Source organism: Salvia splendens, chromosome 7, assembly GCF_004379255.2.
Source record: "Salvia splendens isolate huo1 chromosome 7, SspV2, whole genome shotgun sequence".
NCBI lineage: Eukaryota > Viridiplantae > Streptophyta > Magnoliopsida > Lamiales > Lamiaceae > Salvia > Salvia splendens.
In genome coordinates, this window is record NC_056038.1 from 7,334,965 (window position 1) to 7,453,607 (window position 118,643).

Below are 118,643 nucleotides of genomic sequence, written 5' to 3' on the forward strand. Positions count from 1 at the left end.
AGAGCCTGTCCGAGGCTTACGAAGATACCTATCCCCGAAAATCTCAATAACGCCCTCACAAAAATACTTCAGACACTCACGGGTAGTCGACTCACCAATGTGGAGGTACTCGTCGAACATGTCAGCTGCGCCTCCTTATGCCAGCTGTCTGATTGCGGCAGTGTACTTCTGTAGGGGCGTGTGACCGGGTCTACTGCTCGCATCCTCCCTAAACCTGAAATACAAGTATCGACGCTCTAAAGCGTTCACGACACTCATAAATAGCGGCCGATGTATCCTAAAACGCCACCGGAAAAAGTTATCCCCAAACTTCGGCTCCGGAGCGAAGTAGTCCTCAAACAACCGATGATGTGCAGCGATGTGGTCCCGGAGTACTACAGCTCAACGATGGATGGGGCGAGGTACCACCGGCTGCAGCAGCTGCTGCAAGTGCTCTTATATCAAACGATTTATCTCGGCGGACGTATAAGCCTGCACCTATTCTTTAATTCGCCGCCTTGTGTCAGCAGCATCCCCACCGCTACCACCCGCACCACTACTACCCGCACCGCTACCATTACCACCACCACTAGCCATTTTGGATCTACTGGTAAAAACGTAGAGAGAGAAGAGAAACTTGTTAATACAAATAAATTGAAAATTGGGATGTCCGTCGGGACGTTCGTCGTGTCACCGCAATAGCGGATGTCACGATGGACGACCCAACGGACGTTCGCGCTCACCCGCGGACGACCTCTCGCCCGCCGCCGAAGTCCGTGTCCACCTCAAACGTCGCAATAGCGGACGTCCGCAGGGAAATCCGCTATTGCGGATGCTCTTATAAGTACCAAATACCATACGAAATTAAGATATTCCGGTTGTTATTAATTAATTTGTTAAGTTACGTAATGGTGCATAATTAACTTTAACATCCTCTTAAATCTTCAACTGATATATCTCAAATAATTCTTGATGATAGTTACTCAAACGGATGTATTTCAACCAATGATTATTTAAGAGCATCCACAGCGGCCATCCCCGCGGACGTCCGCCATTAGGCGCGGGAGGGACGGATACAGACGTTCGCTGCGGACACTGGAGTTCCGCGGCATTCCGACGACGTCCGTCGGGACGTCCGCCATTGCGGGTTCCCGACGGGCGTCCCGATTTTTCATTTTTTTAATTCCGTAATTGTTTAATTCCGTAAAGTGTTTAATTTGGTGAATTTGTTAATTTTTATTATTGTGAGATGTCCGCCATTGTGCAGTGGGATGTCCTTATGACGTGGCAGTGCAGTGAGATATCCTTATGACGTGACATAAAGTGTTTTTGGGAAGTCCATCGGGATGTCCGCCGGGACATCCGTCTCACTGTGGATGCTCTTATTTAGCATGTGCTCACTTAATTAAAATTACTATGGTAAGACATAAAAAATTAGAAATTAACCTGCGTAGTTAATTTCATATTACAATCAAGCCGACAGTCTCAATCAAGTTAAATTTAATTCGATTAAAAAATAGATGAAAATCACAGTGGTAAAATTGCCGCCTTCTACGAACGGACCTTCTCTCTATGCAATAGTCATCGTTGCTAGCCGCCACCTGCAGTTGCCGATGAAACTCACCTCACCTCCATTTTCTCACACTCTCACAATTGCAAACCTCGCTTATCCCTCCATCTCCTCAATTTTAGATGCTTCGCTTCATTTATTTGTTGCTATTTTTACTCTCAATTTCCCAATTACTAATAATCCCATCGGCGTCCTTCTCGGGACACCGCCGCAGCCTCCTCCAAAACGACACCGTTTCCTCCAAATGTCCTCTCACCTTCGGATTCCTGCGGCAGCTGGCGCCGGACTCCAAACGCCCTAATCTCGACACCCACTCCGAGTGCCAGTACATCCTGCAAGGCCTCCGCCTCATCCTCGCCGACCACCTCCGCCGCACCGGCTCCTTCCTACCCCCGCTCGACTCTGCCGAGTCGTGCTGGGGCGTTTACCAGTCGCTCGTCGGGGAGTACGTCTCCGGCTTCGACATCCGCAGCCGCTGCGGCTTCGAGACGCCGTGGATCGCCCGCGGCTGCATGAACATCACCACGCGCCAGGAGTTCGAGAAGGCCGTGCCACGAGCCGACCTCGACGAGGTCGAAGCCGCCTGCAATCAGTCGCTCCTCAACAACTCCCCCTGCGCCTCCTGCACCGTCAAGCTCGCCGGAATCCGGGCGTCGTATCTGCAGGGAGCGTCGATCGGAAACGTCTCCGATTGCACTGCGTACCCCTTCATCTACGCCGCGGCGTTCTCCAATCAATTCGGCCCCACCGATGTAGGTACGGCTAAGTGTTTGTTCAATCTCGATTTCACATCGCCCAAATCGAATAGCAAGAGGAAGAAGATTGTCATTTCTGTTGTAGTGGTTGCGTGCGTTGTGATTCTGGTCCTAGGGTTTGCTGTGTTCTGGTTCGTACGGCGTAGGAAGGAACGATTATTGAAGCAGAAATTGAAAAGTATGCGAACCGATACTAATATGAGCTCTGGATTAGATTCAATTAGTGCTAGCACAACATTGATTAGGTTCACATTCGACGAAATTAAGGCGGCCACAAGAAATTTCGCTAGGGATCATATAATTGGGAGAGGAGGGTATGGAAATGTGTATAAGGGCATTTTTCCTGATGGCTCTGAAGTTGCATTGAAGAGGTTCAAGAACTGCTCTGCAGCAGGGGATGCTAGTTTCACTCATGAAGTCGAGGTTATCGCGAGTGTCAGACATGTAAATTTGGTTGCATTGAGAGGATATTGCACGGCCACTACGCATCTGGAGGGTCATCAGAGGATAATTGTGTGTGATCTGATGAAGAATGGGAGTGTTCATGATCATTTGTTTGGGTTGGTGGAGAACAAGTTGAGTTGGCCTATACGCCAGAGGATTGCCCTTGGGACGGCTAGGGGGCTCGCTTATCTGCATTCTGGTGCACAGCCCTCGATTATTCATAGGGATATTAAGGCGAGTAACATTCTGTTGGACGACAAGTTTGAGCCTAAGGTGGCGGATTTTGGATTGGCGAAGTTCGCACCAGAGGGGATGACACACTTGAGCACTAGAGTTGCAGGGACAATGGGATATGTGGCACCTGAGTATGCGTTGTATGGTCAGTTGACGGAGAGGAGTGATGTTTATAGCTTTGGGGTGGTGCTTCTTGAGCTTTTGAGTGGGAAGAAAGCGCTCATTGCGGTGAATGATGGACAGCCGACTCTAGTGACTGACTGGGCCTGGTCCTTGGTTCGGAAAGGGAGAGCTTTGGATGTAGTGGAAGAGGATATGCCGGAATTGGGCCCTCCAGAGCTTGTGGAGAAGTATGTGTTGGTGGCTGTTCTGTGTTCACACCCTCAACTATATGCTAGGCCGACAATGGATCAGGTTGTGAAGATGTTGGATACAGACGTGGCCATCCCTTCAATACCTGAAAGGCCGATTTCTCTGATTGCGAATCTTGATGACATAGAGAGGTCTGTGAGTAGTAGTGGTTCTGGTACTCTGTCGACACCTGCTGGGTATCAAACTTACACTTATGAGCACGAGGAGGAGAAGGAAGATGAGAACCAAAGTGGTAGGTAGCTTCCTTCAACTTGTGAGAGCAGGCTCATTTTTTGGTTGATGTATATTCATGGCAATGATTCTTTATAAGTTGAACAATTGTTGTTCAAAGCATTGGGGTGAAGTGTTTTATCACACGCTGTATAGTTATTTTCCATTTTTTGTACAAAGATGTATTTTTATTTGTTCTTGTGGGTTGATGCCCCAAATGAAGCCAGATTATATCTCTCTCACTACACTCACTACTCAAACATGGTCCGACCCGATTTTTACTTTTTGCCCGGTTTGGTTTCTCAATTAATTGATTTATATGTTTAGCCAAACCAATTAAATAGATATCCAGATCCACTATCTTCGAATCCACTGATATTATACATTACTTGCAACTAAATTTGCTAAATATTCATAAAAAGTTATGATCTTGGTACTATTCTGGAGTTGAGACTAAATAATCAGATTCAGATTACTCTCCAATTCTGCTACCGTGGCCAGGAGCAAGTATGCATTCTAAATATTCAATGCTATTTGGATCACTTACATTGTTATCATACTGCTTTATATATCCAGTTTGCATATTTGTTGAAGATACGCGTATTTCGAATTTAAATCTGCCTAATGATTCTTGATTATGCGATTTTATCTGCTAATCTCAGTAACTGCTAATCTCCATCATAATAAAACTAGAACAAAGACATATTTTTCTCAATTAACGATGAATTGAATGTACAACCATAGTAAAGAATGTAAATAATTTATTTTGTTGGAGACGAATATTTGCGTGATTTGTTCAAGAATCACGAAGAACTTTATAAAAAAGAAAAAAACAAATTAGTATAGTTTCTGATTATATAAATCAAATTTATTTGCATCAAGTTTAATGTCACACCCCTCGCTGTAAAGCTAAATGAATTTGATTCAAGCCTATGTTTGTCACTGCTTCTCAATGGCATCATCTCAATGAAGTAAAAACAAGACACAAACTCTGGTCTGAATCACATCTCCAGCTAGGGTAGTGATCAGTGATAGTTGAAAAAAGCCATGGCTGGTAAGCAAGACGTTGAGAGAGGCGGAGAAGAGAGTAGAGCTCCACTTCTCACAGCAGCAAATGAGGGGCAGCCCTCCAAAAAGAGCAGCAATGAGGATAGATTCATGGTCTATCTCAGCACATTTGTTGCAGTTTCTGGCTCTTACGCCTTCGGATCCTGTGTACGTTCTCGTCACATTCATGAACTGTGTTTTATTGTAAGTCCTTTGTTTTGATCACTGTTGTTTTTTGCAGATAGGGTATTCGTCACCCACACAGTTTGCTATCAGAAGAGATATCAACTTGTCCTTAGCTGAGGTTACTTCATTTTAGCTTTCTTTTTTCGCGCAAATGCTTCAAACAAAGATGTCCAAATTTGATACTTCAACTTGATAAATTCAAGATTCTATTTTTATCATTGCAGTACTCATTGTTTGGCTCCATTTTGAATTTTGGAGCAATTATTGGTGCAATCACATGCGGCCAAATGGCAGATAAAGTAGGCCGTAAAGGGGTGAGTTTTTTTTCGGGATCCACCATCAAGAATCTTTGCTTTACAAACTGTTGTGTGATCAAAGTTAAGAGTCTTTTGCATTTGAAATGTAAGCAGGCAATGATAGTATCAAGTGGATTCTGTACGATAGGGTGGCTATCGATTTACATTGCCGAGGTATCAGTATCACCAATACTACTTTTACCCCACAACTAGAATCTTGTACTAATAGATTCCAAGAAACCGGTTTCTTGATTCAAAAACTGTAATAATATCACAGGATGCCCTGCTTCTAGACATTGGAAGATTGGCAACTGGATATGGGATGGGAGTCTTTTCTTATGTGGTAAAATCCATCACATAATTTAAGATATACACCATGTTGACACCAGAGGCGTAGGCTCAATTGTAGTCGTGTTTGGTTACTAGGTTCCAGTCTTCATATCCGAGATCGCCCCCAAGGATTTGAGAGGAGCTTTGACAACACTACACCAGGTAGAAAACCAAGATTTGTCCCAATAGTTCAGGGCTGTTTCTCATATTTCCCAACCTTGCAGCTTATGATTGTTACTGGGGTGTCTGTATCCTTCGTCGTAGGCATGCTTGTAACATGGAGGGATTTAGCATTAGTAGGTAATACATACTACACATTCTAGTGATATATATGTATCTATTTGAAACTGAAAATCACTTGTAAAACTGGTGCAGGCATAGTTCCTTGTGCTGCTCTTCTTGTAGGTCTCAGCGTAATCCCCGAGTCCCCAAGATGGCTGGTAAGAATCCGAATGCACTGTTGCATGTCTTAGATTACTATGATTGGGAAAACCATAACATGATGGAATATGTCAAGGCAAGACAAGGAAAACAAACGGAGTTTGAGGCGTCTTTACGTAGACTTAGGGGAAAGAATGCTGATGTATCAGCAGAAGCAGCCGAAATTCAGGTATGCGAAAACTACCAAGTTTCATCATGCTTCATTTTCCTTAAAGAATATGAATATGAAGATGAAGATGAAGATGAGAGTGTATCGATGAACAGGACAATATAGAAACACTGGAGAGGCTTCCAAAAGCCAGACTGCTAGATTTGTTTCAAAGGCGATATCTGAGTTCACTCATGGTTTCTCTTTAACCCTCTATTTCCATCTGTTTCCCTCTCTCTTTCTGATTACCATATCTTATTTATTTGTGAAATAGATAGCAGTAGGACTAATGGTGTTCCAACAGCTTGGAGGAATCAATGGGGTCAGTTTCTACACCAGCAGTATCTTTGAGGCTGCGGGTAAGATAAAAAAAGATGAATATATTCTCCACAAAACTGAATCTTGAGCGTTGCTGTATAATGTTGTGCAGGATTCCCGTCTGATGTTGGAACCGTGATCTACGCGGTTCTTCAGGTAGCTCGTTTCATCCTGTTAGTTCTGAGGCGACTGCAGTCATTTCTAAGATTGATTAAACTGTAAGAACATTCCATCTGGCAGGTGATGATCACCGCGGTAGCTGCTACGTTTATGGATAAAGCAGGACGAAAACCTCTTCTAGTGGTAAGTATCCAGTTAGCAACAACTAATGTTGTTTTTCTTATTGTCTTAAATGTAAGCAAATCCTTTCCTTTTGTCTTTTGCAGATTTCTGGTTCAGGACTTATCCTAGGTAGTCTGTTGATAGGAAGCTCATTCTATGTGAAGGTAAGTATTTGCTTGTTAATTTTTTCAAAAAATGAAATAAGTATATATTCTTAACCAGGAGCATGGACTAGCATCTGATGCAGCTCCAGCACTAGCTTTGAGTGGTGTCATGGTAAGTTTTCTTTCTCTTCTCCTGCATTTTCGAAGAACACGAGAAAAAGAGAAACTTTGCTCCAAGTAACATGTGGACATTAGGTGTACATAGGGTCTTTCTCAGTTGGAATGGGAGCAATTCCATGGGTGGTGATGTCTGAGGTATGACACTAATAACTCTTTTGAACTGTGATAAACTAAAATGTTAAATTGAGACGATGAATCGCCTCTTTTTATGCAGATATTCCCACTAAACATCAAAGGAGCTGCAGGAAGCTTTGCCACACTAGTGTACTGGTCTGGTTCATGGGCTTGTTCCTACACTTTCAATTTCCTCATGAGCTGGAGTACTTATGGTAAGAAACTAGACTACATTTCAATCAAAATCGACAGTTATATCCGTTGATCGTGATGGTTTAACAATCATTGCAGGATCATTCATGCTGTATGCTGCAGTGAATTCGCTTGCAGTTGTGTTTGTGATTAAGGTAGTGCCTGAAACCAAAGGGAGAACCCTGGAGCAGATACAAGCAGCAATAAGCTCTTCATAGAACAATCTAGAAACTTCATCTTCCATCTTAAGACTTCTTGCAACCTCTGGAAGTTGATAGTGTTGCTGTAGAAACCATGAATGGTTTAATAAACTGCAAAGTTGTTGATGGTTTAGTTTTGTTTCTGTTGTATGTAAAAGGAACAATCCTGCAAAAAAGAAATTTGTGATATGATTATATATAATCTTTTATCTTTCTTATATATATACACTAATAAATACAGAATACTTTAGAAGAATTTCATATTAAGACAAAACTATAGTATTTATTTTATTCAAAAAAACCCTTATAGTATATTTTGTGTTAGCTTTCTTAATATACATAATTTTTCAAAAGTACAAAACATTTTAGAACTTTACCTATCTGGAAATAGAGAAGGTCTCCCTACCCTATATTTTTGCCTTGCAAGTATTGAGATGGATTGAATGCAGTTAAAAGTGATAGGTGGCGAGCTTCATTTGTGGTAGGTGAAGATATTTTTGCTTTTGGCAACTTGTTATAGATCATGTCAAATTTCTCTGCTGTAAACCCAAAACAGTTTAACTCTACCTTTGTCTGATTGCAGTAGCATCAAAAACTTTTTTATTTTTTTATTGCTTGTTGGGGAATTTCTTACATGATTCTTGGCACCAACAAATGTACCCAGCACATGTGAGTTACACAATTTGTAATACATGAACATATAAATAATTAGTTTGGGAAGCCCTGTTTAGTAGCCATATGATAAATATTTTCAATGTTCCTTTTCGTTCAAAAATTTAGTTACTGAACAAAAAGTGTTGAAAACCCAACTTGATCGGATAATGAGTTAAAGCCATTCGTTTATGGTGTGTGACAACCTCATTTTGTAGTAAGATAAGGCCAATTTAAATTATTATCATACATCTCTCTTTCTCTGTATCAATCAAATCTAATTCTTGCTTTTATGATCAGTGCATGTGGTTAGACTTTTCACACCACTCTCTCTCACATAATCAGATGCAAAGCCTCATCATAGTGATACTCTTATTGAATCTTGATGTATGCTAAGAAATAGAGAATTGAATATGCTAGTTTTATTGGCGTATTTGAATTGGAATCAAACTCTTAAAAAGATATTTTAATTTGTCTGCTGCTCAATGGCATCATCCTAATGAAGTCAAGATCAGCACAGCTAGGAAAAAAAAACAGGACTAAAATATTGTTTGGCTGTCACAAATAGCTTGTTGATTCCCACAAATATCCTTGGCAATGATCCACATGTCCAAGTTGCTTGAATGCTGTTTTGCTGAGGGCAGATCTGTCAACAAAGTATAGAGTTCCATTTCTTGTGTACAGTTAGTTCCTGCAAGTATATATGGCGCCAACCACAAATTCTGATCAGCATATTTCTTGCCAAGAAGAAAGCCATGGCAGGTAAGCAAGATGTGGAGAGAGGCGGAAACTGCGAGGGAGAAGAGATTAGAGCTCCACTTATTGCAGCAGCAAAGGAGGAGCTGCCCTACAAAAAGGATGATAGATGCATGGTCTATCTCAGCACATTTGTTGCAGTTTGTGGCTCTTACGCCTTCGGATCTTGCGTACGTCCCGTCCAATCTAATCTAATCTAACTTCTTCTTCCTCTCTCCAACTCTTGATTTTTGGTGGTTTCACAGGCAGGGTATTCATCTCCTACTCAGTTTGCTATCAGAGAAGATGTCAACTTATCCTTAGCTGAGGTTGCTCACAACTTGCACTCTGCAAATCTTATCAATACTTCATTTTTAGCTTTGCTTCTCATTAATGCTTCAAATAAAGTTGTCTGAATTTGATGTTGCTTTTGTAACTGCTCAAGTGGGATGATTCAAGATTCTTTTTTTTAAAATAAATACTTGCAGTACTCATTGTTTGGCTCCATACTGACTTTTGGAGCGATGATTGGCGCAATCACAAGTGGCAAAATCGCAGATTACATAGGCCGTAAAGGGGTGAGTTTGTTGGAATCCAAGAAAAAAGATAAACACCTACAATCTATGATTTACAAACTGTTTTATTACAGTTAAAAGTCTATTTTGAATTTGGAAATGCAAGCAGGCAATGATAGTATCGAGTGGATTCTGTGCAGCAGGGTGGCTTTCGATCTACTTTGCCGAGGTACCATCCATTACTATAATCAGTAGCTTGTAACAGATATTTCTATGAGATTAGTTTCTTGATTTAGAAAAACTGTAATAATCTTGACAGGGTCCCCTGCTTCTTGACATTGGGAGACTGGCAACTGGATATGGGATGGGAGTCTTTTCTTATGTGGTAAAATTAAAATCTGCTGCTACTATCTAGAACACAATGCTGACACCATAGATATAGGCTAAATGTTCTCGCGTTTGGTTACTAGGTTCCGGTGTTCATAGCTGAGATCGCCCCAAAGGATTTAAGAGGAGCTTTGACAACCATAAATCAGGTACATATAGCTGTGAGTTCTTGCTTTACTAGTTATAGTTTGTAATGCTATTTCTCATCTTCAAATTTTGTAGCTTATGATTTGCACTGGAGTATCTGTATCCTTCATCATAGGCACATTGCTGACATGGAGGACTCTAGCATTAGTAGGTAAAATTATACATCCGAGTCATATGTATTTATGATACTAGATGCATACAATTTGTATAGGAAACTCACTTGTGAAAGTGTTGCAGGCATAGTTCCTTGTGCTGTTCTGGTTGTAGGTCTCAGCATCATCCCAGAGTCTCCGAGATGGCTGGTAAGAACATGATTACTCGTCTTAGATATTGGGCTCAAAACAAAAAAGCTTACATGCTGGCATCTATTCAGGCAAAGCAAGGAAAACAGAAGGAGTTTGAGTCATCACTGCGTAGGCTTAGGGGAAAGGATGCTGATGTATCAGCAGAGGCAGCAGAAATCCAAGTACGCACAAACTGAACTAACTAAGCTTTACCGTAGTTTGACATGTGAAGATGACAATGTATAACTTACAGGACTACATAGAGACACTGGAGAGGCTTCCAAAAGCCAAACTGCTAGATTTGTTTCAAAAGCGATATTTGAGATCAGTCACGGTAGCCTTTCATCTTCTCTATCTCTTATTTGGCTGGTGTTTCTCGCTCTCTCTCTGATGACAACATACGATTTTTCTATGTAAACAGATAGGAGTAGGACTAATGGTGTGCCAACAGTTTGGAGGAATCAATGGAGTCTGTTTCTACACAAGCAGTATCTTCGAGTCTGCAGGTAATACATATAGAAACAAGTCAGTCCCTTGCAATCTTTAAGTCGTAACCATTGAATATGCGTATGCGCTGTGATGCTCCACAGGATTTCCAGCTGACCTCGGAACTATAATCTACGCGATTCTTCAGGTAGCAGCTTGCTGCATTGAGAGAAATTTTAGCACTAGGATTTGAGAAAACATAAGAAACGTTTATTCTATCTGTCAGGTGATAATCACTGCACTAGGTGCTGCTTTCATCGATAGAGCAGGAAGAAAACCTCTTCTAGTGGTAAGTATCACATAGTTGTTCATAAACAAGTACTAATGGTTGTTAAAGTTTGAAGCAAGCATGTCTTTTGTTCTTTTGTCCAGATTTCTGGATCAGGACTGGTCCTAGGCTGTCTGCTGACAGGGAGCTCATTCTTTGTCAAGGTATGTAAATATTTTACTTTTCGATTGTTCTGAGACAAGTTATTGAGGAAGAGACACCCCGGTATCAGGAGTATGGAATAGCACCTGGTGCAGCTCCAGCGCTAGCTGTGAGTGGCATACTGGTAAGTTTGCAGTGGCATTGCATCTCATAAAAGAAAGACAAAAAAAGGAATATTTGTGAAGAAAGCTTTCGTGTTTGCCGATATGTACTAGGTTTACATAGGAGCATTCTCAGCTGGAATGGGAGCAGTTCCATGGGTGGTGATGTCTGAGGTATGAAAACTAACTTGGTGTTTCTACTACATTACAATACAGTGTGATAAACATGTTGAAATGAGACGAGGAGCATCGTGCAGATATTCCCTATAAACATCAAAGGAGTTGCAGGAAGCCTTGCCACACTGGTGAACTGGTTTGGTGCTTGGGCTTGTTCTTACACTTTCAATTTCCTCATGAGCTGGAGCTCCTATGGTAGGAAACTAGGCTGTTTTTATATTGTTGAATGTTTGTGATCAGTGATAAATGTAATGGGATTATTGCAGGAACATTCATTCTTTATGGAAGTGTGAATGCACTTGCAATTGTGTTTGTGATAAAGGTGGTACCTGAGACCAAGGGGAGAACTCTAGAGCAGATACAAGCAGCAATCAACTCTTCATAGAACCTTTCATCTCAACATAGCTGTCACAAGCCAAGGATTATTCAATAATACTGCAAACTCTCTGATCATTTATTGTACTTTCAAAGAAAATCAAATTTTGTTTTAGTTTTCAGTGACCAATTCAAATGCATCTTATCCGCTAAACTACATAAATTCTGGCATGCTTCTTGGGTAAGATATTTATTGGTTTTAGTGAAAGAAAATCACTCATGTACTAGTATATTACTACTAGCAAGCAAAAAAATGACTAGTGGCATTATTGTGCCACTCTTATAAGCAAAATAAAAAACCTAATTAAAAATTTCAACAAGTTGAAAAAAATGAAATATGAGAGCTTAATGTACGATGAATAAAAATAAAAGACAATATCACAAAATTTCAGTACCATAGTAAAAATATAATTTAATTGTTCACAAACGCCATGAAATGTAATTTGTTTTTCCCCAAGCTTTGAATGATGGAATTTCGAAATTTGGCCAACTTGGAATTTTATAATACAAGCTCAGATCCACATATAAAAGCTGGGCCCATTACCCAAAAATAGCCCATATTCTCATTCAAGCTTAACACTATATTTTCCAATTATTTTCAAGTTCAGTAGTTTCTTGTAAATGGTAATATCACAATACTATCAATATCATATCAATATTCAATACTCCATAATGTTACACAACTAAACAGCACAAAGAATACAGAAGTGAAACAAATTAAATTACAGTTACATATGAATCTATCTATACAATCACAGTCACATTTCATGTTTGAACTTAACACTCTTTTTAACCCCTCTACATCAGATATTTAAACTGATATGCAAAAGGAAGCAGCCTATAATTAAAATTTCTCACCACTTCTCTATTCTCTCAATCATCAAACTAAATCAGCTAACCAAATCATATCAAATCAAAGAAAAAAAGATTTTTTTGCAAATTATTCCTCATGAATGCATCTTCCACACAGCCTTTGATGGAGACGAAGAATGTGTAAACTTGAGAGTCGGCCTCCTCTGCTGCAGCCGTGCCTTCTGCTCAGCACCGCTGCTGCCTACTTTGATCACATCAACTTTCACAATGTGGTGATCAGAAGTCCCTTTTGATGAGACCACCGAGTATGATCCTGGGACAAACTTGTAAGGCGCGTCTGCTGATGATAATATGTAGTCCACTCGCGTCCCATACTTGCACGTCCCTTGCACACCTGCACCATGTTATATATTTCAACATCACTCCGAAAAAAAATGATTTGAACTTGCAAAAGAGGCGTTGCGTAAGTAGCTCTTACTCTGCCCTTTGGCTATCATCACCACAGACTCACACTCCCCTGCATAATCCTTAGCATCCGTGTATTCTCGACTCTTTAGATGCTTCATCACCTCGACTTTTGGCGTTGGTTTCCCCATTTCCTCGTAGTACTGCAGCATATACATATAAGAATGATGATCAAAATTTGTGACCAAGCAAGAATGTGTATATATGATATGGAATTGACCTTGACAATATCTGTCCATCTATCTTGGGAGTAGTCGGTTTCGTCTAGGGAGTTTAGGCCTCCGGCTAGAATGTGTGGCACGCTGGTCGACTGGATGATGGCATTCATTTGCTTCATCCTCCAGCTCTCGTCTAGGTGGTCGAGGAGTGTGCAGAACACGTTGATCTCGCCTACTTGTGGCACATCAATTGTGGCTTTCAGTACATTCCTGCATCAAAATATATTTGTTTGACATATTTGGTAGTAGTAAATCTGAATTTAGTTGAAGGTCACATGCATAGATTCTTTATATATTCAAACCAGCTAGATTTGCATATACTACCAATACACACTCTTTTATTACACAGCTCATTTTTCACCCTTTCTCATGTCAAGATCCCTTGCTTCTTTCTCATCCTAATTCAACCCCATCTTATATTTTCTTGTCCAATCAACCCAACCCCATCATATTGATCAAGACAAACAACAAACTGTTATTGACTGCACATTAGTTTAATATTACTCCATCTCCTTTGGGCCGAGCAACAGGGCAATGAAAAATAACAAAATAAAAAACCTGAAATCGGTGTCATCGAAGATCCGGTGAGCCTTCCAGCGCTTGATCGGCCAGCGGGAGAGGATGGCGTTGCCGAACTCGGGCGCCCAGCTCTCAGCGAAGACATACTTCATCCCTAGAGCCTCCGCCAAATCGGAGAGCGGACTCATGCTCTTCTCCTCCTCCGCCTTCACATCCTGCAGCGCCACCACATCCGCATTCAGCTCCTTCAGCACCTCCGCCACCGCTCTTCCCCTGCCGCTCGCCTTCCCCCTGCCATCTCCGGCCAGCTCCTCGAACTTGTCGAAGCTAAGCTGCCCGCTCCTCTTCAGCGATATTTCATTATCCGGGAGGTTTATCGAGACCCTCAACCTCGACCTCGCGAACCTCTGCTGCCGCGACGGCGCGTCCTCGGCGGCGGCGGGATGCAGGGGAGACTGCTTGAGGATGCTTCTCGGCCGATCTTTGAGTGATTTTGAGGCGAGGGAGTTTGTTTGAGAGGGATATTGATCTGGTGTGATGACAGCTGGTGCCATGGAGAAGAGGGCAGCATTGAATGTGACGAACCTAATCGGCTTGGCGGCGCCGAATTCGGAGCTGGGGTGGATGACGGCGGAATCGGGGGGTGGCCTGGAGGTGGATTTTCCGACCTTCTTCACGACGATCTTGGGGCGGGAGCGGCGGCGGGGCCACCCCAGTCGGGAGCAGAGGCGGCGGAGCTTCTTATTGAATACCTTGAGCATTTGATTATGTCATGGATTGCAGGGAGAGATGATGGAAATGATATGCAATGAATTCAGTGAAAATTGAGAGAGAGAGAGAGGTTGAGGTTGAGTCTTTGAATATAGAGAGCGCAGGTCACTTTTGGGCAGGTCAATGCGTTTTAATTTTGACGATGAATCATTTAATCTTAACTTTTAATTTCAGATTTACAGCCTCACTCGATTCTTGTTCAACAATTACTCTCTACAATCACTATTAAATGTTTTATACTACTATTATTTTGGAATGTTCAACATTAAATGATCCTTCTCAGTTTTACTATTCTAACTTTCTAAGTACATGTGTGCGACATTTCATTTATGAGTATTTATTATGAAATAAAAATAGTATAAAAATTGAATCTAATTCTATTAAGTTTTTCTATCAATTTTACTTTATACTACCACATTAGTATTATGTTAGAATTTTTTTATATCTGACAAAAGTAATGTTATACATGATATGATAAAGGTGAAAAAGAATCAGAGCTATCTGAGAATCAAAAAAGGAGGAGGAAAAAGAAATGGAAGGTAAAATAATTGGAGTTTGGCCCACACTGGAAGAAGAAATAGGCAACTGCTCCAAGAAGGAAACATGGGGATGAAAGGATGAGTAGTATGTGTTTGGACAGTTTATAACTTTGGATTATTAAAAACAACACATTAAACACCCAACTGCTACCAAATATTAAAATGTTAAGTAGTTATCATTTTATTTGTGACTGGAAAGTACCTTTCTGATTAGTCAATTAAATAAATTATTCAAATGTAGGTGAGTGACAGACCATGCAATGCATGCAACGCCACGTCACCAAAAACACGGCGACTTAAACTCCCATGCATTCTCTTTCTATTTCCTTTCTTATATTTTTAATCCATCCATTTAAATCATACTATTTTAGTAGTACCTATTAATTATTTTATACTCCATTCAGTGTAATTGCTTTTAAATACATAAACTAACATATTACACGTTAATTCAATACCAATACAGTATATATTTTCAAATATATATATGATTAGTAATTGCTCGAAATTAATATCTGAAATTTCTATATGACTTAAATAAACCACATAATTTGGATAATTGGATGTCTAGATACTACATTAATTAATCATATGATTATATTAATTTGCATCTTAAACTAACCATGTTAACATTACTTTGAAAGCACAACTACACTTAATATTTAATAAACTCTCTAAATCGTAAAAAAAACAAGTACAGAGAAGAAGAAGATCCTCTTATATTTTGTAATTGTTTAAAATTATGCTAATTATAGTATATTAGCACTCCATTCATTATTATATGCACTACATACTAACTTCTTTTTAATAAGCTCACTCATTGACTACAAGCCTATAATGCATATACTCCCTCCATCTCACGTTACTTGAGGTATTTCTTTTCGGCACGAGGTTTAATAAAGTTGTGTTTAGAGCATCCACAATGGCGCCCGTCTCGGCGGACGTCCGGCCGGCGTGCCGGAGTTCCGCGCGGGACGTCCGCCATTGCGCAGCGGTGACGCGGATACGGACGTCCGCTGCGGACACCAGAGTTCCGCGGCGTTCCCAGGACGTCCTTGCGGACGTCTGCCATTGCGTTGACCCCACGGACATCCGTGCGGACGTCACGATTATTTTATTATTTTTTTGAAAATTCTATAAATACGGGATGTCCTTGGGGATGTCCGCCACTGTGCAGCGGGAAGTCCTTATGACGTGGCAGGAGGTGTTTTTGGGATGTCCGCGGGATGTCCGCCGGGACATCCGCACCACTATGAAGTGAATAAAGTAAGAGAGAGAGGAGAGAATAAAGTAAAAGAAAGAGTGATTAGATGTTTTGTTTTTAGCTAAAAAGAGAAATGACTCAAGTAACTTGGGATAACTCAAAATGGAATACGACTCAAGTAACTTGGGACGGAGGGAGTAGTATACTTCATTGAGTGCTATCTGTTTATTAAGATCAAGTAGCCTTTAAAATATCATGTACTAGTATAAATGTATAATGGATTGATGCTGGCTAGATGTTCTTTTTAATTTTATTTTTATTTTTTATTTTTAAATTGATGGTTTTTTTAATACTATTGATCATGAAAAGGTCTAGATAGAGATATGATATCCATTTGCATGTGGAAAGTCTTTTTGTAGTATGAAATTTACAACAATACCTTTTTATATATGAATTATTGAATGGAAATATAAAAGAAGTACTACGATTAATAATTTGTGGAGCACAAACCTTCCTATACCATACAAAATTGTAAGCTAGCCCCACTCTTCTAATTCATTGCACCACTACTAAAAGTAAAAGGGCCGACCTTTATTCAAAATTATTATATATTTCAGGCTCGTTCCAATAATTTTAAGAATAGCATGAAATTTAGATTTTGTTCTTGATCAGGTTCATGCATTCATTTAATTACATTTGTGAATAGACATAAATCTTGAAATTAATATCTAATTTGTCGTGGCATATATATTCCACATTTTCCACCTACTAATTAATTGGGAGCGACGTTTTAATTTGGCGTTTTACTTTTGTCATTGTATCGGTATATGTTTCAGTTCCACTTGCTAGCTACTTGGAAATCGACAATCTTCAAAGAAATATACTACTACAATTTTGTACACATATTGTTAAAAGAAATACAGAAAAATTGTTAGATTCTTGCTTGGCCCCTCCTTATTAAATCAAGTAAGATATGCCAGTTGGAAAAATGCTACTAGAGGGAATTAAATAGACACCAACACAAAAAATATAACACACTACATATTAATTATATATTGACATAAATATATTTTGGAACTTACATTTTTCAGAGGTTGTATTCGCAACCCCAAAACATGCATGTTATAGTTTAGAGGGATGTACATGTAGTCATGTAGATTGTAGACATTTCAAAGCCTAATTACATGAAAGGGCTTGCATTAATAATCCATGAGTAATAGTAAAAGTTAGTACTCATTTACTAGGTTTTCCGAATTTCACTTACCATTGATTTCCATCCCCATATTGTAGAGCACATTATTTAGGTAGCAAAATTTATCACGAAAAAGGAATAGGGTTCAATTTATATCATTGACACAATTACAAATAGGCTATAGCCCAACTCCTTACATATGAAATAAATCACTGACAAATTTAAAACCAATAGAATTTCAGAAATTCAATAAAGTATGTGTCCTCGTCAATTTGATAAATTTTTTATGAGACTATGGAGAACACTGGACAGGGTATTTCTGCCACTTTACAGTTGTTGGTTACATAAATTACAAATATAAACATCACTAATCCAAGATTTATAGAAGCTTAATGTTTGTTTTTCAGGTGGTTAGTACTCCATCTTTGTTTTGTCACAAAAGCATAGGTAGTAATTTTGACGAGATTGCTAATAGTAACAACTAACTAGTCCTCCATTTGTGCGATGCACAAGAATTACATGATACCTCATTACGTTAGTACATATACTATAATAAACATTTTATAATCATTAATTTTATTTTATGATATTAAAAGTTAACTTTAATAGTTTGAAAAAAGTTGTAATTTTCAATTATAACCACCATAATTTTTTAAAAAGTATGCCTCCTTACAAAAAAAACCGGATAATGACACTTTTTAATGCGATTAAGGATATTATTTGTGTGTCTAATAGATACAACATACTTAACACTAATAAATATCGATAATAGATTAGGTTATAGTGAAAAAATCATGTCATAATATATATATATATATATATATATAGGGGAGCGTTATTCTCCTTTTCACATCTTAGATCCTTTTTCCTTCTTAATATTACGCGTTAGATCTAAGGCATCAACGGATCAGATTGATTCTATAAAACTGGTTCCGTGTTGCATTATAGAAGGTGGTTGTATGCATTACAGGGTTATTATTGACATTTGACGGAAAAGTAACTGCCACATTTGGGTATATGCGAATAATGCACCACATGGTCACGAGTAATGCATATAATTGACTATATAATGCACAATATGTGAACTGCAATGCATACGAATAAGATGTACCATGTTATGATGTTTGGACACACGTTTCTTGTTTCCCCTAAGGGTTTAATAAGCTTAGGGGCTAGGGTATACTACGTAGACACGTATGTAATCTTTACATGGTAACGAGTAATGGATATAATTGACTATATAATGCACAATTTGTGAACTGTAATGCATACGAACAAGATGTGCTGTGTTATGATGTTTGACATACGTTTCTTGTTTCCCCTAAGGGTTTAATAAGCTTAGGGGCTAGGGTATAGTACGTACGCATTAATAACAAATTATAAAACGATACGAATAATTCACCAAATTGTCACGAGTAATGGATGTTATTAACTATATAATGCACAATATGTGAACTGCAATGCATACGAATAAGATGTACCATGTTATGATGTTTGGCACACGTTTCTTGTTTCCCCTAAGGGTTTAATAAGCTTAGGGGCTAGGGTATAGTACGTAGACATTACTAACAAATTGTTGTTATTGGAATATACGTATGTGCATTATTTGGTTTAGGTAGTGCATTATGTAGCTGTTAATTGTCATTATCTCAGTATATTATGCATTATTAGAGGTATTGTGTATATGGGTTAATCAACGGATTGAAGATTACATACGTGCATTTAGTAATGTCTACGTACTATACCCTAGCCCCTAAGCTTATTAAACCCTTAGGGGAAACAAGAAACGTGTGTCAAACATCATAACATGGTACATCTTATTCGTATGCATTGCAGTTCACATATTGTGCATTATATAGTTAATAACATCCATTACTCGTGACAATTTGGTGAATTATTCGTATCGTTTTATAATTTGTTATTAATGCGTACGTACTATACCCTAGCCCCTAAGCTTATTAAACCCTTAGGGGAAACAAGAAACGTGTGTCAAACATCATAACACAGCACATCTTGTTCGTATGCATTGCAGTTCACAAATTGTGCATTATATAGTCCATTATATTCATTACTCGTTACCATGTGAAGATTACATACGTGTCTACGTACTATACCCTAGCCCCTAAGCTTATTAAACCCTTAGGGGAAACAAGAAACGTGTGTCCAAACATCATAACATGGTACTGTAATAGCCGAGACGTAATTATCTCGAGATTTTTCGAAAAATAGTAAATATTGGAATTTTCTTTGTACAATTGATGAAGGAGTGATTTTATTTCTTGAATAAGAATTTTAAGTACAAATTTCAAATTTAATACAAAGCTAATGAAATTGCTAATTACAGAAATCCCGAACTAATTTACAACTCTTGACGACAAAGATAAAAGTCGAACTACGTTATTACAATATGAAAATGAAAGGAGGAAAACTAGCGTTGGGCCTCTCCGGCACGGACCGCGGCCCCATCACGACGGCCTGTTGGGCCGAGTCGACGAGACAAAAGCCGAGAAGGAGTCAGCCTCTTGTCCCTGCCAGAAACAACAAGATAAACAAGAAGATGCATAAGACACTAAAGTGGCTAGTTGGCAAAATAAGTAAGGATAAGGAACAAGCCTACTTTAAGCATTGGAGACCAAAACTTACCAAAAAAAGAAGGAAAAGCAAGAGGCTGTAATGTCTCCTGCACTCCACGGCTCACAGCAGCCCCAACCATGGACCTTTCGACCGTGCAAAGCCTGCTCCGTGTAGAGCAGCAGCTCTGCGGTTGTCACGTAACAACCCTACAATCCTTGTTGTTGCACCTGCTTTTCACCACACAAAGTTCAGGTTAAGGGATGCAGCTTCAAGGGAAAAAGGGAGTTCTGCAAGAAGGAAACAAAATGGTATAACAACCACATTTAATCCCACGAGTACACCCCTGCATGATTGCAGAGAAAACAGCCAAAACACAACCAAGCAAGGACTCTGTCACGCCCGCATTTCCTAAGGATAGGAAGTACGGTGGACCGCGACTAGGGGGGGGATAAAGAAGCGGGGAAGAAAGGGGGGGGTAACAAGAATATTTGACCCAAAACATTTAATAAAAGGAAATTCAATTCAAAACAAAGTACTGTGACGACATTCTTGAGTTAAAGTATTCAGAGTTTTAAATGAAAACATCGTGACGGTTTACAAGCAGCGGAAAAGACCCAAAGACAGATGATGCCGGGTATGACGACACGACATCATCCAAAAGATAAAAACACACTTTGGCTTTAACTGCTCAACATCCGTCCTCCCCATCGCCGCTCAACCTGCACATTAAGAAAACAACATGCAGGGCTGAGTACTTAATGCACTCAGTGGACACACGCCAAAAACAAAGTTTGTCATGCCATAACAGTGTAACATTGGGGTTTTGAGTATAATGAAAATAACCCAAGTACACAAAACACATTTCATAAATTCGACTGCGCAGTCATTTTCCGATATTGCCACCCTTATTCCCTCAATCATACACTATCTGATCCAAACCATGACAAGGGGCGTGGCCACACCCCAGGTCATCTAGACCGGCCAACTTGCTCTCAGATGGCACCCAGTCTCGTGTACACTAGCCTGAGGGTTCGCAGCCCAACAGACCCGAATTCGATTAAACATATGTGGTAAACCACTTCAGATAGGTTTCAAAACAAAATAATTGGCAAGACAAACAGTTCACCTCCATAAACATTTCCGGAACAAAGTCCGTATTTAAAGATAACCCACATAAAAGTAGGGTAGAAAAGCCCACCTCGATTGCTTAGCTTTTAAAACAGTTCCCTTCAACCACACTTTCCTCGAAAAAGATCACCCTTTTGAAAGATAAATAATATCATGATTAGAGTCAGGGTAAACGAGGTTTAAACGACAATGCATGATTCCTACGTGGACGACTTCAACATCTAGCACGTTACACGTACATACACTTAACAACATATTACAAAACAAACACACAAAGCCACACGTTCAAAACACACCCCGCACGCAAACGACGTACCCAAAACGCGCACACGACACACGAACACAGCACTCCAAGTCCTGGCATACCCTTACTGTGCAACGGCTCACTTGGCTCGGAAAAGGTTCGGAAAAAGCTCGGAAAAAGGATCGGCGTCTCGGCCTGGCTCGGTGTCTCGGCCGCCTGGCTCGGCACCTCGGCCGACCATCTCGGCCGCCTGGCTCGGCACCTCGGCCGCCTGGCTCGGCACCTCGGCCGACCGTCTCGGCCGCCTGGCTCGGCACCTCGGCCGACCGTCTCGGCCGCCTGGCTCGGCACCTCGGCCGCCTGTCTCGGCACAGCTCGGCACCTGTCTCGGCACAGCTCGGCACTTGTCTCGGCATAGCTCGGCACCTATCTCGGCACAGCTCGGCACCTGTCTCGGCACAGCTCGGCACCTCGGCCGACCATCTCGGCCGTCCGGCTCGGCACCTCGGCCGACCGTCTCGGCCGCCTGTTCGGCACCTCGGCCGACCATCTCGGCCGTCCGGCTCGGCACCTCGACCGACCGTCTCGGCCGCCTGCTCGGCACCTCGGCATCTTATGCTCGGCACCTCGGCCGTCTGTTCGGCACCTCGGCCATCTGTTCGGCACCTCGGCCGCTGGTTCCGTGTACACTCACTTTCCTTCAACTTCCGATTCTCAAACCCTATACGACAATCCCACCACGCATTCTACGTCCCAAAACACACCCAAACACCTGGGATCGTCCCTTCAAAACTTCCCACCAGCCTGCCCTAGGCCGGACCCTAGATCTCTCGGCCAACCCACACAAAACCCTTGAGCCAAACACAGATTTTCCCGAGCCATCTCTTGGCCAAACACACCCACATTCATCACAAAAACATATCACTCAGAATCACGCCAAAAGCACATGAAAACATCTCCCAAAACATACAACACGCAGAACTGCGCAGTTTACTTGCAAAAATCATAATAAATTCATACGACATCCAAAGAGGCTGAAAATTACACACCACACAGAAGACACACCAAAGTTTATACAGTTAAAAAAATCGTACCAAAAGGAGGTCGTTTGCTCAGTCAAAAAGGGGTCGGAACCCACTGTCAGTTATCACCGAAAACATATTCAACACAAGCACATAGCCACAAATCCTACTCAACATCTAACCCATCCAAAAACGTCCTATATGCATGAGTTTTCGAATTAAACAAGGGTTAGGGGTTACCTTCCCCGGATGGTTCAAACGAAACGCAAAAGCTTTACTTCCTTTTCCGACTCCGATTCACGACGAAGGAGGGTATCACCTTGAGGAATTCAAGACGATGATGAGAGGGAGTGAATGAAAAAGATGAGAACCGAGAGGGAGAAGGAGAGAGGGAGCTTACCGGTGTTGAGAGCAATTGCAAGAGAGAAAGGAGAGAAAACGATGTGGGGAGAGATTGGAAAGGGAAAGATGTATCGGTTAAGAGGGAGTGGGGGAGGTTGAGAAATTAGTGGGGAGGGGGTGAGAAACCGAGAGAGAGAGAGAGGGAGAGAGATTTAATTTTAATTAGGATTTTTAAAAACATGGCTTAATTAATTATTTAATTACATTTAATTTGCCTAGGTAGAAACATACCACATCCACAACAATCAAATAAACACAAAATATTTTCCACACCAAATTTTAAACACAAAAACATAGAAAAGAATTTCATCCTTAATTAAAAGAATAAAATTCCACAAATTTTCGGGTATTACATTCCTCCCACCTTAACAAAAATTTCGTCCCGAAATTTGTTAGATTACTCAAACAGCTCTGGAAACCTCTCTCTCATCTTATCTTCTGATTCCCATGTTGCCTCCTCGACTCCATGATTCCTCCACCGTACCTTCACCGAAACAACTGACTTATTCCTCAATTCTTGCACTCTTCGATCCACAATGGCCTCGGGCTTCTCCTCATAGCTTAGATCGGGATTTAGGACCATCATTTCTTCTTGGTGAACGATGTGTGTGGGGTCGTACACATACTTCCTCAATTGTGACACATGGAAGACGTTGTGCACATTTCCGAAGCTTGGTGGTAGGGCCAATCTGTATGCTACCACGCCGACTCTATCCAAAATCTCGTATGGACCAATAAATCGGGGTCTCAGCTTTCCCTTCACTCCAAAACGAGTTATTCCCTTAGAAGGGGAAACTTTCAAAAAGACCTTTTCCCCGACCTCGAACTGTAACTCGGTCCTTCGAACATCCGCATAAGATTTCTGTCGATCTTGTGCCTCCTTGATCCTCCCACGGATTTGTCGGACAATCTCTATCATTTCTTCTACAGAGTCTGGTCCGAGAATTCTTCTCTCACCCACTTCATCCCAATAAAGTGGCGATCTACACTTCTTTCCATACAAGGCCTCATATGGAGCCATCTTGATAGTCGCCTGGTAACTATTATTGTAAGCGAACTCTACCAAGGGCAACACTTCTTCCCAACCTACGCCTCGATCTAGCACCACGGCTCGTAGCATGTCCTCCAATGCTTGTATCGTTCTCTCCGACTGCCCGTCGGTTTGCGGGTGGAACGCTGTACTGAAATTCAACTTAGTCCCCAACTCGCGCTGCAGGCTTGTCCAAAATCTAGAAGTGAATTTAGCATCACGATCAGATGTGATTGTCGCTGGAACTCCATGCAAGCGTATAATTTCCCGTACATATACCTTAGCCAACTGATCGGATCCATAAGTGGCACGAACCGGCACAAAATGGGCAGATTTGGTGAGGCGATCTATAATCACCCAAATCACCGTGTTCCCTCGTTGGGATTTTGGCAGTCCTATCACAAAGTCCATTGCAATATGTTCCCACTTCCATTCCGGAATCTCGAGGGGTTGCAATTTCCCATAAGGCCGTTGGTGTAGCGCCTTTACTTGTTGACATGCTAGGCATCTCTCCACAAATGCCGCAACATGCTTTTTCATACCGTTCCACCAAAACTGTCTTTTCAAGTCTTGATACATTTTGGTGCTCCCTGGATGAGCAGCGTATGGGGTTTCATGTGCTTCTCTCATGATTTCCATCCTCAGGCCTTCATCCTTAGGCACACACAACCTTCCCTTGTAGGTGAGACCGTTATCCGCTGCCTCACGGAAACTTCCGGGTTCACCCGTCCTCACTTCTGAGCGAAACTTTTCTAGTAACGTATCTCGCCGTTGAGCTTCCACAATTCTGGCTCTTAAGTCGGGTTCCATCACCAACGTGGCTACTATCCCTTCCACAGTCTCGGGCATTCTCACTACTTCCAACCGCATCTTACTGAACTCTTGGATTAAACTCTCCTCGATAGTAAGAAAGGTGGCCAGCTGAGATTGAGACTTCCTACTAAGAGCATCGGCCACTACGTTTGCTTTTCCCGGATGGTAATTTATACCACAATCGTAGTCCTTTACCAACTCGAGCCACCTACGTTGGCGCATGTTCAACTCCTTTTGCTCAAAGAAGTACTTTAGACTCTTATGGTCCGTGTATATCTCACAACGGACTCCATAAAGATGATGTCTCCAGATCTTCAAAGCATGTACCACAGCTGCCAGTTCCAAGTCATGCGTCGGATAATTCAGTTCATGGGGCTTCAATTGTCTCGATGCATATGCAATCACTTTCCCCTTCTGCATAAGCACACATCCCAGTCCCACCTTCGACGCATCCGTATATACCGCATAGTCAGTCTCTGGCTCCGGCACAGCTAGGATTGGTGCGGTGGTCAATTTCTCCTTCAACAACTGAAAGCTCGCCTCACATTCTGGCGTCCAAATCATCTTGACTCCCTTTTTCAGTTGTTGCGTCATTGGCCTTGCTATCTTCGAGAATCCCTCGATGAATCTTCGATAATAGCCCGCCAGTCCTAAAAAGCTTCGGATTTCGTTTTGTGTAGAAGGTGACTTCCACTCCTGCACCGCTTCTACCTTGGCCGGATCTACACGAATTCCATCTGAAGTTACTACATGTCCAAGAAAATTTACTTCCTTGAGCCAAAACTCGCATTTACTGAACTTGGCATATAGTTTCTCGTCCCTTAGAGTTGCTAGGACGGTTCTCAAGTGCTCTTTGTGCTCCTCCTCGTTCTTTGAGTAAACAAGCACGTCATCGATGAAAACCAGGACAAACCGATCCAGAAATGGATGGAACACGCGGTTCATAAGGTCCATGAACACTGCCGGGGCGTTCGTCAGTCCAAAAGGCATTACAACGAACTCATAATGACCATATCTTGTTCGAAAAGCTGTCTTGGGTACATCTTCTCGCCGAACCCTCAGCTGATGGTACCCAGACCTCAAATCCATCTTAGAGAAGACTCCTGCCCCTCGAAGTTGGTCAAACAAGTCGTCTATCCTTGGTAGTGGATACTTGTTCTTCAGCGTTAGTTTGTTTAGCTCCCGGTAGTCGATGCACATCCTCATCGTTCCATCCTTCTTCTTTACGAACAACACTGGTGCTCCCCATGGTGACACGCTAGGTCTAATGAATCCCAATTCCAGTAGCTCTTGCAGTTGCACCTTAAGCTCCTTCAACTCTTTTGGCGCCATTCTATAAGGTGCTTTGGATATTGGTGCTGATCCGGGCTCCAGATCGATCGTGAATTCTACCTGTCTGTCGGGTGGGGGTCCTGGCAACGCATCGGGGAAGACGTCGGGATATTCACTCACTATCGCCACATCTTCTATCTTCCTGTCTTTCTTCTCCTCCCCATTCAAATAAACAAGGTACGCTGGACATCCCTTCCTCATCATTGTAGTGGCTTGCAGCGCAGAGATAATGGACTTGCGTCGGCTCATTGGGACTCCGTGAAACTTCATCGGCTCTTTTCCGGGGGTTTCAAACGAAATTTTCCTTTCTCTACAATGAAGGGTAACGTGGTTCTCCGCTAACCAATCCATACCCAAGATTATGTCTACGCTACCCATCGTCATTACTTGCAAATTATAAGCCACTAAACTGAGTTCACCTATTCCAATGTTCACACATGCACAAGATCGGGATATATCTATAGCCCCGCCTACCGGTGAGGTCACACTCATAGTGGGTTCGGTCTTAACAGTAGGTAATTCCAAAGTATCCACACAAGACGTTGATATAAAGGAATGCGACGCACCCGTATCAAACAAGACAACTATAGGCATATTTAGAAGTGTGCCCATACCTGCCAAGTTTCCTTGCTCAAAGGTTTCTTTCCCCTTTGCCGGCTGTTTCCCCTTCAAGGCGTAGGCCCTTGCTTGCGATGGTAATCCTTGGCGGCGTTGTTGCGGTGGAGGTGCAGGTAGTGCCTGGGATTGTGGACGGAAACCTAGCTGGTTCTGTCTCGTTCCCGTTCCCATGTGCTTGTTTGGGCAATTTCGGATGTAGTGGCCACTCCCACCACAGTTGAAGCACCTAGGGTCTCGACACTCCCCGGCGTGGTACTTGAAGCACCTTCCACATTGAGGGTTCCTCGGCGGAAAGTTTGCCCTCGGTTGGAAAGTATTCTGTCTCCCGCCATTGTAGGGTGGGTTCCTCATGTGTTGTGGCCTCTTACCACCATACTGAGCCTGGTCACCATCCCACCTCCGCTTCTCTTGGTGGCCCGGCTGAGCTTGTAGAGGTGTCGCGTTTGTTGTTGCCACAACTCTTGGCTTAGGGAGTGCATCTTCCACGTCCAGTGCACAAGTCAAGATCTCCGAGTAGGAGAGTTCTCCTCGACAGGCCAATGCGGCCTTTATCTCGTCTCTGAGCCCGGCCCGGAACTTCACCGCCCATTTCTCATCGGTGTCCATCAACTCGGGCGCATATCGTGCCATCTGCGCGAGGGCTCGGTCATACTCGGTCACAGTCATTCGGCCTTGGCTTAGCGTGTGGAATTCTACCACCTTGGCCTGTCTGTACGTCTTTGGGACATACTTGTTGTCAATCTCCACCTTAAACTCCTCCCACGTTAGCGCCTCCAGGCGGGCAGGATCCATAGTTCTCTGCCGAGTCTCCCACCAGTAATCGGCAGCACCTAACAGTTGAAAGGTAGCACCAGCAATGCGCTCCCTATCTGTGCACTCCATGACCCTGAAGATACGCTCGAGGCCGCGTATCCACTCTTCCGCTTTGGATGGGTCTCCTTGTCCGTCAAATTTTGGGGGATTCTGCCTTGAGAACGTAACTATGAACCTTTCTTGTTGAGGCGGGGGTGGAGGTGGTGGTGGTGGAGGTGGTGCCTCCACGTGGGGTTCTTGTCGTGGTTGGCGTGCACGTCTTGGCGGCATTCGGATTCAATATCCAAAAAGTGTTACTACAATTCTCATCCAAAATTACCACTTTCTCAAAATTTTCTTATAAAACCTTCATGTAGTATAAGATGCAACACATAGGATATAAATCAAAATCAAAATTCTCATTAAAAGAAGGAAGGCCAACATTGTTCCCAAGAGCAGATCGTACAGAAAGCAAAAACTGAAAAGACAACGAACTATTCTAATTCTAGACTACGACTCTATCATCCTCATCCATAGGCCCTTCCTCCGGGTCTTCGTCGTCGTCCTCCTCGGAGTTCCCTGGCAGAGCCTCCTCATAATCATCTTCATACCCTTGTTCACCCTCGTACATGCTCACATACTTATCCTGATACACGACCCTCTCTTCCACCTCCTGTGGGGGCTGCTCCTCTCGAGAGTCCACCAGTGCACAATACACGGCTTTCCGAAAGCCAGCCATGTCACCCACCATGTCATCGGTAGCGGGCTCATGCCACGTGTACCTCCTCGCCGTTCTTTCGGCCCACTCCTTCCAGCTATCGGGAAGCAAATCTACTAGCTTCTCAATGCCGTCATGCTCTGTCACTCCGAACTCCTGAGCTGCCCTCCAGAGGGTGTCGAAGTGTGCATACGCGCCATCTATAGAAAAACAGAAACAACCGCCTCGCGTATAAAAACAGAGTGCATAACCGAAGAAGAGAGAGAGAGAGAGTGTATGCACGTATCGCTGTTCTAACCCAAACCCGCTGGTGTTCAAAGGCCAAAAGCTCTTATCTATCATAGGTCCAAGAAGCACTAGTGAAATTCTATCACGTCTAAGTTCAAACATTCAAAAGGCCAACACATACTCACATAAAAGCTCACATCAACATTCACGTCATCATATCATCACACATCAGCCACATGCTTTCATATAAGTTCATCATACATCAACAGTTCATAACACCATAACAGTTCATAACTCAAATAATTTCCAACTTTTCCACATCACGTTGTACCCTTCCACAAGTCTCAACATTTACTTAAACTTTACATAAAACATTTTCAACACCAAAATCACAATTTCCTCCACTTCCATATACTTTCCAAAATTTCGAAATTTTCATTACCTCATTTCTGGTTGAGTGCGATGAGTCGGATGTTGAGCCAATGACACTTTTGAAAACTTACCCCAGTCAGAAAAAGATTTTTTTTTTTTTTTTGGGTCCAGAGCAGAAAGAGAAAACCTAGGCTCTGATACCACTCTGTCACGCCCGCATTTCCTAAGGATAGGAAGTACGGTGGACCGCGACTAGGGGGGGGATAAAGAAGCGGGGAAGAAAGGGGGGGGGGGTAACAAGAATATTTGACCCAAAACATTTAATAAAAGGAAATTCAATTCAAAACAAAGTACTGTGACGACATTCTTGAGTTAAAGTATTCAGAGTTTTAAATGAAAACATCGTGACGGTTTACAAGCAGCGGAAAAGACCCAAAGACAGATGATGCCGGGTATGACGACACGACATCATCCAAAAGATAAAAACACACTTTGGCTTTAACTGCTCAACATCCGTCCTCCCCATCGCCGCTCAACCTGCACATTAAGAAAACAACATGCAGGGCTGAGTACTTAATGCACTCAGTGGACACACGCCAAAAACAAAGTTTGTCATGCCATAACAGTGTAACATTGGGGTTTTGAGTATAATGAAAATAACCCAAGTACACAAAACACATTTCATAAATTCGACTGCGCAGTCATTTTCCGATATTGCCACCCTTATTCCCTCAATCATACACTATCTGATCCAAACCATGACAAGGGGCGTGGCCACACCCCAGGTCATCTAGACCGGCCAACTTGCTCTCAGATGGCACCCAGTCTCGTGTACACTAGCCTGAGGGTTCGCAGCCCAACAGACCCGAATTCGATTAAACATATGTGGTAAACCACTTCAGATAGGTTTCAAAACAAAATAATTGGCAAGACAAACAGTTCACCTCCATAAACATTTCCGGAACAAAGTCCGTATTTAAAGATAACCCACATAAAAGTAGGGTAGAAAAGCCCACCTCGATTGCTTAGCTTTTAAAACAGTTCCCTTCAACCACACTTTCCTCGAAAAAGATCACCCTTTTGAAAGATAAATAATATCATGATTAGAGTCAGGGTAAACGAGGTTTAAACGACAATGCATGATTCCTACGTGGACGACTTCAACATCTAGCACGTTACACGTACATACACTTAACAACATATTACAAAACAAACACACAAAGCCACACGTTCAAAACACACCCCGCACGCAAACGACGTACCCAAAACGCGCACACGACACACGAACACAGCACTCCAAGTCCTGGCATACCCTTACTGTGCAACGGCTCACTTGGCTCGGAAAAGGTTCGGAAAAAGCTCGGAAAAAGGATCGGCGTCTCGGCCTGGCTCGGTGTCTCGGCCGCCTGGCTCGGCACCTCGGCCGACCGTCTCGGCCGCCTGGCTCGGCACCTCGGCCGACCATCTCGGCCGCCTGGCTCGGCACCTCGGCCGCCTGGCTCGGCACCTCGGCCGACCGTCTCGGCCGCCTGGCTCGGCACCTCGGCCGCCTGTCTCGGCACAGCTCGGCACCTGTCTCGGCACAGCTCGGCACTTGTCTCGGCATAGCTCGGCACCTATCTCGGCACAGCTCGGCACCTGTCTCGGCACAGCTCGGCACCTCGGCCGACCATCTCGGCCGTCCGGCTCGGCACCTCGGCCGACCGTCTCGGCCGCCTGTTCGGCACCTCGGCCGACCATCTCGGCCGTCCGGCTCGGCACCTCGACCGACCGTCTCGGCCGCCTGCTCGGCACCTCGGCATCTTATGCTCGGCACCTCGGCCGTCTGTTCGGCACCTCGGCCATCTGTTCGGCACCTCGGCCGCTGGTTCCGTGTACACTCACTTTCCTTCAACTTCCGATTCTCAAACCCTATACGACAATCCCACCACGCATTCTACGTCCCAAAACACACCCAAACACCTGGGATCGTCCCTTCAAAACTTCCCACCAGCCTGCCCTAGGCCGGACCCTAGATCTCTCGGCCAACCCACACAAAACCCTTGAGCCAAACACAGATTTTCCCGAGCCATCTCTTGGCCAAACACACCCACATTCATCACAAAAACATATCACTCAGAATCACGCCAAAAGCACATGAAAACATCTCCCAAAACATACAACACGCAGAACTGCGCAGTTTACTTGCAAAAATCATAATAAATTCATACGACATCCAAAGAGGCTGAAAATTACACACCACACAGAAGACACACCAAAGTTTATACAGTTAAAAAAATCGTACCAAAAGGAGGTCGTTTGCTCAGTCAAAAAGGGGTCGGAACCCACTGTCAGTTATCACCGAAAACATGTTCAACACAAGCACATAGCCACAAATCCTACTCAACATCTAACCCATCCAAAAACGTCCTATATGCATGAGTTTTCGAATTAAACAAGGGTTAGGGGGTTACCTTCCCCGGATGGTTCAAACGAAACGCAAAAGCTTTACTTCCTTTTCCGACTCCGATTCACGACGAAGGAGGGTATCACCTTGAGGAATTCAAGACGATGATGAGAGGGAGTGAATGAAAAAGATGAGAACCGAGAGGGAGAAGGAGAGAGGGAGCTTACCGGTGTTGAGAGCAATTGCAAGAGAGAAAGGAGAGAAAACGATGTGGGGAGAGATTGGAAAGGGAAAGATGTATCGGTTAAGAGGGAGTGGGGGAGGTTGAGAAATTAGTGGGGAGGGGGTGAGAAACCGAGAGAGAGAGAGAGGGAGAGAGATTTAATTTTAATTAGGATTTTTAAAAACATGGCTTAATTAATTATTTAATTACATTTAATTTGCCTAGGTAGAAACATACCACATCCACAACAATCAAATAAACACAAAATATTTTCCACACCAAATTTTAAACACAAAAACATAGAAAAGAATTTCATCCTTAATTAAAAGAATAAAATTCCACAAATTTTCGGGTATTACAGACTCCCTCGCTGCACAACACATCAGCCTTAACAGGCTTTCAGTTAGACAAATGGGCATAAATAATCCCAGCTTCACTCTCCCTCAACACCACAAGCAATACCACACCACAACACCACTACTCAATAGCAGAGGAGCAAGCTAAAGGGAGGGAGAGCCGAAGCAGAGACAAGAACCGAAACACTGCAGTAGAGGTAAACTCCACAACACCCTTTATGCATCACGTTTAGGCGAACACAGTAGATAGCCAAGTTTAGGAATTTAGGGACAGAAGCTCAAGGACATAGGAAACTAAATTTTTCCACGAAGCCTTAGCATACACACTGCTGTAATCGAGCTCAATCACCAAAATCCCAATACCACATAGCTACTGCCTTCAAGTAGAATATCACAAATCTGAATAAATAAAAGGGGAAGGGGAGTGAGACTTAGCTTGACCGTGGGGAGCCGACGACGACGCGGGAGCAGAGGCACGAGGTAGCAGTGGCGTGTCTCGGAGCTTGCCCGATTTCGGCAGTAACCGAGGCGGCGCGAGGCAGCTACGGGCCGCGGCTGAGAAAGAGAAGGAGGCGACGCCTCCTCTCCACCGCCGACTTCGCCGAAAGGGGGAAACACTCGCCGGAGGGCGTTCGGTGGAGGGAGCAAGCGCGAGCTCCGGTTCGTGTTGTGGCTACTTCGCGACGGAGACAGCAGCCTGGAGTAGGCGACGGCGGACACCTCCGGGAGACGCGATGAGAGCGGCGGCTCCATGAATTCGTCGATGGCGGAGAGAACTAGGGTTCCCGTTTCCAGCTTCTTCTTCCTTGTTTGTGAATTAAGGATTTCTTTTGGAGAATTTTGGGGGAAGAAGAAGAAGGAGATTAGGGATTAGAATTGAGAATGAAATGAGAAAGGGGAAGGGGGTGGGGGCCGACGGATGGAAAGGAGTACCTCTCCTTGGGCCATTTCCACTATTCCTCTTATTGGGCTTCTAATTAATTAATTGGAAATGGGCCTCCTCTTTAGTTTAGTTTGGGCTTGATTGTTTAATAGAAAAGAAGATAAGGAAAATGCATTTTGGGCCGAGATTAAATGAGCGGGCCGAAAGTTAAGGCTGGGCCAGAATAATTAGTTCCAACCGAGCCCGAGAATTTAATTACTTGGACCCGGATTCTTTTGTTGAAATCTTTAGTTAATTCCAAGAATTTATGGTATTAAATTCCTAAGCTACGGAAGAAAATGAAAAGAATGTTCGCCGTGATAAAATAAAAGCCAATAAATAATTAAGCGAACTCTTAGCCCGGAAAGTATTTTAAGATATTTAAATTAATGCGGGAAATAGTTTTCGGCCAGTTTCCGAATAAATTAAATCGCAGATTTAATTAAGAATTAAGATTTCCTAATTTTAGAAGAAAGGAAATAAAATAATAAAGGAGCACGCTTAGGCATGCATTCATGCAAAATCAGTAAATTTTTAAGCCTAATTCAAATATACGAATTTTTGTAAAGGAACGTCGTCGCTCGACGCATAATCTCAGAACAGGGAAGCACCTATTTTGCAAGAGTTAAGCAATTGAGGTGTGGGCTTTTCTATCCTACATTATGTGTGGGCTTCTTTCCTTTTTATTTACAGAACTCTATGAGAATAAGTGTGAACTTTTGAATGAGTTGTCATGCCATGTTTTATTTTGTGATTGCCATTCATGGTTAAAACGAATTCGGGTCCCAGTAGGTCAGTAAATCCTACTCGGACTAGTGTACACTTACGGACCGTGAGCTAGCGCAAGGTTGGCCGTTCTAGGGGTCGTGAGCTAGCGCCAGGTTGGCCGACCCAGTGATCGTGGAATGTGGCCACATTCCCGATTCACACAGCTTGACATGGTATATCATCAGAAAGTTAAAAGACTGCAGTCTATTTCAGAAAGAAATAACAGATTTTAGTGACCGGGACTTGTTTTCAGAAAAAAACCCCGCGTTCACTCAGCTTGGCAGACAATTAAAAGAAAAACAGTTTTCGGCATAAGCCACTGAGTATATCAAGTACTCAGCCCTGCATATTGTTTTCCTTAATGTGCAGGTTGATCGATCGAGGCAGAGGAGGTGTTGGGACTGAAGATAAAATAAAAGAAGGGTAGCTAGTGTAGTATGTCTCCATACATGTTATACTTGTCTTGGAACTCTTCCGCTGCATAGACCTAGCTTTGTCTCAGTAAAGACAATGTCCCACATTTCACTCTGATGTAATAACTTGCTATCTTGATGACTTTTAGACAGTATTTCCTTAATTTCAGTAATTATGATGATGTGTTGAGACAGTTTAGTATTGTTAGTCGCGAAATAGCTGCGCTTTCTTTGACTAGGAAGTTGTGGTCGTGACAGGTACATCTTATTCGTATGCATTGCAGTTCACATATTGTGCATTATATAGTCAATTATATGCATTACTCGTGACCATGTGGTGCATTATTCGTAGCGGTTTCCAGCCATTATTAGATTACTATTGTACCCTCATAATGCACAAAATATGACAAATAATGCAACACGGGATTAATTACCAAATGTTGATCTTGACCGTCCATTTCTCTAATCTAATGGCTGATATTAAGAAGGAAAAAGAAGGAAATATAGGAAAAGGAAATGAATACATCCATATATATATATATATATAGAGAGAGGGTCATGATAATCTACAAACCCTCTATAATACAAACTAACAAACTTTAGGCGTTGACATTGTTGACATTCCCTACTGTGACAGAATTTGTATTAGGCGTTGAAATTGACATATGAATCCCATTGCTAACCGTTGATTACTTACAAGGAGTGTGTAGGATTAAAGTTTGTAGTTTGTATTATAGATAGGGGTTTGTATTTGATCACACCTATATATATATAATCAACGGTTAGCAATAAGATTCATATGTCAATGTCAACGCATAATACAAATTCTGTCACTGGGGGGAATGTCAACAATGTCAACGCCTAAAGTTTGTATAGTTTGTATTATAGAGGGTTTGTAAATTATCATAACCATATATATATATAGGGGTGCGTTATATTGATAACCCCTAAATATCGTAATAACCCTATAACTAAATCTGGACTGCACATTTTTAAAATCACGCGGTTGAGATTCAAACTTAGATTTACTTCTTAAAAAAATGGCGGAGGGGTAAAACTGTCATTTCGCTCATTTAATTTCGCAGCCGATAAAATGATACTTCGACCTAAAAAATGACGAAACTATCATTATAAGCCAAAAGTATCATTTTATCAACTTAGAGTATTATTCTATCCGGCAAAACTATCATTCTATCCGACAAATGTATCATTTTATCAACTCAAAGTATCATTCTATCTGCTGTGAGTATCATTTTATCATTTTATCAACTCAGAGTATCATTCTATCCGACAAAACTATCATTGTATGCTGTAAACCTAACATATACTATCATTCTATCCGGCAAAAACTATCATTCTATCCGGCAAAACTATCATTCTATCCGGCAAAAACTATCATTCTATCCGGCAAAACTATCATTCTATGCAATAAACCTATCATTTTATCATTTTATCATTTTATCAGACAGTCAAAAGTATCATTTTATCAACTCAGAGTATCATTCTATCCGGTAAAACTATCATTTTATGCAATAAACCTATCATTTTATCATTTTACGTGATATTTGGCGAAATTCAGAGTATCATTTTATCAGTCAAGAGTATCATTTTATCAACTCAGAGTATCATTCTATCCGGCAAAACTATCATTCTATGCAATAAACCTATCATTTTATCATTTTATCATTTTACGTGATATTTGACGAAATTCAGAGTATCATTTTATCATTCAGAGTATCATTTTATCAACTCAAAGTATCATTCTATCCGACAAAACTATCATTCTATGCAATAAACCTATCATTTTATCATTTTATCATTTTATTAGTCAGTCAAAAGTATCATTTTATCAACTCAGAGTATCATTCTATCCGACAAAACTATCATTGTATGCTGTAAACCTAACATATACTATCATTCTATCCGGCAAAAACTATCATTCTATCCGGCAAAACTATCATTCTATCCGGCAAAAACTATCATTCTATCCGGCAAAAACTATCATTCTATCCGGCAAAACTATCATTCTATGCAATAAACCTATCATTTTATCAGTCAGTCAAAAGTATCATTCTATCCGGCAAAACTATCATTCTATCTGGCAAAACTATCATTTTATGCAATAAACCTATCATTTTATCATTTTATCATTTTACGTGATATTTGGCGAAATTCAGAGTATCATTTTATCAGTCAAGAGTATCATTTTATCAACTCAGAGTATCATTCTATCCGGAAAAACTATCATTCTATGCAATAAACCTATCATTTTATCATTTTACGTGATATTTGGCGAAATTCAGAGTATCATTTTATCATTCAGAGTATCATTTTATCAACTCAAAGTATCATTCTATCCGGCAAAACTATCATTCTATGCAATAAACCTATCATTTTATCATTTTATCAGTCAATCAAAAGTATCATTTTATCAACTCAGAGTATCATTCTATCCGGCAAAACTATCATTCTATCCGGCAAAACTATCATTCTATGCAATAAACCTATCATTTTATCATTTTACGTGATATTTGGTGAAATTCAGAGTATCATTTATCAACTCAGAGTATCATTTTATCCGGTAAAACTATCATTCTATGCAATAAACCTCACATATATCATTTTATCATTTTACGTGATATTTGGTGAAATTCAGAAATTAAATGAGCGAAATGACATATTTACCCCTCCGCCTTTTTTTATGAAGTAGAGTATCATTCTATCCGCCGAAACTATCATTCTATGAAATAAACCTAACATATATTATTTTATCATTTTACGTGATATTTGGCGAAATTCAGAAATTAAATGAGGGAAATGACATATTTACCCCTCCGCCTTTTTTTTATGAAGTAAATCTAACTTTGAATCTCAGCCACAAGATTAGAAATATGTATGGTCCAGATTTAGTTATAGGGTTATTACGATATTTAGGGGTTATCATATGATCACAACTATATATATATATATATATATATATATATATATATATATATAGGGTTGTGATCAAGATAGAACCATTCTTAAATGTAGAACCAAGGCCAAATTTGGATTGAAAACAAGATTAGTGGGGTGGTTATAACCGATGCATTGTGATTATGTATGAAATTTGATCTTGACCATCCTTTTTCCTCATCCAATGGATGAAATGTAGTTCTAGGTTATACACTTTAGATTGTTTTGTATATAAGACAACCCTATATATATATATATGAACCCTTGATTAATTACTCCACGGTTTGAATTATATACTGCTTCAGAAGTGTCGAATATGAAATTATTTACTGCATGCATGGATAGTAAAAAACTAGGTTTATAATTGGGTTTAATTAATACTTGAATTTAAGTGCTATTTGTTGGATAATATATAAGTCATCTGGGGAGTGTTATATTGCTAACTCAATACTTAATTGCTAACGACAATTAAATAATAGTCATTAGATATTCAAATCAAGAGCCTAAATCATCAGCCCCGTAATGTCAATAATATCAACAAAAAATCTTAATAAGGGTATTAGAGCATCCACAACCGTGCTCGTTGGCAAGAGCACGTTGTGGGCCCGGCCCCACTTTTTCTGCCTGCTCTTAGGCAAGAGCACAACACCCACAAACGTGCTCTTCAGCAAGGACGAGCACAAGGGTCCTACCATTCTATTATTCAATTTAAATAAAAACATTTCTACAATATTAAAATTCATTAAAAAAAACCGAAATAATATTACACATTACAAATAAAATAAAAATTACATAGTTAAACTCCTAAAAATTAAAATTTACATAATTAAAGGCTAAAAATACTCACGTGGAAGACTATTCATCCGGCGGCACTATCCCCAATTGTTTTTGGAGACCCAATATCATGGCCTCATGCGATCGAAGTTGCGCGGGGGTCATAGTTGACCTATCAGCCATATTGAGTTGGGCCAAAATCTCCCACAACGAGTTTGGGAGGGGCCGCTCGACCTCACTCTAGGCTCGGGTGTCCACTCGTATAGCCCTTCGGGGGCATCTTGGTCGTCGATCGGGTAAGGCTGGTAGCCACCCGGAACTCCCGAACTTTGGGTTTGAGGAGGGGCCGAATATTCCGTTTTCGGACTAGGAAACGGTTGTGAATCGAACCAATCGGGGTTCCAACTGTGGGAGCCCGAGGGGTGATCGCCGTGGCCGGACATTGTTATGTTGTAGGAGTGGAAGAAATATTGAGAATGGAAATGAGAGAATGTAGATGAGAATGAAAATGAGAGAATGTAGATGAGAATTGTGTAGTGTGGTGTGAATTTTTGGGTGTGAAAGTGGGGGTATTTATAGATGAAAATGTGTATTTTTGGGGGAAAAAATGAAAAAAAAAATTAAAAGTGGGTAGAAAACGGATATAATTTTTTTGGGAAGTGGAAAAATATATTTTTTTATTTTTAATCGATTTTTTTAATTAAAAACCAATTTTTTAAAAAAAAATCAAATTGCCAACGGCTATGTCGTTGGCCAATCAGCGCCTGCCATGTCACCTACTCGCTGGCACGGACGTGCTCGATGCATCGAGCAGCGCCGTGCCAGCGGCGGACAAGGTCTCCGTGCAGCTGGTACGGACGGACGGACGCCGTCCTGCTCGCCGTTGTGGATGCTCTTAAGGTCAATTTACAACAAATTAATTGTAACTAACTTTTAAAAAATATCTCATAACTTTAAAACGCATATAACTTTCTCGATTTAAATTATTTTGTCGCACAACATATATCAAATTAAAGATAATTTCATAAGGATTCTAACGAGATCTCACTTGCATATGTTTTGATATCAAAATTTGAAGAAAAATTCAAATTTTTTTAATTTTTTCGTATAACAACAAATGCCAACATATTATATAAAATATGTCAATATAATACATGTAGAATGTCAATCTTAAAGCAATGTGTTGACATTCCCAAAGCATTGTATTGATATTTTTAAAACATTATATTGACATTTTCATCCAAAACTCTAATTTGATAGTTTTTTTATATTTTTTATTTAATTAATAAAAATGAAAATTACACGTGGCAAATTTTAGATGACTAAATTTCTAAAATCATATGATCTTAAATTAGTGGTAATTAGCAATTAAGGGATGAGTTAACAATTGATCAAATCACTCTAAAACTGAAAAGACTGTTCTGCAAATGAATGAATTATATAATAGGTGTTTCATTTGCTATTATAACGTACATATCTAATCGAATATTCATCATAATTAAAATATAAAACATGCCTTGGCAGTTGGCACCCAGAATTAATTACAATATTTTATGTGATTGTGAGATTTATTTGTTGACTACTATGTGGGTGGTGTTGGGTTATAAACACATCCCACATCGGATGAGGGAGGGAAGTTGGAAGGTGTATATAATTCATGTCCAACCCTAATTAGTTTGAGGCCTTTTGGGAGTAACCCAAAAACAAATCCGTGCGGGCTTGCCCCAAAGCAGATAATATCAAACTAATGTTGCAGTCGACGATCCTAACAAGTGGTATCAGAGCCCAGGTGGCTATGGGTCGTGCCTGGATGAGCCCCGGTTAGGGTCGGGCCCTGAAGGACTCAAAGTTAGAGTCGGGCCCAGGATGACCCAGGGGCCAGGGCTGGAACAGCTCATGTTCGTGTCGACTGCGTTCCCGATGTGGTCTCGGTTTGAGGGGAGGTTTGTTGGGTTACAAACCCATCCCACATCGGATGAGGGAGGGAAGTTGGAAGGTGTATATAATTCATGTCCAACCCCAATTAGTTTGAGGCCTTTTGGGAGTGACCCAAAAACAAATCCGTGCGGACTTGACCCAAAGCGGACAATATCAAACTAATGTTGCAGTCGACGATCCTAACATGTGGAAGGATTAGGCGGTCTATCCCAGAAGGCCAGAATGATGCCAAATGGATGTGTTTTAAGCCCTACTTAACATTTTTTATTGTTCTCTTAAATATATAATTAATAATCAATTACTTAAACTTCACCTTATGGATTTTATGGATTTCCTCCCGGTTCCCATCCGCATATTCGTTAAATTAAATAAATTCGAGCATAAAGAAACCTAATCGTTGTAATTCCATGTACATTCAATTCTAAAATTAAATCAACCATTTATACAATATTATATGTAGTTGGGTACTTAATTACATCATTAATTAAAAGCTCAATAAAGTTCGAATTTCGAAATAAATCAGATATAAATTTTCACTACACACTACAAAAAAAAACTCATGATTGCAAGCACATATTTGCATAGAAGAAATACACCAATAACTAGAATGTGTACCGGACTAATCTGATGAGATTAAGTAATCCATATTAAGAAAGAAATTTAACTACTAATTAAATTAGATGGAGCGGACATGGTTGATTTTGGAATAAAAAAATTCAAAAGTAATTTGCAATGCATAAGGTATAACTTGTTTATGAGTAGATTATATTCGTATAAGTTGAGTAATTATAAATAAGATGTTTATCAATTAGCTGAAATTTCCCATGAAAAAAATTAATATTTAGTTATAAATTACAGCCATTAATTATCCTAAATGAATCAATAATGATTACTAAATGATACTGAAAACTTAGGTCTTAGTTATCTCAATCGAGTGTATGCTGTATAGGGTCTGACCTCTTGATTAAGTAAGAGGAAATATATTTATAATTGGCAAACTTAATAGTAATATTAATCAAATTGTTAATATGAGTATGAGGTAATCTGACGCGTATAACAGGTTGGAAAAATAGCAATTAGGTGGACCCAAAATGGTCACTTCAGTGACACATAGCCGATTACTATATTAAATTCAATGAAATTAGTGGTACGAGAGTGGAAAATCTTTCATGATTTAGGAAAAAAAAACACATATATATATATATATGTAAGTAGCTGGAGGATAGTCTGGACAAAAGAAGGCAACAAATTAATTGGACTCCTACTTTTTACACCTATTCAATATATTCACATGTAGAAACTTGCAACACAATAGCGTGATTTTTAGTCGATACGACGATTCTCCTTCATCCAATGGTACGGACTTCAAGTCATCATAGAAGTAAACGAGAAATCATTATTATTAACCTTCTTCAAAATATATATAAGCAATATACTATTTGAGATTACTACTAAAAATGTCTATGTATACAATAATACAACAATTATGTTTAATTTTTGAGATAATATATATATATATATATATATATATATGGCGTAAAACTAGTATACTATCATATATATATATATATATATATATATATATATAGAGGTATTTGATCAAAATAAAAATGGCCTTAAACCAAGAATTGCAGACCAAATTATGTCCATTGGATTAGACAATCTAATCTTAAGATTAGATTAAATAACAGCCAGATTTAATTTTGAGATATTACTATTTTAATTATTTCTAATCGACAAAGGCTAATTAAGTAAATTACTTTATATAGTTAGTTATACTAATTCCTATAATCGTGCATCATATTCTCTCCTCTAACTGCTATCTAGTTGAGTTTATTAGCCCATAATTTATTCTTCTTCAATACTCCGTCGAATTTGCATACCATATTACAATGAATGTAGTTATGCATAGTTTTTACAGTTGAAGATAAGTAAAAATTCTCCGTCGATGTAATCATTTTGGTGTAGTCTTATTCCTTGTCAACATTTGTGTTTCCAGTCCAAAAACTAGATGCTTGCAATTTTCTTTTAAATTGCTACCGTCCATACATTTATTCAATTTGTGGTTCTTGTATCTCTGTTGAATATATACGGTGAGTTTTTGCAATCTATTTCAGTTTTGCAACTCATTTTTATTGTATGGTGGCAATTTTTATGTAGACGTATGAATTTATGTTTATGAAATTTCATTGATATTGTGTAAGGTTTTAAGAATAAGTTTTGATATATTTTGTTATGATATAGACATCCGGGAATGGATTATGAAACGCCATCTACTTCTCATGTAGAAAATCAGTTACTCGTAGATGACATTGTGGAGAATACAGGTTATCCTTTAAAACATCCTTTGAATACTTATACTTTTAATCCTTTATTTTAATCTTGCTTATGTATCAATATTAGTAACGATGTAAACTTGGCGTGTGGCTATGACATTTTAGTGCAGGCTGTTAGTATATAATTTGTATCAGCTTTTTATGATTTACTTATAGGTGTGTTTAGTATGACCCATATTTGTATATGATAGTTGTAGCACTTCTATGAAGCGATTTCAATCTATTATGACATATAATCATACGAATTACCCTTTTGAATCTTTCTATTTAATTTATTATTTACTTGATAGTAGTATCAATTATGAAGCGTTTTCATCTTATTATTACCTATAAAAAACAATGTGTCCAGTTGACGGATTATTTTACTTTTGTTATTGATTTTTTGGTATTTTCTCATTTTGAATTATTTCAGATTTAAATATTCCAGAATGCCCAATAGAACTTAAACCATTTGTTGGTCGTAGCTTCCCTACTTTGGACAACGCAATTGAGTTCTACGAGAACTATGGGCGACGCGTTGGATTTGATACAAGGAAGAACGGTTCAAAGAAGGTTGATGATATCACCTTATGGTTTTACATGGTGTGTAACAGAGAGGGTGAACAGAAGTTTAACGATCAACAACCCAAACGACAAAGAAAATCAAAAAATGTGGATGCAATGCTTCTGTTGCTTTCAAATTTGATTCAGATCGTGGTTACGTAATTCAACATTTTAACGAAGAACACAACCATCCCATGGTTGAGGTACAACACCACAAGTTCATGAGGCTAAATCGTCAACTTGAACATGTTCATCAAAAATTTATTTCAGATTGTGCTGGAGCTAATATCGGGCCATCTCTAACTTTCAAGCTGCTTACTGAGTTGATGGGCGGTTATGAGTCTGTTGGTTGTACTGTGTTGGACATTCGCAACTATACACGGGATATCAGAAGATACGCTGAAGGATGTGACGCCCAAATGATCATAGATGAGTTGAAGAAGAAGAAGGAAAATTGTGATGTCTTCACGTACGAGTATGAAGTTGATTCCCGGAGTCGTTTGAATCATTTGTTTTGGTGCGATCCTATAGCCAAGATGAATTTCTTGCAATTTGGTGACATTGTTTCTTTCGATACTACGTACTCAACTAACAGGTAAAATTTTTATTATTTAAAATTTATGCAGGTATCTTTTATGCTATTTCTTTTTTTTTTATTATGACATATTATTTTGATATACCAGTATGTGCGAAATAAATCGTTTAATATCTCATTTTTTTCCCTCGAAGGTACTCAATGATTTTTGCTCCGTTTATTGGTAAGGATAACCATGGTCGTGCAGTGACATTTGGAGCTGGTTTGTTTTGTAGTGAGAGTGCGGATTCGTTCTCTTGGCTTTTTAATCAGTTTGTGAAATGCATGGGCATACATCCGAAGTTGATAATTACTGATCAAGACTTGGGCATGAAAGTAGCTGTTGAAAAAGTTCTTGTGAACACACGGCACAGATGGTGTATGTGGCACATCATGGCAAAGGTAGCTGAAAAGGTTCCTAAGTCACTTCTTGGAAATAATGATTTTAAAAAGGATTTGAATTCATGCGTTTGGTCTGAGTTGATTGAACCTACTGAGTTTGAAGAAAAGTGGAAGAATGTGATGGAGACTTATGATCTTGTTGGCTCTGAATGGGCTCACATTTAGTGTAGTGGTATTACTTCTTAGACCATCCGTAATGGCGGACTTCCGAGCGGAATTCCCACGGACGTCCCGGAATTCCATCGCGGACGTCCGCCATTAGGCGTGCCAGCCACGGATACGGAATTGGGCTGAGGACGTCGCAGGTTCGCAGTGTTAAGCGGAATTCCGCGCGGAATTCCGCGGGGACGTCCGCCATTGCGTCGACTCCCGCGGAATTCCGCTTTATTTCATTTTTTTTGTAATGTCTATATATACCGCTCGTTGAACTTCGACTCCAGAACGATATTATTGAAGAAGTTTGGCAGCTTATGGGTCGTCGTTGATGTAGTTTTTAATTATTGAAATGTATTTTTTTTATTTGGTGAAATGTACTTTTCTTATTTTAATGGAATTTTTCCTTATTTTCGTCGAAATTTTAATTACGTAAATTGTTTACTTCCGGAAATTGTTTAATTTGTGAATTTGTAATTTTTTTTAATGTGGAAATTCCGTCAGGAATTCCGCAGGGGAATTCCGCCACTGTGCAGTGGGAAGTCCGTATGACGTGGCAGTGCAGTGAGAAGTCCTTATGACGTGGCAGGAGGTGTTTTTGGGAATTCCGCGGGGAATTCCGCCGGGACATCCGCACCACTAGGACTATATAAAATAAAAAAAATTTAATCCTAATTTGGTATTTTCTAAGGGTGTTATATTGCTAACTCAATACTTAATTGCTAACTATAATTAAATAATAGTTATTAGATATTCAAATTAAGGGCCTAGATCATCAGTTCCGGAATGTCAATACAATAAAAAAAACCTCAGTAAGGGTATTAAAGTCAATTTACAACAAACTAACTTTTGAAAAATATCCATAACTTTAAAACGCATATAACTTTATCGATTTAAATTATTTTTTCGAACAACATATATCAAATTAAAGATAATTTCATAAGGATTCTAACGAGATCTCACTTGCATATGTTTCGATGTCAAAATTTGAAAAAAATTTCGAAAATTTCAATTTTTTCGTACAACAACAAATGTCAACATGATATATAAAATATGTCAATATGATACACGTAGAATATCAATATAAGCAATGTGTTAATATTCTCAAAGCATTGTGTTGACATTCTCAAAGCATTGTGTTGATATTTTCGAAACACTATATTGATATTTTCATCCAAACCCTAATTTGATAGTTTTTTTTATCTTTTTTATTTAATTAATAAAAACAAAAATTACGCGTGGCAAATTGTAGACCACAAATTTTTCTAAAATTATATGGTCTTAAATTAGTTATAGTTAACAATTAAATGATGAGTTAGCAATTGATCACTCCCCTTCTAATATATTTAAAATTTTGAATGCTTGGAAAATTTACTAACAAGACTTAGGTTCATGATTTTTGTGGCTAAATTTTAAGTTTGTGAACTTCGATCAAAATTTGTGATTAGGCACCAATCCTAGTTAATTTAAATTGTAGTAAATGTTAGATAAGTTGTGGGGTTATAGTGGGTATGATCAATTGTTAACTCATCTCTTTATTGCAAACTATAACTAATTTAGGTTCATAGGATGTTCAGATATCTAATGGTTTATAAATTGCCATGTATAATTTTCTTTTATTATTATTTAAATTTAAATAGATTAGAAGAATGACCCAATTTAGGGTTTTGAATAAATTGTCAATATAGTATATAAAAATATCAACGTGATTCCTTGAATACGTCAACACAATTTTGTATTGACATTGTATATATATTATATTGACATATTTTGATACCTACATTTACATTTAACTATAATGTAAAAATTACGAAAATTCAAAAAAAAAATTCAAATTTTGACATCGGAACATATGCAAGTGAGATCTCGTTAGAATCCTTATAAAATTATCTTTAATTTGATATATTTTGTGAAAAAAAATAATATAAATTGAGATAGTTATAATCATTTAAAGTTTTGTGATATTTTTTAAAAGTTGGTTATAACTAACTTTTTTTTAATTGATATTAATATCCCTAATTGACATTTTTTATGCATCGTATTGATATTCTTGGATGAATGATTTAATGATCTAATGTCTATCATTTAGTTATAGTCAACAATTTAAGAAAAATTAACAATATAAAAATTGATAAAGTGGAGTGAAAAAAATATAATAGTTGGCTAGTCACTGAAAATGATATGAGTAAATACTGAACAATAGTATCTTGTATCTAAAAAATGTGCAATAGGAGATCGTGGGCAACTCATGCAGTCCATCAATTCTTGATTTTATTGTCCATCAACAAATTAAATGCTCATCTTAAATTCCTTATATTTGGGACAATATTCCCACATTATTCGATGCCCACAATTTCAATATATTCACAATTACTTAATCGGATAGCCACTGCATAATTTATTTAGAGTGATGTAGACTAAGCCTATTATTATCACAATTGGACCACGATATTATTTTTGCATATTGCTACGTTTAGGCCACATTATTGTAGTTATTTAGAGGATTTATTAGATCAAAAGTACGAAATTAAATAAGATAGTAGTATATGTATATGCGACCTCGCAACTCAAATTTAATATTCTTTCACCACAAGGAATGTCTAAGTTAGAAACAATTACTCTTCTTTTTCTTTTAGATTCTATTTCTATACATTGGGAGACTTTTACATCTAAAAAATCAAATAATACTCGTGTTTAAAATTTAATTTTCCACGCCCAACCAAGAAGTGACATTTGCAATTGGAAGATTTATTAGATCGACCAGTCCATATAATGAATGATGTTCGAATTAAGGCCAACAAAAACAGCCCAAATAGATGGGCATCTACTCAATTCTCAAGTCCTTTAAACACATTTTTTAACAAGAAATAGTATACATATAAACTTGGATTCCTTATGATCTCATTTTATTTTATGGGCATCTCATTATAACATATCTGTCACAGATCTTCCACAATTTACACGAAAGAGATTAGTAATTAAGGCTGCTTGCAAATGACTCATTTTGGCATTACAAAAAAAGCAACATGCCTTTGCAAACCTAAACCGGCACCAGAACTGGACTTCAGCTCAGCTCTGATGCATCTTCAGTTGTAAGTTAGTCGATCCTATCGTCACATTTTGTACAAGGGCCGTTGCTAGTCGGGCTTCGTGTACTCAAGCAACATATGAGGCGACCTATAAATCTTCACGAGCGTCCAATACAGAACCTCCTCGACTCCAAGCTCCCCCTCTGCTCTTGCAGCGTAAATATCCTCACATATCGCTATTAGCCTGCAAGCGCGAAGGAAGCAAAATGTTCATATATGATAAAAGTTTCCTCTTTACGTACACAGAAATTTTGTTTGTCTTGTTTACCTGTTGCAGGAAGGAAGGTTCTCGAAGGGTATTCTCATTCGTAGGTCGGAGCATTGTAACCGGATGAAGCGGCCAACTGCTAGCACAAATGTGATGTAGAGACCCCAAATGCTGAATTTGCTCAAGGTCTCACCGAGAATTCCCTCTGCAATCATATGGTCTTTATAGCACAAGCATAAAGAAAAGGTGTTTGTTTGGACGGTGCTTTTACATTGTAGGAGGTTGACTACTTACGTGGGGTTTCCTCCGATACAACGACAGCCATTGGCCCTGACAAGCTCCCACAACCATACGCATCCAAAGAGTTGACATCGTGGAAGGACCACCACTGGGAACTGCCATGATGCAAGACGAGGTCTGCTGTAACATCGCTCACCTGTTGATATACATCATCAGTTAGCTACTACTCCCCAGTCGTATAACCAACCATTGGAAGCATACCTCCTGCTCGAAAGGCCTGACTTCTCCAGAGCCCGTAACCCTGAAAAATCTCGGATAAATGTTGGAAATTCTAAAGCTGTTCAAGGAGCCATTGAAGACTCCCTCGACATCTGATGGCTTTGGAAGGTCATGTGAGTCGATACTTCTTTCGTATTTCACTATTTCCTTTCCCTTTGGCCGGTCCCTTGAAAGAACCCAAGAAAACTTCATGTCCATGTCGCTACTATTGAGAGACCGGACAAACTGCTTCTGGACAACTTCAGGGACGAGCCACAGTGTGCTCGCATCACCTTTGCAACAAATGAATTGAATGTCATTTTGATTGTAAGAGTCCAAGTAATGCTGGGGATCGAAATTCGCATTTTTGTTGAGCTCATCCCATCCTAGTCTCTCACAAAGAGTTGTCTGATATAAGGTCAGTCTTCCAGCAGCTGTCTTGATGTCAAACTGGAAACTGGCGTCATTGATTGGATTTGCTATATTTGTTGGATTGCCACTGCTGTACATCTATAAGACAACGACAAATCTCCATAAGAAAAATTTTATTAAAATAATGATAAGATGTCCCTTTCTTAGTGATCCATTCTAAATCTTATTCAGAAAAAATGGCACTTTTAAGCCAAAGCAGCATACTGTGGAGATTTACTTACCAGCATTGGAGCCCAAATGACACATATCAATATGAAGAACAAACAGATGCCATTGCAAAACTTAGTCATCTGTGGTTGTTTATCTCCTTGTTTATGAATAGCTCTGTTTAGAACATTGTCGCACTTGACAAGGTATAAACTTGCATTGATGTCCTCCAACTGAAAACGATCACAAAATATCAACTTTTCCCTTTACAGACACACACGCAAACATATATAATGAATGCTAGAAGAACTCACCTTCAACCAGTCATACATTGTCAATGACGTAGTCGTGCACGACCAATCTAGGACACATCTCAGTTCATACAGAAAAGGCAAGGCGCGATACAGCCTGTATCCTAGATAATTGACATGAGAAACTTCACTCGTGAGGAACTGGCGATAGAGCGTGCTTTTGTAAGGAACACCATCTCGAATTTGCATTGCTTGTAATGCCAGAGATATTGCTTTCATAAGGTAGATTGCCCGAAGAGCGAAACCAGCAGCATTATGCTGGGTCGTATCTATATTCCAAGCATAATCAGAGACTGAACGCGTGGAGAGAATGAAGTTGAACAGGTAGAAGATGACTTTCCCCGTTGCAAACGAACATAGGTATATGATGCGATCAACAACAATCAAGAAAAAAATTACCTGCACAAGAAATATCAAGCCATTTAAGGAACCAAACAACGATAGTGGTGCATTATCAAGAGAAAGAAGAAGACATTGCTTACCATTAGAATAAATACAAATTCTTTCGGGAACTGATCCTCGAGTTGATAATACTCTAGAATTTCACTTTTATTTTTTATAACGGACTGATAGAACATAGCAACCAGGAAGAAGACGATCAAATCAGCCCCGAAGATATATGCATAAAGATCAACTTCTCTCTTTCCACCTCCAATTACTGAAATCATAGGATACGGGAATCCAACTTTTTCAGCAAGTCCCATGCGTTTAGCTTTGAGGATCTGCTTTGCTACATCGGCTGCTGGAGTGAGAGAGTTGAACTGCTCTGCTGGTTTACATTCGGTAAGTGGAGAGGCATAGACCACCTCAAAAACAGCTAATGTCACATTCGCATCCTCAGTGCTTTTCTCAATGCTTTGGATCTGAACCTTGCTGGCACAGAGGCAGTTACTAGGCTTCTCACTTTTACAGTATTCCTCATGTACAAGCTGCAGCAGCCTATTTATTCCGGATTCAATCCTTTCTGGTTGAATTCCATCCTTCGGCCATGATTTGACATCCATAGAGAGCTGAACGAAGTAGGGAGGAGATTCTGCTTCTTGTGTCAAAGATTTCCAGTATTTGGAACATCCACCAATGACCATTTCAACCGCTCGTTTTATGGATTCAAAAACCTTCTCCAATTTATCACTCCAGTCGGAACTGAAATCAATGTCATTTTGGTTGAGTAATCCCCATCGGGAATTCTTATGTCCTACCGAAAACCACTCACCATCTTTTGCTGTTATAGAGCACTGTATCAGAGTAAACAGATACACCAAAAACAGAGGCAGTAAACTGATAACGAACGATGATTTTATCTTTTTTGTAGGAAAGCCCCATTCATGCAGGTGGTCTGACTGGATGGTGAAACCACAATGCTGGATCATTATCTGATACAGATACTGAATCAGAATGTAGAACTCGGTATAGATTAGCATGATAATCCAGAACACGTAGTTTGGCCCTGTGTTCACGCAGAGAGCATATAGGAACAATCCAGCCAAGTATACCATGGAAAGCAGACTGAAATTCCAAAGGAAAACCAGAATGAAACAGCAGTAACAAACGACGTCGTTATTAGATTGCATGCGCGACCAAATGTGAGAGATGATCAGTCCAATCTGCAGACTTGCAGACTCTGAAGTTCTACTCTTCTCAGACTGCAATGATGAAGAGCAGCTTGAGTTTCTGTGTTTTGCATCTTGTGTCTGTCTCTCTTCCATGTCCGAGGTTTCACATAGATCCTCCGACGAAATGTTCAAAAAAGTTATGAGATTGCTGACTGCTTGGTTTCCAATTGACTGCACTTGGCAAACACTGTCACCTAATAACTGCACAGCAGAAGCCAGAGGGTTCTCTACCGATTGGTTTTTACCTCTTCGCGAGCTGTCTAAACTATAAAGAATATTTTCATCTGTGAACTCATCCTGATCAGTATCCTCACTAAGAGAAGCATCGAGTAAGCTCTTTGAAACGTCTAAAGATAATGGGTTTTCCACTCGAACGGTCCTGGTAGATTCATGCACGTTTAGTGGGAAGCTTGGATCAGGAACAACGTTGCTGTTCTGTTTCTCAAGATTAACAAAGTCCTGCACATTGAGGGAAGCAGTTTTCCTCCTTCTCACTCCTTCACTACCAGGTGAGACACTGCCACGAGCAATGATGGATTTTGTACCATGGAGCTGAATCTGCAGGTTCAGCATCTCGGATTTCATCTTCTCCACTTGTAAGTTCCGCTGGCGTTTGTTCTCCTCAGCTTTGCGTATATGCTGCAGCTGCTCATTCTTCCAAGCAGCCTTCTTCTCTTGCTCCCTCACAATCGCGCCAATTTGCTCCGCCTCAAGATATCGGAACACATAATCAAACTCCGAGGAAGAAAACATGTATGATTGGCATGAGACCAGGATGAAAATAATGATCTCAACCAAAACAGATCTAGAGGTAATCCGAAAACCATAATCATACTTGTAAAATCCTATCACCTCATATATATAATCAACGGTTTGACACTTCCCCGATCTGAAACCACCGATAAATGGAGACTGGTACGCCAGAGAGAGGAAAATCACTGTGAAATTGTAGACACGCAGGAAATTGAAGATATTGTTTTTCTTTTTCAGTATAGTGAGCCTCATGCGGAAGAAAATAAGAGCGAATCCGAGATATCCGAGGTGCAGAATGTCGTACTCCAAGGTTCCCGTTATCAACATCAACGCAAGCACTAGATCTAAGAGATGACAGTAGCAGTAAACCCTCAGATAATCGAAGAACGTCCACATGCTCTTGGTCTCAAATGAGAGGTCTCGCCAAACAAAAGCATTCTTACGCTGTGCAACCATCTGCTCGTATGTGAACGACCAGGAGAAGTTAAATGAATGATCCGAACGGAGTTTGAAACATGCGAGCATGAAGATCGTAAAATAACCGATCAGCATCCGAGGATCATCAACAATTAACCCTGCCAAAGATCAATGCACTTATTTTACATGATCAGCAAGACTTAGCAAAACAGTACAAAGAATGTACACATAAATGTACATGTACGTACCCAGCCAGCATTTTTCACAGTATTGGAAGTATACACGTGAGTTCTTCCAACATTCGTGGCAACGTGCATTGGTCTCGGTCAAGACACGTTGGCTAAGGGGCACCATATTCTTCCACATGGCCAAGTATTCTGCTAAAAGAATAGTGGCAGAGAGAAGGACGAATATTGGCCATAGCTTGCTAATGGTGGGACGTGGCAACAAAATGCAAATCGCTATACAGGCAATGTATAGCATAGATATGGAGTTTAACAGAGCAAAACTGGCGAGTAGCAGTGCAATCATATTGATCTCAAGACCAAACAGGTTGAACATATTCTCAATCCAAAACTTCAAATAAACTTTCAGTGTTGTCTTCTGCATTTCAAATCTCTCCTGTCTCAAGGCAACAATCCTTTTCTTTTTCCAAATATGGTTCTCTGTAAGGGTATCCCAGATATTATCAAGTGAGTATTTTCTGTAGCTGCCACTTAGAGTGCTTCTGAGGGTAGCAAAATTCGGAGAATAATTATCGGCAAAACGCCTAGGAGACGACCAAAAGCCCTCTCCAGTCCTTTGTTCAGGCAGCTCATTTTCGGGTATGGGCTGGCTCTCCCCATTCAAAGATGAAATGGCAGTGAAATCGTCTCTTGCTGAAACAAACAAAGGGCAAGGCTCCTCTGATTGACCTACATACAAATGCAAACTAGGCATGCTTTCAAGCCAATGGAAAACATTATACTGAAGCGTGCATGCAGCGATCACCAGCACTTTTGCCCTCAAACCTTCTTGTAGGCCCTGGAAATTCGGTTTATAAACCATTAAGCCAAAGAAAATGGACAAATCATGGTATTTCTGCCCAGGAAACATATTAACTTTATTACCCCATATCTGAAATATATATTCAACAGTCACCAAGAACCCTGTGTAAGCTAAGAATGATTTAGATGGGATTCTCGACTCTTTAGGCATTGCTGAGCAGAGAACTAGACCGAGAAGGTAAAGAAAGCCAGATGCACTTATTGGAGATATTGATGCATAGAAGAGAGTAACAAACAATATCTTCTGACTGTGCCATATCAGAAACCGTTTGACCAACCCCAATATTCCGGGCTGCAGAGGAGCTATATCTTCCGATTTCATGTGTTTGCTTTTTCTTCTTTCATAGCTGTAAAGCTGCATGACGATCATAATTGCTAGAGACTCCTGAAGGTTGTCTAAAAGAGAAGCTCCAGTAGTGTAACCGAAACAAACAGAGAGATCAATCTTTGTCGACATCCATGATTCAAAAGTGGGGAAGATGCCTAGCAAGTAGATGAAGATAAAAACTCCAATAGCGTATATTTTGAGGGGAAACCAGAGGCGTCGTTTTGTCTTCTCCACCAGCTGTCTGCCTGTGATCCAGATAAGGAGAAGGAAGATATAACCAAATGATATGTAATTTGGTCTCACGAGGTGCACGGCTATAAGGATGGTGAGAAACGCAATGTATGTTCCAAATGATCTGTATACAGACAAGAACTTCCTTCCAATAGCACTGAGATACAATGCCACCTTTCTCTCTGAAGACAAAAATGGGCAAATGGATAAGATTATTCACAATAGACTTGAAAAGCTGCCATAACTATGTTGTAAGGTCTCTAAGGTCTTATCTTTAAGCAAATTTTCTGTAAATGCTAAATCTAGGTATAGTGTCACCAACACGAAAACTAAATGGGAAATGTCAACAATTAACCTTGGATAAGGGTATAGTACCGTGGTCATGACTCCCGTAACAATCTCTGATATCCGAGTTGGTATAAACTGTTAAAAGAACTGATTTGTTTAAACCGGCTTTCAGGATGCTGAATCCGACAGGAAGACAAGGCGTGTGCTGAACAATAGCAGAAAACGAGAACAACATATCAAATCCATGGTTATGAATGGCACAAAAGCATGCAAGCAGAGCTATCTCCAGAAGGTTCCAGGGGCTGTTGGTTTCAACAAGACCTAGAAGTGAAGCATAAACAAGTAGGAAAGTAAGATGATGCTTGAAAGAAAAGAAAAAAAATGTGGGAAAAAACTATTGAATGAAGAGATAAAGAAATCCCAAACCTAGCTGTGATAGCACTTCCAAACTTATGGAGTCTTCCTGTTCCAGTTTTGTGGAAACCAGATTTAGCTGAAGAATGTATAAAATCGCAAAATGAGCCTCACACAAAAGAATAAGCGATTGACGCATCCTTTTATCAATCTTATGGCTCAAAAGATAGCCAACAAAGAACATCACTGAAAAAAAGAAAGATAAGAAAACCAATCAGAATATTAAGCAAGCATTACAATACAACGTACATATTCCAGTTTCACTACTTCATTATGTTAAAAACTAAAGCAGAAATTCATATGTCAGAACTGAACATACTATAAACCGCATGGATGAAACCAGGTTTGGTGGCGATTAGGAAAATAAGCAGCAGCATTATTGGCCTAGAAGCTTTGCGTGTCACCCAAGCAATTGTAGCCACCACTAAGACTTTTGCACCTTCTTTCACTGAAATTACAAAAAAAAAGAGATTATCCATTTGATGTTTCCAATGAAAATCAATTTAGAATTGCTGAAGATGATGGCAGAATAAGCACATCTACCTTCCTCGGTCTCACTCTCAGCAGAGAGTCGTCCTTCCTCATTTGATAGGCACAGAAATACTGAATTACTTACAAGATTACCAAGAGCTACAAGAACCCCAAGACAAAACTGTGCTAAAAGGAAGAAGCTCGGTATCGGATAGTGCCACAGCCCAACCATCTCCCAGATCTCCATATCCTGAATAGGTACAAGAACTTACATCAATGGCTTAAAACCATAGCTCTAAAACTCAAATTGAAGATCTAAAATACAAGAAAATACCTTGCCCAGTTTCCAGTTCACATATGCAAATGCCACATTGAAAATATATGTGCTCACAGCCCACAAGAGAATGAAGACGAGAAGCAGCCCATTCAAATGGTGAAGATGGAACACGGAAGGAAAAGCATACATAACGTACCCAACATATGCAAGTAATCCAAATGCACAGATACTTGCAAAGTGGAAGCTCCAATATGAAAGAGCGAACAAGGATATCTGCCATATTCACATCTGAAATTTCATTATTTAAGCAAGGAAAATACATATCACTACTAACATTTAGTATATTTGGTTCTATCCAATTATCATATTTTACAACTACGTACAGGGTAGCCATAAGTAAACCAGTTGATGCTAAAAATCCTGAAAATCGGTCCCCGTAATAATATATTGGTATGCCTTACACCAGACCTGCGTCAATAGAAAAACTAATTAATTAGTGAATGTGATGTGCCATAAGATTTGACAAAAACCAGAATGTAGCAGATAGACAACATTGTGGAATAGGACAGCAATATGTAGATTAGAAAAAAAGTTTTATTATTAACGCACCTCAACTGGCGAACAAAAAAAGAATTTCTCGAGGGAAGAAGTTGTTCTGTCAAGCTCCCTTCTTCCATGGACATTATGAATTCCGTGTCTTCCAAATCATGCTTTACACAAGAGAGCTACATAGATATTTGAAGTCAGTTACTCCTTCTGCAAAGTAGAAGGATCATTGCCTTCTTCATGATATGCAACAGAAACAAAAAGTAATTGTGTAAATTTGAGATATGATTTCATGTTAGCTAGGGATTATAAGTTTTTAAAGTAAATGTTTTAAAATGACATGCAATGCATAATGAAAGACCAGACCCTGATATGTTGATCATAAGCAAAATGGCAAAGTTGGTCGAGTTGGTAACTAAGACAACAAAAGCATACCATATAATAGAAGACCATCAGGGAAGTACCAGAACATATTTGTTGCCAGTCAGAATCCAGAGAAATTTTGTACAGACCAATAGAGTCACAAATCACTTGAAACATATTTGGAAACCCGACAGGGAGCTGATATACATAAAGCAGGCTAATGACGAAACCAGCATATGACCACAGCAGTTTCCACCACCTACAAGTCAAGTTTAAGAACATAAGCTCTGATGCAATTGAGTCCTTTCATTTATCCAATTATGTTTATAAACAAAGACTGCATCTGTAACTATGAAAGGATGAAATACCTGAACAGACCTAAAAAGTTGCTTGTTAAAGACCAATCAACAAGACCAACACAGCTGCAAATGAAAAACGGTAAAGATAGCCAAGAAGGATAGCTGATCCCGGAGACCAATTGAACAGCAGGCAGCGAGAAGCAAGAAGCTAATCTAACATGATAACCTTCATTTGTGGAAAAAGAAAAGAAAGAAACTATATGAGATGACTGTGTAAGTTTGAAATACAATATTACTAGGAGTATTTCACTAATGAAATTGAAGATGCACAAAATGTACTATATAAATTGCATGGCTAGAATTTGTTTCTGTCAGACAAATACTGAACAGAAGGAAGAAAACCCAGTCAACTTGACGAACCTATTTGATTAATAACTGAAGATATATAACCCCAGAAAGAATCCTGGAAGCCACAGAAAGAACCTCCATATTCTATAAAGCCAAATTTGTTTCTGTTGATCTCAGTTAGAGCAACGAATCCAACTAATGATTCTACAACCAGGAAATAAGCGACCTTTGGACATCTCCATGAGTGAAACCTGAAAATGCATGACACATTAAAACGTTATCAACAATTTGCGTTGATATACTAGGGTATAATGAAGCAGTAAGGATATCGTCCTATATTTTGCTTGAAACCTTATTACCTTCCAAGTTATTGTACAATTTTACACCTTAGTTAATTGTTCGACATAACTACTTGCATTCACAAATTGTAGCAAAATTTTGAAATTTTAAGAAATCTTACTTCATTAAACCTAGTAGCTTTATCCACCAGGCATCTGCCATGCTCCATTCCGGATCCCGAGTAGCACATAGAGCAAGAAAAACCACTTGCAAAAATATAACAAATACCGCGAATATGAAAACAAACCATAAGGATAGAACCCTTCCTTTGAATCGAAACCCTGCACCAAAAAGAAAATGAATAGGAAGAGCAGAGACATCATTGGTTGGTAATGCAATAAGACTATCACACAACAATGCAGTGAATACGAAAATACGAGAGATGTAAACATTTTTTGAGAGAAATGAAAAAGTACACATAAAATGTATTATGCCAACAAGTAAATATATGACAAAGTGGGAGTAGTATTCAAGCCCAAAAGCCAAAGCTCTACCTCTTTTTGGGGCAGTAAATCGCAAAACAAGAGAAGTCGTCAAATTAATGAACGAAATCAAGCTCCAATTCAGTAACCCGGCTGCAAAAACCAGAAAGATGGTAATAAGAATAGAATCAAAACTAGAAAACTTTATAAATGCATATAAACATGAAATCATGCAGACCAACTTACGTATATCCTAAGAGGCTAATCCCAATTTATATTAAATCCCAAATTTATCATAAAACGTGGAAAAATCCAAAGGAAAATACGATGTCGTCACCATAAAAGCAAAAAAAAAAAATGCCCACTCTCATTCTGTTGAACCTATGATTATAATTCTTTAGCCATCTTGCAGCACAACAAACGAGCTACCAAAATATTGAATTTCGACATAATCCCTGGAATCATCACAATAATACATTTGGTGTTGTGATGAACAAGAGAGAAAATTGATTGAGTACCTGTCAAGAGAAGAAATGGCAACACAAACCCACCCAAAATGCTTGCCATAATTGCGCCTTTTCACCATGCAATCTCATATTTTCTCCATATTCCGGAAAAAGCTAGGATTTTTGCATTGCCATCATCATCATTATTATCACAAGAACTAGAAGGGGAAAATAAACCAAACCTATCTGATCAAGAAATGGGTATTTGAACAAACAACAAGAGTTTTCGACCTAGGATTAAATATCGTTGCCGTTCATTCAATAAAAATGACAAGGGCACTAAATTCAGTTTATCGAAAATATTTACATAAAAATATGATGTAAATTGATAATTTTCCACTTATATATAGTGTCACCGTGATCATGAAAAGCCAAAAATGTCATTAATATTGTGACTCAAAGTTGCTACACTAAATAAGTACTCCAAAAATTGTGTGTGCAATACTAACGTTAAAATCGGTGCAAAGTTGATGTTTGATATTGAGGCAATGAGATATTATTGTTGAGGAAATTAGATAAATTAAGCAATTAATTTATGGATATGATTGTTGGGAATACTAATGCTATCCTAGCCGCTTGAAGCTCGCAATTATTCAATTATTTAAGCATTCACTAATTTCATATTTAAGTTATTTGGATGCTTTTAACTCAAAGTTTAGCTATTTTAGACTTTCAGTGATTATTATACATGTGTAACCTGTTTCATGCGAATATTAACAAGTGGAGTATTTTTCTCAGTTGATATAATTACAAATTAATACTCATTGTTTAAATACTTTATGAATCATCTTGGCCCTTAAATTTATTTACACACTTTTATGTTATGAACTAATTAGATCTAATTCATATAAGCCCTGGTGCTAACCGCCAAGAAAGAATAACAAAAATAATTACTCCCTCCGTACTCAAATATTGTCTCACTTTGATTCGGCACGGATTTTAAAAAAATAATGAAAAGTAAGTTGAAAAAATTAGTGAAATATGAATCCTACTTTTATATATTAGTTTTATAGTAAAATGTAAGAGAATGAGTTAGTGGAATATAGGTCCATAACCAAAAATGATAAAAAGTGAAAAATGATAAATTTTTTGGGACGGATAAAAATAGAAAAATGGAACAAGGGACGGAGGGAGTACTAACAAAATGGAGTATATAAATTGTTATGTAGAATTAATGAATAATTGTGCATCTAATTCAAAGCAGCAAACGACGTCGTAGCAATGAAGAATGTTCATTACCAAGTAGAATCAATATCTCACCTCACAGGGATTATCAACAACATGAGCGCTCTAACCTCATCCTCTCTCTTCAATTCTCATATTTCAAGATTGCCATCATCATCATTTTCAAAGCCCACAAGTTATTCCATCAGGATTGGGTTTCCCATCAAGATTCCCAGAATCCGAGCGAGTTCAAACGAGCTAGACATCAAAACAGACCAAAAATCTGAAGAAGATGTTCAAGAACCTTATAATGATCAAGGAATTGAAAATGGAAGCAAGAATTCAAGTGGGACAACATCAGCATTAGATAAAGATCTCAAAAAGGCCAGTCATTTCTCTGTTAATGATGCCTCTGCTGTTTTTTTGTATCTGAAAAATTGTACTGAAGTAGTAACCTCATTCTTGTGTTTTTTGATGATTTCTGTGTTTACTTATCTCTAGAAGATGACTTATTTGTGCTGTTTGATTTAACACTAGAAAATACAAGGATGTTTGCTTTCTCGTGGTTTGGGCAAATGAATTCAATTTTGAGGAGGAGAAAGAATAAGAAAAAAACAATTGAAGCATAATTTGATTATTTATTATACTCCTATATTGTTACAGGATACAGGTTTCTTGTAGAAATTATATCACTATAGTTTTGCTAAAGAAAATTCACACACACTCACACATATATGGTAGATGATATTATCTATGAGGGAAGAATTAGATGTATCAATGAGCATATGGTTACTAGAAACTATAGAAATTAAGATAGGAGCTATGTTGCTATATATGATCATAAATTTGGGTATGGATTGCCACAACAAAATTGAACCAGCATACAATCATAAGTGGACGATGTTTTATTTTGTCAGATCGAACGCTAGAGAGCTGCTGTATGCGTACGTTTCTCATTTCGTTTGTGCATTACCACTTTCTGCAGGTAGTCCAAAAGACTGCAGCTACTTTTGCACCGAGGGCTTCCACTGCATCCAAAAACCCTGCTGTGCCAGGCACGGTTTTATACACCGTGTTTGAGGTTCAAGGATACGCATCTCTGTTGCTAGGAGGAGCTCTCTCCTTCAACCTCATATTCCCATCAAACGAGCCAGATCTATGGCGCCTGATGGGCATGTGGTCCATATGGATGTTCAGTAAGTACTGATGAATATCTTCGTATCTTTCACAAACTCCATGTCTGCTAGTTGTACATACTCAAGTCAGTTTCCGAGTTGATAAAGGTTGTTTTGTGTTTCTGTTTTTAGCTATTCCTTCCCTTCGTGCACGGGACTGTTCCAAGAACGAGAAAGAAGCTCTCAACTATCTCTTCCTCCTCGTTCCATTGCTCAATGTCACGATCCCATTTTTCTTGAAATCATTTGCAGTCGTCTGGTCTGCAGACGTTGTAGCCTTCTTTGGGATGTATGCTTGGAAGGTATGTCACTATATTGCCAACATTTGCATCCCTGCCTTTCTAAGTCGCCCTCGTTAACGTATGTAAGTTTGGATATTTTGTTGTGCAGCTCGGATGGTTTTCGCAGAGAGAGTAGAGTAGGGCAGCAATGTGGGATAGATACATTCTACAGCTTCTTGATTTGTTAAGCAACTTGGCTTTGGAACACTCTGGGAATGCTTTGTACAGAGATTGAAGTATGGTGAGATGATTGATGATGATCGTTGTAAACTGGAGTACTCCTAAGATGTAAGAATATGGAGAGTATATGTAGGCACTCATTGGCGGACACTGTAAGGCAAGACAAGGGGCTTAAGCCCCTCCCAAGCTTTTTTGTTGATTTTTTTATTTCTAATTTTTTTAAAATTTTCAAAACCTATGTATCAAGCCGATGCCATTTGAGTGATGTTAGAGACTAAATCCTAGAAAGTTTAATGGTTGGAAGGGCTGAACTATTGCTAATAAAGCAAAAATTGCAGAGGAAGTCAAAGAAAAATTAATGGCAGCCGCTGCTGCGAAGAAGATGAAGAATAGGAACTAGTATAATACTAATAATAAAGCAACCATTTAATAAGTAGTGCATCAAAAATTGAGCTCAAATTAACAAGTCTAAACTAATTTTGATAAATGTGTTATGTTAATTTTTAAATGTGATTTATATATAAAACATAACCAAAATTATAAATTTACAGCTTAATTTTCAACCAATTCTATATCTTATAATCGAGTTACTTCTTCATCGCAATGTCCATCTAAATTATATAATTCACAAAACATTTCGATTTATATTAATTTATTTTTATCTATAAAATATTTATGCATTGTACATTATATTTGCCTGCGAAAAAATGTCATGTTTTTCTATTTTTATTCGTTCATCAAAATTATTATCTATGATAAGTTTTTCTTCCTTAAGGTGGAACATAATTTCCACTAACACTATTTCGAACACTTTTATCTCTATCTTTTTCTTATTTTACCGATTGTATCAAACCTAGTACCATCCACGATCAAAAAAGCTATTTATCGTAGATGAAGGTATTATATAATGCAGCCCTTGCTAAAATAATTTTCTGCGTCCGCCACTGTAGGCACTCGTGGTAGATAGATATTCAACAAATTGAGATGTTCAAATTCTTGTTGAATGAAGATCTTTTTTGATATACAGCAATCAAATTTAACTTACAAGTATATATCTATTTTGTGACTAGATTAAGTCAAACCCTGCAATGCCATTCACCTAGTGGCCGAGCCACAATCTTGATTGTTGTATATTTTCGGTGGCAATGACACTATGACATGATACATATGGTAATAGTGAAAGTCAACCTCAAAATAATTAAAGCATAAAATTCTAATTAAAGAACATAGCTTTAAAATTAAATTTACATATTTATGGGACTAAATAAATTTGGTAGTCTTAAATTATAAACATTATGATCTTAATTACAATATTTACAACTCCAAACGTCCTGATAAAAGACATGTTTCCACACTTAATTGGGATGTATCCATAACTTCCTCTTTCCATAAAAAATAATCTATTTTAATGAAAAGCTAATAATGTAAAAAACTTTTTCATTTTTAGAAATAAAATTACTATTTTAGATAGGTCAAAATGATAAAATGTGGAGGAACGAATACTATATAGCCACATTTGAAATGACTTGGGCCCAGGAGCTCTCAAACTCCACCGTGCCTCCGCTGCTGCATTCACCCAAATGGCTTCGTCACATAAGTAATTTGTGGTGTGGTGTGATATCAAAATAGAATGGAAGTTGTTGAGTGAGTAATCTATATATGTAGTGTAGAAAATGATTTTAATATGAGGACTAAATAGAATGTTAATATCCATGCAATAAACGGGCCATCAATACACACCAACCACTCTACTATAATACTAAGTCGCAATTGAGGTTGGCCCACATTTCATCAATAATCTCAAGCGATCTACTAGTTCCTCTGCTTTTACAGTAAAGCTTGGAAAAGGGGCAATTTCAGGGACAGATCAACACTGTCAAAAATAATGACCCGCCGCCGATGGTACATTTTATTCACTGCCCTTTTATTTTCCGCCGCCGCCGCCGAGGCTTCACGTCGTGCAACCGACGGCAAGTTTCTTTAATTTATCTCTTTATTAGTTTTGACATATTTCTTGGTGTTTTGACATAATTCATCTGGAAATTAGGGTTACCTATTGTGAGAAATATCAGTGAGATGGGAGAGGATAGCTACGGTCTTCCTGGTTTATCTCACATCACCGTTGCTGGTTCAATCATGCACGGTTTTAAGGAGGTGTCACATCATCTTTTTATAACTTTACTATTTCAACTTCATTTATGACTGACCACATATATTTTTGGATAAGAATCAAAAACATTACTTAGCATTTAGAAGAAAAGAAATGGTTTGTGTTGTATAGATTGAAGTGTGGCATCAAACACTTGGTCCAGGAGCAGGAACACCAATTCACAGGCATTCATGTGAGGAAATCTTTGTGGTTTTAGAGGGCAGTGGCACTCTTTATCTTGCCTCTAATTCACATCTCAAACATCCTGGCACCCCACAACACTTTCCCTTTTCCTCAAACTCTACGTTTCACATTCCTGTAGACAACGCTCATCAGGTACCTACATACGATCCATGTGTATTCATGAAATAAAATACGAGGTGAAACCATCTTTTTGTATTTTCCACAACAGGTTGTGAACACGAACCAAGATCAACATTTGAAGTTTCTAGTTGTCATAAGTAGGCCGCCGATGAAACTGTAAGCTACTCTCTCTCTCTCTCCCTCTGTCTCCTGTTTCTAGTTAAAGAACTGTCTATAATTCCTTGATTTTTGAGTTCAGGTTCGTATATGACGACTGGTTCATGCCGCACATTGCTGCCAAATTGCTATTCCCTATTTTTTGGGACGAAGAGAGTTATCAGACGCCTCAAGTGAACGATGAGCTCTAAAGCTCAAAGCTTCGGAACTTCGCAAGAAATTTGATCCACTCTTGTTTCTGCAAATGCGTTTCAGTTGAGAAACTTTACATTTCCCTTATTTGGCACAAGTTCATCTGTAATAACCAGTTGAAAGTAGGTATTCCTGTCAACTCAAATTAAATTGGGCTGTGTTTTACAAAAGTATTGTTTCCTTCTACCAATATCTTGTCTTTTATTCATCAAATGAAAACCTACAGGCTCTTCTACCTATATGCATCATCTCCTTCTGGTCGACAAGCTTCCACGTCTGCTTGTTTCTCAGCAACGATGACATACAATTCTGCACCAAGCATCTTCATGCACATCAAGATTCATAGATCTACTCAAACCAACAATTTCTGTATAATATCTATTGTAATCATGTGATAGGATTTTGTATTCTATCGATCTGCAATAAAGCAGGGGCGAACTTTATTTCTCAATGAATCAAATAACTAGAGAATTCTATAATTTATAGAATTCTAAACCCTAAACATATCTTGCTAAGCAAGCAAAATAATTAAATAAAAAAGATTACAAAAAAATGCAAAATCAAATCAAATACTATTAAAAGATAAGTTGGGGATTGAGAGAGATTTGGACGTGATCTTGAACCTATCATCATGAAGCCTAAATTAGAGAGATGAGAAGACAATCATTATTTATGAACGATGAGCTGAACTCTTCATGGGATGCAGAATGATATACTACTAATCTTTCCATACATCTGGCTTCTTGCTTGTAATTGCAATTTGCAAGCAACCATCATGTTGGAAGCCACGAACTTCAGCCGGAATCAAAGCATCACTTGTTAGGAGAAACAGAGAGAGCAAAGTGTCAAACATAGCTCCCTTTTCAGCTTGGCAAGCATAGATATGATCTTACACAGATGACATCATTCTCTTAGAATATGCTCCGCATGTTAAGTTCATCGACTGCTGTTCGTCGTCTCTGGAAACAAAGAGCAGATATGCATTCTCAATCATCGACTTAGTAGCTTAGATATTCTTATTCATCGATGCAAAGACATGTTTCAAAAAACTAGTAGAAAATCACTTTTTGAACATGTTTCATCCAAATGCATTGGAGCATCCACAGGCATAACTATAAACATCAGTAAATCAATAAATTAGTGATTGCGCTTAGTTGAAAGATAAATTTTTTAGATAGTTATTGTACTCCATATAACATTGTTTTGATAGCTTTGATTCATAATTTTCACCCACCTTTTTTATTTTTTGAAATTTTTTTAGTACGCTGATTTCAATTCAATTCGTCCTCTACTATTTTAGACAAGGTTAATTAGTTAAATCATTTGTAATTATAACTGAATCCTCCAATTCAATTCCTGAGACTCTGACGCTATGAATTTCGTCAAATCCATAATCTCAGACGATCACGAAGCTCCCACTTCCGAATCCGACCCGGATTCTTCCGGCGGGCCGAGCAATCCCAACGACGCCGCCGATGCCTGGAGTTTCGGGGGTTTTATCAGATCTGTCTCCATGCAATCCGAATCCGTGATCGAGTCGTACCGCAAAGATCTCCAGGAATTCGGGTCGGGCTTGAAGAAAGAGACCGAAATTCTCCGGGATACGGCCAGCCGCGCCGTCAAGGACCTGCCGTCTTCGCTCGACGTGGTGCTGAAATCCACGGTCAGTATGATCAACAAAGAAGCCCTAGGGCTGTCTTCCGACTGCGAGCCCGAGACGCTGGGCGCCTACCGAACCCTCAATTCGGGCCGGTACAGTCGGTTCGAGGCGCAGCTGAGTGCGATGCAGAGTGATTTGAATACTTTCTGCGTGGAGCCGGAGGATGCGGCGGATTACGGGAAGTGGAAGCTAGGGTTTGAATTGGGCGATTATGAGGATCCGATCGAGGGCTTGATTGGGGAAGATGGGATTTTGGAGGGTGCTTATTCGAAGGCCGTTCCTAATGTTGTTGATCGGGAAACGTTTTGGTGTAGGTACTTTTACAGAGTGGAGAAGCTCAAGCAGCAAGAGAAAATGAGGGCGAGTATCGTGAAGATGGCGGTTTCCAATGATGATGAGGAGGAATTGTCGTGGGATGTCGATGGTGATGATAATGATGATGATGATGATAATGATAATGATGGTGATGATGGTTGTGTAGTTAGTGATGAGAAGTGCAAAGGCAAAACAGAGGCTGCTGTTGTTGGTGGGGAAAAGGGCAATGTGATTGAGTTGAGTAGGAAGAGTGGTGTGGATGAGAGAGAGGGGAAGAGTGGAACAGTTGATGAAGATGAGAAAGTGGGGGTGGAGGAGGTGGTGGTGTCGAATCATGATGATGTGGGGTGGGATGAGCTCGGGGACGTTGGTAGTGGCGATGAGGGGAAAACCTCAGCCGGTGGTGGTGGTGGGAGCCCGAAGAAAGAGGACATCCGGAAGCGGTTGGCTGTGGATGACGATGATGATGATTTGAATTGGGGTATTGAGGATGATGATGAGCCCTTGAAAGCTTGATCTTGATGCCAGATAACTGTTTAGCAATGTAATTATGAATTTGCAGATGGCTAGTGGAATTCAGTAAAGGCTTCTTCTGCTTCAAGTATATATCATTAAACTGATTATTGATATCATTATTTCTCAATTGTTTGCCTTTCTTTGTGAATGAATGTAATGAACCTGTTGGTTTCCATTTGTGGTAAAGTTTCACTCTTTTCAGTTCATGATCTATTAATGGATTACGCTCTGGTATTAGTGTTTCCATGGATGTTGAGAGCACTTGTGATTTTGTAACTTCTCACCTTTCATTAGTGCTTACTGCTTACACAGTGGTTCTTATATACACAACAGTCGACACCCAACATGAATGAATGTAGACCAGACAATGAAATGTCCCACTTTTGGTGGATCTGAGATACATAAAAAAGACCAGTGTATAAAGTGGAAGTAAGGATTAAAGTAACAAGAATCCTGACATTTTTCGGAAAGTAGTGCTACTTTTTAACACTAAATCTGGTACCCATGATTAATCTGAACATATTGTGTCTGATTTCAGCTTGTATACTGAAGTTGAATAAAATGTGGATAATCTAAAAGAAAAAAAAAGAAGAAATATCTGCTTCCTCAATATATCATAATCCCCCAAAACAAAGAAATTCGATACAATATATAACCCTCTATCAACAACATCCTCTTGGCTTCAAGCTCAATTCTTTCTGGAGCCTCTAGCCTTGACCATGGCCCCATATATATGATACCAACATTAACACCCTACAGCTGTCTATAAGAAAGAAAGAAATAAAAAGAGAAAGCAGCCTCGCTCCTCACCAAATTACTCTAGAAAATGTAATACATAGAAACTCAACTTACAACAAACATCTTTTAAGACTCGTCTCACTTCTCATTTTTAGCATCGGTCGGGGGAGGTAGAGCCAGAAACCGTCCTCTCTGGGCACGTGGTGGGAGATGTCTTGCATGCTTCCGTGAACCAACATTCCATGGCAAGAATACCCCAGTACCACCACGTTGGATCTTTCTGGGATTCACAATCACTGGGCGCATGGGGGCGGCTGCTAACATTACAATGGGAGAACGGACAAAACCCCATCTGGGCATCATATTCACCGGCCCATAGTTATTCGACATAGGGACACCAGGTTGCCATACAGTCATTGCTTTGGACGAAGTGGTCATCTCCGATGATGCATGCCTTTCTATCTCCGCTCGGACTCTGAAGAAAGTGATGCTCACCCTCTTGTTAGGAGAGGAGCACATGACGTGTCTTGCTGTATCAGAGCTATTTCCCCTCATCACTAAAAGAGACCTGAGAAAGTTCTCAAGTCAAAAATTCTGCTTCTTCTTGTTTTAGATGGATGTGTTGAAATTTACAAAGCTCATACATACCCTTCTTTTGGAGAGAGCATTAGAGGCCCTCTGTAATTCCCTTGACCGTCGTTCACAAGCATGCGGCCAAAGGCCATCGTTGATTCAGAGAGGAGGAGGGTAGAAAGAGGCTGCTCAAGGTGGGGTGGTTTTAGAAAAGGCTGAGAAAATTCCCCCTACCAAAAAAATCAAATGAGATATTGATGACAATTTAATTCAAGAGGCAAAGACTAGGACACCTAAATACCTCATCAAAGAAGTTGATGATGCAACTGTTTGGTTTCCTATTATTTGGGAGCAAACGCCACTGAATCAAGTGATCAATTACACCTTCAAGAAGAGCTGGTATCGGCTCAATATTGTCTGCAGATAGATTTACCGGACAATCAAAACAGAAACATTAGTACTGGACCAGAAAGCAGCAAACAGCAGAGTTTTATAAATTTGAAAAGAATACTAAGCATACTTCTTTGCAATGTATCTTTAACGTGCCCGAAAATGGGAACACCAAGCTGAATCAACTCTCTCTTGTTCCCTTTCGTCTGCTGATTATATAAGATGAAGGTTTCTCCTGAAACCAGTATGAAATATTAAATTAGACCAGGTTGAGAATAAAAGAATAACTTCATTCCGCCGAAATATGTGACTGTGCATAGCAAGCTGTGAGTAGGAAAGTTTATAGGATAGTGCATATTCAGTATCTTCATTTATTGGCAAGAAAAAAATTGATTCAAAGGCAAACATACTATGCTATTCATATAAAAATAAATTTCATTCTGAAAGTAAAAACAGATTCCCAAACCTTTTCAAGCAAACCTATAGAAGACGCCCTTTACAATCTCATAACTTCCGGCCCAAAAGGAAACAATTAGTTTAACTATAAAAGCATCACGAATCACATGATCCACCTGAGAGTTCACCATTCTGACCAGCAACTCGGAGTTCATTTACAAAGTCATTCAATTTAGATAGTTCGGTATCAGTGAATATGTCTTCATATAACTTAAGACCTCTAACAACATTCACCTGCAAGTTGTAAAAATCCATTAGTTATCCTGCTTGCCACCGAAGCATCTAGAACTTCCCAATGCAAGAAAGAGATGGAAAAGCAATCAAGTAAAGACTTACCATGTGCCCTTTCACTGGTTCCTTTGCTACAAAACCTTTTGTCATCTTGATCTCAGCACGACGTGCCTCACACTGTCCATGGTTGGAACAGATATCAACAGATTCTGAGAAGGGTTGCACTTCTTGGGACCCTGGTTCATTTAAAACGTCATAAAAACTTATTTATCGTGCAATCCTCGTTAATGGTAGCTACTTTACTAAATTACAGAACACAATAAGCATTAAATGGGGCCTGAAAAATTAGTTAACCAGAGCCGCGTTAATGAAATGGGAAACCATTTATGCTTATTTCATCTATACTGCCATCTAATGTTGTTCCTACCTATTAAAATTATCTCGTATTCCAAAATTAACTAAAACTGACAGAATGGCACTTAAACTGGGCTGGCCCCTTTGTTGAGAAAATTAAGCAACGCATAATTGTAGCCATTTGCACTGCAATGTGCGGAGCCAACAATATCCATGACTGGTGCCGTTCTATGTTCATAAAGAAGCATTCATTTCTCTTGGACTAACAAATTAACAGAATAGTGCACTTCTAAATTCTACAGTTGTACTGCCACACCTTTACCTCCTCAGGTATTCCCCTAGTCCTGGACTCTCTTCCTAGTTCCCATGTATATTACTTGAAAAATAAGTAAATAAAGGGTGGAACAAAAATATAACATCATTTCCCTTTCACTACCATTTGCAACATTCTGATCTTTATGGTAAGAACAAAAAGATACGATGGCGATGGCGCATATTTGCTGTACCGAGAGGTCCACTAACATGCCCAGACAAATTTAAAAAAGAAGGAAAAAGTAAGGAGTGCCCTGTACCTTTTGAAGAGCACTGAATAGTGAATGGGCATAATTTTTTAGGACTTGAAATAAAAATTGGCATATGTTCCATTTTCCATGCCACAATTGGAATATATTTGACGCACCAAATAATATTCTAAGTTCGCTATCTCATTAAAAACCTAGCAATTAATTTACAGGTGGCAAGTTGAGTGAGAGGAGTTAGACAGAGAGAGTTCCCTAGAATCAAGGAAGAGTCTTACATTGGGATCCGAATATCCCACGGACGAAGGAGCAGTGGGCCAAACAGAGGGCGACAAAACCAACTAGAGGCAGCCACGCCTTGCGTCAAAGATCGACGGCTGAAACCACGCTTCTCATCAAATAAGTCCAAAGAGTAGGCACCCCACGCATCTCCAGGTGGACCTTAATTAATTATCTACTATTTCGGCTCCACGAACCAGATTGCTTCAACTAACTCTACATTTCCTAAACAATCCCTCTACAAAATAACAACCCATTTAACCCCGTTGAAAACGAACCATATACTTAATTTATGCCTGCATCTGGTTTTAATTTTTGAGGCCTAAGATTTCGCTGTAAACTAGTAAATGCTGACCAATTGTAATTACCATCTCATTTAATTAAATTTGACAACTGCGGCGTAAGTTGTGAATGACAAATTTGGTTTCGTATTCTGAAAAATTGACAGCCAAATCAAGCCAAAATGTGGAACAGAGATAGCCACATCAACCTGGAAATTCTAGATTCTTTCTATTTCATAACGGTCTAAATTACAATTAAACAGCAGAGAAAAAAAATTCATAATTCGCTTTAATCATCGACTTGTTAACTCCAGTGAAATAAGAGTAATTGATAGTTTTAATGCAGTAATCGATGTTTAATTTAAGTGAAACCAAAATCAATGTTGAATTTGCAAAAAACAGAGACGAGAAGAATGGATTAGAATTTTAGAAATACAAGATCGAAGAATCGGACAAGTTACCTGTATCTGTAATTTCTGAAGAGAAATCTTCATCAACTACTTCCCCTCCGCCATTTTCATTACTCGCCAATGAATTTTCCTGATTACTGTCTATCTGTTTCTCTTTCTCGTCGATCGCCTCTGCACAGTCACCTTTCACCACTACCTGAGGCTTCTTCACCTCCAGTTCATTCTCCGATCTCTTCTTCTCCACCACCTTCTTCAGCTCCGCCGTCACGTCGGCGATGGAAAAGTACTTCTGCATCTGAAGAATCGGAATCCAATTCAACCTCCGGCGGTGAATGGCGGCGAAAGCCGATTCGTATGCCGCCGCGGAGGCAGAGCCGTCCTCCAGCTGAGTCAGGTGGCTGCAAAGCGCATCAATAACCGCGTTCGCCGCAGCAAATTCCCCGCGGAACCAGGCGATAATGGCGTCCTTGGCGAACACCTCGGATGCCGCCGTCATCATCGGCAACTGAGGCTGCTGAACCACTGCGGGAACCACCATGGGTTTCATGGCCGCCCGATCGCGCTGCACTGCTGCTGCTACGCCCGCCGCCGCCGGCATTCCGAACAACCTGGTCAGCGTATAACCAGAGATTCTCAGGTGAAAAAGCAGTAATAGAACACACTTGTTATGCTACCGAAATCTGGATCGTCAGTATCGTATTTTGATCGTTGCGACTTTTCGCTGTGTTTCTGTATGCAATTTTGTTTTATGGAAATTTAACTGCGAAATGTATTCGTCTAGAATTTGTAGAGAGCGGAAAAATATTGAGAGGAAAAGGTGGTGATGAAAGCGAGGGTTTGGGGCGAGGGAGGTTTGGGTGTGTATATATATATATATATGTGCGCGGTGGAAATGCCCGTACCCGTGGGACCATCGGCCGATGTGTCACAACTGTATTAATTAACAATATTTGGTGGCAGAATTAATTAACAATTGAGATCTAAACAAGGTACATAGGCCATGTTTGGTTGCCGGAAAGTAAAGTTGGCAAGGAAAACGATTCCTGGAAAATGAATTCCGGGAATATGATTTCTAATAACTTTACTTTCCCGTGTTTGGAAAATATCAAGATTTGAAAGTATATATTTGATTTAAACACTAAACTAAAAATATACTTATCATTTTTTATTTATAAAAAATAATAATACATATTATTTAATAAATTATTAATTACAAATGATAATAATTATATTATTTTATTTATTATTACGATGGATAGTTCAAATATGGATTATACATCATAATATATAATAATATAATAATAAATAAGATTATTATTATTATTATTATTATATTTACTTAATTTTTAATTGAATAAATTTTACAATTTAAAATTTCACTACAATTTTATTGTTAATTACTAATTTATAAATTAAAAATTATTATATTATTTTATAATTATAATTATATTTAATTATTTAATAAATAATAATTATTATTATGATAATAAAAATAAATATTAATAATATAGTTGTAATTATGATAATTTGAATTATAGTTATTTATTATCCTGAAATTAAGTATGGTTTATACTTTTAAATTATTTTTAAAACATTGTTATAAATAATAACAATAATGATGATGATGATGATAATAATAATAATAATAATAATAATAATAATAATAATAATAATAATAATAATAATAATAATAATAATAATAATAATAATAATAATAATAATAATAATAATAATAATAAACTGTACTATATTGCATTAAATATGTAAGAATCCTAAAACTGGGAAAAAGAATACATAAGAAAAGTTAGAATTCAGAATCCTGGAAAGTTGTACTAACTTTCCTTGTTTCAGGATTTTGATTACTTTCCTAGTTTGATTAAAAACGGAAACAAACACAGGAATTTAAAATTTAAGGAATCAGATTACTTTCCCAGATAGAATCCTCACAACCAAACATGACCAAAGAGTAAATCAAATGTCATACCTGTGGAAATGGAGTACTAGTTTTATCGGAGTACTATCTTTTTCCAATAATAGAAATCATATTTAGTATGAACACCGATTTTAAAAATATAAAAAAAATGTTGAAAAAGTTAGTGAAGTATATGAGATCCATTTTTCTATATTAATTTTATAATAAAATATGAGTAAATTGAGTATGAGACAGAGGTAGTAATAGAATGTGTGTATAATATTTATTTTTACTATGAAACGTAGTAATGTTAGAATATTTGCCAAAATAATCCCGGGGCATTAAAAAAGGGCCCACATATGAACATTTGAAAGAGGTGGAGCCAAGTGCACATGTGCAATCGTGACCACCAAAGCTAAGAGGCGCATTACGCACATGAGCTAGATTCCAAAGCTCGCCACCAACAGTGGCTACACCTCCTACTTGTCACCCACCCAGCTGCAGCTATACCATTTTGTGATTGGATAATTCAAGTCATCCACAACGCGGTTCATATACCGTTCCTTAAACTACTATTTGCGGGCCACACTGTACTTTTTTACTTCATTCCTTAACTAAGGAACGGAATCTGCAACCCTCCGTTCCTTAGTCGTTCCTTAACCGTTCCTTAAATTACTATTAATTCAATTTCATTTCTTATTTTTATTTCCAACCCAATTCAATTAAAACAAACACACTTTATTAAAAAACACACAACATTAAAAAAAATTACAACTTAAACTTAAAAAAAATAAAAAACACACAATTAAAATCCTAAAAAAATAAAAATCACACAATAAAAAACACACAATTAAACATGGGAAAATAAAAAAACTACTCCGCCGGCTAATCATTCTCCGGAGGCGGTCGAGGTTGAGGGGGAGTCGGAAGGCCAAGTTGTGCTGTCATATGCACAATTCCGTTCCACCAGACCGCGAATTGGGCGTACGAGAAGCGGGAAGTGTCCGAACGCGTTGAGATCCCACCGGAGCCGCCACCGCCGTAGTTGCCGTCGCCGGACATTTTGTGAAGAGATTGAATATGAAAATTGGAGAGGAAATGAAGTTGATTTAGGAAGAATAGATGTGTAGTTGTGTGTGAAATGAGGATGAATTAGGAGTATTTATAGAATAAGAAATAAAAATAAAAATAAATAAATAAATAAATAAACGGTAATAATACCGTTAAATTTTTTTTATATAAAATCAATTTTTTTTTAAAAAAATAATTATTGCGTCAGCACGTGACGTCGCCCACTCGCGGGCCGGCGAGTGGGCGACACGCACGCCGCGGGGAGAGCCACGTCGCCGAAGCGCGTGGCGGCACGGACCGTGCCGAGGGTCGTGCCGTCGGCACCCGGCACGGCTTGGGAATGGCTCCTCGACGACACCATGCACCGCAACGCGTTCCGCTGCGAAGTCGTTCCGGCGGAACGGCCCGCGGAACGCCGGCGGCCCGCGTTGCGGGTGCTCTCATACTACTACTCCCACTTCTCATATTATCATCATTTTCCTTTGTTTATATGGATTTATGACCATATTTATGGTCAAGTATGAAATAATTTCACATAACACAAAAATAATAAATTATGGTATGATTCGTGGTCCATTATTATGAATGATATTAAGTTATTATGAATATATTGCTAGCTATATGTCCAATGAATAATATGGAGTAATTGTATATACATTTGTATGTTTGCATATGTGTGTCTTGAGAGATAAATAATGGTGGAACTTTTATTAAAATGAAAATATAAATTTATATTAGTTTGTAAATACATTGATACTAATTGATATAATAAAACATACTACTTTTTAGCTTAATATTAGTTTATTGGTTCATGAATATCAACATTCGACTCAATATCAGTAATTGATATATTGTTATTGTTGGAATAAAGAAATCAATTAATTGGAGAACAAGAAGGCAAGTGATGAAGATAGGGCAAGAATAAAGAAGGAAATAAATGAAGATTATGGAAAATCAAATAAAAAGGATATTAGTATAATTAGAATATATTTTCCATGTTTAGCTAGAATTAGAGTCTATATATAGTTGTGTAGCCATTGAGAGAATAGAATTCAAGTCATTCACAATGTAGTCTTTAAAGTTCTTCTCGTCTTTTACTTTCTGCAATAGTCTTTTATTTTCCGCATTATATTTTCTAACATGGTATCAGAGCAGCTAACGATCCTTCGTTAGTTTGTTAAAAAAACAAAAAAAACCTCATCATCGTCCCTTTCCCAAAACTAGCCAAAACAACCACCAAATTACGCCGCCGCAGCGCCGCCATATGAGCAACCAGAACACACGGCGGAAGAAGCAGAAACAGACGCCGGAGTCGCAGTTCCGGTGTACACTGGATCAGTGTTCCAAATCGAAGGACCTCTCCGCCGCCATCACTCTCTACGAATCCTCCTCAAATCCAACCATCACTCTCAACAATCTCAATTCCTTGCTATACATTTGCTCCGAAGCCCTTTCCAATTCAAATACCCGACAATCCGCAATTGACTTCGGATTCAAGCTGTTCCGCAACCACAGCAATGAAAACCTCAAGCCAAACGAGGCTACGCTCACAGCCGTGGCTCGGTTGGCGGCGGCGAACGGAGACGGAGACTACGCGTTCGACCTCGCGAAAAGCGTGATGAAACAATGTGCAGCGCCGAAGCTTAGGACTTTCACACCGGCGTTGAATTGCTTTTGCGGCGCCGGAGCGGCGGATAAGGCTTATGAAGTGGAGGAGCATGTGGTATCGGCGGGGCCTCAGATGGAACGTGCCCTGCCTGCCATGAACAGTTAGTTTGCATTGATACCAATAGAGCAGAGACTGACAAGTTTGCTCAATCAATTGCTTCTTTAGCCATTGAAAGAGAACATCAGCCAAATTTTAAGGAGTTCAAGGAGTGGCTGGAGCAACATTCTGAATATGAAACTCTGGTAGACGGAGCAAATATTGGGTTATACCAGCAAAACTTTGCACATGGTGGCTTTAGTATTACGCAGCTTGATGCCGTTGTGAAAGAAGTTCATAGAAAGACACAACAACAGCCACTTGTTGTGTTGCATAGAAAACGTGTGCTCTTACTACTCGAGAATGCCGATGAACAGGCAGGTAATTGGAGTTGGAAAGAAGGTGAAATCAAATAGGCCAGATCGGCCCTGTTGGAGAAGGGAAAGGTGGCTACATGTCCGACACCTCTCCTCGATCAAGTTAAGAAAAGAAAGAAGAAGTTCACGGTTTGTCCGGCCGAGGAGGAGAGGAAGAATGCAACCGAACAACTTCTCTCCAAATCTATAATGGTCGTGAAGGCCAAAGATGACCTATAATGAGAGGGCGAGTAAGCTGCAAAGGCGCAACCCACATGTCGGTGGAGCCAGGAAAGATTGGTAGCAAGACAACCCGGGAAGACAAAGCAGCCGGAGAATTATCCGGCCGAGGGAGATAGGTTAGCCCCAACCAGATAATTATTCGAGATGATTGGAGTATCGCCTATGCCAGAGAAGAGAAGATAGCTTCAGGCATAAATGGTCCGGAGAAGAAGAAACAACCGAGAAAGGAGAATCTATTGCCTAAGAGGTGGTAGTCGTGAGAGGCTGCGAACTCATGTTATAATGGATGAAGCGTTTGGCCGAGGGGGAGATATCAGCCACTGCCAAATGATTCAATCTCCGAATCAAGGAGATAATTGCCGAAGACGATGGCGGCGCCAACGTCTGCGCAACGAGGGGGAGAGAGCTAATGTCGCCGCCACACAGCCGCTGTGAAGAGTTGATGGGAATGGGATGGGGTCGAGTGGACGTTGAGAACCTGTTGCCAAAAGACGATGTTAAAGGAACAGGCGCGGGAAAAAGCTAAAGCCAATAAGAGAAGATGAGGCCTTCTTAAACTAAATGGGAGAAGATAGTGTCGCCACACAGAGATGGGGGATGCACAATGGCCGCGAAACGTTGGCTGTTGAAGAAATAGAAACTGGATTGAAGGAGTGACGGGAGAATTCTCACCGTCGAGAAATGAGCAGACTTCGGATGGACGACCAAAAGTATTGTCAGAGAATAATGACATACGGAGCAGAGGCTCCACAGAGTTTGGCGATTACTCGTCGAAGGTGGCATGGATTGAGAGTATGTCACCGAGAAAAGACCCATGAAGAAACATAAAGGAGGCTGATGGTTTCACGTCTTCATTGTTAGGGTCTCCAAAAAGGAGAAATAAATTTGGGCCTAATGGTTATTAGGCTCAAGAAATAAAAGATATGAATGGGCTCATAGTTTGAGTTTGGAATGGACCGAGAATGGTCTGAATTGGCTCCTAGATATGAGCAAAAACTGTCTAGATAAGCTCCTCGACAAGAGTCAAAACTGTCAGATTAGCTCCTCGACAAGAGTTAAAACTGTCAGAATGAGCTCCTCGACAAGAGTCAAAACTGTCTAAAATGGCTCCTAGATATGAGTTAAAACTATCTAAGATGGCTCCTGGATACGAGCTAAAACTATCTAAGATAGCTCCTAAATATGAGTAAAAACTGTTTAGACAAGCTCCCGGACACGAGTTAAAACGGTCTAAATTTGCTCCTTGACACGAGTTAAAACTGTCTAGATTGGCTCCTTGACACGAGTTAAAACTGTTTAGATTAGCTCCTTGACACGAGTTAAAACCGTCAACGAAAAATTGAAGAACTCCTTGAAACGAGTTTAAACTATCAATGATGAATTGAAGAAGCTCTATGATACGAGCATAAACTATCAATGGGAATTGAAGAACTCTTAAATACGAGTATAAACTATTTATCAAATTAAAGATCGTGCAAGTTAAGTGTCGAAAAACTCGATACTTAACTTGAGGGGGAGTGTTGGAATAAGGAAATCAATTAATTGGAGAACAAGAAGGCAAGTGATGAAGATAGGGCAAGAATAAAGAAGGAAATCAATGAAGATTATGGAAAATCAAATAAAAAGGATATTAGTATAATTAGAATATATTTTCCATGTTTAGCTAGAATTAGAGTCTATATATAGTTGTGTAACCATGGAGATAATAGAATTCAAGTCATTCACAATGTAGTCTTTAAAGTTCTTCCCGTCTTTTACTTTCTGCAATAGTCTTTTATTTTCCGCATTATATTTTCTAACAGTTATGTCAAATGATACGTATGTATCAATAATTAGATATGATTTTCAGTTTTAACGTTTTTACTAGAAGTCTAGAACCACTCCATGTGTGTGTTGGGTACATATTAAGGTATTTGACAAATGTATCAATCAATATTCATACACATATTTTATTCTACTCTATCCTACTCCATTATTTTCTTTCTTTTTTTTTGGTTTATAGAAGTAATTAAAATTTTCATGCCAGCAATTAGATTATTAATTTATCATTTGCTACTAAAAGAGGTGCGCTGTCTTGTTCCAAATACTTTCCATGAAAGTAAAAGTTGTTTTCTTTTGTTAAAATTGAGTAATTTATATTCCCTTTCTATGCATAATAATTTATTTAAAAGTAAGATGTTATTAAAGTAACTTTATCTGGAGAATTTATGCCAAACTACTGTACCTCAGCTAATTGGATTATATCAACTAATTGGGAATCAGGCTCGCTAATTTTGGGTTTTAAACGTTTTAAATCAATTATTTTGGCATATGACAATTCTAGTACTGTTAAACCTCATTAGGGGCTAATTGATATTTTATACAAAGATATGTATAAAATATGAATAAATTTTAAAATTTTATAATAATAAAAAAAGCTAATTGGTCCGCCCATGGGAGTAGCAGACTAGCAGCAATAGGAACTAGCAAGTAACTAATCTTTATTTTATTTGTCATATGAATACATATAGTACTATAATGTTTTTCTGAAAATATTATGTGGAAAAGAGTCTTTCTTTGATGAACAATATATGTAACGGATGCGGTGCACTGCTTGATTTTATTATAAAATGACATTGGTATGTAAAATAAAGCCAAGGATAGGCTTTATTCTTACTTTTGGAGGCTGTGTTTCTTTTAACTTTAAAATAATTACTTCAAAAAGAATATAAACGTTTGAAATGTTCCAACATAAGGATATTTATTTATCAATAATTAGATTCTATATTCCAATTCAAAACTTTGGATTCCTAACTTGAGGCCCATATAGAATTAAGCAGTGTAATTAGGTTTCATTTTATAGGAATAAAATAAAAGAGACAAAATGACTAATTAGACGTTTAATTTTTGTTTTCTTTTAAAAAATAAAATAAAATCAAAGGTGACGCTAAGATCGGTTAAATTTATTTTTCAGTAACATTTTTCACAGAGATTGTTATGCTCTTAGATCCGTACTCTCTGCCATTGTCTCACACACACACATAGATACTAGTAGTAGTAATACTCCCTCCGTCCCGGGCTACTCGCTCATTTCCTTTTCGGCTCGGAGATTAAGGAATGAGTGTATAGGAAAGTAAAAAATGACAGCTGTAGGTGAAATTTTTTACTAAAAATGGAAAGAGTGCAAGTAACTTGGGACGCCCAAAAAGGAAATAAGTGCGAGTAGTGCGGGACGGAGGGAGTACTATATAGGAGTAGGAAAGTGGTCAATACACAAATTGACCTCAATACAAAACGAAGACCACGAAGACCAAATGCTGACCTTGAGATTTGTCAATCTGATGGTCAATAAATAACTAAAACACATGGAAGGTTATTATTAATTAATTTTAGGTCATTTTATAAAATCTGAGTTTTAAGTCATTTTTAGATTATTTTAGGTCATTATTACTAAATGATCTAACAATAAACTAACAATGACATTCGTATGTTTGATTCTGCATTTTGTATTAAGATTGAGTTTGCATCAAAACCTGGAGTAGGAAAGAGTATATACAAACTATTGTAATGTCATTTTATATATTTGAATAGTAATCCATATTATAACGAAATATATAAATCAATAAATATATATGTTTATTGACCCAATTAAGACAAAGTGAAAAAAAAATAAGATCATCGTAGAGTTCCCAAACCTAGAGGATGTTTTTTCTTTTCTTATGCTATATTAGTTAGAACTTAGTTGCGTCAATCAATCACAAATATTTAAACACATGCTTTTGCAAATTTAAATAAAAATATACTGACATAAAAAATCTGTGTATCTAATTTCTATTTTAAGCATCTTATTTATTCTACTATAGTAATTCTGTGAAATGATGTTTTTTAAAACTTATACTTTGTTTGTTAGTAGTAGCGCTTTATTTTTGGAGTTTTAATGTTTTTACTCCTGTTTTTACTTTGTACTATGATTCAAGACTTTCTTTCATGATTGTTTATAAAGATTCTATTGTTTTCTTTATGTGATGCAATCTAGAAGTCAACTTTTATAATTAAGGTTGTATTCACATTTTGTATATATTTGGGATATATACAATCGCGGTTGTTTTTATCCCAAATTTATGTACAAACTAATTACATAGTACATGTTTTAGATACTAATCTATGTATTTACATGCATAAAATTTTTAATGTCGTTGTTGGTTCACTATTCCGATAGTGATTCTCCTTTATCCATGTAGTGTCTTTTACTAACTTTTCATATTCGCTTTTAGGCCGCAAATCAACGGTGGATATTGGAGAATCATTTTAGCAAGCAATATGGACCATCCAATTTTATTTGATAGTTAGTTATCTTCATTATAATAGGCAATAAAAGCATGATATATTGAGGGATACACGTGGTTTCAACGCCTATGCTGCCTACCTGAAAATATGAGAAAAATCTATATTTTCGTACTATTATTGGTGTTTCATGTTTTCCCTTTTCCTTTCAAAACCACTATCATTGTAGTATTATTTTGCTTCTGACAATATTAACACTAACTAAAATAGGCCATTGACGGAGGAAGAATTATAAAACTCTATGTAATAACTAATCCAATCAAAGTGCTCGAGCCTAACTTTCAAGTACCGTTTGATTTTATTATTTAGGGAAAATATGCTAAAGTATTTCATATTTGGATGATTTATTTTATTTAATTGTACGAAAATATAAATACATAGTTACACATCCATACCACCATTGATGTTAATAAATTTCCTATCAATAAAAATGTCATGATTCTCAAGGGTGTTAATTTTGACCGTTTCAATAAATAGTGTCGCAAACTCAGACCATTATCATAGTCCTCTTGAATTGAACGATAAAAATCTCAAACAAATAGTATTACTCCTACTATTTAATTTGGCATTGAATTGACGTTGTGGAGTTTCGAAACATCAAATACATATAGTAAGTACTTAATTGGAAAAATGATTTAAGTATTTCCAGCTCAAGTCAAGGGGATTTGGGCGATGGTCTCAAATTCAATAATCGATTATCAGATTAGCTGAAATTGATATTGAAAAAAAGGAAAGTTATGTTTCATTTTTTATTCATATAATAGAATTGTAAATAAGAATAGTATTATATTCTGGACCACGAGTCCACAACCAATACTCTTATTTTTTTTAGTTAGTTGGCAAAATTAGTTCACTTCCGTTTATGACAAATTTATCTCTCGCTAGCTGAGACTAACATTATTCTTCATTAATAATACTTCAAATCTATATTATATCTTTCAATCTAATTTTTATTAATTTTGCATTATAATATGAGTTATTTAATACAAAGACTATTGATAATTGAAGACGATTAACATAGAGTATATATTTTGTTGGTTGGTTCAATTATTGACAACACATGAAGATTTGACCTACTTTTCAAATGAAGAAAGTGGCAAATTAAGAAGATGATTCACATTTTTCCACCCATTGGAGGAGCCAGAGGGTGAACGGGAAGAAAAGGGGGGGGGGGGGGGGGGGCTGGCCCCAGGATTTTCAAATAATTTAGCTATCTATCTATATGTATTTAGATCTAATCACAATTTGTTTATGTATATTATTACTAAAGTTTAGTTGTTTAGTAAAATAATGTAATACGTCTTTCTCCTGAATGGTGTTTCACAAATTAGAAAACTTGTAATTATGGCTTGTTCCGAATTTTGTTAATATATTTAGATGGATGAAGTATTTTACATGGAAAATTTATATTGTCGGTTTTTCATGTTCATATTGTCCAATCTCAAGGAATAAAATTATAAGGCGTTGTGTTAACTTTTTTATATTTTTAATATTATAATGAAAATTAGACAAGATAATATTGTAGTACTATGAAAATTGGTAGTATTATTTTTTATTTTTAATATATTCATAAAACTGTATTTGGTTGTACCCTCGAACAAAAAGTCCAGGTCTTGATCCACTTTTTCACCAATTTAATATAGATAAATGAATAAATATATAAAATTATTACGGATTTAGGAGTTCTAGTTATTTTATCTTTCTATATACAAATTAAACAGAACTGTCTCTGTGTCATAAAAGGATGCACTCTTTTCTTTTTAGTCAATCACACAGTATTATATATGCATTTTTTTTAAAAAAATTTCTTTCTAATGAAGTGTGACTCATTCTCTAGACAATATTTTAATTATTTTTACATTTTAAATCTTTCTTATTTTATTAATTATATATTAAAACTTATATTTTTTTTTGGGACGAATGAAGTATAACGACTTAACTTGATTTAAAAAATGAAGATTAAAAACAAACATGCACACCCGAGTGTTGTATATTTACAAATTGTACTTGCCCAATATTGATATACGTGTACAATCTTTAGTCAAGAAAACTGACGGTCACATGTTGGTAGAGACTTTCTCAAGAATGTTCCTAGAATTTAATTCGATGGCTATAAGTAACATCATCATCATTATAAAATACTAATTCATTATTTTAACAGGAATTGGTCTGTATATACATTCTTATTAATTAGTAGTAGTACTATATATATGAAGTGCACGAGATTTGAAAATTATAAGAGTGACATCTTACTTCATCACACAATAATTATATTAGTAGTATATTAGTATCTAAATAGTGACAATTTTGCCATGTCACAAAAAAGTTGGTGACATCGAGGCATGGAAGGTCCGAATTGGCTTTTTATTAAACAAATATATTTATAACCTACATTGGTTACTTTTCATCTTTTGAAGAAGCAAAACTATGTTTGACAATCCTATTAATTAAAATGAAGAATCCCATCTTGCATTATCGATCAAATAGGGAAACAACACGATGGGAAAATTGTGAGTGGACATCTACATATATAAATAGAATAATGCTATGCGGCCACATTATGGCCGGCCATAAATTAATTAAATAACAAAAAAAATTGATTATTTTAAAATTTTTGGTTTAATACTACTTGATTTTACTTTTATATCATCTTCATTATATGTTGCTCAACATGTTAGTGTTGCTCTTTCGTAGTTTTTGCTCAACTTATTACTACTGTCATTTCTTGATTGTTGCTCAACGTATACAGTAATTCGTGATATTAATGTGTTTTACGTAATGGAATTCAAAGATAAGTATCAACTCACAAGTCCATTCACACACATATAAATTTATATCGATAATTCTAATATTTTTATACATGTAAATGAACTAAATTAACTATTTATGGCCGGCCACATTATGGCCATTTAGCATCGCTCATATAAATATACTAGGAGTAGAGCACAAATTATCCTATCATGTGTGTGATGTTTCGGGTATCAATCAAATATTTATACACAAACTCCTAGAATATACCTAACCATGCAAAGCACCGCAAGCTAACATCAGCTCAAATTATTTAATAGGGATGATAAAGGACAAATTGCAAATTAATAGGTAATTCAATTGCAAATCAAATTATTTTTCGTCTTATATAATCAAATCCGAATATTGTTTGAAATAATTAATTCGATAAAATCTAGAGGATATCTTCCGAGCTTAACAATCTCATGATTTTTGTTGCCATCGTTCACGGAACTAATTTTACATAACTACTTCTCTTGAATTTCACGTGCAAACAAATCACTATTCTCTACTTTGTTCTTTCAAATATCAACTTTTTATTGAATTATTTACTGTGTTAATTAATATTGCTAGTAAAATTAAATTAGAAAAGGGTGACCAATAATTGATATGAATTTTAGCACGTACGCATCAAACTTTGTGAAATTTTGATTAGTGATTACAGTCCAAATAAATTTTTTTAATTTAATTTCAAAATAAATAACCATAATCAATTTGTTAACCTGGAAATAGAAAATAATTACCAATAAATAAATACAAATCCTAATCGTGTGTAATCCACCCTATCGTAATCAACCACTATGAATAAAGGTTAAGACATAATATTGCCCTCAAAAAGATTCAAACACATTAAATAAAAAATGAAGAGAAAATCGAATTTCATTTTCTTTTTGATAACTCAACAGTGTACACTGGAATCAAGCATATCAAACTAAATTCAACACCTCATAATTACCTGGAATATTAATATCCACTCAATTGACCTCAAAAAACCTCCCTCATTTCCAAAAAAAATGACTCCTGGTAGCTGGTACCAAGGAAAAGTAAATAAATTAAAATCTAAAAGTTAATCAAAATCTTGTATGAAATTCAGTCACAGACATTATTCCCGTGATTAAGTTGACATTTTCAATAACTAAGTATATCGAAACAAGCTGAGACATGAGACAGCACAGAGTTACATGTACCAACTTAACATTTGGATCGTTGACCTCTAATTAACTTCATAAAATTAACAAATAAAAAAAACAGCAGTACTGTCTAATAGATCTACAATATTTTATTTCAACTATATATTTGTAGACAACATACTTAAAACTTCAGTCATACCATCTCATTGTGTGATTAATCAAATATTCAAATTCAAATTTATAAGTTTATAATATATTTTTAGGTTTTGGTATTTTATCCATAAATATTTTTTTGGATATAAGCTGAATCTGGATTTTGAACTAATATTCATGTTTAGATCAATTGCATTAGTTAATGTAGACCATAAAATCAATATTATTGATACACCAAATGAAGAATAACATGTTGGCATTATATATTTAATTATAAGCAGTCATGAAAGGTGCTGCTCCTTTCAGGAAGCCCTGAAGACACCAATTAATTGATATTTGTATAAAAAGTGAAATATAAATAATTGCAGAGGCAGAAGTCAACTATAACATGCATAATTGGATGTACGCATGATCGAAGACGAAGCTAAAAAAACATTATAAGTAGTTGAACTTTTTCAATTGTACAATATTCCAACTAATTGTTGTATATCAGTTGACTTAATTATTTGAAAATTTAGTTTGTCGCTTTCATATTATAATGATATGTCACTCACTCAACAAGATCACCATCTTACTGGCTTAGAAACATTTAAATACAGCTCTAATTAATTATAATCTCAGAGTATTATTTTTATAGACAAATAGACAGAATATCTATAACTAGAAAATACGATTATGTAAAATATTTAATTCATACTTACCACAAAGAATCGAGAATGTTATGTTTGTGCTAAGATTTAAGTGGGCTAGTTCTGACACATTTAGCCCATATCGCCCAAGCTCTAAACTTGTAAAATTAATCACATTATGCTAAAAAATTAAACTAAATTATTGTAGCATTAAACTACGTGCGTGTCAATTATTTCATTTTAAACATTTATTTAGTATGACTTGAATCTTTTGGGATTGGGATTGGCCCAAATTCATTATAGTGTTGGGCCTTCTCTTTTTGTAAGATTACAGTAGTAGTAATATTTTGGCTGGGAAAGTAAACTACCAATATCAAAATGAATAGAAACAAAATTATAACTACTTATATAATACAATATGCGGTAAAGAAACTAAATAATGGAATAGTGTCTAGAAATTTTTTGAGTTAGGAATAATATCTTAGTATTATTTGATTCTTACAAAAAATCCCCAGGACAAACTATTATGTATAATAAATTTAGAGGGAACATATTTTTTGGTCCACGAACTTTGCCAAAGTATCAATTTAGGTCTGTGAACTTTGAAAATATCATTTGAGGTCCACCAACTATAGATTAATATCATTTGAAGTACTTTTTACTATTTTCAAGTTTTTTTGGACGAAAATACCCTCAATACCTTAAAGTGTATATATTTTTAATAAATTTATCATATAGGCATATTTTTTTATAAATATCTTTACAATATATTTTTGACAAATTTTCTAAATACAATTTGACCTTAAATATTATCACTTAATTTTGTGACATGCAAGTAAAATTGCTTCTTCAATTTTTTAAAATTAATTTTTTTAAAAATTGAATAAAGAACTTTTCTTTAATAATAAAAAATTGAATAAAGATCTTTTCTTGCATGTCACAAAATTAAATGATAATATTGAAGATCAAATTATAATTAGAAAATTTGTCAAAAATATATTGTAAAGATATTTATAAAAAAATATGAGTATATGATAAATTTATTAAAAATATACACCCTTTAAGGTATTGAGGGTATTTTCATCCAAAAAAACTTGAAAATAGTAAAAAGTACTTCAAATGATATTAACTCATAGTTGGTGGACCTTAAATGATATTTTCAAAGTTCACGGACCTAAAATGATACTTTGGTAAAGTTTGTGAACCAAAAAAGATGTTCCCTCATAAATTTAAACTAGACGTTATGATAAAACAATATCCAGAATTCATGATAACGTACACAAACCAAGAAACTCTCGAGGTGCTATCATATTATATTTTGAGGAAAAGTGATCAATCACAAAAAAGAATTCATAACTAATTCCCATCAATAATATGACCTCATCATTTGAGTCGAATGACATATAATCACATATTTTGGGCCGTTCAAAGTTGATTGCATCTTAATTAGTTTAATCTTTTTTACTAAAATTCCAACATTGTGGGTTGTTCTTTTGTGGCCTACGCTGATTAGTTATTAGTAAATGGAGTAGTATATAATTTTAAAATAAAACGGAGAATATATAATATCTATATATTTGGAGTATATTAAAAGAGATGTGAACGGACTAGACTAGTGTAATAAAACGATGAGCCCATTGCTTTACGGTTACAACTTTAATTATCGATGCCTTTGAAGCAACAGCTAAATATATTAGTCTCTTTCTCTAAAGTAGTAAAAATAGTGATGATTAATATTTTACTCATTCCGGTTTGATAAATCAGTATATTGGCTTCATCCACCTACATTTTTCGTGAAGAAAATCAAACATATAATGGTTGGAGTATTTCTAATAAGACAAGTCACTAGCGGAACACTTGATCTCATGTCAATTATAAACAAAAAAGTAATTGGACATGAAATAACTAAGGTATAAGAGAGCTGCCTAATTTATAAGATAAATGTTAAATTGGTGATGGAAGAGTTTGAGAGAAAAGAATCATCATTGACATTGTGACAAAAGTTGACTACAAATTAGTACTTACAACAAAAAGCCTTATATAAAGACTAGGAAAAGTGGTAAGAATGAGAATAGCCCAGCCATAGCCTATCCACAAACTCATTCTGCCACATCATCAGCACTAAAAATCTTCATGCCACATCATCAAAACAAGCAAATAGCCCAGCAATAGCCTAGCCACATCACTCAAAATTATATAAAACAAATAATTAACAATCACACAAAATACGGAATTAAATTTACGACACAGATACGGGAAAATTCAATTATATTATTAAAATAAAAAAAGTACATTAATTAAAAAAAATTACATTAATTTAAAAAAAACAAGCGGTGTAAATGAAAATGACGTGCAAATCGCGTATGTATAGTGTTTCGAAAATTAAATAATAAAAAAAATCCGCTCGCCGATCCGGAGCCTGTAATGGCGGTCAGCGGATCGGCCAGCGCTCGGAAATCGGCGTGCGCTCGCCAATTTTTCCGCCGAAATTCGGCTAGCCGGTTACAATGGTTCGGCGAGCGGACCGGCTAGCGCCGGGGATCGGCTAGCCGGTCCGCTCGCCGTCATTGTGGATGCTCCGGCTAGCCGGTCCGCTCGCCGTCATTGTGGATGCTCTAAATGCTAACTGGTAAAATAGAATAAGTTAACCTAAAATAATGGACTAGTAACTAGGAGTACACTTTTATTTTCAATTTTAACAAATAAAAAAAGTGGATTAAAAATAAAAAAGAACAACACCTCTTGCGTGGTTGGTGTGCATGTGTGAACTTATTTTCTAAAAAATAATCATGAAAGCAACATATGTTCCGAAATTTGCGGAATTATGCCCTTCGTTTAAGGTTAATCTTAGGCAACCAACTTATGACCTCCCTCTCAAAATAAAATACATAATGTCAAACTATAATGCTCAAATCTCATCATAAAAATAATGAATAAAGCTCTATAAATTTATTCAGTTTACATTTTTTTGTCCGCCTTGGTTCTCCATATAGGTTGAAAATAGTTGTGTCATTATCGTCTAGAATCCTAGATCTAGCGGGGTTGGAAAGTTACAAATTAATTAGCAATGGTTGTATACAAATCAATAGCTAATCAATCATATTTACACAATAATTTTTTTGAAATAAATATCTCGAATTGAATCTCAATTCCTTTTTATTTCGTAATTTTGAAATTTGTTGACAACGAATTACATTTCATAAATTCTTTATTTAAAAATGCATTGCATAGTATTATTGATATACTTTTAATTCAATGTATAGACGTAATATTAATCATCGTCCCGTTGATACAAGCAACGAATCCCAGCACATTTTGTCTTTCAATCATGATCAATGAATTTCATCATATTAATTGTTGAATGCGATCAATAATTTTCCTTTAACTGTTCAATTCTTGGAGAAGCAATAAACACAAATTAATGTATGGCACAAAAGTCACAATTTTTTGCAATGATTTAAACGTAAAAACTTCGCACTTTTGTCTCTCCTTTCAAGAAATCTCTTCATCAAGCATTTATCCCTTTTCAGTTTTTGTTAAATACACAACACGATCATGATCAATGAAATTCAGAAATTAAATAGTACTTTACCATCTTACCAAATAAATTTCGCTTAACTATCTTTTTATCATTCTATATGCCATCTTCTATCCACTTCCATAATTTATTACAACAACTTCCGGTTACGTCCCTTCTTTTTTATTACTGTAACATTTATTTTGAATTTTCTGAAATTTGTCACATATTTTGTAGTATTAGATTAAAGAGCAAATTATCACAAAATCATGAATGTTGGTTAAATTATATAGCTCGTCAATGAGATTTTAAAATCTGTCATAAAAACACAAAATTTTAATAGGAGTATCACTTTTTCTAAGGGGTCTAATTTGTAGAGTAGTAGTAGTATTCTACCATGACGATAATTCTAACTACGGCAACAATTTAAAAAATGTGTATGTCAAATCAACAACAGATTATAAAAAAAATTAAAAATATTTTGTCATGAGAAAATTGAAAAAATATGTTAAACATACAAGAAAATTTCATAATTTTAAAACAATTTATCCTATTTTAAAGTATTTTTTGTCTAAAATATGTTTGCAGTTATGAAAAAAATGAATTATCTAAATATTGAAGCGAAAGAAAGAAAATGAAAAAAAAAAAAAGCAAAAGAAGAGAAATGCATAAATAAATACACGCATAAAATGCAATGAACATATCTGATTTCTCACTCAACCGAAATATCTATATATACAACTCACAGCAAAACTGTTTTTGTGCATTCCATCTACAAAAATGGCTTCAACCATATTTCTCCGTCCTCGCATTACGCATTTTCTATTCGTTTTTCTGGTTTCCATGGCTGTTTCATCGGCCGACAACAGCCTCGACGCGTCTGCCTTTTATTCTAATTTCCAGTTCCCCACCACTCAGGCGGACAAACTAATCCGATCACTTAACTTGTTCCCCAAGCGCGGCGCCCACCTTCACGCCGGCGACGAGAACGTTCTCGCCGCTTCACCGATCGTAGAGAAGCCGCTGAGGTTCCCTTTCATGGCAGATTCCGAGCCTTCCGTCAAGGATTTAGGCCATCATGCTGGCTATTATAAACTCCCACACACTAAGGATGCAAGGTATATGAATTCGCTCGCGACTGTGTGCGTGATTTTGTGTGTATGTGTGTGAGAGAGAGAGAAGCGGCAACCGGTGAAATATATTGAGCATGTGTGCAATTTGTGCATTGTGTGTGTACTGTAGGTTTACTCTGTTTTTGCAACTGATTGATGTGCGTGTTTGTGTGTGAGAGAGGGAGAGAGTGCTGACTGCTGCTGACTGTGAGTGAAACAAATCTAATTGTTTGATTGGTAATAGATATGAGTGAATGAAGTCTACAGCCATCCAATTGACTAAGAAGAAAGTGCTTTTGAGATTCCTAGCTTGATGATTTTTCCTTAGAAGCAGAGTTGCTGTATATTGTTTAGATTCCTGAGAGCTATATTAGTTATGGCAGAATTGTGATATATTGAAATTTGAATGAATACCCATCTATGTTGCCAAATGTGACAAGTTGAGACGCTTAGCTTGTTGAGATGATGCTTGCAGGATGTTCTATTTTTTCTTCGAGTCGAGGAGCAGCAAGGCGGATCCTGTAGTTATATGGCTAACAGGAGGGCCAGGATGCAGTAGTGAGTTGGCTTTGTTCTATGAAAATGGCCCCTTCCATATAACAAGCAACATGTCATTAGGATGGAATGATTTTGGATGGGATAAGGTATTTTTTTGGGGTTGTTTTCCAAGATTCGATTGCTCATAATCTGCTCGGTCTTGTCTTTGTAAGCTTTACAGATTTGAATTCTTTCGTTTTCAGGTATCAAATCTTATATACGTCGACCAGCCAACTGGAACTGGTTTCAGCTACAGCTCTGATGATGATGATATGAGGCACGACGAGGAGGGTGTAAGCAATGATCTGTACGACTTCTTGCAGGTTCGTCTCCTATTTATGCAGGTGCAGAAACTGACCACATTTGTGCATTTGTTTTCATTTTTCAATGATGAAAGTTCTTCTCCGTAGGCATTCTTCAAGGAGCATCCTCAGTTTCTGAAGAACGACTTTTATATTACTGGAGAGTCGTATGCTGGACACTATATTCCTGCCTTCGCTGCTCGTGTTCATCAAGGGAACAAAGACAAGCAAGGACTTCACATTAATCTTAAGGTTTAGTAGTACTATTATGTTTATGAGTTGCTGCCTTTTATCATATCTGTTTCCATATTTCCTGATGTACCCTTTGTTTTATCATTTGGCAGGGCTTTGCCATTGGCAACGGGCTTACTAACCCGGAGATACAGTACAAAGCGTATACTGACTACGCCTTGGACATGAAACTGATCCAACAGTCGGATTACAACAGTATGATCAAGACAGTCTCGGATTGTGAACAGGCAATCAAGCTTTGTGGTGAGTTAGTTTGCTTGATGCAAACTATGACTCTGCTTTGTTGCTTGAGGCAAAATATGACTCTACGTTGCTTCTTTAGGTGCTGATGGTGGATCGTCTTGCTTGGCGGCTTATATGGTCTGCAACCGCATCTTCAACCACATAGTGGACCTCTCCGGTGGTAAAAATGTATGATGCATTACTCTTTTCAGAATCTCCACTGGGCCTAATGGGCAAATACCAAAAGCATCATACTCTTCACCTTTCATATGCAGTACTACGACATAAGAAAGAAGTGTGAAGGTGACCTGTGCTATGACTTCTCCAACATGGAGGATTTCTTGAACCTCAGATCAGTGAGAGATGCTCTAGGTGTGGGAGACATAGACTTTGTGTCTTGTAGCTCATCCGTGTACGAGGCTATGGTGACAGACTGGATGAGGAATCTTGAAGTCGGAATCCCTGCAATGTTGGAGGATGGAATCAAGCTACTGGTGTATGCAGGAGAGTATGATCTCATCTGCAATTGGCTAGGTGAGGATTCTTACATTTTTCCTAAGAAACCATGTATTCGTAAAGGCATAAAAAACTGACTCGTTTGATTTGAAATGGATAGGGAACTCGAGATGGGTGCATGCCATGGAATGGTCTGGACAGAAGAAGTTTGCAGCAGCTGCCACAATACCTTTCTCAGTAGATGGGGCTGAGGCCGGGCAGCAGAAAGGCTATGGGCCTCTCACGTTCCTCAAGGTGCATGACGCGGGCCACATGGTTCCGATGGATCAACCAAAGGCATCGGTGGAAATGCTGAGGAGGTGGATGCAGGGGAAGCTAACACAGGCAGATGATCATCTTGCTCCAATGTAAATACACTTCCTGGAGCAGGAGCTGTTCATATATACATATTTACAGAAGAAATATAGAGATTGTTTATCAATACAGATCAAATGCAGCCCCAAATCATTGAAACATATGGTTTTTCTAAAAAGAATGATGTATTGGAAATGATACAAGGCCTTCTATGATTTGTTGTAATGAAGGTGATTTTAATTTTCGAAAAGATCTGTTTATGGTTTTTTTGCACAAGAAAGTAAAAGGTAAATAATGGAATAGTATATGTTATTTTGAGATGATCAAAATGCCATACAAGATCAGCATTATCGATATAGAAGATGGCATTGGTTAAATTATTTCTCTAATCTAATAAAGTCAAACGAATTTAAATGAAACATTTGTTTAGTACTACTACTAGAATTTGAAATTCTGACAAAAGTCATGCATGGTATAAAAAAGATTTAATGAAATTGATGTTTACATCAAAATGAAATTTTTATGAGTCAGAGGAAAAAATGAATTTTAATTTTATTAGCATATAGTAGGATTAAAGTTTAATAGAGTGGAGTATCTATTTTCATTTTAGTTTGATCACGTAATGAAAAAAATGATGATTGATGAGATGATGATTCATGGCTGCACCTGCACATAGAGAAGCCAACAAGAACAAGTTTCTGTTATGTTGTTGATCCTTGAACAAAACCTAAAAAGATACTCCATCATAAAACAAACTTATGTAAATCAGCACACTTGCCTGTAATTTATTTCCATGTGCTACTTCTTGCTTGATTGATAGAACCCAAAATCAAATCTTGTTTTTAACAAAAAAAGAATTTAGCAAATTCATTAGGGATTAAAGAGTCTTTTTGTGCGGGTTTTCACTTACTTAGCTGACTAGGGATTTGCTAATCACCAGCGTGATAATCACATCGACTGGCACCTTGAATCCCAGGTTTGCTTTCACTTTATGGTATTCTTATTCTACAGATTCTCTTATACGAATGGAAACGGCGTCGTCGGATGTTTCGTTTTCGTATCCTTCTTTGAAAATAGGAATTCCCTCCTCTTTGTAATTGTTATCCAATAAATCTTACTTGAGTTATTCTAGTTAATCTGAGTATTCATCAAGCATATCACCCCCACTGTGTTTCTTTCTTGATTGAATTGCGGCTGCAAATTGCAAATTCTTGTTTGGTTTGATTATTCGAACAGCAAAAAAAGGGATTCTTGCTGTATTTTTCATTTTTGTGTATACTATTGAAATTGAAGACGAATTTCTTTATAATAACCATTTTCTGTTCTTTACGGCAGTGAAGATTTTGGAATTCAACAGTCATTTTCAAATGGAGGCTGACAGGTTAGTGGTGAATGACATATCTTCGGAAATGATTGTGTTTGTGTTAAATTGAATTATTGTGTTCTAGTTTTACCGAATGCAAGTCCAGTCCATTTAGTAACATCATTTATTCTTATCATACTATAAATTTGAATGAGTTCTATGTGTTTATGTTCAATAAGTTCTACTTTTCTAAATTCATCAAGTTGAATGACTGCTGAGAACTCATCCACATTATTCCCTGTGTTCTTATTTTTGGTTGAGTGAAATTTATAATTGTATCTCAGGCTAAACTCACCTGACACATCGGCAGTGACATTTGAAGTTCTTGGCCATCAGCTGCATTTTGCGCAGGTATTTATTCTTACATGACATTAACACCCGACATCACCTACTTGAGAAATATACATGTACAATTGCTTTCACTAAAAATTAGAACTTCATATGCTAATGAGGATGAGCAAAGGAAACTAATTAACTAGTAATTGCTTCTTCTCTAAAGTCATGCAGGTTAATGAGAGTTATCTTTTGTCCTGAAGCTAATTTCATTCACTTTTTTTCCAAATTTAATCTTAAATTGTGAACCTTTTCCTCTTATTTTTGCTCATTTTCAGTCACTTATATTGTGTTTTGGCAGGATCCAAATTCAAAGCATTTAGGAACTACTGTTTGGGATGCATCAATGGTGTTTGCCAAATTTCTGGTAAAAATCATCCATTGCTCTCTTCTGTTTGACTCTTCATTAAAAACTTTGTGATGCTTTAAACTAATGATGAAGGAGCTGCAGATTACTGTAATAATAATTGCATCTTCTGGTAACTTGAATTTTTATAGCCTAGCAATCCCGATTGATAGCAGAGGGCTTTGGACACAAACTGAGTCATTCTCTTTTTTAATAAGCTAAACTGTACCTAATTGTGTAGGAAAAGAATTGTAGGAAGGGGAGATTTTCACCATCTAAATTGAAAGGGAAGCGTGTGATTGAACTCGGAGCAGGCTGTGGTGTGGCTGGATTCGGTAAGTTTCTTGCTGAAACATTCCAAATTTCGAAATGTTTTCATTTAACGACTATATGATGAACCCTGCCTTATTCTTCAGGCATGGCATTGCTGGGATGCGACGTTGTTTCAACTGATCAAACTGAGGTCTTGCCTTTGCTTATGAGAAATGCTGAACGCAACACCTCTAGAATACTGCAGATGCTTTCTGATCCTGGTACTCACCATCATTTTCATCACAGATCATCCCTTTCTTGCTCCTTCGCAACAATCTGCAATTGAAAATTTTATCATTATTATCATTGTTTTTGTGTGATACGTATATAAGAAGGTTTCATTCCTTGTAGAGTCTTTTGGATCCGTTCAAGTTGCAGAGCTCAACTGGGGAAATGCAGATCATATAAGGGCTGTTGAACCACCTTTTGACTATATTATTGGCACCGATGTTGTAAGTTTATATGTTTTTTTGTTACTCCTAGTTTTTTCTCTGCTTTGTGGAACATGATTACTACAAGAACCTTACTTGCTTATCTAGGTCTATGCAGAGCACCTTTTAGAGCCTCTGCTGCAGACGATTCTTTCATTATCCGGTCCAAGGACTACCATCATGGTATTACTCCTAAAATTTGTTTTTTTATCATTCTCTTGCAAACTAGAGATTGTTGTGCTGATTTTATAAACATGGTTTTGTAGTTGGGATATGAACTTCGCTCCACGAATGTCCACGATCAGATGCTCGAGTTGTGGAAGAGAAATTTCCAAGTTAAAAGTGTTCCTAAATCAAAGGTGTGTGTATACAATCATACATAAGTCTTCAGATGATAAAAGGCAATCTTGAATGAATGAAGAAGTAAAGAATTTCTTGATCCTTGCAGATGCACAGTTTGTACCAACACCCAAGCATACAGCTTTTCATGATGAGCCTGAAGCCTTCAGGCTGCACGGTTAAATCAGAGGAAACAAAGCAAACCTCAGACGACAATGAAAACGAAGATGACAACGACAGCAACAATGATCTCACAAAGGGGGATTTTGAAGGAAGCACGCTGTTGAATAAAGATATCAGCGACTGGGAAGCGAGAAGGTGTGGAGCAATGGCTGCTAAACTTCTTCGAGATGTAAAGATAACATAGACAGACGTTACCTTCACTACAGGTAACAGTGCATTTAGCTCTGAAATATTACAGATGTAGTACTACAATGATTTGCATGTTATTTACCAAACAAAGCTGTATCAGATACTCTGAGCAATGTATTCTGTTTACTGTGATTTTGCGTTGCAGTTTTGAACGAAGGCGATGAACAGAATGAGCTCTTCTTACTGCATATATTGATTCAGAACTTAGTAAAACAACTACCGATTACAGAAATCGAACAAGAACACGCCAATTTTATAAAATTTAATAAGTTTGAGATGGAACATAAATATAGCATGTTTTATTAATTAGATAATGTGATCAATCTTGAATTTCTTTGTGGGCTAAAACAGGTTTTACCGGATCGGGGCAGTTAGAGGTAAAAGCCCAAAATAGAGCGGGCCTCCGAAACCGAAAACCCGACCCATCGCAAAGTCAAAATGGATACCAACTACGCGTGAAATTCAAAAGCAAACCAGAAAGCCACAAACCCGATCTGAATAAATAAAAATGGACTGATGTTGATTTGATTTGATAATATTATTTATTGTTTTTTAACGTTTCTATTCAAAAACCTAATTTTAATTAATAACCTTCGGTCTATTGGTTGGACCACCGCTCTTTAAATCGCTATTCATCAAATCGCAAAACTCAATAAGTGATTAATTAGTGTCAGTGCTGACACCACTTTTCTGTTAATTTTGTTGTACTAGTACTATTTATTTATTTATTTATTTATTTATTTATTTATGCCATTGTCCACGTATAGAGATTTGGCAAAAAGAAATCGAAGAAAATTATGAAAATTCTTTAATTTTGCCTATATATAAGCAGATCTAGTATAACTAACTACATTTGAATATTTTGAAAATAAAATTTTGTAACCACAGTTTGAAAACGTCCTATTTAATTACTATTTCATTTTGTAAAACAATTTAAATATCAAATTATCGCCAGCTATAAACCATGGGAAAAAATGGAATGTATCATGTAAGACTGACTGCATATGATATGCTGTCTTGCTGTCAAATTTATGACTTTTCAAAAAAATGGTTAATAAACATAATACTAAAATAATCAAACATTTATGGTTAAAAATTTTCAACCTTAATTAGTTAGCCAACCATTGATTAACTTATTATTACGCAAATGTACCAAAGTCGATGGACATATATAAAGACCCTTACTATATCCTTGATTCATATAGTAGTAATAAAACAAAAGGTACAAAAATCTAGTCCAATTCTCATTCAACCCTAATTGAAGACCGGTAACTAATTTGATCAAATATATAGTACAGGTACAGCTTGGAATGTAATGGCTAACTAGGTTATCTAGGATGTAGGTAGATCTCTATATATGTACTGAATTAATATGATAATTAATTAATAAAAATTATGTTTAGTAGTACAAAAGTAATACAAACATGGAAGCTAGAAAAGAAATCAAAGAATTAGCCGATGAATTATAGAGTTATTCATTGTGTAAAGAGCAAATGACTTTTGGTGGGCGTCTTAAAAGAGGGGGTGTGTTTGTGACAATTCAAAAGAAGAAAAAGAATTGAAAAGCCAATTCAAAACTGAATATGGAGCCACCTGAATTGTACAAGATGGGTCATAATAATTAGAATCATTATTTCTCAGTTGTTAATTTTAATCCTATAAACAGTAGAGAACTAGGATCCTTCATCACTTATTCCTACACTGTTTTTACTATTTTCTGATCCATTTTCTGCAGCTTTATATCTCCAGCTACTGTGGATCTTAATTAGTGTAGCCATTTAGATAAATAGTAGTATGATTTTGTGTAATAATATTATACTAGTAGTATTATTATAATGTCCGTGCGTGTTTAGCTACAAAATATGACATGGTTAGTTACATCAAAGTTTCGAGATATATATTACACCGTTTTTTGGTATGAAGACATTGACAAAAACAAAGATCTAAAAATGTAATTTGACAGTCATGCCAGTATTTCTAAATTAATGTTCTAGTAGTATAATTGTTATACAAACAAATTTTCTCTTTTCCTATAAATATACCCACTTTTCTTCCTCATCAAGTTCCACAAAAACATACACATTTTTTCTTTCCTATTTTTACAAATGAGTACTACAATAATAATGTTATCGTCATCATAATTTATTTACGTTCACTTTAAACAACATACGCGCTCATATAATAAATTACAATAAATAAGATTAAAGTGAACCTCTTTCTCTATATATCAATAATACAAATAATATTAGTATTCATTTCTTAAAATTAATGTCCAGAGATATGCGCATATATTTTTGATAGATTGGAGAGAGCATGCATCTCTGTGTTAGCAAATACTACTATACACCATTTAAATTGTCTTATGTATAGGTGAGGTGGTACCTATATACAGTTAATTAATTTAAGTCTTAAAATTTAAAACATGTTTATTGAAATAGAGAAAGATTGGAGTAGTAATAATGAGTTGGGTTGGGAAAATGAGTCAATAAAAAGGGGGGCAGCAGTAGAGAGAGAAAGTAGAATAGAGATGGGGAGGGCTCCTTGCTGCGATAAGGCGAACGTGAAGAAGGGCCCATGGTCCCCTGAAGAAGATGAAAAACTAAAGGACTTCATCAACAACTACGGCCCCGCCGGAAACTGGATTGCTCTCCCTCAAAAAGCCGGTAATCAATCAAATTACCTTCTCTATATATACTCTCTCTCTCTCTCTAAAACAAGTTGATATATATATGATCAGGTCTGAAAAGATGCGGCAAGAGCTGCCGGTTAAGATGGCTGAATTATCTGAGGCCTAACATCAAGCACGGCCAATTTTCCGATGACGAAGACAGAATCATCTGCTCCCTTTATGGAACCATCGGAAGCAGGTAATATACTAAGGTCCCTTTTTTGTGTTGGTGCATGTCACTAATTTGGTAAAAATGTAGGTGGTCAATCATAGCATCTCAGCTTCCGGGAAGAACAGACAACGACATAAAGAACTACTGGAACACAAAGCTCAAGAAGAAAATCCTCCAACCAAGATTCCAACCACCGTTTTCGTTTCCGCTTCAGCTTCAGACACAATCTTCTCTGTCGCATTTGTACACCTCGTTTCTTGATCAATCTAGCGCTGCCGACTCCATCAGTTTCTTAGCCCCACACAACTACTGCTCCAGCAGTAACCAAAATGAGGATTTTCATGGCTACTATAATCCCATGAAAGACAACATGCTTGTGAGTGGGAGCTGCAGCCAGATCAGCTACGGCGTCAAAAGCGAAGAAATTGGAAATTTTCAGGATCGAAATAACTCGTTCGCGCTTGAAGATCAGCCCGGGTCGATTGTTGATCATCACAAGCAGAAGCAGCGGAATGGGGTTTTGGAGAATACTCAGTTGCAGTATGATCTGGAGGAAGTCAAGCAGCTCATTACCAGCGGCGGCGGTGGGGGTTTGTTTTTCGCCGACGAGAGCAAGGCTGGAGTGATGGGAATGCACTACTTTTCATATTAGGTTTTACTATTGGACAAGAAAATGGAAATTAATAGCTAGAGATGTGCATGTGACTAATCAAAATATTAAGGCATCTTAATTTCTTTAATTCATTACCAAATACTTCTCTTCTTTTTTGCCTTTGTTTTGCCAGATTTTGGTGCTTAATTTTGTTCAGTCTCGCTGCCACAAATCTCCTCTCTACGCTGGCTAATTAATTAGTTCTACTATTTTTAATTTGATACACTATTATCTTTTGAATCTTGTACTACTATATACTCCATTAAAAACTCTTCTGACTTATATGACTTGTACTGACAACTCTTAGTTTATTTAAGTTTTTTTCATCATATTGGAGGTATATATAAATCAATTAATATACTAATACATCTGTGATGTTTGTGTATGTGTGTGTATTTTATTTTGAAGTTTAGATATATACATATAAAGTGTACTATTAAAACTCTTAATTAAATCTTGTCCTAAATCGACTTGGTGATATCATAACTCATCTATATAAGTATGGATAACAACTCATCTATATAAGTATGGATAACTCTCCTCTTTATAAGGTATTTTAAGGGGTGAGTGGCTCATTTCTAATATGGTATCAGAGCGGGCCCTAGTCGATAATGGATTTTATCTCTTTATCTCTTCTCTTGCCTACTTACGTGATGGAAGTCCGATGTGTCATTTCGGCCCACACGATAAAACTCTTAAATCTTGTCCCATATTGATTTGGTGATGATCCTGACTCCTCTATATAAGTATGGATAACCATCTTCCTTTTAAGGGGTGAGTGGTCTATTTCTAATAAGTAATGAACTCATGATGGATTTTGCAAGGTTTTTTTCAACTATAAAGAAAGAAAAGACGCGTAGTAATAGTATAGTTAGGGAACATCGAAATTATGGAATCGGGAAGATGATCTCGAGTTTAATCCGACAATGTTCCCTTTCCTGACTCAATAAATAACTAAATTATTTACTCCTCTTATTAATTAAAGAAGGTGCAGAAAAAGACAAACAGCATCCACCTTACTTACATGGAAGCTGCATTTGTTGTTAAAATTGTTCCTGCATTGACTTAATTAATTTTTTTATATTATGATAATAGCAATCTTTTATTATTATTACATAAGGAATTATCCTAAAATATTTGCAAAAGAAAAGGTCAGTGTACCTTCTTTTAGACATCGAAGTGATGATAATAGGTTAAAAAATATAGTCGTTGCCTTGAATAATTGAATTATTGTGGGATAGATTTAAAATTTGCATGGTTGGGAGGCAGAGAAAAATGGAAATCTCAGTGTTAAACGAAGAAGCAATATACTCCCTCCGTCCCGAGCTACTCGCTCATTTCCTTTTCGGCACGGAGATTAAGGAATGAGTGTATAGGAAAGTCAAAAATGACGGCTGTAGGTGAAAATTTTTACTAAAAATGGAAAGAGTGCAAGTAACTTGGGACGCCCAAAAAGGAAATACGTGCGAGTAGTGCGGGACGGAGGGAGTAATAAAGAAGGCTGCAATGCAAGGAAGTATATAAAAATAGGGAACAGCAGGCACAGTCACTGTAGGTGCCTGTTTAGGGAGATGAATACAATACACCAAAGCATTCAACGACGTCGTTTTCACGACGCCTATCACGCTCCCCCTCATTGCTTTCTTCCAATTATTGATTGCTTAACATTGACCAATCCTCTCCCTCTCTCTTTTTACAAGTCATAATTCATAAACCTAGTGAAAATTTTGGTACATGGAGTATAAAATTTAGATCTAATTATTGAACCTGTAGCAACGTTACATGAATTTTTGATTTAACTCTGTCTGCGTGAATGGTAGAGAAAGATATGATGATTTCATCTTCACGGAAAATTTTATTGAAAAAAATCCACATTGGAAATTGCAAGTGACATAAGCTCCAAAACAAATCAATGTGACTGATATGACGTCACCACATGCGCCATCTCCTCCTCTTTCTCCAAAGTCTCCAAAATTCACATTTTTAGCTACTCAAATAGTCAAGTCGCAACAAATCACCCAATGATTAAGAGCTCTTTGTGTTATAATCCCAATCTTCTAAGTTCTTTTGGGGCTGAAGTAAAAGAGTTTATGAGTTTCATCTTGATAAAAGAAAATAAATTAACAATCATTGAATAATTGGACTTACAAGATGGTGTTTGTTTAGTTGTATGGCTGAAAACTCGTTAGGAAACAAGACATTAATAATTAATTGAAAATTATGGTGTTGACGACAACCATGCAAAAATTGCTGAAATTCAAGGAGATTGAGTGACTGGGTTGTGTTTATCCAAGAATGTCTCATCTAGTGAAGGTACAAAGGTCAAAAAATAAAGTCAAGATTAGTGGAGCATTGAATATTGAATATCACTTCTGACACATTCAAATTTTTTATTCACACAACAATCACAAGAAGAAGAGGTGTGTTTCATTTGGCTTCTGTTGTGACTTGTGAGTAATACAAAAATTGAACCTTTTCTATTGTTTTGCCCAAACAAGCAAGCATAAAATCCTCTTCTCCCAACAATCACTACATTTATTGCATCAATATCACATTTTTTTATTTCACTCACATGACTCATCTATGTTAAAATAATATGCAAAAAAAGCTTTGGAGAGACAGAGTCGAACACAATATTAATCATAGGTTTTGAAAGAAAAAAAAAAGCAGGTTTATGCAAAAGGAAAAGGATGGATCACCATAAAACAAACAAGAATTTCCAAGTTGCATCAATTTGAGATACGAAATCACAACTGGTGTAGAAATCCTGGTCTAAGATCAACACTTATTCGACAAACCATGTAGCTCGGTCTCATCAAAACAGAGTACTGTGTTAATCAACTTATTGGGCTTTTTTCCAAGAGAAAAGATTCATAGCTATTTAAGATGGGAAACATCCATTAACGCGATCATCTCGTGGAAGTACCTGATCAGAGAGGTAGTATATATCAACCAAAAGGTAATTTCAGGAAAGAATACAGCCAAAATCCGATATACCTAGGTGAACGTCGGAGTACAACATTTTTCATAACATATAATGGGAAAATTATGCATAGATTAACTTGTGGGGAGACACTAACCATATGGAGTAATTGCCACATCAAAGAATTTGGTAGAAAATTCGTACACGGTTATTCTGGCAAAATACAACTTAAGATGTCAACAGTTGTGTAATTACCTGGATAGGCTCATAAGATCAAACAGCAGCCTTAGCAGTTGTTTTGGCAATTGTTTTAGTGTCAAAGATTTCAATCCAGTAGCCATCAGGATCCTTGATGAATGCTATGTCCTTTATTTTTCCTACAGTGGGAAAGTGCAGAGGAAAATTGAATTGGAATTTTATTTGAAGTTTTGAGAATGTCTCATGAAACGTCTCAGGAACGAAAATGAAATAACTGTCTTTGATTCTATGGTCTAAAATAATCCTTGTTTACATCAAAGAAACAATTCTAGAAGAAAAAAATATAGTTCTTGAGTGAAACGAGAATTTCGTGTAGGGAAGCTTTCCTAGTTCCAATTTTACAAGCAGGTGGAGTATGTTACCTGGACATTTGAGGATTCCCTAGAGGTTTTGATACATGATAACAATTAGGTAAAATAAAGCAAAGATTTTAATAGAGACATATTAATACAATGGTAATAACCAGATACAGGAGGGATGTATGTTTGAGAAAAAGCAACTAAATATAGGGAGTAATACGTTATTTTCAGAAAATGAAAGGATAATTTACCATCATCAGGTTTCTTTACAAACTCCACCCCCAAACTCTCAAATCTCTTGCATGCCTTGTGCACATCATCGACAGTAATACCTATGTGTCCTGAAAGTAGACCACATGTCAAATTGTTAGATGCGACCGAACATCCAGTAAAATGGAACACCCCTGCAGATTATTCCATTCCATAAAAAAGAAGAACAATTGTATGATGTATAGTAGCATCATTCAGAAAATGGCTTAAACAATCAGATTTCACAAAAAAAAATTGATAGTGAAGTTAACTTTAAATACTACTCCGTATGTCAGAACAAGTTATAAAAGGCATGGGTAGATGTATAGTAACTTAATGTTATTACATTAGATGTGCACACTCCAGGGAAAATCAGTGATCAAGAATCACATCATATTTGAAGAAATAAATGAACAAAGAGTAGCAAGTGTCAGGTTCGATATTTGACATACCAAAACCACGAGGGTCTGAGTTTCCATTATGATGACCCTTGAATTCTGGATCAGATTCAGTACCCCAGTTGCTGCGAAAAAGTTAAAGAGTTAGATAATTAGACATTACTATGTAAGACTGTATCTCTCAAAACATGTACACTACGGGATTTGAGCTCTTACTGTGTAAGCTCGAGTGTAGCTTTCTGACTAAATGTCCAGGTTGTGCGCTCATGGGGATCACTGGGAGCAGACGATGTGTCCTAATGCCACCCATACACGAATAATGTTAGGTGTCCAGCAAGATAACAGCATGTATATAATACGCGTACACAAAGCATAATGATTGTAATTTTTGCAAAGTCATTTGATGATTTCACCTCATATCCCAAGAAGTACAAGGTGAACTTCATGTCCTCAAAATCCAGCCTCTTAAGCAACCTGCATTGCATAAATAACAAAGACAATAAATAAAAAGTTTAATTTATTCCTCAATGATTATGGAGATGAGGCTGGCAAAGCTGCTGTCAACTGTATCGAGATACCAACTAATGATAAAAGGAATCTAGTGCTAGAGCTGTAATTCAGTAACTTATATGCTATAACTCCATTATTAATGCAATTAAAAATGGATTGTTTTCAAAACAATGTGCTTCTCCATCTTCTAAAAATCCCTTAATACGAACTAAAATTTCAGCAAATGATTTTTCTCTTCCAGCTACTAGCTATAGTTCTTCTTCTAAAGTATCAAATATTGTTTCACTTTTGTTTTGAAAACAATGCAATGCAGCCAAAGAAGGTGGAGGCAAAAGGAAAAATGAGCTGGAGCATTACAACAGATGGAAAAGAAAAAATAGCGAAGGAGATGGGAGTTTTGAAACTGGTACATTATTTTTCAGCATTTGCAATAACAGAACAAGGTCAAACAGAATAACTGAGGGCATGAGTCCATCATCAATATAGAAGAGATTTATATATATATATATATATAGGGTTGTATTATATACCAAAGTAGTTTTAAACACTAAACGCCAAACACATCATTATATAATAATGCGGAGTTCATAACAACTTTATTTGTAGTTCATTATAGGGAATTCTGAGATTTAAAAACAATGACATCTCCATGCATAATTTAGAAATCTGAAGTTCATTATATGTTTGTTATTAATTCATTATAATGAACTCTATGTTATCATATAATGATGTTGTTCGGCGTTTAAGGTTTAAAAGTGGTTCGGTATTTATATGTTATCATATAATGATGTAGTTCATTATAATGAACCCTAATCCCTACTTTTGTAGGATTGTGATAAATACCGAACCACTTTTAAACCTTAAACGCCGAACAACATCATTATATGATAACATAGAGTTCATTATAATGAACTAATAACAAACATATAATGAACTTCAGATTTCTAAATTATGCATGGAGATGTCATTGTTTTTAAATCTCAGAATTCCCTATAATGAACTACAAATAAAGTTGTTATGAACTCCGCATTATTATATAATGATGTGTTTGGCGTTTAGTGTTTAAAACTACTTTGGTATATAATACAACCCTATATATATATATATATATATATATATATATATATATATATATATATATATATATATATATATATCTAATATTGCCTGTATGCTGTACCATATCATAAAAAGATCGAAAATCTTATTCATGAGTGTGATAAGAGAAACGAGAACTCATAATATTCAAAAGCCAAAATCATGCATACTGAAGTAACCGGTAACAGTTACAATTAAACTTTTCCGGTCCAGAGATTTATTAAAACTCACAACTAGCATTACCAAACAAAAGCATACAACCTATACAGCTTGTCGAAAGAGGATGACCTAATTCCATTTTACATCTGCTTATCCAGCATAATACTAATTGAATCCATATCAATCCAGAAAATAGCAAACACAAATAGGTGTGTGTGCAGTTCAAAGAAAGTTTCGAAGACTCACGACATCCCCAATATCCGAGAGTAGAAATCAAGACTGACTTTAGGATCCTTCACACGAAGCATCTGAATGCAGAAACACACACTTCTCAGCCAAACATTCCCACGGGTGAGTAACAAAAGTAGTACACATATACAATCTCTTGACAATAAAATCATGCTATAATAAGGCTCCACCAACTATAATTTCTTTAATACACATTCAGTAATACATTAGCCATGTGTTCACAGCCAACGAAAAGAAAAATTGAAAAAAATTGGGACTCAAAGCTCACAGTTTGCTGCAAGAAATAGCCTTTGGTGGCCTCATCCACAGAAGCTTGGAGTCCTGGATTGTTGTCAGCAGACTCTTTGGACGCCATAGTTGTTGATATAAATCTTCTGGGCTTATTCAAAACCTGCGAATTAAACAAATAAGGGGTAAAACAACAAGGGTTGTAATTAGAGAAGGCAAACAAAATTGCTGAGGGAGAAGTTCGGCTGAGCAATTAAAGGTGGTATCTTTAATTTAGACCTTGGGTCTGAGAGCGAAGAGTGGGGTTAATTGAGATAAAAGGGGCGGAAGGAGATGCGCGGAGGGGAGGCGGCAGGCGGCGGCGAGGGAAGAAGCCATGGCATATGAATAGTGAGAGTACATACCTGTTAGTGAAGATATTGGACCCTCGCGATTTCAGTGAAGTGGAAATGTAGCAATTAATGTTCTTGATTTTACTCTGATTCCAGGCATATACACGCTTGCCGAATCCAATCATCCACTATATTATTGCTTATTTAAATCACCAAATCGATGTTTATGTGGTAGTTGTAAAAGGATCAGGTAATCCACTAATCCTAATTCATTCTTAATTCACATTGATAACTAATTAAGTAATACTTATATTATATTAATGAAGTCGAGCCATATTTTATATATTATTAGATGAATTTCATTGGAACAGTTAGTTATAATCATAATTAAATTACCGTATTGCTAATTTTACGGACAATAATTTAGGAGTTTTATTAACAAGTACAATCCAAAATCAAAAGCCTTAACCCCCTGCCTTCCGGTTGACATAACCCTGCCTTCCAGTCGACATAAAACGATAAAAACAAATTAAACTCGAAAATTCCAAATCCAAGCCACAACCTCTTAATCTTCGCGCAAATTGCAGACTCAATTGACATATGAGTTAGAATGTCGTGAAAACCACTACCATCGTTGGAATCCATGGCAGCAGATGGGAGGGCTAACAGACTGTAGAAGTGAGAGATGAATACCAATGTGACAAGCCATGGTCATTTCTCGGGCCTTTAACTTGTAGACCAAACACCTAAAATTATACTGTTGGCGCGTGATACAAAACTTTATCTTGTAAATATAGAATACATTACTAAGAAAGAATAAAATTCAGAAGAAGAAAGAAAGAAAAATAAAAAATATAGAAAATGGACATCTCTACTTCAACAATAATGACAGTACCTAGAATTCCAAAATTACCCTTATAGGATTTGGAGGTCATTCAAAAATCATTAAAGGGTATTTTAGTGACTAGCTAGGTATAAAAAATAATACTATAAAAAACATATCAGAGACCACTTTTGTGCAAAACACACCTACAATATACTTTTGAAGTTCACTCTATTATACTCATATAAGTAACTATTGTGGTATCATTTAATTCACAGAAAACGTTAATTAAAATTAGAGAAAAGATAAATTAACGATAATTGTATATACAAAATACCCTTTAATTTAATTCTATTTTGGGGTATAATTTTATGACTAATTTATCCTTAGTAATTAATATTGGATATTTCTAACTGTACTAGTTTAGGAAAATATCATTGATTTAGGTTTTAAACCATTTATGGTAATATTGAATAACACACTACATAATTAAATTACTATATTTAATTATAAAATAAACATTGATAATTTTATGACTAATTTATCCTTAGTAATTAATATTGGATATTTCTAACTGTACTAGTTTAGGAAAATATCATTGATTTAGGTTTTAAACTATTTATGGTAATATTGAATAACACACTACATAATTAAATTACTATATTTAATTATAAAATAAACACTAGTATATATTTTAATAAAGTACTGTATACTATTTATTTTTTAAAAGAAATTTATATTTGATCATTTTATAGTTTAGTATCTAGTTTTTTTTTTGTCATTCATATTATTTTTTCATAACTTGTTTGGTTTTTTTTTTGTTAATATTTCATTCCAAATTGTCATGCGATATAAATCATCAATATTGTTACAATGAAATAATCCAATATGAAAAAATAAATTAAAATAATAAAACAATTTAATAACTGAAATGTCAACTACATGAGAAAATACTTATAGACATACTGATTTAATATTTTTTGTGTTTTCTTTTTATTTTTTTGTTATTTTTCTTTAATATTTTCCTAAGCTTGTTCCTTTTTTATTAAATATCCAAAAGCATATATATATAAAAAATATTTTAATTACTTTTAGCGATAAGTATTTTTATATTAATAAAATATTAATCATTATTTATTTCTTAATTAACATGAAGGGTGTTTATACTACTAGAAATTAAGTACATACAGATAAAACATGTAGTTGTATTTATAATTTTTAGAGTTATTCAATCATAAAATAGCTAGTTCAATGCAAATAATAATAAAATAGTTAAAAATTAATTTTATTTCATAATTTTGTAGTCAAGATGTAGAGTAGACAAGTAAATTGATCATTAATTAATTGGATGATAGTACTAAGAATTTAAGTATACACTAGTACTATATTGTAGTTAATTTACAATTTACAATTTTAAGAAATATTAGATGTGAATGATTTTATTGTTTTAATTATTTTTACTATTTTATATTAAATTATCTCTATTTCATGATTTTTCAGGTAAGATGTAGAGTATGCAAAGAAATTGACATAGTAATCGCCAATTAGTTGCATGATAGTACTAAAACAAAATATATATTATACACATAGTCATTTTTATAATTTACTATTATTAGAATTATATAATAATATAATTGAATGCGAATGACCATTATCATTTTAATCTATTTTTACTATTATAGTACATTATATTATTTTTGTTTCGTAATTTTTGAGTCAAGATGTAGAGTACACAAGAAAATCGACTAATGACCGTCAATTAGTTGGACGAGAGTACTAAGAAATTAAGTATATATGGTCATTTTTATAATTCGCAGTTTTAAAATTGTTGAATAATAAAATAGTTGGATGTGAATAATGCTCCTATTATTGTTTTAATTTATTTTTATTACTTATATATCAAATTTATTTTTATTTCATGATTTTGCAACAAGATATTGATGATAGTATTATAAAATTAAGTGTACATATATCTGGTTGTTCATAATTTACAATTTTAAAAATTATTTAATATTAAAATAGTTTGATCGAATGACTGTTATTGTTTTAATTTATTTTTTATTGTTATATTTATTTCATAATTTTTTAGGCAAAATGTATAGTATTCAAGGAAATTGACCTGATGATATTTAATTAGTTGGATGACAATACTAATTAGTTAAGTATATTTACAAGTAGTTATATTTAAAATTTATAATTTCATTACTATTCCATTTAACAATGAAATAGTTAGTTTTGAATAACTATTATTGTTTTAGTTTATTTTTATTATAAATAAATTAAAATAATAATCTTTAATTAGTTGGAATACTAAAAATTGAAATAATAAATTATAATTTGTAACATCCCTAATCTGAAACTTATAGTACTATTTTGTATATGAATATTATAAAACTAATATATAGTATCTTATATTCTTAGAATACTTAATACAATTAAATATCCAAGATTTAGACACTTTAAAGTATTTATAAATAAATACTATTATATATTATATGTATATGTGCTATCTTAAATATTAAATAGTAGTCACATGTGCATGTGTAATAAACGAGATAGTGTGCATGTAAGTATTATTTTTGTGCATGCAAAATGTAGTGAGATAGAATTAATTTAATATAATATGCTCGTATATGTATATCAGTGTATACACGTGTAATTGCATGGAATAGGTTAGTCACCCATTTTTATGTATATTTGATAATATATTTATACGTGTACGCTACATAATTACTACGTGTACACAATGTAGCTATTTCATTTAAATTATTAAAGTGCATCACAACTATTAAATTGGATATATATTGGATATAACTATGTCTCATATGGAAGAGGAGAGGGAGACACAGAAGAAAACAGTAAAAAAAATAAAGAGTGGTAGAAGAAGAAATATTTAGGAAACGGAGTCGAGAGGAAAAAAGATGAGGATCGATATTTATATATGGAAAATGGAATCAAAAGTGCAGTTAGATTATCATTCGTATCCAGGTGTATAAATCGTACTTTTATTTTTAGAAGTGCTATGTGATGGATTTCTATGCATTAAAGTGGAGTGAATATTTAGTTTATATGGTGGAATATGATATGAATATATGATTTGTGTAAAGCCATCCACAATAGGAATAGTCCAGCAATAGCCCAGCCATAGCCTAGCCACTGCCACATCATCAGCACTAAAAATCCTCCTGCCACATCATAAATAGCCCAGCCATAGCCTAGCCACATCATAAATAGCCCAGCCACATCAATAGCCACATCACTAATAACAATTATATAAAATGACATAATTAACAATCACACAATATACGGAATTTAATTTACGAGACATATACGGGAAACATTAATAATACTATCCACATCACTATTAACAAATATATACAAAATGAAATAATTAACAATCACACAATATGCGAAATTTAATTTACGAGACATATACGGGAAAAGTTTAATAATACTATTAAAATTTAAAAAAGTACAATAATTTTAAAAAAGTACATTAATTTTTAAAAAAAATACATTAATAAAAAAGAGTGACAATTCACTCCTCGTCTCCGTCGTCGTCGCCTCCGTCGCCACCATCGCCGCCGCCACCATCGCCGTCGCCTCCGCCGCCTACGCCGCTGCCGCCGCCACCGGTCTCCCTCCGTATAGCCTCCAACTCGTCCTGCAGGCTCATGAGCAAGGTTTGAAGCACGCTCTTCTCCACGGGATCCGTCGCCACCCGCCATTCGGTCATCGTCTTGATCAACTGAGCGCGCGTTTGGGCGTGAGCGAAGAATTTGAGCTCCTGGGTGGATTGGCCAAGGGGGGATGCCGACTGGACCTCCTGGGAAGCCCCGGCGTTCCCTCTCGCCGCCTGCTGAGCGCGCTTGCGCCCAATCGGGCGAGGTCGGCCACCGACCGAACGCGGCGTGGGGAACTCCTGCGTCGTCTCGGGGAGGTCGTGGGAACCTCCGCTGCCGCCGCTGTAATCGCCGGTGTAGTTCAGTCGTTGCTTCTTCGGCCAGCCAGAGTCGACACCTACTCGGAACTTCTCGGACTCGCTCAGTACAAGATAGCAGTTCCAGTAGGTGAAGTCCTTGTATAAACCCTTCAGTGGGAAGGCTTTCTCCGCTATTCTCCTGCAGTCATCCTCCGTTTGGCCACTGCTCATCATGCGGAGTGCGTTGGTGTACAAACCCGAAAATCGGGAGACCGCCGCCCTGATTCGGTTCCAGCCCTTCCGGCAATCCTCCCCGTTGTGGGGCCTCCCCTCCGGGCAAAATCTCTGGTAGGCTGCTGCTATCTTGCCCCACATGTTGACGATCCTTTGCTCGTTCGAAACGAGAGGATCGTCGCAAACACTCACCCACGCCTTGCTGAGCGCGACGTTCTCGTCGTCCGTCCACCTCCTCCGTACCTCCTCCTCACCCGGCTGCGACGACTCGCCGACCTTCTTCTTGCCCTTCTTCTTTGGGGCGCCACGCCCCGACACTGCCCCCCCCTTTGAACTAGAGTCTCCGGAGCTCCGAGAGTATCAAACCCCAACTCATCTAAGGAGAAACTATTAAACCCCAAGGGTGTTTGGGTCGATGTGTGCGAAGACCCAGTCGAAAAATCAAAACTGGGGCGATAGACCTCCCCCGCCGTCGCCGGGGACCCCCCAGGAGTCCCCTGTGTAGCCGGTACGACCCCCGAAGTCCCCCTGTGTAGCCGGTACGACCCCCGGAGTCCACTGTGTCGCCGGTGCTCCCCCGGGCATCATCTGCATCCCGGGTACCCACCCCGGTATCGGCGGAAACCCCCCCGGCGGACTCCCCCCCATTGGGGCCCCGGGCATCATCTGCTGCCACGGGTACATGTTGTAGTACCCGGGCACCTGACCCTATCCACTTCCCACATGGATCGTCGGAGTTTGTGACCCGCTACTCCCGGAACTAGGCTCGTTGTTGAGATCCATTTCCCGTTGTTGATCTTGAACAGAAATTAAGATAGAGAGAGTACTCGTTAAAACAAGTGGTGCGAATGAAAATGACGAGCAAAGCGCGTATATATAGTGTTTCGGAAAAAAAAAATTAATTTTCGCGCTAGGCGGTGCGCTGGGCGATCCGGGCGCTGCAATAGCGCCGAACGGACCGCCCAGCCGACCGCCCAGCGCCACATAACCGCCCAGCGCTGCGCGGTTTCTCTCTCCACTCAGCCGCTGGGCGGCTGCAATAGACCGCCCAGCGCCGGCGCTCGGCTGGGCGGTCGCTGGGCGCCTATTGTGGATGGTCTAAGGGACATGTTTATACATTATATTAAAATTATTTGGTAGAATATAATATGGATATACAGTTAATAGAATTGATATGTTCTACACATGATATTGAGAGTACATGAATTATATGATTAAAGAAAATCTGTGACGGTCTTGCTCTAGATCTGAAATACAGAGTGACCTACGGGTCAATTGTAGAGGGACCTATGAGTCTAAATACAGAGGGACATTCGGGTCAAATATAGAGGGACCTATGAGTCCAATTACATAGAGACTTTCGGGTCAAATATAGAGGGACCTATGAGTCCATTTAGAGAGGGACCTTCGGGTTATAGAGAAATTCCCAGACAAATACTAGGCTTGATCCGTCACGGAATAATAAATTGATTAGAGAGGCATATTCATATGTATATGAATATGAAATTGATTATGATATTTAATGTTTATGGTTATATGTGTTGACTTAGAATTTTTGTAATTATAGTAGTTGGATTGTGATAATTAGTATGTGATTTCTTTACTTGAATTTGATTTTTTTTTTTATATGAATAACTCTATATGTCAGAGGGGTTCGGGCCCAACATCATTAGTTGGATGATAATCCTGAATATTTAATTTCATTATGTGACATTCTTTTAGTCACTAAAATTTTATACTATGTCAATTTATTCAATTAAATTTTATTGTATAATACTGTAGCATTTAAAAGTTGAGTCTTTAAATACTTACCCCAGATTTTATTAAAATGTATGATGAAAAATATGATGAATCCATCTTTTTAGTTTTGATCTATCTATAATTATGAAAATTTAAGGTAGAACTACTTATACTTAGGACTTTCCTAAATCTGTAGTTATTTAATTAACAAACTTAATTTTAATTTTTCCCTAAATAGTTATGAAAGGGTAAATATGAGATATATAAACTAATAATCATCATCAATGTAATTATAGACGTAAAATACCTAAAATGTCCAATTTTGTATGTACAATTTTTGTTAATTCACCACTACCCATATTTTAATATAGATAAATATAAATATAGATATAGATATCACTCAACAACCAAACTCGACTATATTTTAGTGGTTTTAAAAATCGACATTCTTCCACTAAAAACAACTTTATTTGATAATATAAAAATATTTTGGAAATATATAATCCCAATTAACATAAATCGATTAGGACGCTATTAAATATTTTATTTGACGTTTGACATTATTAAGGTTAGTAGAATTAAAAATGTTGTACGTATTCATACGTGCATTCAATTCATAATTAATGTAGGATAAACTTAAAAAAAAGTCACTTTTTGCATTAAAAATCATAATAAAATTTATAAGATAGAGTATTTAACAATAATACTAATAGCATTCATGTTAGTTTTCCAAAACCCTCCTTTCATGTGTATAAATAAATTTGATAAAAAGTTGATGACTGTATTAAACAGTTGTTATTTAAATCCAATCTAAGGTCAATAATCAGATTAAGATACATGGGCATATAAGTTGATAATTATATAGCAAAATTTCAACATTTGGTGTCAATAAACTTGTTAATAATGTTTATTTTTATCTTAAAACTTAGTATTATATCTAGCTTATACTCCATTGTACTAGTATATCTCAACAATTTCAAACTTTTGTAATAAAGTAAATAGGGGTACATATTGTTAAAAGCGAGTTGTGATTCCCAAGCTACGTATTTACATTTTAGCAGAAAAAAAGAGTTAACAACGGCGATAATATTCATAGCACGCAGTTTATTATTTCAGTGGGAAAGATGAGGACGATGGCAATAAATAGAGCGACGTCATGAGAGTCAAAACACAATATTCTTCACTATATTCAAGCCTTGCTAATTTTTATTTTTCAATTTTCACTCATTTTTTTCCTCACTACAACATAATGAGTGGATAACTGAATGATTAATTGAAAGATTCCGTTGACACATGTGAATTTATGGGCACCAACTATGAATTATAAGTGCATTAAATGCAACGCCACCTGCAGCAATATAGCCTCTGGAAATTGGAAGTGTAGAGCAAGAATGCCCAACGCTGCATCGTCATGCATGCAAGGAAGAAAGAGAACCTCAGCGTGTGCTGGCTTGACCATTGCATCGGACTGAGCTGGCGCCCTTGAAGGAATATGCTAACTGACTGTATCACAACAAGCGTGCTCTCTCTCTCTCTCTCTCTGTTTGTTGAGAAGTTCTGTCATCAAATTTCTGTATTATTTCTATATATAGCCAAATACAGGAGTATCAATTGTAATAGCATTCATTCATTCACTTGCATTTCAAAACGCATTCACAGAAGATGGAGAAATCCGGCTATGGCAGCGACGGCGTGTTCCGATCGGTGCGCCCGCCGCTATCCCTCCCCACAAATCCCAACCTCTCCATCGTCTCCTTCCTCTTCCGAAACGCCTCCTCCTTCGCCGACAAGCCCTCCCTAATCGACGCCCACACCGCCCAAACCCTCACCTTCTCACACTTCAAATCCATGGTTTCCAGAGTCGCCCAGGGCTTGCTCCAACTCGGCATCAACAAAAACGACGTCGTCCTCATTCTATCTCCCAATTCCATCCAGTTCCCCCTCTGTTTCTTCGGAATCGCCGCCATCGGCGCTGTCGTCACCACCGTCAACCCCGCCTACACCGTGGCAGAGGTATCCAAGCAGCTCAAGGATTCAACGGCCAAGATGATCTTCACGGTGGAGGAATTGCTGCCTAAAGTCAGAGATTTCGACCTCCCTATTGTTCTGCTCGGTGATTCCAACCATCATGTTTCACAGAGAATCCCTAAAATCACTCTGTTTTCGGAGCTGGTGGAAAATGAGGGGTCAGTGGATATCGACGGCGATTCGTTCGGAATCAAACAGGACGATGCAGCTGCGCTGCTCTACTCCTCGGGGACGACTGGCGCGAGCAAGGGCGTGGTTCTGACGCACCGGAACTTCATCGCTGCCACGCAGATGAGCACCGCCGATGTGGAGAGGCTCGGGGTGGTGGACAGCGTGTTCCTGTGCGTGCTGCCGATGTGTCACGTGTTCGGGCTGGCGGTGGTGCTGCTCGCGCAGCTGCAGCTCGGCAGCACCATAGTTTCGATGAGCAAGTTCGACTTTGAGTTGGTTTTGAGGTCGGTGGAGAAGTACAGAGTGACGCAGCTGTGGGTGGTGCCGCCGATCATACTTGCGCTGGCCAAGAACGGTTTGGTGAAAGAGTACGATATGTCGTCATTGAAGCATCTTGGATCAGGCGCTGCTCCTCTCAGCAAGGAGCTGATGCAGGAATGTGCTAAAAAATTCCCTCTGGCTGATGTTATGCAAGTAACTTTTCCATCATTCTACTTTTATTTTCTTCTTCTATTATCTTTCAACTCTCAACTTTGCTGTTAAGTAGTACTCCTACTAGCATTGTTATAAACCAGAATGATGTGAATCATGTGGTTCACAGCGAGAGAAGGAAAGCAAGTTAAACTACTTCAAAGTGTTTTCATTGTAAAAGTTTGGTAATTTTTAGGTTGAGTTGGCAATAATAGTCTTTTGATTTAGTCTAGTTTGGCATAAATTTACTGCTTGGTTATACTCTGATGAAAAAAACTGCTATTTAGGGGTATGGAATGACAGAAACCTGTGGAATTGTTTCTGTGGAGAATCCAGGCGCAGGGTCTCGACATTCTGGTTCTGCCGGCATGCTTGTTCCTGGAATGGAGTGTCTAATAGCTAGCGTCGAAACACTGAAGCCTCTTCCGCCCAACCAGTTGGGGGAAATTTTGGTGCGAGGACAGAATGTAATGCAAGGTATTCTCACTACTAGAAACCTACTTATGTGTTGTGTGTTTGTCTCCTCCATAACAAGCTGATGATTAGTTAAACAGGGCAGCAAATATTTGATAGTATTATCTAGAAAAAGGCTGATGCTGTTGTGCTTAATACTATGAATCTTCATTGTTAATGCTGTACTATTCTTTTGTACCTCATCAGGTTATTTCAGGAATCCACAAGCCACAAAGGATACGATAGACGAACAAGGTTGGATGCATACGGGAGATCTTGGATACTTCGATGAGGATGGCCAGCTATATGTTGTTGACCGAATTAAAGAGCTCATCAAGTATAAGGGGTTTCAGGTATTTAAACAATGGATTGCTTCATGATCATGACTCATGTACCATTATATGTATCAACTTTGAAATAAGGGAGTAGTACTCTTAAGTTTGTTAACTGTCGTCCCTTTCTAGGTTGCTCCAGCGGAGCTTGAAGGGCTGCTCGTTTCCCATCCCGAGATATCAGATGCTGTGGTCATCCCGTGAGTCATGTCATCTTTAGAGATGCTGTAATTGCAAACTCGTATGAGAATTGCAAATTCGGGTAATGCTTGATAATATTAATAACATTTTGATGTTTGGTATAGGTATCCAGATGAAGAAGCTGGTGAAGTCCCGGCTGCTTATGTTGTTCGGGCCCTTAACAGCTCACTGTCTGAAGAAGATATCAAGAAATTCATAGCCGATCAGGTACATGTTTTTAGGTGTTGTAAGAAACAGACAGGGAAGTCTTGTGCTAGACAATATATATATGACAACTAATAGTACCTTAATTTCATATTTAAGGTTGCACCTTTCAAAAGATTGAGGAGAGTTACGTTCGTGGACAGTGTCCCGAAATCGGCTGCAGGGAAAATACTGAGGCGAGAACTGATCGACAGTGTCCGGCGTGAAGTGATTGGCAAACTCCGATCAAAGCTGTAATCTCTTTCATCATTATTTATATTCACAGTTTCCGAACTGGAATATTAGTATGCTCTGATCACCATATATTTCGCGGAATGTGAAAAATAAATACTTACTGTAGTACTCTTTACTAGATGCTTATGGAGTTATGGTGAATAAATAGACTTTAAATGGAATATTTTTTTTATTTGAAGGGCCTTTTGTTTAGTTTCTGTTTCCAACGCCTAATTTTTGTGATTCTCTCGTTCATAGAGTATTTTATATCCAAACTACAACACTATACTAACCTTTCAATTTAAACCCTCGTTGAATTCTCTAAAATCAATGCATAGCTAGGTGGTTGCATTTGTATTTCCTCTGTTTCCGTCTCCGATCTTCAAATGTGATTGTCTCTGCAAATGTGATCGTCGTCACCAGAGAATTTGCGCGCTTCTTTCTCCCCATAACCGATTAACCGCTCCCCGTAACAAAAGTTGATTTTTTTAAAAAAAAGTAAATTATATATATAAGTTATTAGTCTAATAAATAAGTTATCGTTCGAATGTAAAAAAGTTATTCTTCTAATATACGGATAAGAGTTACTATTGTTTTTATGGTTACAAATTATTCTAAAGAGTAGAGTTATTATTTTATGAATAAAATTGACATTTGATTTTAAAAAAAAATGCATGATAGTGTAAAATAAATATGTCAGCAACTGCAAGCGCAAGAAGATTATTCAAAGTAAAAGGGACAACATAGTTGAGTTAATTGATGGACACTCCTAAAAAGAAAAAAAATACAGTACTAATTAAATAAAATGACTAAAATGTGATATATTGGTGATTTTTATTTAGGGACCAAAAAGTTGTATTAACACGTTATGACAAAATGAAGTTGCTAGGATTTGTCACAAGCAATTTTGTATCATCAAAAAAATAAAATAAAATAAAATTGGAATGGGACTGTCCATGTCAAATCCGGATTTGAACGCGCAAACACGATGCAGCCGAAAATATATTTTTTACATCACGTGTAATTGGTACTGTATTACTAATATAATATATCAATTAAATTTCATGGAAACAAGGGCTCCTAATTTATATGGTGCTGGAATCTAGATGAAACTTATAGCATTAAATTAAATGAAAATAAATCCTTTCGCACACTTTATTTTTCCAATTACAAAAACTGTTTTTATGTTTCAGAACAGTAGTCGCCGTACAAAGTAACGAGAACCGTTTGTTAGACCATCCATAATAGGAATAGCCCAGTAATAGCCCAGCCATAGCTTAGCCACTGCCACATTATCAGCACTAAAAATCCTCCTGCCACATCATTAAAACAAGCAAATAGCCCAGCAATAGTCTAGCCACATAATATCCACATCACTATTAACAAATATATACAAAATTAAATAATTAACAATCACACAATATACGAAATTTAATTTACGAGACATATACGAGAAAAGTTTAATAATAATATTAAAATTTTAAAAAGTACAATAATTTAAAAAAAATACAATAATAAAAAGGAGTGTCAATTCACTATTCGTTAAAACAAGTGGTGCGAATGAAAATGACGAGCAAAGCGCGTATATATAGTGTTTCGGAAAAAAAAAAATTTAATTTCGCGCTAGGCGGTGCGCTGGGCGGTGGCTGGGCGGCATTGTGGATGGTCTTATGTAATGGATTATGGAGTAGTAGTATTTCCTAATCTCACATCTAAAAAATAAGTAGATTGATTATTTGTGGTGGGTACATTTTACCCCTATAATGCAGAGATCTCATATGAATAAAGCAATCCGTATTCCATCAATTCAGAGCATCCGAATTAGTAAAATGTACTAATAGTTTCCAAAGATAAATGATGCATAGTACTACATTTGTCTATACAAATTTATTTTATTTTGTATATCCTCTCAATTAATTTTTATTTATTTTTAATAAATTTTTGTTTCCAATGATATAAATCTTATTTTTTTTAATAAATTTTTGCTCTCTATTGCTCTTTTACTATTATTTATTAATTTTATGTCAAAACATATATAGTCTACTATCAAAATTATTGTTAGTAGAAGAAGGTAGTATTTTATTTTTTTTATCATGCATTTCCTGAGTACTACTCTCCCAGTTCTATAAGAGTATACACTATTTTTGTTAGTTTGTGTCATAACAGTTTGCACTTTTTAATTTTAGAAATTATTTTCTCTCGCATGAGATTAGACCAATTCTCAACAATCAATACTTTAATAATTTTTTTTATTATTCTCTTACTTTAGTTATTAATTATTTATTAAAATTCGTATATTACTAAAAATTGCATACTTGTGGGATGACGATGTAGTATATACTCGTAAGTAATTGCAAAATACGTATTCCCCTAATGAAATTTCCGGTTGAATTTTAGGGCATCAGTAACCCCGTCCCCAAGTCCCCTCCACGTCATCATTCCTCTACAGTTGCGGCCCAGGCCACAACTGCTGTAACCCTACAGGTTGCGGCCCGGGCCGCAACTAATAAATGACACTATTCACAACTCCAACCTATTTTGAAAGTAAAATAAAAAACGCTGTAAATTTATAACACGGAAAATTTAATTTCATCGAATACTGCAAAATTACAACATATAAATTTTTAAACTGAAAATAAAATACATGAAAACATAACGTCAATGCTGGAAAACGTTGTTGCGAGTCCAAATTTCTTCGATTAGATCGGCTTGGAGGCGAGTGTGTTGTTCCTCTTGGCGCATCGCAGCTGAACGAGCCATGACATTGCGGATGTCGTGAGGAAGGCCCTGCACGGGCGGCTCGGTGACAACGTAGTTACTCCCGGTGCTGGCGAGCGGATCGTCGCTCCACAAAGTGACGTTATCTTGTTCGTCCTCAACAATCATGTTATGCATTATGATACATGCATACATTGTGTCGGCGATGTTTGACCGCTGCCAACCACGGGCCGCCCCCTTCACGATAGCCCACCGCGCTTGGAGGACTCCGAATGCACGCTCGACATCTTTCCGAGCCGCCTCTTGCCTTTGGGCAAACATTGCCCTCCGATCGGTTGTCGGAGCTGTGATAGTCTTCACGAACACGGGCCATCGAGGGTAGATCCCGTCTGCCAGATAGTACCCCATACTATACCGACGGTGGTTGGCCGTGAACTCTACGTTCGGTGCTCGCCCAGCACACAAGTCGTTGAACAATGGAGACTCGTTCAACACATTGAGGTCGTTGTTGGACCCCGCGACACCAAAGTAGGCATGCCAGATCCACAATCTGCAATCGGCAACGGCCTCCAACACAATCGTGGGATGTGTGCCCTTGTGCCCGCTAGTGTATTGTCCTCTCCAAGCCGTTGGACAATTCTTCCACTGCCAGTGCATACAGTCGATGCTTCCAAGCATCCCCGGGAAGCCGTGGGCCCGCTCGTGCATGTCGACCAACTTGCTAACGTCGTCGGTCGTTGGCTTTCTCAAGTACGTATCCTTGAATGCTTCGACGACTGCCCGACAGAATCTAGCGAGGGACTCCCGTCCAGTAGGCTCGCTTACATGGAGATACTCATCGAACATATCTGATGTAGTTCCGTAAGCGAGTTGACGAATGGCAGACGTGCATTTCTGCAACGTCGATATACTTTCCCGGCCCACAGCATCGGTAGTTTGGCAGAAATACGGGTCACGAGCTACAACGGCGTTGACAATGCGTATGAACAAAGGCCTCCGCATCCGGAACCGGCGACGGAACATCTGATCACTCCATCGCGGATCTCTAGAGAAATAATCCGTGAAAAGCCGCAAGGCAGCTTGTTCACGGTCTCGGTGAATATACATCCGGGTACGTGGTACCCGGGTTCGTTGTTCGTTCCGAGCTTGAATAGCAGCTTGGAAGCGTTCAACTTCGTTGTTCATTTCTTCTTGGATTGCCGGTACCGCCTCTCCTAACACTCGGGTCAATTGATCTTCGAATATTCTTTGACGAGGAGGCATTTTTTC

The 118,643-nt window shown here is 37.5% G+C and overlaps 16 protein-coding genes and 1 long non-coding RNA gene across 21 annotated transcripts; 12 read left to right on the forward strand and 5 right to left on the reverse strand.

Annotated features, from left to right (window-relative positions):
- Window positions 1-1,522: 1,522 nt before the first annotated feature.
- LOC121742187 (probable LRR receptor-like serine/threonine-protein kinase RKF3) lies at window positions 1,523-3,809 on the forward strand. The gene has a single exon (XM_042135253.1). It carries the CDS (start codon window positions 1,672-1,674, stop codon window positions 3,592-3,594), a length of 1,923 nt encoding a protein of 640 aa, XP_041991187.1. The 5' UTR covers window positions 1,523-1,671; the 3' UTR covers window positions 3,595-3,809.
- Window positions 3,810-4,611: 802 nt separating this feature from the next.
- Window positions 4,612-7,587, forward strand: LOC121811222 (sugar transporter ERD6-like 7). Its single transcript, XM_042212032.1, has 18 exons — window positions 4,612-4,779; window positions 4,853-4,915; window positions 5,022-5,111; window positions 5,208-5,267; window positions 5,371-5,436; window positions 5,520-5,585; window positions 5,648-5,723; window positions 5,799-5,863; window positions 5,941-6,033; window positions 6,129-6,209; window positions 6,287-6,371; window positions 6,443-6,486; window positions 6,571-6,633; window positions 6,717-6,776; window positions 6,835-6,888; window positions 6,972-7,031; window positions 7,111-7,225; window positions 7,302-7,587. The coding sequence occupies exons 1-18, from the start codon at window positions 4,612-4,614 to the stop codon at window positions 7,418-7,420; spliced, it is 1,428 nt and encodes a 475-aa protein (XP_042067966.1). The 3' UTR covers window positions 7,421-7,587.
- An 809-nt stretch (window positions 7,588-8,396) lies between these two features.
- Window positions 8,397-11,820, forward strand: LOC121741637 (sugar transporter ERD6-like 7). The gene is made up of 18 exons (XM_042134487.1): window positions 8,397-8,979; window positions 9,055-9,117; window positions 9,277-9,366; window positions 9,473-9,532; window positions 9,623-9,688; window positions 9,774-9,839; window positions 9,913-9,988; window positions 10,075-10,139; window positions 10,211-10,303; window positions 10,375-10,455; window positions 10,543-10,627; window positions 10,712-10,755; window positions 10,834-10,896; window positions 10,980-11,039; window positions 11,108-11,161; window positions 11,253-11,312; window positions 11,396-11,510; window positions 11,582-11,820. The coding sequence occupies exons 1-18, from the start codon at window positions 8,809-8,811 to the stop codon at window positions 11,698-11,700; spliced, it is 1,431 nt and encodes a 476-aa protein (XP_041990421.1). The 5' UTR covers window positions 8,397-8,808; the 3' UTR covers window positions 11,701-11,820.
- A 462-nt stretch (window positions 11,821-12,282) lies between these two features.
- Window positions 12,283-14,606, reverse strand: LOC121742513. Its single transcript, XM_042135672.1, has 4 exons — window positions 13,745-14,606; window positions 13,189-13,396; window positions 12,982-13,111; window positions 12,283-12,897 (listed from the first exon to the last, which is right to left on the reverse strand). The coding sequence occupies exons 1-4, from the start codon at window positions 14,464-14,466 to the stop codon at window positions 12,638-12,640; spliced, it is 1,320 nt and encodes a 439-aa protein (XP_041991606.1). The 5' UTR covers window positions 14,467-14,606; the 3' UTR covers window positions 12,283-12,637.
- A 5,057-nt stretch (window positions 14,607-19,663) lies between these two features.
- LOC121741263 lies at window positions 19,664-20,363 on the reverse strand. The gene is made up of 2 exons (XR_006037815.1): window positions 20,052-20,363; window positions 19,664-19,936 (listed from the first exon to the last, which is right to left on the reverse strand). It is a non-coding gene; the product is annotated as an uncharacterized LOC121741263 (long non-coding RNA).
- A 21,307-nt stretch (window positions 20,364-41,670) lies between these two features.
- On the forward strand, window positions 41,671-43,436 carry LOC121810331 (protein FAR1-RELATED SEQUENCE 5-like). Its single transcript, XM_042211126.1, has 4 exons — window positions 41,671-41,743; window positions 42,165-42,350; window positions 42,566-42,890; window positions 43,025-43,436. Exons 1-4 carry the CDS (start codon window positions 41,671-41,673, stop codon window positions 43,434-43,436), a joined length of 996 nt encoding a protein of 331 aa, XP_042067060.1.
- Window positions 43,437-46,297: 2,861 nt separating this feature from the next.
- Window positions 46,298-57,028, reverse strand: LOC121742046 (piezo-type mechanosensitive ion channel homolog). Of its 2 annotated transcripts, XM_042135065.1 has the most exons (21): window positions 56,783-57,028; window positions 56,337-56,417; window positions 55,964-56,123; window positions 55,576-55,754; window positions 55,225-55,381; window positions 54,929-55,115; window positions 54,557-54,672; window positions 54,331-54,415; window positions 54,005-54,220; window positions 53,743-53,920; window positions 53,519-53,647; window positions 53,212-53,385; window positions 52,873-53,106; window positions 51,141-52,679; window positions 48,592-51,050; window positions 48,113-48,508; window positions 47,873-48,031; window positions 47,223-47,729; window positions 47,016-47,157; window positions 46,782-46,926; window positions 46,298-46,697 (listed from the first exon to the last, which is right to left on the reverse strand). In XM_042135065.1, exons 1-21 carry the CDS (start codon window positions 56,829-56,831, stop codon window positions 46,562-46,564), a joined length of 7,428 nt encoding a protein of 2,475 aa, XP_041990999.1. In that variant the 5' UTR covers window positions 56,832-57,028; the 3' UTR covers window positions 46,298-46,561. The 2 variants fall into 2 exon arrangements, with proteins under 2 accessions (XP_041990999.1, XP_041991000.1); XM_042135066.1 differs by lacking the exons at window positions 55,576-55,754; window positions 55,964-56,123; window positions 56,337-56,417; window positions 56,783-57,028 and having other exon boundaries at window positions 55,235-55,363.
- Window positions 57,029-57,969: 941 nt separating this feature from the next.
- On the forward strand, window positions 57,970-59,849 carry LOC121811072 (protein RESISTANCE TO PHYTOPHTHORA 1, chloroplastic-like). The gene is made up of 4 exons (XM_042211846.1): window positions 57,970-58,318; window positions 58,920-59,130; window positions 59,242-59,411; window positions 59,500-59,849. The coding sequence occupies exons 1-4, from the start codon at window positions 57,992-57,994 to the stop codon at window positions 59,524-59,526; spliced, it is 735 nt and encodes a 244-aa protein (XP_042067780.1). The 5' UTR covers window positions 57,970-57,991; the 3' UTR covers window positions 59,527-59,849.
- A 1,503-nt stretch (window positions 59,850-61,352) lies between these two features.
- Window positions 61,353-62,842, forward strand: LOC121810924 (auxin-binding protein T85-like). 3 transcript variants are annotated; one of them, XR_006052473.1, is made up of 6 exons: window positions 61,353-61,540; window positions 61,618-61,724; window positions 61,852-62,055; window positions 62,132-62,199; window positions 62,282-62,517; window positions 62,618-62,842. XR_006052473.1 is itself a non-coding variant. In XM_042211663.1 (5 exons), exons 1-5 carry the CDS (start codon window positions 61,456-61,458, stop codon window positions 62,388-62,390), a joined length of 573 nt encoding a protein of 190 aa, XP_042067597.1. In that variant the 5' UTR covers window positions 61,353-61,455; the 3' UTR covers window positions 62,391-62,842. The 3 variants fall into 3 exon arrangements, 1 of the variants encoding a protein (XP_042067597.1); XR_006052472.1 differs by having other exon boundaries at window positions 62,282-62,513; XM_042211663.1 differs by having other exon boundaries at window positions 62,282-62,842.
- Window positions 62,843-62,987: 145 nt separating this feature from the next.
- LOC121810923 (BSD domain-containing protein 1-like) lies at window positions 62,988-65,103 on the forward strand. Its single transcript, XM_042211662.1, has one exon. The coding sequence runs from the start codon at window positions 63,764-63,766 to the stop codon at window positions 64,880-64,882; it is 1,119 nt and encodes a 372-aa protein (XP_042067596.1). The 5' UTR covers window positions 62,988-63,763; the 3' UTR covers window positions 64,883-65,103.
- Window positions 65,104-65,469: 366 nt separating this feature from the next.
- Window positions 65,470-69,940, reverse strand: LOC121810975 (RNA demethylase ALKBH10B-like). Its single transcript, XM_042211724.1, has 7 exons — window positions 69,164-69,940; window positions 67,376-67,506; window positions 67,156-67,273; window positions 66,714-66,818; window positions 66,495-66,610; window positions 66,269-66,423; window positions 65,470-66,188 (listed from the first exon to the last, which is right to left on the reverse strand). Exons 1-7 carry the CDS (start codon window positions 69,708-69,710, stop codon window positions 65,759-65,761), a joined length of 1,602 nt encoding a protein of 533 aa, XP_042067658.1. The 5' UTR covers window positions 69,711-69,940; the 3' UTR covers window positions 65,470-65,758.
- A 3,419-nt stretch (window positions 69,941-73,359) lies between these two features.
- On the forward strand, window positions 73,360-74,216 carry LOC121810332 (proteinaceous RNase P 3-like). The gene is made up of 2 exons (XM_042211127.1): window positions 73,360-73,864; window positions 73,930-74,216. The coding sequence occupies exons 1-2, from the start codon at window positions 73,360-73,362 to the stop codon at window positions 74,214-74,216; spliced, it is 792 nt and encodes a 263-aa protein (XP_042067061.1).
- Window positions 74,217-87,663: 13,447 nt separating this feature from the next.
- On the forward strand, window positions 87,664-90,502 carry LOC121742389 (serine carboxypeptidase-like). Its single transcript, XM_042135512.1, has 8 exons — window positions 87,664-88,056; window positions 88,526-88,694; window positions 88,791-88,910; window positions 88,998-89,141; window positions 89,234-89,384; window positions 89,464-89,552; window positions 89,639-89,897; window positions 89,980-90,502. The coding sequence occupies exons 1-8, from the start codon at window positions 87,719-87,721 to the stop codon at window positions 90,228-90,230; spliced, it is 1,521 nt and encodes a 506-aa protein (XP_041991446.1). The 5' UTR covers window positions 87,664-87,718; the 3' UTR covers window positions 90,231-90,502.
- Window positions 90,503-90,876: 374 nt separating this feature from the next.
- LOC121742641 (protein N-lysine methyltransferase METTL21A-like) lies at window positions 90,877-93,801 on the forward strand. Its single transcript, XM_042135840.1, has 10 exons — window positions 90,877-91,149; window positions 91,509-91,554; window positions 91,821-91,887; window positions 92,171-92,236; window positions 92,457-92,550; window positions 92,632-92,748; window positions 92,879-92,979; window positions 93,067-93,141; window positions 93,225-93,317; window positions 93,407-93,801. The coding sequence occupies exons 2-10, from the start codon at window positions 91,541-91,543 to the stop codon at window positions 93,662-93,664; spliced, it is 885 nt and encodes a 294-aa protein (XP_041991774.1). The 5' UTR covers window positions 90,877-91,149; window positions 91,509-91,540; the 3' UTR covers window positions 93,665-93,801.
- Window positions 93,802-96,146: 2,345 nt separating this feature from the next.
- Window positions 96,147-97,274, forward strand: LOC121740909 (transcription factor MYB36-like). The gene is made up of 3 exons (XM_042133563.1): window positions 96,147-96,332; window positions 96,407-96,536; window positions 96,597-97,274. Exons 1-3 carry the CDS (start codon window positions 96,197-96,199, stop codon window positions 97,159-97,161), a joined length of 831 nt encoding a protein of 276 aa, XP_041989497.1. The 5' UTR covers window positions 96,147-96,196; the 3' UTR covers window positions 97,162-97,274.
- A 2,558-nt stretch (window positions 97,275-99,832) lies between these two features.
- Window positions 99,833-104,096, reverse strand: LOC121742342 (lactoylglutathione lyase). 2 transcript variants are annotated; one of them, XM_042135456.1, is made up of 9 exons: window positions 103,937-104,096; window positions 103,573-103,695; window positions 103,302-103,363; window positions 101,702-101,762; window positions 101,505-101,584; window positions 101,343-101,413; window positions 100,893-100,982; window positions 100,340-100,461; window positions 99,833-100,087 (listed from the first exon to the last, which is right to left on the reverse strand). In XM_042135456.1, the coding sequence occupies exons 2-8, from the start codon at window positions 103,657-103,659 to the stop codon at window positions 100,358-100,360; spliced, it is 555 nt and encodes a 184-aa protein (XP_041991390.1). In that variant the 5' UTR covers window positions 103,660-103,695; window positions 103,937-104,096; the 3' UTR covers window positions 99,833-100,087; window positions 100,340-100,357. The 2 variants fall into 2 exon arrangements, with proteins under 2 accessions (XP_041991390.1, XP_041991389.1); XM_042135455.1 differs by having other exon boundaries at window positions 103,812-103,947.
- An 8,149-nt stretch (window positions 104,097-112,245) lies between these two features.
- On the forward strand, window positions 112,246-114,730 carry LOC121741107 (probable CoA ligase CCL7). Its single transcript, XM_042133800.1, has 6 exons — window positions 112,246-113,256; window positions 113,541-113,730; window positions 113,914-114,059; window positions 114,171-114,238; window positions 114,344-114,446; window positions 114,543-114,730. The coding sequence occupies exons 1-6, from the start codon at window positions 112,246-112,248 to the stop codon at window positions 114,678-114,680; spliced, it is 1,656 nt and encodes a 551-aa protein (XP_041989734.1). The 3' UTR covers window positions 114,681-114,730.
- The last annotated feature ends 3,913 nt before the right edge of the window (window positions 114,731-118,643 follow it).

Coding starts and splice junctions, on each gene's coding strand:
- LOC121742187 (XM_042135253.1), top strand. CDS start 1,672: ATGCTTCGCTTCATTTATTTGTTGCTATTTTTACTCTCAATTTCCCAA.
- LOC121811222 (XM_042212032.1), top strand. CDS start 4,612: ATGGCTGGTAAGCAAGACGTTGAGAGAGGCGGAGAAGAGAGTAGAGCT. Junction 5,724..5,798: donor GAGGGATTTAGCATTAGTAG/GTAATACATACT, acceptor AAACTGGTGCAG/GCATAGTTCCTTGTGCTGCT. Junction 6,777..6,834: donor GAAGCTCATTCTATGTGAAG/GTAAGTATTTGC, acceptor ATTCTTAACCAG/GAGCATGGACTAGCATCTGA.
- LOC121741637 (XM_042134487.1), top strand. CDS start 8,809: ATGGCAGGTAAGCAAGATGTGGAGAGAGGCGGAAACTGCGAGGGAGAA. Junction 9,367..9,472: donor ATTACATAGGCCGTAAAGGG/GTGAGTTTGTTG, acceptor AAATGCAAGCAG/GCAATGATAGTATCGAGTGG. Junction 11,313..11,395: donor CATGGGTGGTGATGTCTGAG/GTATGAAAACTA, acceptor AGCATCGTGCAG/ATATTCCCTATAAACATCAA.
- LOC121742513 (XM_042135672.1), bottom strand. CDS start 14,466: ATGCTCAAGGTATTCAATAAGAAGCTCCGCCGCCTCTGCTCCCGACTG. Junction 13,397..13,744: donor TTCGATGACACCGATTTCAG/GTTTTTTATTTT, acceptor ATTTTGATGCAG/GAATGTACTGAAAGCCACAA. Junction 12,898..12,981: donor GATGATAGCCAAAGGGCAGA/GTAAGAGCTACT, acceptor AACATGGTGCAG/GTGTGCAAGGGACGTGCAAG.
- LOC121810331 (XM_042211126.1), top strand. CDS start 41,671: ATGGATTATGAAACGCCATCTACTTCTCATGTAGAAAATCAGTTACTC. Junction 41,744..42,164: donor TGACATTGTGGAGAATACAG/GTTATCCTTTAA, acceptor GAATTATTTCAG/ATTTAAATATTCCAGAATGC. Junction 42,891..43,024: donor ACTACGTACTCAACTAACAG/GTAAAATTTTTA, acceptor TTTCCCTCGAAG/GTACTCAATGATTTTTGCTC.
- LOC121742046 (XM_042135065.1), bottom strand. CDS start 56,831: ATGGCAAGCATTTTGGGTGGGTTTGTGTTGCCATTTCTTCTCTTGACA. Junction 55,755..55,963: donor AAGCTACTAGGTTTAATGAA/GTAAGATTTCTT, acceptor ATGCATTTTCAG/GTTTCACTCATGGAGATGTC. Junction 54,416..54,556: donor TTTTTTGTTCGCCAGTTGAG/GTGCGTTAATAA, acceptor CTATTGACGCAG/GTCTGGTGTAAGGCATACCA.
- LOC121811072 (XM_042211846.1), top strand. CDS start 57,992: ATGAAGAATGTTCATTACCAAGTAGAATCAATATCTCACCTCACAGGG. Junction 58,319..58,919: donor TAGATAAAGATCTCAAAAAG/GCCAGTCATTTC, acceptor CACTTTCTGCAG/GTAGTCCAAAAGACTGCAGC. Junction 59,131..59,241: donor GTGGTCCATATGGATGTTCA/GTAAGTACTGAT, acceptor TTCTGTTTTTAG/CTATTCCTTCCCTTCGTGCA.
- LOC121810924 (XM_042211663.1), top strand. CDS start 61,456: ATGACCCGCCGCCGATGGTACATTTTATTCACTGCCCTTTTATTTTCC. Junction 61,541..61,617: donor TTCACGTCGTGCAACCGACG/GCAAGTTTCTTT, acceptor TCTGGAAATTAG/GGTTACCTATTGTGAGAAAT. Junction 61,725..61,851: donor TCATGCACGGTTTTAAGGAG/GTGTCACATCAT, acceptor TGTGTTGTATAG/ATTGAAGTGTGGCATCAAAC.
- LOC121810923 (XM_042211662.1), top strand. CDS start 63,764: ATGAATTTCGTCAAATCCATAATCTCAGACGATCACGAAGCTCCCACT.
- LOC121810975 (XM_042211724.1), bottom strand. CDS start 69,710: ATGCCGGCGGCGGCGGGCGTAGCAGCAGCAGTGCAGCGCGATCGGGCG. Junction 66,819..67,155: donor TCAGAATGGTGAACTCTCAG/GTGGATCATGTG, acceptor TACTGGTTTCAG/GAGAAACCTTCATCTTATAT. Junction 66,611..66,713: donor TAAAGATACATTGCAAAGAA/GTATGCTTAGTA, acceptor ATCTATCTGCAG/ACAATATTGAGCCGATACCA.
- LOC121810332 (XM_042211127.1), top strand. CDS start 73,360: ATGAGCAACCAGAACACACGGCGGAAGAAGCAGAAACAGACGCCGGAG. Junction 73,865..73,929: donor TGCCCTGCCTGCCATGAACA/GTTAGTTTGCAT, acceptor TTGCTTCTTTAG/CCATTGAAAGAGAACATCAG.
- LOC121742389 (XM_042135512.1), top strand. CDS start 87,719: ATGGCTTCAACCATATTTCTCCGTCCTCGCATTACGCATTTTCTATTC. Junction 88,695..88,790: donor ATGATTTTGGATGGGATAAG/GTATTTTTTTGG, acceptor TTTCGTTTTCAG/GTATCAAATCTTATATACGT. Junction 88,911..88,997: donor ATCTGTACGACTTCTTGCAG/GTTCGTCTCCTA, acceptor TCTTCTCCGTAG/GCATTCTTCAAGGAGCATCC.
- LOC121742641 (XM_042135840.1), top strand. Junction 91,888..92,170: donor ATCAGCTGCATTTTGCGCAG/GTATTTATTCTT, acceptor GTGTTTTGGCAG/GATCCAAATTCAAAGCATTT. Junction 93,142..93,224: donor GTCCAAGGACTACCATCATG/GTATTACTCCTA, acceptor ATGGTTTTGTAG/TTGGGATATGAACTTCGCTC.
- LOC121740909 (XM_042133563.1), top strand. CDS start 96,197: ATGGGGAGGGCTCCTTGCTGCGATAAGGCGAACGTGAAGAAGGGCCCA. Junction 96,333..96,406: donor TGCTCTCCCTCAAAAAGCCG/GTAATCAATCAA, acceptor ATATATGATCAG/GTCTGAAAAGATGCGGCAAG. Junction 96,537..96,596: donor TATGGAACCATCGGAAGCAG/GTAATATACTAA, acceptor GTAAAAATGTAG/GTGGTCAATCATAGCATCTC.
- LOC121742342 (XM_042135455.1), bottom strand. CDS start 103,934: ATGTACTCTCACTATTCATATGCCATGGCTTCTTCCCTCGCCGCCGCC. Junction 101,585..101,701: donor TGTACTTCTTGGGATATGAG/GTGAAATCATCA, acceptor GGGTGGCATTAG/GACACATCGTCTGCTCCCAG. Junction 101,414..101,504: donor GCTACACTCGAGCTTACACA/GTAAGAGCTCAA, acceptor ACTTTTTCGCAG/CAACTGGGGTACTGAATCTG.
- LOC121741107 (XM_042133800.1), top strand. CDS start 112,246: ATGGAGAAATCCGGCTATGGCAGCGACGGCGTGTTCCGATCGGTGCGC. Junction 114,060..114,170: donor TCAAGTATAAGGGGTTTCAG/GTATTTAAACAA, acceptor GTCCCTTTCTAG/GTTGCTCCAGCGGAGCTTGA. Junction 114,239..114,343: donor TCAGATGCTGTGGTCATCCC/GTGAGTCATGTC, acceptor TGTTTGGTATAG/GTATCCAGATGAAGAAGCTG.